This window comes from Aplidium turbinatum, chromosome 5 (assembly GCF_918807975.1).
Source record: "Aplidium turbinatum chromosome 5, kaAplTurb1.1, whole genome shotgun sequence".
Lineage (NCBI taxonomy): Eukaryota > Metazoa > Chordata > Ascidiacea > Aplousobranchia > Polyclinidae > Aplidium > Aplidium turbinatum.
The window spans coordinates 8,616,668-8,760,846 of record NC_137476.1 but is presented as its reverse complement, the minus strand read 5'-3'; the positions used below and the strand labels follow the sequence as shown (position 1 = coordinate 8,760,846).

At 37.4% G+C, this 144,179-nt stretch overlaps 6 protein-coding genes and 1 long non-coding RNA gene across 13 annotated transcripts; 3 read left to right on the top strand and 4 right to left on the bottom strand.

The window, feature by feature from the left end:
• The first annotated feature begins 3,976 nt into the window (after positions 1-3,976).
• LOC145770911 (uncharacterized) lies at positions 3,977-7,261 on the top strand. Its single transcript, XM_082582655.1, has 4 exons — positions 3,977-4,005; positions 4,684-4,815; positions 5,160-5,375; positions 6,570-7,261. Exons 2-4 carry the CDS (start codon positions 4,710-4,712, stop codon positions 7,259-7,261), a joined length of 1,014 nt encoding a protein of 337 aa, XP_082438781.1. The 5' UTR covers positions 3,977-4,005; positions 4,684-4,709.
• Positions 7,262-18,664: 11,403 nt separating this feature from the next.
• LOC145770528 (splicing factor 3B subunit 6-like) lies at positions 18,665-24,291 on the bottom strand. Its single transcript, XM_082582200.1, has 4 exons — positions 24,176-24,291; positions 22,593-22,711; positions 22,046-22,184; positions 18,665-19,041 (listed from the first exon to the last, which is right to left on the bottom strand). The coding sequence occupies exons 1-4, from the start codon at positions 24,203-24,205 to the stop codon at positions 18,952-18,954; spliced, it is 378 nt and encodes a 125-aa protein (XP_082438326.1). The 5' UTR covers positions 24,206-24,291; the 3' UTR covers positions 18,665-18,951.
• Positions 24,292-38,561: 14,270 nt separating this feature from the next.
• On the top strand, positions 38,562-45,060 carry LOC145770754 (uncharacterized). Of its 2 annotated transcripts, XM_082582460.1 has the most exons (5): positions 38,562-38,737; positions 39,063-39,181; positions 41,789-41,966; positions 44,047-44,173; positions 44,860-45,060. In XM_082582460.1, exons 1-4 carry the CDS (start codon positions 38,702-38,704, stop codon positions 44,170-44,172), a joined length of 459 nt encoding a protein of 152 aa, XP_082438586.1. In that variant the 5' UTR covers positions 38,562-38,701; the 3' UTR covers position 44,173; positions 44,860-45,060. The 2 variants fall into 2 exon arrangements, with proteins under 2 accessions (XP_082438586.1, XP_082438587.1); XM_082582461.1 differs by lacking the exons at positions 44,047-44,173; positions 44,860-45,060 and having other exon boundaries at positions 41,789-42,882.
• A 271-nt stretch (positions 45,061-45,331) lies between these two features.
• On the top strand, positions 45,332-59,082 carry LOC145770746 (putative sodium-coupled neutral amino acid transporter 6). 2 transcript variants are annotated; one of them, XM_082582452.1, is made up of 13 exons: positions 45,332-45,414; positions 45,664-45,925; positions 46,365-46,474; positions 46,813-46,979; positions 47,588-47,666; positions 48,688-48,782; positions 50,129-50,319; positions 50,860-50,939; positions 51,273-51,373; positions 54,387-54,511; positions 55,181-55,328; positions 55,806-55,924; positions 56,130-59,082. In XM_082582452.1, the coding sequence occupies exons 2-13, from the start codon at positions 45,716-45,718 to the stop codon at positions 56,205-56,207; spliced, it is 1,503 nt and encodes a 500-aa protein (XP_082438578.1). In that variant the 5' UTR covers positions 45,332-45,414; positions 45,664-45,715; the 3' UTR covers positions 56,208-59,082. The 2 variants fall into 2 exon arrangements, with proteins under 2 accessions (XP_082438578.1, XP_082438577.1); XM_082582451.1 differs by lacking the exon at positions 45,332-45,414 and having other exon boundaries at positions 45,610-45,925.
• A 2,382-nt stretch (positions 59,083-61,464) lies between these two features.
• Positions 61,465-80,840, bottom strand: LOC145770436 (receptor-type tyrosine-protein phosphatase beta-like). 5 transcript variants are annotated; one of them, XM_082582083.1, is made up of 14 exons: positions 80,792-80,834; positions 80,051-80,107; positions 78,119-78,130; positions 76,370-76,451; positions 73,986-74,076; positions 72,686-72,762; positions 72,211-72,340; positions 71,857-71,984; positions 71,319-71,476; positions 70,846-70,981; positions 70,090-70,273; positions 68,909-68,992; positions 65,150-65,425; positions 61,465-63,538 (listed from the first exon to the last, which is right to left on the bottom strand). In XM_082582083.1, the coding sequence occupies exons 4-14, from the start codon at positions 76,418-76,420 to the stop codon at positions 63,489-63,491; spliced, it is 1,365 nt and encodes a 454-aa protein (XP_082438209.1). In that variant the 5' UTR covers positions 76,421-76,451; positions 78,119-78,130; positions 80,051-80,107; positions 80,792-80,834; the 3' UTR covers positions 61,465-63,488. The 5 variants fall into 5 exon arrangements, with proteins under 5 accessions (XP_082438209.1, XP_082438210.1, XP_082438211.1 ...); XM_082582084.1 differs by lacking the exons at positions 76,370-76,451; positions 78,119-78,130; positions 80,051-80,107 and adding exons at positions 77,568-77,673; positions 80,271-80,297 and having other exon boundaries at positions 80,792-80,840; XM_082582085.1 differs by lacking the exons at positions 76,370-76,451; positions 78,119-78,130; positions 80,051-80,107; positions 80,792-80,834 and adding an exon at positions 77,568-77,979.
• On the bottom strand, positions 77,463-143,835 carry LOC145770910 (fibronectin-like). Its single transcript, XM_082582654.1, has 32 exons — positions 143,762-143,835; positions 142,946-143,107; positions 142,481-142,610; positions 138,710-139,021; positions 127,817-128,095; positions 127,149-127,442; positions 126,596-126,868; positions 121,515-121,793; positions 120,943-121,224; positions 117,952-118,221; positions 114,786-115,058; positions 113,555-113,613; positions 112,602-112,812; positions 109,438-109,550; positions 108,801-108,981; positions 107,823-107,970; positions 106,661-106,785; positions 91,371-91,634; positions 90,738-91,004; positions 90,083-90,352; positions 89,305-89,568; positions 87,649-87,755; positions 87,289-87,463; positions 86,424-86,533; positions 85,104-85,263; positions 84,091-84,392; positions 83,651-83,807; positions 83,013-83,024; positions 80,792-80,903; positions 80,051-80,107; positions 78,119-78,130; positions 77,463-77,661 (listed from the first exon to the last, which is right to left on the bottom strand). Exons 1-32 carry the CDS (start codon positions 143,822-143,824, stop codon positions 77,463-77,465), a joined length of 5,922 nt encoding a protein of 1,973 aa, XP_082438780.1. The 5' UTR covers positions 143,825-143,835.
• Positions 93,940-102,010, bottom strand: LOC145770437 (uncharacterized). Its single transcript, XR_014289153.1, has 3 exons — positions 101,907-102,010; positions 95,500-95,696; positions 93,940-94,175 (listed from the first exon to the last, which is right to left on the bottom strand). It is a non-coding gene; the product is annotated as an uncharacterized LOC145770437 (long non-coding RNA).
• Positions 143,836-144,179: the final 344 nt, after the last annotated feature.

The window sequence follows — 144,179 nt, the reverse complement described above, 5'->3', positions numbered from 1 at the left end:
GGTCTTCTTTTTCGTTTGTACAGTAGGCCTATCTGCGTTTGTTGAGAGTGCGATACTTTTTGTCTAAAAGTGCCATAATCAATTACATTCGATACTTAAACTTTCACAGAGAGATTCAATTTATGCTTTAATTTGAAGACATTATGGCCTGTAAATCGAAGTAGCCAGTGGCGTAGCCAAGGGGGGTTGGAGGTTATAACTTACAGCTCCTCCTTTGTGCACGCATGTGACGTCATGATATTGAGAATGATGCTTTCAGTCTCTATGTCTCGAAAACAAAGTTTGCCTAATTTTAAGCGAAACTGCATTAAAAGAGCGAGTTTTGCCAATACCAAACATTCAAACATCTCAGCCAAAAATTAGCAACAAGAAAACATAGAAACTTAGCTTTATTTCCGAAAAATGCCCAAGAAAGCATGATCTTTTCCTTTTGCCATGCCACCGGACAGCATCATTTTACAGGAATGTTTATACCCACATTTTTGTTGAAAATGCTCTCAGAATGCACCAAATTCAAAGTAATTTTTCAATTTTTTCTGGGAGAGGACCCCCAGACCCCCGCCGCTGAGTGTCGCCTTTGCCGAAAACGCCGTCAACCCCCCCCCCCCCCTTTCACAATTACTGGCTACGCTACTGGAAGTAGCCTATTAGGCTACAGTTTTACTTATCTGTTTAGAAGGACTACCATCATGCTTTTCATGTTCACATAAGCTATTTAATAATTCTATCCAAAATCACAGTGACATACGCAAACACTGTGAGAGTTTATATTTCACCAACAGATAGCCTCGGCTACTTTAAAGACTATACAGTTGCATTGGGCAACTCTTAATAAAAAAAATGTGAACGCACGAACGTAACCTCAATACGCGTGGTTCATAGGTTGGAGTAAGCTCCTACGTCGTCCACGTAAAACATATTTTGTTTTTGATACAAAATTATCCAAACGAGAAAACTAGTTGCGGGCTTGCTGCAAACAAAAAAATTATCGCCAATTCAAGCTGAGCATGGCAGGCTAATCTAAACAATATAGCCTAACTTACTGGTTGTGATTAGCAACTGGGCGTTTTTTCAAGTCGAAAAAAATTTCGAATATTCCCCCCCCTAAACTAAAGTGAGCTAATTACATATTCTTTTGTGTTATTTTCCTGGAACCCATCGTTATAGTCAGCTAGGCTATATTATGAACTTGTAGTACTTCCTAAGCCTCGGAAAATAGGCTACTACCGATTGTCCTCTGGTTCAAAGAAATCCCACAAGCAAAAATGATCCAATAAATTGTTAACCTATTTTTCTTGTATGGAAATGTTTTTCAATTACTGTAGGAAATTGTACAACACTCGCACAACCCTACTTGATCATTGGCGCATGCTGTGTTTGTTGAATACCGCACTGAGAAAGAGAGAGAGAAACCTTTTATTTAGTCTATTGCAAGATTAGTAGCCTACAGGTACAGTACAATTATACAAAATACCAACAAAAAGCACCGTAGCAATCTAGATACCACAACAGACAGGAAGCAGCGAAAGACTATTAGTCATCGAGTCAGCTGCTTCCCTGTTTTTGCGACAAATATCAAGCATCGGCAAATTACGTTGAAACAAGATAGGCTGATGTTCAACAAAAATGAAAAAAAAAGTCATGTAGGCCTAATGCATTTCTTTGTATTGTAGGCCTACTTCAACAAGAACAGTGAATTCTGTTAACTATCGTAGTTGTGATTTACAAGCTCGGATATCAAATTACATTAGAAAGTTTAGGCTACTGATGTCGGTACAATAGACTACGTGTCATGCAAATGTGACAGAGTGAAGTCTTCTTCCGGAAGGATTAAGCATTGACGTTCAAAAGCTCCCCATCCCTGATATGCGCTCACTGCAATTGAGGCTTGAGCACTTGATTCATATCTGAATTGCCCTTCAGTGTTGCCAGGTAAGGACACTTTTCGACAATTTGGAAAGTGAGGAGAAATTTAACAATTGTTGTCCCGTGAGACAAAAATTTACCACTAGCGTTTGGCAACACTGATTTAATGTACTGCGCACTTTTGCTTTATAAAGATAAAATCTATCAACAACCAATAGGAGAGAACACTTGGTCAAGTACCTCCAAATATTTTAGTAACAAATAAGTTACCGTACATGCTTTTGTTACAAGAAACAATTGTAAAAATTTTATGTGGTAAATTCCCACACACCCAAAGCTAGTGATAAAATCTTTGCCTCATTTATTTTGCTGAAGACCAGTAGTTACCGATAAGACTCGCTCTGACGATTCCAAATTGCTGAGCTTCCGTTTCGCTATTTGCATGATGAAATACAAACCTCGGTGTTCCGTCGCCGTTTCTGCTGAAAATTGTTCGTTTCAAGTCGGCAAACATTGTAAGAAATATCTCGAAAGCAATAAGGCATTCCAATACGCTTCATTGTAATTCCAATTTGTATTCTTCGATGTGTAGCCTTGCCCTCTTGTAAGCGCTTGTCGTTGAGACTTCTCCAAATAAGCTGTTGAAGCCAACCATCGGTCGATTTCCAACAGAATTATCAATGCTTTGATCTACACACTTGTAGCATTGTTGGCGATACTCCACATTGGGATCTAACGCTGGTGTTGATTTTTCATGGATGGATTTTGATGCGGCAGAGCTGCTTTCGAAAAGTGAATTTAAAACAGTTGGTTGCTTGTAGGAAGAGTTAAAGATTTGCTCGAGACTATGACGCATTCTTACTCCGGTCATAATTACGATCGTGAAATGCGACTTCAGGCTATAATATGCATAGATGCACGCTAGTGTGGCTTTCCCAAACATGAAACATTGTGAAAAGTAAGCTTGAAAAACCTCAGCTAGCCGATGAGTGATTATTGGCCAATCAATCGCTCAACTTGCTACGTTTAACAACCTGCACTGGAATTGTGTTTCCTTGTTAAAATTTAGAACTAGAAGCCAATTTCCGGTGGTTCTGTGAATAAATGTGACAGCGTGGAAATAAATTCGCAGAGGATCAGCAAAAAAACAAACAATAAATTTGTTTGATTTGCCCATGAGTCCATTTAATATCTAGCGTAGTAGATCACAGCGTATAGCGTAGTAGACCACAGACAACAGCGTATTTGATGCTGTTAAAAAGTTCAATAGTTAGATTACTTTTCAAACAAAAGTTGTCACCTCTGTTAATCGCAAAGCAAGTTTTCAATCCAATAAAAACGAAATGATTAGCTTACACTACCCAGACAGCAAAATCCGTCATTTTTACATTGATTCAACGTCAGCAAATGTTAAATCAATGTAAAAGTGAGAAACGTGCTGTCAGGATACAGTATCTCAGTGCAGAGACATCCATTTCAGCAACTTTTTACATAAAAATTGCGCTACAAAGGTTTAGTTGAGCATTTGAAAAGTTGTTTTGCAAATACACTTGAAACCATTCTTATCCCTTTTCAAACAATGGTTCATCGTCTAAAATAAACAAAATCAAACCTCAACCTATTTACAAGCAGCAAAAAAGATTTGAAAAATTTCACACTATTGCAATTACGTGCAGGCAGACACAATCAGAGTTGAAATTGCATGGCAGCAGAGGTCGAAAGTGAAGAAAAGGTGTCGCGTTCTGATTTTTTTTTAATTTATGCCATGCTCACAGGGTGTGCGTTGTAGATTAGTTGGAAGATTCTAGTTCTCCTATTAGTTTTAGAAACCGAATCAAACTCGGAAATACCTTTGTAAGGGCGTTGCGATAGCGAGCAAGTTTATTACAGTTTGAAAGGTTTCATAGAATGCTGCATAATATTGGACTGGAAATGTGGAGTGGTTTGAAAAAAATAATTTTTAAAGTATTTGGTTTCGTTTCGACGAATTTCTTTTATCGGTTTTGTTTTGAAATATGTTTCTTTGTAAAGCATTTCTTTTTTCTTCGTTTGAAATATAACTAATTTTGTTTTGTTCTGAGCTTGGGCCGAAACGAAACGCACAAGAATATCAGACCGTAATCAAGGCCAACAAAACAGGTTTTTCATTTATAATGCAAAATAAATTTAAGATTCTACTTATTCTAGTTGTTTTCTTCTTTTAATTCGTATGAGGGTGGCAGCGAACTTCGTTGACCCTGTGGTCTTTCGCTGTCATCCGAGTACCAGCACTTTATTCAAAGTGTTCATTTATATATCCGTGTAGCTTAACTGATGTACTGTATATGTGCTACTGTGCTAGTACTAAAACAAATTAAAAAATCTGAATCTGCTATTTTACTTTTCACTGTAGGCTGCAGCCCCAGATGGCAAAACCAGTCATTTTTACATTGATTCAACGTCGATTTATATTGTTCACGACATACACAGAAGGTAAATCAATGTAAAAATGACAGATTTGGTGTCTGGGAGCTGCCTGATTTTCCACAACGGCTTTCAATTCATATTGTTCGTTGTGTTGATCATTCGCCTAGCACGAAGCCAAGGTTCAAGATTTGCTATTTACAGTACTTTTGAAAGGTTGCTTCCATTTATAGTAATAATAATAATAATGTTATGGTTTTATTTATTGTCGCACCAGAGCCGAAGGCGAAACCACTCGGCCACTGAGCTACTGTAGTTAATCATTCAAGTGATTTTTTGATGTTTTTTCTTAGGAAAGTATATCTTCTATCATCGCTCTAATGTTATTTTACAACTTTATACTTTTAATTTTAGTTTGAAACGAATTTTGGTTTGCGGCAATGGCTGAAATAACTGGTGTACCTCAAAAACAAAAGGAAAACGTCCCATGTCACAAAGAAAAAGAGAAAAACGGTTTGAAAAGAAGTCCAAATTGGAGTGTTACTGGTAAGAAACTAAAAACCAACAAACGTTAAGTAAATCATCTTGTAACAATTGGGAAAATTAACTATCGTAGGCAGAAACATCATTTTCTATCTATTTCTTTTGAGATGCCTAAATAACAGTGCGTTTTATATCTCAATTAACACCTGTTGCGCCTTTTATACGCTGCCAATATTTTGTATCAAAATTATTTTTGGTAGACCATTTCAGTTGTCCCCTTTCGACAAATCAATTAATTATATCCATTATACTGTATTATCAGTGTTTAGCTTTATACTTTCATTATCACCGGGAAAGAACTTAGATTTTTTTATAGCTGATTCTCTCAACACTGATTCATGTTGCAGAAGTCCAAACATTGTGTGATTTTGTGAAAGAGCACAAAACTAAGTTGTTTGGACTTGGCCAGGAAGGCAGCAAGAAGGGAATAAACGCTGCTAAAAAGAAACACTGGGAGCTGGCGGCTGCTATCATCAACGCCCAGTCGAATGCTAATCGTCATTGGAATCAAGTCAGAAAGAAGTGGAAAGACCTTTCCTATTTATTCAAAAACTCCAGGAAGGGTAATGGATGTTTCAAAACTTATGGATTAAGTCTAATTTTCATTTGTTAAACTACATTGTAAAGATAAAGCTTTGGTGGAGAGTTTGCTTTGTTGAACCATAGACAAACAAAACAAAGTAACCTTAACGGGTTTAACATGTTGTATTACAATAATTACACAGAGATATAACATAATTAAAAAAAATCAACTCAAACGTTATCGACAGTCCCAGGAGCACTTAACCCAAACTTAGCAACCAAAAGTGCAAAGAGCACATCGCCTCTTGTGAAACGTGCACTGACGATGTCACGATCGACCAGTTTAAAATCATCTTTCGAGGCAGATCTGAATTTCAGACTACGATCATGGAAGCCTTGAGAATCAAACGTAAAAATCCGTCTCTCAAACCGGCAGTTATTTGTCTGTGGCTCATCGTTCCTTTTGTGTGTGTTCTAATTGTTTGTCACATGCCTGTATTTTACACCTCATGTGATCTGTTTCCCGCCGTATAATTTACTCGTAATCATTCTTGTAGGCTATCACTTGTTTCAGTTTGTGCTTTTCAGTCCGGAGTGTCGTTAAAGTTACAGTGCATAGTCAAATTATCTTACAATTTTCAGTTTATGTAATTGCAGATTTAAGTAATTCCTGATGAGGTCACACGTCCGTGTCGAAAACGTTTGTTGTTTTTTTTTTAGTTAGGCTATGTCATATCTCTGTGTAATTGGCTACAACATGTTAAACCCGCTAAGATTACTTTGTTTTTTGGCTACACTGTAAAGAATAAGTAAACTGAAACGCAAGACAGTAAACCACCCAAGTGATTTGAAACTATAAGAGCTAATGTCGTCTTCTACTGTTACACCACATGCAGAATATAGGTTATGAGTCAAAATTTTTCTTGTGCTTAGCCTAAATATGAATATTTTTATGAGGCTTGGAGCGTGTTTGTGTTCACACAACAAGTAAAAACACTTTCACAAAATATAGCCTATTACATAATTTTATGAAATAGCAGTAGCCTGACCAACGTAGAAATATCGTTGAAATGAAAATAACGTTTTTTAATTGAAATGTGCAATTGGCCGACCCTGAGATTATTCCTATATTTTCTTAAGGCAGTTCGATGATACGCTATTTTTGATGATAATATTATTAATTCTATATAGATAACAGATATATAAATAATATATTTAATAAATAATATTTTCAGATGCGAACAATGCTGCAATCGATCAAAATGTAGCTGGAGATCAAGAAAAAGAATCAGAAACTGTAATACAGCTTTCTGACATCAACAACCTCAATTTCACGGACAGCAGCAATTCGAGTAGCTCTTCCGAAGCAAACTATTCCCCGCCTTCTGACGTCTCGGTGACGTCATCAGCAAGTGTACCGCATATGTCATCAGTTTGTGACATCGTTGTCAAGCCGGAGAAAGATTGCGTCATAGTCTCGGAGCAAATCTTTAATTCTTCCTACAAGCAACCAACTGTTTCAACATCACTTTCTGAAAGCAGCTCTGCCGCATCAAAACCCATCCATGAAAAATCAACACCAGCGTTAGCTCCCGATGTGGAGTATCGTCAACAATGTTATAAGTGTGTAGATCGAAGCATCGATACTTCTGTTGGAAATCGGCCGATGGTTGGCACTCACAGCCTACTTGGAGAAGGCTCAACAATAAGCGCTTACGAAAGGGCAAGGCTACACATCGAAGAAGACAAGTTGGAATTACAACGAAGCGTATTGGAATGCCTTCGAGATATTTCTTACAGTGTTCGCCGACTTGAAACGAACTATTTTCAGCAGAAACGTCGACGGAACACCGGGGTTTGTATTTCATCATGCAAATGGCGAAAACGGAAGCGCAGCCGTTCGGAATCGTCAGAGCGAGATTACTGATCACTGAAGGGTACTCGTGATATGTTGAAAAACAAGCTAGTACCAATTGTTAAAAAGTCATTTTGAAACAAAGCAGTCTGTAAAGGATCTGCACAGTTTTTTGCCATGTTGGACAATTTGGTTACAAACAGACTGATATCGTTTCTAGCACTAGTTGCTACGTTCATCTGATGAAATTGAAAGTAAAATTAACAACAAACAAGATGGTTTATTGCTTCACTGACGTTTCGCGCACCATGAAACCCAAACTTTTCAGTATTCAGACTGATATCATTGCACAAAATAATATATGAAAAATAACTTTATCACTAGCTCGGGGTGTGTGAGATGTGACTCCATAAAATTTTGGAAATTTTTTTCTTGTAGCAAAAACATGCTTTTTCTTTATAAATATACTTTGGGGTGCTTGACCAAGTGCTCCTTCGTAGATTCGTTATTGGTTGTCAATAATTTTTATTCTTAGGCTATGTTGTGCAGCAGCAAAGTGCGAATTAAATAATGCAGTGCTGCCAGAGAACTACCAGTAAATTTTCCCATTACAAGTCTAACCCAATAAAATTCACAAAATTGTAAAAAAATTCACCTGGCAACACTGAAATGAATCACCGCTTGAAGTCAAGTATCTAATTCCAGTGAGCGGGCAGATACTCGATCCTTCCTGAAGATGTTACTGTGTATCACATGCATGATATGTTACGCTAACATCAGTAGCAAAGTTTTCAGTATAAACCTAGGCACATCGCAAAGCATAGAACTTATTGTTCTTGTAGAATTATTTTTGTCATATTAGCGCAAAGAAATACAGTGCGGTATTGAACAAACACAGCATGCGCCAATGATCAAGTAGGGTTGTGCGTGTGTTGTACAATTTCCTACAGTAATTGAAAAACATTTCCGTACAAGTAAAAAAAAGTTAACAATTTATTGGATCATTTTTGCTGGTTGGATTTCTTTGAACCAGAGAACAATCGGTAGTATTTCCCGAGGTTTAGGAAGTACTACAAGTTCATAATTTAGCTGACGAAAGGCTGTCGTTAAGCTACAAGGGAAATTACAAAAACCTCATGAATGTAAATACCTCACTTTCAGTTGGCGGCAATTATTGTTTCTTGGAAATAACTTGAAAGGAAAATTTACTTCTATTGTTGTTGCGCTTGTAAAGATTAGGCAATAGCTTGATGTAGGACCAAAATGCAATTAAAGTACCGTATTAAAGGAAAGTGTCACTACGGTAGCCTATAGCCTACGGACTTTTTAAGTGAATGAACGATGACAAATTTTGTTTTGTAACTCAACAATATCAACAACTATTTTCGTTCTTTTACTGAAGTGTTGTTTCACTTCGATACAAACCCAAATAGAAAAATCCGTCATTTTTACATTGATTTAATGTTGAATTAATGCAAAATTGGGTGCGACTCAACCACCTGTGTACTGGCGTCGGACTATTCCGCTCCAGCATGCACAAACGGGGGATCGCTCCATCCGCGATGTGTGAGTGTGGCAAGGAGGAACCAACCGCAGTCCACACCATCTGTAACCGCGCAATTAACCATGCGCCAAATGGTCTGCGTGAAATGGATGACGAATGGTTGGTTGGTTTTTCAATCTTTATCCTTGAACTGACAAAGCCTTGATAGGTTATTCCTGGTAGTTTCGCATACTTGTATAGGCTCTTGACGCACGGCCGGTTACCAAAATTGACAGAGTGAAGTTTTCCGATGGTTGAAATGTTGTTAGCCGGGAATTATTTCATCCGTTAGGTGCTGCTGAATAGATTATGGAAAGCAGTCCTGAAATGCGTTGTTCTAGCGTACACCCCGAGAGCCAAACCAGCGCTGCGCACATATGGAAAACACAGTGGCTGCTTGACACCTGCCCAAACATCTAGACCGCATCGCCACCACTGCCCAAGGGTGGTAAAAGGCAAAGCTCCTCGAGTGGCAAAGAAGGTTCAAACGAAAAAGAATGTAACATTATTGATTTTGCTGTCCGGGATAGAATAGATATCGTTTTGAATTAAATTTCCAAGCAAGGTGTTTGTTTCGCTTCATTTTGTATGAAATACTTTTTTGTAATTATAGCTTACGAATATACGTTGTTACGAGACCACAAGGAGGTTTTGCAACCATGGCGGTATTTCAATTTATTATCTGGTCCAGACAGAAAATCAGTCATCTTTTGCAATGTTTCAACGTCTAGTTTGATTTGCCGAAAGCCGGGACTTTACTACGTAGTAAACTCCCGGGCCGAAAATCATTAGAAATAAAACAAAATTGAACTGAGTGACTTCGTTTCGGTTTGCTAAAAGAAGTTTTGTTTACAAAACACTTTCACTCCTATCGAATGTAGGAAGCTAAATACTAGTGCAAAGAAATTAGAATCCAAAACAAACGAAGAATGTATCAAATTAGATAATCTAGAACAATACGAAAGACGACAAAATCTTGAGTTTGTCGGAATACCAGTGAAGAAAAATGAAGATATTTGCAACATTGTTATTCAACTGGCCAGCCAGCTCGATGTTGAAGTAAAAGAAGATGAAATTATAGCAGCACATCGACTACAACAGAAGGATGATACGAAACCACCTGCGGTCATCGTGCGCTTCAGCAATCGCAACGTGCGCAACCGCATCTATAAAAATCGCAAAGCTGCTCGAGACCAAGTATTCCCAATAGAAGGAATGAGAGAACTGTACATCAACGAAAATTTAACACAACAACGAAAGAGGCTTTTCTGGCTCTGCAAACAAGAAGCAAAAAGCAAAGAATACCGATATATTTGGACTACAAATGGACGGATATTTGTGAGAAAGAGTGATGGATTCGACTCAATTATGATTAACAAAGAAGACGATCTAAAAAAGCTGTGATGGTGGGTGTATTTTTTCCTCTTTCTCTTTACTTATTATTTTTGCTCGTTTTTAAACTGCTTTGGAAATGTCACATTTTGCTTTGGAAATGTCATATAATTCTTTAAATAACCCTGATAGCAGTATGACACAATTAAATGATCAATGGCTTGACAGTGTTGAAGATCTTGATGATACATGCAAATTAATTGGTGAAGATGAATTGTGTCACCATTTTGGTAACGATAATCAACTGGATATTATACATTTTAATATTCGTAGCCTTAGAAAAAACAAGGAAGAAATTGAGAGAGTACTCGCTCCATTAGAAAGACCTCCTGAAATAATTGCCATCTCTGAAACCAAACTGAAACCTTTTGATCCAATTGGTAATATAGCACTACCAGGGTACCAATTTGTCCATGAGGACTCCATTACAAATGCTGGGGGAGTCTGCCTTTACATTAAGGATAACATCCTGTACCAAGTCAGACATGACCTAAAACTCAACATTGAAGGCTGTGAAAACTTATGGATTGAGAATATTTGTGGTGATCAAGGCAAAGGGAAACTAATCATTGGTGTCATCTACAAACATCCCAGTGCATCCATCAAAATGTTTATTGATTCATTTAGTGATACGCTACACAAGTTACAAAATTTTAAAGGACTTTGTGTGATAGCTGGTGACATGAATATAAATATTTTAAATTCTACAACAGAAAATATTTTATCCTACAAAAATGTTTTGCAAAGTTTTGGTTTAAATAGCCTAATAGACATACCAACACGGATTACATCTCATTCCAGCTCGCTGCTTGACCATATCTATACAAAATCCACTCTTAATATAAAATCTCAGGCCTTTGTTATTCAAAGCGATATCACTGACCACTTTCCTGTAGCTGCTAAATTTACTTTAGACAATCACTCCAAGTCTGCTGAAGACACTCACATCCGGATACGTAGTATGAAGAATTTTAATGAAAACCAGTTTGTAAATGATGTTGCAAAATCGATTGATAACAACATGACATTCAATATGACACCACAAGAAAAAGTAATAACCTTGGAACAGATTATTAATGATGAAACCAACAAGCATATGCCCTATACTAAACTTAGCAAAAAAGAGAGCCGGTTATATTTGAGGCCATGGTTGTCAAGGGGTATTCTATCCTCCATCAAAACGAGGAATAAAATGTACAAGCAACTATATAAATCTAACTTTAAGAGTAATGATTTATACACCAAGTACAAAAAATATAGAAATCTGCTTACTCATGTGAAAGAAAAATCGAAGTCTAATTATTATAAAACTTCAATAAACAAAGAAAGAAACAACTCTAGCAAAACATGGCAAATAATAAATGAAATTACTGGCCGTACAAACAAAAAACACAATAAACAATATGCAACCAACTTCTCATTAAGTAATGGTCATAAAGTTACAACCGACCCGGTGCAAATAAGTAATACATTTAACACATATTTTACTCAAGTGGGACCTTCACTTGCAGCCAAAGTTCCAAAAACCACTTCTAATCCATTGTCCCTGATGAGAGGCAGACTTCTCAATTCCCTGCACTTAGAAAATACTGATGAAATGGAAATTTTAAGCATTGTCAACAGCTTAGATAACAAAAAAGCAACTGGTCCAGATGGCATCACTATCAAAACAATAAAAAGATTGAAGTATGTCATAAGCCCAATCTTAGCTTCTATAATAAATGAATCTATGACAATTGGTAAATTCCCTGATAGCTATAAAATTGCAAGAGTGATACCCCTTCATAAAGGAGGACCAAAAAATAAAGTTGATCAATACAGGCCTATTTCCATCTTAACATGTTTCTCTAAAATCTTTGAAAAAATCATTCATAAAAGGTTAGTAAATTTTTTTGAAAAATTCAATGTTTTGTCCCAACAACAGTTTGGTTTCAGAGGTGGACATTCAACCACATTAGCTGCTACGGATATCTATGAACAACTACTACAAAATTGTGATGATGGTTTTGTTACATGTAGTATCTTTATTGATCTTGCTAAAGCATTTGACACTGTTGACCATGAAATCCTTTTAAAGAAACTAGATTATTATGGCATCAGAGGAAATGCTTATAATTTATTAAAGTCTTACTTAAATCACCGTTACCAGTTTGTGCAGTTTGGTACTACAAATTCTAAATATGAAGAAATCAAATGTGGTGTACCCCAAGGCTCAGTTCTTGGTCCACTGTTGTTCATTATCTACATTAATGACCTTAATCACGCTTCTGAATTTGAGACTCGTTTGTTTGCTGATGATACACTACTATGTATTAAGGATAAAAGCCCTACTAGATTGCAAGAAAAAGTGAATTCTAACCTCCTAATGATTCAAAACTGGATGCATACAAACAAGTTAACAATTAATGTAAGCAAAACCAAATACATGTTGTTTGGGTCAAAGTTTGTCCGAGAAAATTCAAATCTAGAAATAACTTTTCAAAATACCAGATTGCAACGCACAAACACCTACAAATACTTAGGAATAACATTTGATGAGTCGTTATCATGGAAACAGCACATCAATATAATCTCAACAAAACTTTCTCAAAGCTGTGGTGCTCTATATCGATTAAGAAAGTACGTAAATTCCCAGACATTAAGAGCAGTTTACTATGCTCTAGTTCACTCCCATCTAATGTATGGTATTATCTGTTGGGGTCGTGCGTCTAAAACGGAACTGTATCCTTTAAATCTAGTACACAATCGCATCATTCGCTGTTTAAACTTCACCAAGATTAAGGACAGAATTCCCACCAAATCTCTTTTCAATAAAAGCAACTTGCTACAAATCGAAGACATGTTTTTAATAGAAGTATGCAAGTTTGTTTATAAAAGCAATAAAGGACATCTACCAGCAATTTTTTTTGAGTACTTTCGTCCTAGTAAGGAAACTCATAACTATAATACCAGAGGTGCTAAGAAAGATATGCTTTTCAAACCAAGAATGCGTACAAAGCTTGGTCAACGCTCAATTAAATTTCTTGGAACAAACACTTGGAACAAATTACCGGAACAGCTAAGAAAACTGCAAACAATTAGTATGTTTTCTAAAAAATTAAAACTGCACTTAATGTCTGAGTATAAGTAACTGATAGCCTATAGTACCATCAAACTGCTTCTACTTATTCTCACCGTATCTCGCTAATTACTGTATATTTGCTTTTGTCTTACCAGTATGCTGTGTTGTATGTATATTGTATATGCCATTTTGTATTTTTGCATCATTTCTAGTAGTTCTGTTTTTTGTTGTTTTTTTTTTTGTTGTTTTTTTTTTGTTTTTTTGTATATTGCACTGTTAAATTTCGTATGTGTATTGTTTTTTTATGTTGTATATAATATATATCTATCAATCAAATCAATCAATATATCAATCAATCATTATTTGCGTTCAACTTCGACACCGTTCCATTTTAAATAAGCCATGACACCACCACACGGGTGTGGCAGACTCGATGACCAGTTTGGTCCTTCTGTCACTCCCATCGTCATCAGCAAACAACCTAGCTCATATTGTAATCTTGTATTGTTTTGTTTTTTCGCATGTGCTGATGATGCAAAATAAAAGAACTTCTTCTTCTTCTAGGAAAAATTCATACAAAAAATATTATAATTTTTCGAAAGAAGGGATGCTTTCCGAGTGGCTATTTTACTGTCGGGATCTTTTCTGTACAGATTTTTACCGATTCTATCCGACCTAATGTAGCCTGAATTTTCTTCCAATTGTTTTTCATGATTGCTTAACTGTGGTGTGTGCGGTTCCTGCTTTCATGCAACGTTGGCATAGACATCTCAAAGAAGATATTTTCCTCAAAACCTGATTCAAGTTTAGTTGGTGTAAGAATTAAATAACTTTTCAATAGCGCCACATCTACAGTGCAAACTATGCTTCTGGGCTGTACACAGGACGATTGTGATAAAACAAAAAAAAAACATGGTAGCCTATAGTACTTTCAGGCATAATGTTTTCAAGCGAGTTTTTAATTTATGTGAACTTTCAGCTTTTTTACACAAATAGGCAAACAAAAGCAGTAACAACTGGATAGGTGCGATTTCCATATCTCGTCTTACATAAGAGCAATTGATGTTGAGAACGCAAAATTTTGGCAGGTTAAAGTGGTCAGAGATTTATTGCTGAGCCCCGTAGGTGAAAGCTTACATAGCCTATTAAACACGTCTACCAAGTGGCGTAGCTGGGAATGTGCCGAAATGTGCCGCCCGGGGCGGATTCAGATTTTGCCGCCCCTTCAAGAAAAAGCATGTGAAAATGAAATGCGTTTTTTATCAGATTATAATCAAAATCAAAAATCGTAGTCTGAAAGTGCCACCCCCAGACGTGCCGCCCGGGCGGTCCGCCCCTCCCGCCCCCCTAGCTACGCCACTGCATCTACCACACTGTGGTTGACACCGACAACACACCGAAATGGTCATAGACCAGAAGTGTATCAAATATTTGCTCAGAATTTAATTAACCTTCCAGACGGAGAATATTCGCTCCTGATCAGTTGAAGTTTCACTATTTGTGTGAGAATTACTGGCAACTCGATCCAGTGACTTCGTTGAAAAATCTCGATTCAGTTAGATCGTGATAAAGTTTGCTGTCAATCAAACAGAGGATTATGGAGGGTTTAATTCAAGTCAAAACGTGGCCTATGTTTTGGGCCATCTGAAGATACTTGTGTGAATAATACTTTTACTTCCTCTTTTTTTGAGAAGGCAATCAGTAATGACAAGTTTTGAAAGCTAACAGTTTTATCGGAAAAGTATTCAATTCAGGTATTGGGCAGTTGGGCACATCCACTTGAAAATACCTACACTGGCTTAGCTGCCTTATAAAAGACATTTGGCAACTGCTACAAACATATTGTAGTTTAGAAGGTTGCTTGTTAACCTTCACCCACGAACAAACTGAATGATGTCCGACAATACATAACTCTATGACATCGTCGTCGTATGAGCTTCTGGGGCCGAGGGTCTATCCTTTTACCATCCCAGATTCACGATGTTCCCGGACTACACTGGAAGGCTGCTAGAGAGCAGCCAGTCTTTGGTTTCATCATCCATGACACGCAGATCTTCCACTCCGTTAGGTGGCTTGAAGATGGAACAGTCATTGATGATGTGGTCTGCGGTCTGTTCTTCGGCACCACATTCACAGGAGGAGGAAGAGGCCATTCAAGGTGCATGGTTGAGCAAAAAAGCCCGAAGCCCGTACGGAGACGGTTGAGGCGCACCCATGCCTGTCTTGGTAGTGTTAGGCCGATGGGGCGTGTGTCGGCGTCGGGGATGAACGAATAGAGTCTGGTGGCGGTTGACTTCCATTCAGAACTCCATTTATGGTCCGCCCAAGCAGCCGCAGAGATGTCCTGTACATCAGCTTCGTTGAGCGGCTGTTAAGCGGCTGTCACGAATGGGTGTCTTGATTTTAGTCGACAGGGGTGCTCGTTTGGGAGAGCAGAGATCTTGTGGTGGAGAAGGTGGTTAGGCTCCAGTACCCGTCGACCGAGTGACAGAGTGGCTTCTTTGCGACGAAGCTCAGCGGGTTGGATGCCAGCGAGAATGGGGAGATTGTCCAATGGTGTGGGACGCAAGCATCCGGTCACTGTGCGTAGGGCGCTGTTTATGGCAATGTCGATGTTATGGCAATGAGCACTGCGGCACCAAACAGGTGCACAGTAGCCTACTCTGCTGAAGAGTAGACAAGGGCTAAGGCTGCTATACGCAAAGTGACGTGATGATCCATGACGTGATGATTGTAAACTATTAAATATCGAGCTTTTGTAACAGTCTTTTATATTGTTTACCGCCATCAACGACGCATTGCGTAGGCCTACTGTAACTGCTGGATGCCTACGTCCCACTTTGACGGACTACCTACCCATTTTAGCAGCAGAGATGTACGTATACGTCGCAAATTCTACGCCGTAGACTTGCGGCGTAGACTTTTGTTTACGCTAACGACCACATTTTTTTAGATAGGCCTAGTTGTCGCTTGAGACTACACCGTAAATTTTTCGCGGTTTTTTCGCGCATAGCGTCAACGCATACTTTTTAATATCTTTTTTTCGCTACAACACGCCAATACCTTCCAACGCTGCAGTTGAAAAAATGTTTTCAATGGGCAAAACCATGTTCTTCTTCGTCGTATGAGCTGTTCTTTTGGACTATATGTTTGGGCATGATGTCATCAGCCACTCGACAGTTTCGTCATCCAGGGCCTTCAGTCCAGGCGCTCCATGTGGTGGTTGATGGATTGGGCTCATTAGCTCTTGTTTGACAAGCTTCGTTTCGCATACGTATTTTGTATAATTTCGTATGTTACTGATGGGGAGGAAGACAAGCACCTTCACGTGGTCCCCCCCGTCAGTAACATACGAAAACCATGTTGAAACCAAAAAACGCAGCAAAATGTCAGATGAACACTTTCAGATGCTTGTGTTTCTTCGTGGAAATTCAAGATAAAACTTGTTTGTTTCGAGTGGTTTATACCGTGTGAATGTTTGTACCGAGCAAACAAAATGAGTTTGAGCTAGTGTATGCGCTGACGCCGCCAAATTTTTTTACAAGTTACGTTGACGCATACGGCGTATGGTTTTTCGAACGTTTGCGTTTACGCTGACGGCGTCAATATTTTTCGTATGCGCGTACATCACTGCCTAGCAGGCATCCAACCTGCTGAGCTGCGCCGTAAAGGAGCCACGATTTCTCTCGCTCACCGCGCTCTGGATCCCGACCAGCCGACCATCCCCTCCATGCAGCATTTAAGCGACCACTACCTATAAAGCAGCGGCTGATTTCAAGACGCCCTTTGTGCCAGCCGCACAACGACTAGGCTACTTAAGAACGCAGAAGAACTTGGTTTAAGTGCGAAACACTGGACGAACCACATGTGTAACATGGAGTGGCAAAACCACATCTCCACGCTCCGTTACTTTATACCCGACGCTGATCCCCGTCCACCGGGGATCTCCCTCTCAAGGCTTGCTTGGGCCAGGCTTAACTGCCTGCGAACTGGAGTCGGCCGCTTTCGTTCGGACATGCACAAGTGGGGCCTGTCTTCTTCATCAGAATGCGAGTGTGGTGCTACTGAACAGGTCATCCACCACTGCCTAATCCACCGGCCTCCAAACGGTGCGCATGGAGTGAGGGCAGACTTGGACAGCTAGATAATTCTAGTTGTCTAATTCGATAAATTAGAGCGAAATGTCAATAATTCTACTTTTATTCTAATATGGTAAAAACTTGTTTGCTCTAATTGTAGTTCTTATCCAATCTCCAGTTTCGCTATAAAATTTAGTTTGTCCAACAGTATTTTGTGGCAAATGGAAGGATACTGCGCTCTTATCAACGTTATAGCCTACAAAGAAAATGCAATAAAACGATCAAGATGTCATTCCATATCTTGAGCAGCAAAGTGATGAAAAATTCAATTAATTCATCAATTCACTGACGTTACATGTTATAACCCAAGTGGTTTTGACGCTGTGATGGTGGAATGACACTTTGATCCGAGTTGCCACATTGGCGTTTTTATCCAACTAAAAAAAGATATGTGACAACTGCGTCCAACTAATTCTAATCTAGTTTAAATTCTACTCCAATTTGTGAAAACTTTGGTAGCTCTAATTCTAATCCTAGTCTAATTTGTAAAAGCTAAAATTACTCTGATAATAATTCTAATCTAATTTTGAAAGATTACAAAAATTCTAGTTGTCCATGGGTCCTGGACAACGAGACTGTTGAGTGGCTAATGATTTCCTGCCCTCCAATCTAGCCTGGAAATATCTCCATGGACTTCTAAATACTGTAGTAGAATCTGGACTGGAAACGCAGTGACCAACAGTAGGCCAAACAGTTGGCCAACAGGGTTAGTTACTTGGCTGTTGGCCCACTGTTGGTCACTGCAATGGCGAGTGGTTAGCGCGTTGGGCTCACAGTCGAAAGCCTGCATGTTCGACTCCAGCCACCCGCACTTGCTGTTGTTTCTCTAGGCAAGAAACTTTACGATAATTGCCTCTACCCAGTGATCGATTTCGAGTAATGGGTAGTACCAAATTTAAGTCATAAGTATAGTAGACAACCGGAAACAGACATTGCAGTCGGCTGCAGCGGTGGTCAGGTGTACGTCGGAAGGCGTACACCGATGCATAGCGCTCAAGTCCGCTTTCCCGCAATGCAGGATAAAGATAAACAAACAAACAAACAAATATAAATATAATAAGAGGCGAAGTTGCCCACACTTTGGCGTTGTTTTTGGGCTTGACTAAGCTATCTGTTGAAAAGTGTTTCGAAGGAAAAATAATTCGATGCAGAAAATGCCAGAGCATTGAAATTGACACGCGTAAACTAACTGGGAGCGGGGAGTTCCATGAGTTAAACCTCTCATTTGCCTCTACGTAAATCCGCCTCTGGATATGAATTTAAATAATCAAAGGTTTTTGTGCGGGACTTTAGTTCTTGCCAGCACACTTCTGGTAAATGGTACACATAATAAGACGTGAATTTTGGGCGCATTATAATTTACACAAATATGATGAGACTTTGAGCAACTCAAGTTTAGGTTCATCAGTCGTAAAAATGCAAAGCGATGTCAAAGACGTCATATAAGATAGCGTGTGGCGCAAGAGTAAAGTCGACAACTCTGCCTATGTCGCTACGACTATGCAGACCTTCACGTGGGCAAAATAAGGTACAGAAATGTCAAAATTTGCACTGTACAAGGAGACGGTTTGCCTGGGCAGACATCGTCCGTTTTACTTAGAATCAGTGTTGTTAGTTTTGACACAAATCACTTCTTGGAATCGGTGCTAACTCCATATTTTGCTTTCATAGTTTCCAGCTGTTCCTGTTTCTTCTCAGCGTCACGCTTTTTGAATTGCTGCAAAACACAAGTGATGTCACAATATGTTTTAATAACAATAATATTCTCACTAGTTTTCTCATAGAAATACAATTCCAGTAGCACTGCAGCTGCTGAAACTATGGGTACGCTGACAGGAAAACTTGTAGGTCAATGGCCAGCTATTTCTGGATTAGTCTGGTGATGGTAAACCCTATATCATGTTCGCCAAAACCGCTTCAAAGTAAAAAGACTTAAATGAAACATGTCAGTCATAAATCATAATGCTTTCTAGCATTTCCCCCAAAGTTGTTCTTACGTTACAGACTAAAGTACCTAGGTTGTGCTATTAGCGGTCCGCAGGAAAAATGCGATCGCAATGTGAAAATATGTGAAATAGGGATGATGTGAAAGAAACGGGCTTTGGTTTCTCGCTTGCCCCACAAAAAATTTGAAATGAAACATATTAATCCAGTAAATTTGTCAAGCTGTTTAATCGTACCACCGTAATACTGTTTTTACGGTATTTTTGCGGTATTTAAAGTAATAAGATCTCATGTGAAGCCCTTTTAGAATTGCTGAACTTTCAACATAAAAACATCAAGTTTACAATTGAAAAAGCACGCGAAACCGTGCCTTTTTTGGACGTAGAAATTAAAATTAATGCCACTAGATTTGATACTGTACTTCAGTTTGGCGCAAACCAACCCATACTGGTTTGTTTTTGAATTCTGATGTAATATACCCATTGAAATGGAAATCCGGTTTGATCATGTGCCTATTAGCTTGTGCTAAAATGATTTGCTGTGATGATGCTCTTTTTAATATTGAAACAAAGAAATTAAAACAAATGTTCTATAATAATGGGTATCCAAGATTGTACTTTGAGAAAATATTGAATCAGTTTATCTCCGCGAATTCCAACCAAAAAGAAAAGGCTGAAAATGAGCTAAACATGAAGCATTGCTCGTCCATTCCGTTTGTGGGAAAAAAATCTAAAACGTTTGCTCGTAAAATCGGACAGTTTTTTATGAAAAGTAAACAATTATTTGCGGGAGGCGCATCTATTCTCTTCAACATTTACTAGATGTATCACGTACCCTGTGGTGCAAATTCTTTTGTAGTTACTAGTTACCTAGTTGCCTTTTCCTAATAATGTGATTTGTTTTTCCGACTGTCTGTCTGTTTTCCATAGTTTTGCTTTTAATCGCTGTGTATTTCTTGATGCTTATAGTCACTAGTCCAGTGGTTCTCAACCTTTTTTCTTTCGTGGCCCACTTTTGTTTGCATAAAAGTTCTGTGGCCCATTCAGTTTTTATGTAAGAAAAAAATTACAAAAAGGTTTATAAACAAAAAGCAGCAGAACATTGCCTTTGGAATGTTGCTGGAATCCCCTTGTTGAATCCAGGCGCTGACGCTTCACAGTATCTTTTTTTCGTTAAAAAAATTCACATCTTCATCCTTCTCCTTGTAATTTGGATGACTAAGAACTTTACAACATAATACGCATTGTCCTTTTTCTTTTCTGTTATCAAAAATTGATGTAGGCTGCAGGGGCGCCAGAACGATTTTTGACTGGGGGGGCAGGATTATGAAAAAAGGGCACTTTTGTGGCTGAAAGGCCTTTTTTTTTTAAGTTTTAGGCAAAGAACAATAGCACGGAAGGGCATCATGCTATGTTATAATGATGTAACATACTGTGATACAGAATTTTGTGTGGTGAATATTATTTTGAGGCAACAATGAAAGATTATAATTAGGCTAAAAGCGAATAGCAGAAATTGTTATATTGCAAAATGTGCAGTAGCTTACATGACCTCAAAAGGGCATCATTGCCCCCCCATCCGCAGAAAAATTGAGGGCAGGGGGGCTTTCGCCCCCCCTGCCCCCCGCTTCCGGCGCCCCTGGTAGGCTGCATACTGAATGTAATTTTTATCAAACTTAAAGATTCAAGCACTGTATTGTCAATTCCTCCCCAAAATAACCCACAAAATAAAATGCTGCATGCAGCCTACTAAAAAGCGCATCTGCAGAAGTTCAACAATTAAGGCTACCGCTTATAAAGATGGCTTAATTGTAACCACAAACTAGTAGTCTATTACATCATTAAGTGTTGTAAAAACTGAGTTGATGTAAAACTGTACTGTAGCCTATGTTGCAATACTTAGATAGAATGATGATTGCCACTTTGTAGCTAAAAACAGCAGCATCATTCATTGTAACTAAACAAACACACAAGTGTAAAATTGACTATAGTGACACAAATGAAACAAAATATTTCAATAAATCTTTCAGTTTTTAAAATATGTCTGTGGCCCACTCAAAATGCTTCTATGGCCCACCAGTGAGCCATGGCCCACTGGTTGAGAACCGCTGCACTAGTCAGTTAGCTAATTACCTTCGTAAAGTTGAAATTTCTTGCATTTTATAAACATTTTCAGATTCCTGGTGAGGGCTTACCTTAAGCTAAGCCGAAAACATTCGATTGTTAAAATTAATTGTAAATATGTAAAATATATTGTTAATGTTATAATGCTCAACCCTATTGTATTGTGGTGACTTGTCTGTCTTCGTACAAGAAAGCAAACTCTCTCCCGAAACTATATTAAAATATAATATTGCTAATTCAATTTCTCAAGGTCAATAATTAGCGTGATGCAGCCATCGAATTTGGCGTCGGCAATAAAAGTGCCCACGCAAATTTGGAACACACATTGATTAAACCCAGTCAGCAAATCAATCCTTTTTTTACACTGATTCAATGTCTGCAAACGTTGTAAAAAGAGCTGATGTTCACCAGCAATTGTTGAAGCAAAAAAGTTGTACAAATGTACAATAATGTGCAAGTGCAATGGAAAAATTTTAACTTCTAACTTGAGTGCCTTGAGTGGTCGATATAATTATTCTAGAATAGATTCGAATCCTCAACTATTCGAAAATGCCCATCCCTATTTTGCTATATATATGTATATTCTGTATAACGTCAAATAAAACATATATACTTATCCAATTATTCCAAAGTTTAAATTTGAAGCAAACTCACCCTGTTAGGATTGTAGTAAAGAACAACCAAATAGCGATTGCATACGTTGAAGCCTGACAGATGGTCACAGGCGTTCTTTGCATCAAATATATCTTCGTAAACAACATATGCCGTGCCTTTTGTGTCTGAGGTAGTGCCTCTAAAATTGTTTCAGAAATGTTTTAGTTTAAACTGATGAACGAAATGAGTCAGATGCTCAGAAAAATGTTTACAATTCTTGTCGATACTCAATACACTTTAGAAACCAATCCTTTTCAAGACAACAAAGTGAATTTTTGATAACATGGTTTTAAAAACAAAGCTATATCTGGTGTTCAGACATATATACAGATTTTCTATTAGTACAGTCAGCTTGTTAACAGATACGTTAATTGCATTGTTTACACATCATGTGTCAATAAACAATACCTGGTATGCAATCGTTCATAAAATTAACTCAGAAGCCTGGCTACGATTTGTTAACTTAGAATTTTTGATAGTAAAATTTTCTTAGGGCTCATAAGTTGATGGCACTTTACAATTACATGCAATGCTGTACATAACTCACATTCTAATCTGTCTGATAGCTCCATATTTTCCAAAAATATCATACATTTCTTCAGCAGTGATTTTGTATGGTAAATTTCTGATGTATAGGATTCGATTAACCTCTGGAGGTAAGCGGACCTACAAAATAGCATATCACTTTAAGTATTTTTCACACCTTCTAAGTTCACAATACTACAATATTCCTATTGAAAAAAAGGGAGACAAGAAAATTAAATTGACAGATATTAATGAAACATCAAACAGATACCATTACTCAGGAAAATATTATTTCATTGTTTATCATTATATATCATGTTTGAGAAAAAACTTGTACCAGTTGCACTAGGTTCTATACAAGCATACCAATGAATAAAAAACGGTGGTAAAACTTTGAAAGATCTAAAACAGAGCCATGCAACATATATTGCTCAGAGAACAGCTGTGGTATATACCCATTTATCAAGCCTGCATTGTATTATGTAATAAACAATATGTCAGTTGTACTAAGTAATTGCAGTTCATGCTCTTGTTTCAAACATTCCTAGTTAGAATTTTTGATGGCCTGTAACATCCGGAATGGCCCGTTTCGGTAAGTCCGATTTGGTGAGTCCGACCCTTAACGGGGGATTTTTTTATTTTTTTAAAAATTATTGGGTACCGTAGCCTAATTATCATTGCCGTTTTAGAGTTAGGGATTAGAGGTTAGGAACTCACCAAATCGGACTCACCGAATAGTAGCAGACCCGTAACATCACACTTCAAATTGTGTTTCCTAGGCTACAATATATATGTTTACTGTGAAATTAGGCTTAAAGTGGCTATTTTTACGACTTTGGTTGCAATAAGCTTTGTTTCATCATAGTTATTACGTAGGTTGGGTTAAGTTAGGGTTTGCTTCAGGACATCAAAATTTCCCAAATTATATATATTAGGCTATATACAAGTTTTTGTTTTTCAAGGGCTTTGAAGTTTTCTCAAATTAGAGCAGAATTCCTCAAATGGCAGCACTAGGTTTGTATACTTAACTGCATCCTAACATATTGTCTATGATTGTAATTCGACCAATCATCACTAATTCAGTTTGACTTTAAATGTTCTTGTTGTTTTTTTACTTATTATATGATTGGTTGGTTTTGAATCTTTATCCGCGGACTGACAAAACCTTGATTGGTTATTCCTGGTAGTTTTGCATACTAGTAGAGGCTCTTACACAGGGCCAGTTACCGAGATTGGCAGAGTGAAGTTTTTCGATTGTTGAAGTGTTGTTGCTGGGGGGAATTATTTCATTTACTAGTGTCGCTGAATGGAGAGCAGTCCTGTAATGCGTTGCTCAAGCGCACACCCCGAAAGTCGAACTTGCACCGCGTGATCTTGAGCCGGGCACGTAACCACTGAGCATATAAAGTGGTCTTTGGCTGCTTCCTTTTCATTTAGAAGCAATTGTTAGTTATTAATTCCTTGATAGTAATCTCATGATATCCACTGGATGGAAAATAAAATTGATTGACTACTGATAATGTTGTTAATCTCAAAAGTGACACTGACTGATGATATAATTTCAAGTATTCAATAAACACATGAAACAGCCTATCAAACACTTACATTAGCCCGACGAGCTGCTTGCATAGCCATGATGAATGTTCAGTGAATACTCTTTGTCATAAAACAGAAATAACAGTGTTCAGTGATTGTTTCAAACGATATTTTAAAATAAACCTGCAAGTGAAATGTAGACTTTACAACTAAACTGGATCTAGAAGAAGTTAGTGTGCAAAAACGTTTCATATATCATATATATAGACTATCAATCATGGGTGCCTCTGAATACCCATTGTCACTCTACAGGCATTTTTCAGCACCGTCAGTGTTGCAGGATGTTTCCAAAGAAAAAATATATTTATTCTATTAAAGAATTTTGAAGTAAAACGAAATATAGGCTATCATACATGTTATTCATCACAAACGTCGGCTGCATAGCCGAGTGGTGAGAACCCTGGAACGGCAATCGAAAAGGCGCCAGTTCGACACCGCTTAAGAGCATGTAGCTGTGTCTTTAGCAGGACACTTAAAGACATGCCTGAAGGTGGACACGAAGATTGGCTTCCTTGCCTTCCTGTCCACTTAATCTAAATCTTCAACCACCGAGTGTAAGCCTGGACACGACAAACAAAATCACAAACCTATTGTCAAGATGTGTTGTTCTTAGTCAAACGAAAAATTATTTAGAGAAAATCTTAAATTCCAGCAAATTAAAAAAACTCTAACTCTATTAGCCTACTCATATTTGAAAGACATAAAAAATTGGGCTGTAGGCTACGGTACTCAAATTAAAAATTGACCACGAAAATGCAGCAGCCTAACGATTGAGACACTTCGGGTTAAAGTTTAGTTAAAAAAAAGAACACTTCCGAGTAGTATCGAACTCATTCTCTCTGGAACACCAGCCACATAAAGATTGTACGCGCCACTGATCCAGTTGCATATAATTGTCGAATTTAGAACTTATATCATAGGCACTTTTTTTCTCTTCTCATCTTTTGCTTTGAAAGAGAAAAAAGTGTCTATACAGTGACGTCATGACCAGTCAAATAGTGTTTCAGATTAAAAGACCAGAGCCGGTCAAATAGCCACTGCCTTTGATAAACTAATTTCATTCAAACAAAGTTAAAAACAAAAATTACTGCACAGTATTGATTAAATCTTTATCCTCAAACTGGAAAAGCTTCTTGCAAAGCTTAATCCTAGAAGTTTTGCATACTTGTAGAGGCTTTGAATCACTGACGCAGGCCCAGTCACCGAGATTGACAGAGTGAAGTTTGCGGTTGTTGAAGTCTTGTTGCCAGGGAATTATTCCATTCATTAGATACCGCTGAATAGAGAGCAGTCCTTAACGTGCATTGCTCAAGCGCACACCCCGAGAGTCGAACCAGCACCGCTTGATCTTGAAGCTTCTTCGTTCCAGAAGTCACGCGATAACCAACTAAGAATCAGGGCAGATAACAAAAACATTTGCTCTACCTAAAATAACCAAAGCGTATAACAAAAACATTCGCTCTACCTCTCAAAGCAACTAAAACAATTGAAATTGCTTGCTTATGGCTGAGGTCAAGGCTAATTCGATTTTTTAAAAATGGAAAATTTCTGAAACAAATATAGAACCTTAAAAACAAAAGGAAAGGAACGCAGGCATAGGGAACGTTTTTTGATAATGCGGAAAAATAAACTAAGCGGATCAATGCTCACAAAAAGGATTTATTACAATAATAGCGTAGACCAGGCTTAGACAATGTGACAAAATCTTTTATGTGGTCCGTGAGAAAATGATTCAAGTATATTTTACTATGAAATTTTGTCATGAAAATTTTTGGCCCATTAATTCGACGCTCCTTCAGCGGTCAACTTTGGTCGATTGGTTTCATTTATTTTCCCATCCGAATAGTATCCGTTGTCCGATCATTTTATTTATAGAAACGACAGACCTTCGGTGAAGAGTTAATTTGTATTGTTGATCCATAAACATGAAAAGCCAAGTAATGTAACCAGATTTAACATAGGGTAAGTGTCCTACATATTTTACATGTTCATACAAAAACTACATCAACTTTTTCTGTTAATTCGTCGTCGTCGTCGTCGTCGTCGTGTGAGCGTCTGGGGCCGAGGGTCTATCCTTTTACCACCCCAGATTAAATTAATTAAACAATTATTAATTAATTTAACAATAATAAATTAGTTTTTAGGACTAAGCTACAGGTTTTTATACGCAGAGTTACGAATTATGATCGTTCAAAAACAGTATTACGGTGGTACGATTAAATAGCTTGACAAATTTACTGGATTAATATGTTTCATTTCAAATTTTTTGTGGGGCAAGCGAGAAACCAAAGCCCGTTTTTTTCACATCATCCCTATTTCACATATTTTCACATTGCGATCGCATTTTTCCTGCGGACCGCTAATAGCACAACCTAGGGACTTTATAGCCTATATTACAGTAATAGTAATATAAAGTCCCTAGCACAACCCTGCACAACGTGTCAAGAAATAATACACTGATTTTATTCATTAAAATATATCTTATGTAATTTTTTATGCTTTTTCACAATTTTTTCTTACCATGAAACTTTTTTCCAATACTGTATTTTCTTTCAATTTAAAACTCTTTGTTAAGAGCCGGTATAGCTTCTGCGAGCTTTCCGTATATCGTTTTTAGGTTCCCTGACGTCACTTTCCATGCTTAGCCTATTGTTGTGTTAGAGTCTGTGTAGCCTACCCTTACAGGTTCTCCATAGGTCATTTTTGCGTTTCTTCACGGCGTCTCTGTGTTTTGGCTATCCTTAGGATTTGAGTGCCATATAATGTGGAAGGCACTTTAACATGCAGATATCCAATCCATAGACTTCTGTCCAATTCAACCACGAACCAATGAGATGTAACGTTATCTGTCCAATTGTGACCATTTCAGTATTCAGCCAGAGAATTACATGTAATTATTACTTTGAACTTTGATTGGTAATTACAGAAGAAAAAAGAGCTATAACAGAGGTGGGAATCAAACCCACGTTTCAGTGGCGTACCGTGACCGCTTTGACAGGGTGTTCAGTGACGGCAAAGCAACAGCGGGAGGTCTGGGGGACCTCCCCCAGAAAATTTTTAAAATTAACATTGAATTTGGTGCGTTCAGAGAGCATTTTCAGCACAAGTTCTGAACATGAACAGAACTGACAAAAATAATGTTGTCGGAATGGAGAAGAATACAAAATAGATATTTATTTGACAGCGCATTGAATAAAAGACTTAATAATACAGTAGAATTCGCCTATAACGGCACCTCTAGGGGATTTGCAAAAACTGACGTTATAGCCGAATTGACGTTATAGACGAACTACCGCAAACTATTCCAAAACTGTCTTTTGATTAAAGAAAGAGGTGTGTAATCCAGTCAGGTTTACTGTGTACCACCAAACTGACAAAAGTCACGCAGAAAATACAGTAAACAAAGAAATTGCTTAAAAAAAAAAACTACAGCGAAAGGTAGCCTACAGGAAATTTGCGCAATACAGCTCGTTACATACAGTAGTAGAGAAGTTCATTGTTTATTAGCCACAAAAGGCATTGATCTTCAGCTGTTTCGGTTTTGACACGGATTTCTCTACCACATAGCGTTCAGCTTTTGCTAAATAATGTAGGATTTGCTCGCTATCGTCGTGACTTCGGATAGTTTTTCACGCGAGAAAAAAAGTTAATAGTTTATACAGTAGGCTACTGCACGAGTGCACGTAAAACTGTTGCTTTGAGTTGTTTAAAGGTCAGCTTGAGAGCTGCTTTTTACACGTGATAGTTTTTCACGCGGGAAAAAAGTTAATTCAGTTAATTAAATTCTCTGCTGCGAACGACGTAGCAAAATAAAGGGAAGACATTTTGCAAGCAGCAGCGATAACTGGATTAAAAAACTGATCGTTTGTGGTGAACGTGATGGATTAAAGTGACGTTATAAACGAACAAAAGACGTCTGGGGACCAATAAAGGGTGCTGTTACATGCGAATTGACGTTATAGGCAATGCTGTTGTAGCCGAACTACAATGTACGTAAAAGATAGGAATTTTGGACCGAGCTGGACCTGATAGGACCGAGCGAAATGTGACGTAATAGGCGAATTGACGCTATAAACGAAGCCGTTATAGGCGAATTCTACTGTATCAAACATTAAGTTGCATTTCTAAAGTCTCATACTTCAGTTTACTTTTTATTTCCGATCATCAAAACGAACAATATTAGGCTACTTGCCATAACACAGCAGGAGTCTGAAAAAACGCGAAACTTAAAGCGTGCTCGAGATGGAAATGATTTACTTCATGCAAGGATTAGGCACGGTCGCAACACCTTGAGAAATGTACAAGCGAATTAAAAACAAACAGGTGAAAGTTAAAACAAAAAACAATAGCAAAGCAACTCGATAATAAACAAGAAGAGAAAGTCGATTGCTATGTTGGTCGGCTGTACTTTTATCCGCCGTACTACTTAGTAAAAACGAAAATGTTTAACACCTCGACTACAGAAGGAAAATTCATCTATAGCATAATTCGATTCTTCTTGTTTGTGCAATAAATTTTGAATTACATCGTCGTAGAAAGCTTGCTTTTGCTTCAGTTCTAGCAAAAGTTGTTTCCAACGCTGATCACCTCAACTCTAATCCAACAAGCTAAAACCATAGATGCTAAAACTTGCTATTGCCTGGGATTCCCCCAATGACGCGCCAAGGTGTGCAGATCAGCGAGTGCACAGCCTGGCTGAACTAAAACCATTGCTGTTTTCGTTGCCTTCTGACGTCATTTTTCTTAATTGTTTATTTTAAATAGCACTCGCCAAGCTGTCAGTGCACACCCAGCTTAAAGGTGATGACCGAAAAAAATTAAAGGCAATGACCTCAAACGTTGGAGTATTAAAATTAGAAGGGGACGAGTTTTGCAATTGAAAAGAAAGCAATCAGCATGCAGCAAGATGTTAGAATATCATGAAAGTAAAGAACATCGACAATCGATGGAAATTTTTATTTTTTCTGGATTTCTTGGGGTGTGCAGTGCACACCTTGAACACCCTGAATATACGCCACTGGTTAATATAATGACTACCACCGCCCTAACCCAATGCGCCAAGTCAACCGACAGGGGCGCCGGAAGCGGGGGGGCAGGGGGGGCGGATGCCCCCCTGCCCTCAGTTTTTCTGCAGATGGAGGGGCAGGGGGGCAATGGTGCCTTTTTAAAGTCAAGTAAGCTACTGCACATTTTGCATTATAACAATTTCTGCTATTCGCTTTTAGCCTAATTATAATCTTTCATTTTTGCTTCAAAATAATATTTACGCACAAAATTTTGCAACACAGTAGGCTACAGGCCTTAAAACTCGTTTTTTTCCGGCAGCCATCGTGGCCTACCGGGTGCTCCTTCTCGGCGGCCAAATCTGCGTGCTTGGAGACCAAAATACAAAAAAAAAATAACGATAGCACAAGTAAATAGAATTAAACTTGCAACAGTGCTAAAATGATCACTTAGCGTTGTTGAAGTCTGGGCCTGGGCGACGTCCTACAATAGAATCGTTGCACCACGCAATAGATTGTAATCCAGTACTGCGGGACTATCTAACGACACTCGCACGAGTGTCTCCAATGTGGCTGATTTTAAAGTTCGCCACTCCCCTAGAATTTTTTTAGCAACGAAAAACAACTTTCGACATGTGTTGACGATGACGGCAAGGTAATAAAATAAGTATTTCAATGATGTGAAGGACATTACTAAAAGAAGCATAATTTTTGCATAATATGATCCAAAAATGTTTTCCCCTTGGATGTCAACTAACCTAGTTCTCCTTTTTAACAACGCTTCAATGTCCGACAACATCGAATCGACATAAAAACGACAATATTGCCAGCCGATGTAAATTAGCATTTTGGATTAAGACTTTGTTAAAATAAACGTCGGGAATTACAAACAAGACTTATATCTGGTGATCGCAGATGGATATATTCCATCAATATTCCCGCACAATGCAACAGTGGCGATTATGATGCGCTGACCTAATTTTGCGCCACTCTTTGATACTACATATTTTCCACAGTTAATCCACGATCATTCTATTGCGAAATTAAATAATTGGCTAGAAGAGACCGACGGCCAAACTTGGCCGATTGAGGAGGTAGCACCGGCGGTCATTCAAGCACTACTTAGCGGCCATGGCTGCAGGCTGCTTTAAGGCTTGACAGTAGGTTACATCATGATAACATAGCATAATGCCTTTCTTTGTATACCGGACACCGGTAGGCTATCATTACTCAATACATAGTGAGCTAATAGATTAGCATTATCGCTATGTCTTATCTTAAAACTTGAAAAAAAATTGGCCTTTTATTAAACAAAAGTGCCCCTTTTTCGTAATCTTGCCCCCCCAGTCAAAAATCGTTCCGGCGCCCCTGTCAACCGATGGCAAAGCATTGATTTAATTTAGTTAGAATTTGCGTTTTTCCTTTATTCTTTCTAGACGCAACCTTGAAGACATCATGAACAGCGTAGCTTCTGATTGGTTCGTGGTTTATTAAAAATCTGCTTGTTAAAGTGCCTACCATATAATGTTTGGTTGCAGTTTTGCAACTGGAACATCGATAAATACAACTGGTTTTTCATCCGTTTTACGTTGCACATTTTTAACATGCCGCATTGCAATCACTGTGTCGTGGCTACATGCTCTGAGCGGTAGGCTACGTTTTTAGCGACGAGTTTCTCTTTAGCTGAAGCAATCAGCGTAGTAGCCTAGCATGATCGCCTATGATTGGTTAATCATGAGTTGCCTGTGATAGAAAACAAATAGGAATTTCAATGGCATGCTATCCACTGATGTTAACAGTAGCCTATATCTTTGGTTGTAGGCTACCCGGTAGGCTACCACAAAGGTCTATCTTAGGCCTTCTCCTATTTCTTATTTATATAAATAACTTTCCTTACCGTCTTCAACACGGAGCTACAGTTATGTTTGCAGATGACATCACCATTGTACACAAAAAGAAAACCTTTTCTTTTGTAACTTATATGATATGGCAAATCAAGAGCTTGAAGGCATCGATCAATGGCTATCAACAAATCGATTGTCTCTAAATGTCACCAAAACCAATTATATTCCGTAGCCTATTATTTTCAAGTCAAAGAAGCAAATCACTATCATGCAACCCACCCTTTAAATTCTACAAAAACAACATAGAATGAGTTGCCGCAATTAAGTTTCTACTGTAGAAACTATTGTAAACGATCATTTGTCATGGAAATCTCATGTCTTGCTTCAAAAAATAATGTCAACGCTCTGTGTAACAAAAAAATCAAGCCTTTTCTAAACAAACAGTCACTCATCACCATTTACCATTCTCTAGTTGAGAGTCAAATGCTGTAGCCTATTTTATCACAACATGGTGTCATGAAAAGAAGGCCACAATGCAAAAGCTACAACGTAGCCTACATGCAATAACTTTCTTCGTAGGCTACTAATATACAGGAGCGTTGACAGGCAGTGTTGGGCGCGATAACTCATTTTTCAGTTAAGCGATAACGATAATCGATAAACGAAAAATGCCTAAAGCGATAACGATAAACGATAAATCAAAAAAAGTTAAGCGATAACGATAAACGATAAATTATCGCCGATAATGTCCGATAACGATAATTTTTTTTTCTTGATTAGCGCTGCCCCACCCTATGCAGCACGAACTGTTTTCATCAACATGACGAAAAATCGAACATAATGTACTGTAAAGGGACAAAACTTTTTGTAAGTTATGCATGAATAGAATCGCAACAACGGCAGTAGGTATCGAATCTTCAATTTCTTGATCCAGAATCAAACCACTGAGGTAACCGCCGTGCTTATAATTATACCTTCAGATACCAGTTGGATGCTTTTATCAATTGAGTTACACTGCCGCTTACGTGCAGTAGGCAAAATAATTAAATCAAATGAAAATACCATAAAAAATTCCAAACTTTGTATTTTGCTTTCTACAGGCTGTTTACAGCAAAGTCAGCAATAATTGAAAAAATTCCAAAAAGCGCAAAATGCTTGAAAATTTATCAGTAATCTTAAGCGTTATTGGTAGTAAAAATGTGCATACTGTGAAATCCATCAAGCTTGTCAAATTAGTCGTGTATGTTCAAGAACAATAACATAATTATCGTAATTTACTAATAATTTCAGACAAATTTTTCTGTTTTCTTTGTGAACACCATCATTAAAGCAATGGCAGAACGCTGAGTTGTTGAGATAAGAATTACAATATAGGCACTGTATTATTAGTGGGAATAAAAATATTTGATTGAGCGTTGGCTATGTCGCACAGGTAAATCATCGTCGTATCCAGGCTTACGCCCGGTGGTTGAAGATTTAGATTAAGTGGACGGGAAGGCAAGGAAGCCAATCTTCATGTCCACTTTCAGGCATGCCTTTAAGTGTCCTGCGAAAGACAGTGTCCTGTCCTTTCGATTGTCGTTCCAGCGCTCTCACCACTCGGCTATGCAGCATAGGTAAATGAGAAAGGTTATAGCCTACTGTATTTAGCATAATTTTACCACGCAACTCGATGCGCCTATTGTCATGCAAAAACTACTACAAGATGCAAAAAGTGTGATGTCGGTCTGCATGTCAAATGCTTCAAGCAATATCATATTCTGCAATGACTTGTTTCAGTGATGGTGGCGCGAAAGACCATGTTTCCGATGTAAAAGCGGCCTCGTATTGCGACACTTTCATAAACCACTTGCCAATTTCTTTCGCTTCGCTTCAAAGGAATCTGTACTGTCTGTGCGCTTACATTTTAATTGTAAAATTCACTCGCGATTGCCGATTGCAGCAAAACAACAAGAGACTTGTTGCATGCATTTCATTGCATTGCAATTTGCAACTCTAAAAATTATTGTGTTGTCAGGGCCATCGCTGCAGGGGGCGTGCCCCTTCCATGACAACAACCTGTGCACACACACTTCAGGCACTGAAGAAGAACTGGTTTTATTTTTAGTTTCATGAACTAGGTGGCTAGTAAAAATATTACTTTTCATGTTCTTTCCACTTGTGTGTTGATCCGAAATAAAATTTATCGGCGATTAATTATCGGCGATAATCAAGTATTGCCTTTGGCGATAACGATAAACGATAACTGAAAAAATAATTAAGCGATAACGATAAGCGATAAAAATTTATCGCCGATAATGCCCATCACTGTTGACAGGGGGGTCTAGGTGGTACTTTTGGACCCGGGCTCGATTTAAAAAATTCCCCGCAACTTCAAACATTATTAAGATCTTAATATAATCAGATCTAAAGGAATTGCCATCAGAGGTTAAAACAGTCCTTTCAGTCATCAGATGGTAAACTACCTGACCCCCTTATGAGTAGGCTACCGGGCCCACTACAGCTTTCTGGTGGTAAAATAGCCACTTCAGCCACCAAACAGTAAAATTGGAATTTAGTCTAGTAGCCTATAGTGATTTTCCTGGCCACGAATATTACCCAAAACACGAATTTCAAAATAAACAGGATAATATTTGTTCAAACTCAAAAACTAAAACACCACAGGTATGAAGATTGCTCTCCCTATTTCTGCACTAAAAATTAGACCAAAACCGCTTTTCAGATTGCAGCAATCAGCAAATGTTTGACCTAGGCCCAAACACTTTTCCCAAATAAAATTGAAAACTTTCTGACCGTCTGCACTAACTTTGCTGTAAATTCTCTTCTGGTGAGCCTAGAATGACCAGTGAAATTTCAATGGAATTGGGAAGTAATACTCTCTTGCCATGTGACAAATAAAAGTTCAAAAAAGCAAACGCTCGATAGAGATAGTAAGTTTTGCGGTTCAAGAAACTTTAAGATTGCGCAAGATTTGTTAAATAACCATGCTTAAATGACATCAATAAAGGTTTGTAGCCTACACAGCCTTTATATTCATAACATTGTCGATAAAGGCGGCCAAAAAATAAATTGGTACCGGGCCGGAGAAATCCTGTCAATGGCCCTGCTAAAATAGCATAGGCTAGGCCTACTGTATTTGACATTGACCGCTGAAAAATTACAAAAGGTGTAGTAGAACTCAATAATTTAAAATTGCAAACTTCATGTTCAAATATTCTAAAAAGTTACTCCCCACAACATTCAATGATATAATTATAACTATACAATCCAGTAGCTTAATAACAAGAAGTAGCCAAACTCTCCATATATTTCAATATATTGCAGAATTAACACTAGCATACAACCAATATGGTAAATGCGACCAAGAATTTGGAACAATAAAGCTTCCACCAACTAGGCCAATAAGAGAATAATGTTAAACTGTAAAAAGCTTTAAATTAAAAATGAAGAAGCTGAATCTTTCTTTCAAGAATCCTATTGAAGTAGGCTATTGCTGGTCCAAAATCCCCTGTTCGAAAACGTAAGCACTGTTCACTGTTCAGGCTGTAGGCATATACCAAATTAGGCTACTAATATTTCATTTCCCTGCAATGATAGGCCTACGTGTGTGTTTATATTAACAAAATATTAAGATTGTAGATACTCCTACTGGATTTCTTTTTCTTGTGTTCTCTTTGTTTTTGCAGAAGTCTGTCCATCTTCTTTAATCAATCGCCATAGCTGTGGGCATATACTCCAACCAGTTGTTTTTATCCATATCTTGGACTGGATCGTCGTGCCATTGTATGTCTCATACATGTTTTCAACATAATGTGCCGAATTGGATTACTTTCTCTGTTTTGGTCTAACGCAGGGTTCACCAACTGGCGGGCCGCATGCGGCCTGCCAGTTGGTGACCCCTGCGTTTGTTGCACTACCTTTTGGAACACAGTTCTCTAGTCATGTGCTATGACGAGGTTACGACATGACCATAGATTTAACAAGAAAGAAAAAGAAGCATAAGCTGTGAGGAAAAAAAAGTGTGGTTAACGATAATAAAAACAGAAGATGAGAGACTGACATTTTAGAAAGAAAAGAACAACCAGCAAGAAAAAAATGTACCCTATGTTTTTCTTACAAATCATAATTTACTTGTATTCCTTTTTTGTTAAATCTATGGTCATGAGCTATTTTTGACCACTCTGAGAAGGTACTTTCACATCTCGTCCTTCTTTTAGGAATCCCTACAGACCTGAAGCCTACGTTTTCAATAGACAAAATTTGGTTCAAACGAAATTAGATAACTTAGATGAAAAGTTAAAACTTTTAAGCATTTATTTTTGTATTTAAGCTTGTTTTTTTTCAAAATAAAACTGCTGATTGCCTACCGGTAGTGCAAGCAACGCTCCTCGTTTTAAAGGTGACTACGTAAATTCCTTGCAGTTTTGTGTTCATTCCAATGTCTTATTTCGCAGTCTCGGTACAAAGTCTGTTGCATAGGCTAATAGTAACCTACAAATTAAGTACACCATATTAAGCAGTAGCTTTGTCAAGAGTTCAGGATCAGGGATGGGCTGCTTTTAAACTCGGCGTTGGATGATTTAACGGGGCTAAAATATTGTCATATGTTTTAGAAACTGAGACAAAACACCGCGTATTTTTTGGAATTCAATTATGATAGGACGCTTTTGCACCCACTTTGGATTATTTTGTTTGAAAAATCCTTCTTATCGGTGAAATGCTTTACTGGGTTAAAAAGGCCTACCTTTTTTAAACCTAGTTTTTTTTCTTCCTTGAGGTATCGTCTTGTTATTTTTAGAAGTTTGTTGTTTGTATACCCGGGCGTCTCATTCGTGGGGCTAGCAGCCCCAAAACTCTCCCATTACTATCACTGATTGTAAGCATCAACTGCATTGTCCGAAACTTTCCCAAGTCCCATTAAAGTATGTTTACCAATTACCAAGCCAACTTTATCAAAGTGCACATCATTATGATCAATCCTGACCAGCGCTCGTAGGCTACCACTAACTTCAATAAGACAAATAAATAAATTATCCGCTTCAAACTATTAAATTAAAACTTTCTGTGCTGCAATAAACATGAGAAATACTGGTCTTCGTTCAATAATACTCGACATTAAGTAAACGAGAATAAAATCTGTTGTTTGCTTTGTCTTTACTTGAATACGCCCTTTGCATTTCATTTGCCGTGAAGACATGGCGGAAGGACATTATATACTTCTACGTTTTAGATGCTGTAAAGGGAAAGTAAAATATGGAAGCCAGGTAGCCTTATGTTTCATCAAATTTGCAACGGAAATCCTTACCATCCGGCGAAGAAAACGTAGGCTAGCCTACACGTCAGCTGTAAGCTGTAAGAAATGCAAAAAGTTAAGTTGGTCTTGCAAACGTGTTGGATAAAGCTATTAGTGGAAATGGAGTCATGCAAGGTCAAGAAAATACAGTACATAATTATAGAGTGGGCATATGCGTCTTGACATGAACAACAGTTTACAGAAGAAAACAAGTAGGCCTAAAATTAGTAAGCCTAACCTGTTTGTAGGCTACGCTACTATTTATTTTCGAAAATAACAAATGCAAAAAAAATTAAATTTAATTTTCCATCGACAACGATGTAGAATGAAAATATGTGAAATAATTAAAGGCATAATCTGCAGTTACATTTCTTTTTGTACCATTCATTTTTAGTTTTGAAGTGAAATTGCGTTGATGTGACAACTTATGAGTGAGAAAAGTAATGTAGGCCTATGTACTGTAGGCCTATGTTGAATTATAGCATTTTTTTGGAGCAAGGAAAAGTAGTTTTTTTGGCTCTCGGACGAAGGTAATATTAAAGGTTAGGGTTCTTGGCTTAGTTATTGTTTATTTATTAAAGTGGATCATAGTTGTTTCACAAGCTAAAACACTTAGGTTTTAGTGGCTTAAAGCTTAGCCTACCATCATTTCTTTGTCGTAAGTAAAATCTGGCTACACAAGAAACAGTAGATTCCACAAAATGTCACCGATTGCAGCCTTAGAGCCCTTTCAAAGAATATGTACCGCTTTGTGGACAAACAAAACTTTATGACAAAAGATAACTTCAACCTTATAAGAACCGGACATGTTTTTAAGTTATGGTAATTCTTTTGCACTAAATGTCGACGAGCAGTCTGAGCTGCTTTCTAATACCAACATATTTTAATGGCTTTGACGTTTTAAAGAAACGGTCGCCGAAAACTGGCGTAGCGTTGCTGTTGAGAATAATTCGGAAAATATTTTTGTGCTGTTACGCCGTATCGGAAGTAATTACGCATCATGCCAGTTCGTCAGTTGAAATCTATTTTGTAAGCTTATTTGTTTTGTTTTTAAATCAGCTATTAGGCTACGTTTGTATAAATATTTCATAAACAAACTTCTTCCAATATTTGTTTATCCAATCGGTTTAACTCAGTGAAAAGCTTTAGGCCTAAGACTATATTTATTCTCAATATAATTTTACGTTTACGTAATCATCCGTGCCTTAATATTGACTTTAGGATTTAAACGTGTTTCATTATTCGAAAAAAAATGGAACTCATTGAAATGGAAAACCAGTAAAACCAAACAGTTCTTACTATTAATCTAGCTGATTGTACACCATTCAAAATCTTGCAGCAACGTTATTTTAGCAGAGAATTTGAAGAAGAGATTAATGAAATCATTCTCGCATAATACAGATATTGATTGTACCACAGAACATTTCACATTTTTATTATCGTCTGGCTGTTTGTTGATTTCAAGCTTTTTTGTGTTTTGTCAACGCTCCATTATTTTATTGATTCGTAGCCTATATCACATTCGGATTTTATCCTATAAAAGCGATTGCTGAATTCTGTTTTCTGCTGATGAGCATTTGTTCTGTATAGCCTACTGAGTTGCAATTAACAGTTATTAGTATTTGAAAGCTTCCATGTTTTCTATGTAGGCTATCAGTAACTCAAAGGACAGCCTGCAACTTTGAAACATTGCTACGATAGAGACCAATGTTTTTTTTCTAGATGTGTCCCGCAACTACAGTACTAACTAGTGCAGAAAAGAATCAAAAAACTTCTCAGGCAATGCACGTTTTCATTTTAAAAATTGAGTATAATGGTGAGAAAATTTCTATGATATGTGGTGCGACGTTTTTCCTGGTTATCAGCACAAAACTAAATGCCCAATATATCAGCAAGCTTTGCATGTCGCTTACCAAGCAATTCAAACGCCAACCATGGAGATTGACCAATGACCATTGCACCACAGTGCGTCGTCAACTGCTTTCATGCATAAGGAAATCTCTGTCACTTTATCGATAACAAAAATATTTTTTTGAGCAGAGTAGACAAAGCAAAGATAAGTCTACCCAATATGACAAATCAGGCCTTATCTCTAGGTAGCCGTGACTCCATATTGAAGTGTTACTTCGAGGAACCGCAACAAGTAATCTAAAAATGTCATTTTCACCAGAGCAATCCTTTCTAAATTAAAAGACTGATGGTAGAATGGGAAACGTTAACAATTGTCACAGCTTTTCATTGCTTTCAACAGGATATAAGCTTGCCTGAAAGGACAAGCTTATGAAAAATATTGCGTATTGAGCGCTTAAATGCTCTCGCAGCTTTCTAAAGTAATTTTATAAACAATTTACTGGTGTTCTGAGACTGTTTCATAGGAAAATAACTTCCATCAAGGATGGACATCATAGGCAAAGAACTGCTCAAAGGAACGGTAGGTAACTAATGTGATAAAATTTTAATTGATTTTACAAATCGTAGCCTAACAACTATTTACACATATGATTAAGTTGTATTATTTGTTGTGTTGTTCAGATTATTATCCACGGATTAAAAAAATTGGGTATGCCAGTGCAAATATGGCGTAGTCGTGCTTAATAGTTGAAATCGATTGCAAACGATGGTATATTTTCATTTAATCTTAATCAAATGCCAGCCTAAAAATGTGAATTATTAACTTTGGTGTTTGAGGACCTGTATTCCTGCAGGTGTTTTACTTTGAGTTAAAATGTTGTTGAAAATTGCTTTGATTGCCTTAGGTGGAAGGACACATAAAGAAAATTGCTGGAGAAGACAAGGCAGAGACGGAGGAAGATGCGGATTGCGGATTGAGTAAAGAAGATGAAGAAATGCTCCGAAGTCAAATGAACGAAAAAAAGTAAAATCATTTGTATTGCTTATTGTATCACAAGCAATAAAGAATGGATTAAGTAGGTATATTGCAAAAAGATATCAAATAAATTTCAAGCAAAATGTCAAACTTACACATATTTATTTACATTTGGATTTTGTTAATGTTGTCAATATATTTGTTTGTTTAGATCACAATGCAATACAAAAGTCATATAAAGGAACAAAGGGCGGAACATACAGTCTGCGTAGCCGAGTTTTTACTAATAATGTGTAATATGAACATGTATCACCACTATTTATTAGAAAACATATCCTACATTACAATTTTCATATTACATCGCACATTAGGCTGTTATTTTGATAGGCTAAGTCAAAAGGAATACTGTTTTTACAATGAATGGCATTTTATTTGAATAAAACATTTCGAAAATTGCACTTCAAGTTAATCCAGATTGTTGAAGGGACGTTTATGTCAAACGATTTATTTGTAGTTTTCGATATCTTTTATTTGTATATATCATCACCATCATTATTATTTCATCATCATTGGTATGTTTATTATTACAAGGGACCTTCGTTTTTCCAGACCTCACTAATCCGGATTTCGATGTATCCGGACAGGGTCCGCCGTTTTAAACCATAACACAGGCCAACAAAAAAGATAAAAAATTTGTGTCTGCAATGTAAGATGTGATTTGGGGTATATTGAGGCTGCTGATTTCAAAAATCACATCAAATTTTATCCATCACATCAAGTTTTTGAGATTTTTGCATGATATTTTTTCTCGTAACATTGGCTTTTTGGCCAAATTTTCTCTTACTGTTACCGTTTTATAAAGACTTTATGAGCCAATAGTGTTTGAAAATTTGTCATGCAAATGATTTTTTTTTTGTAACATTTGGAGATGTATGATGACACCATGACCATTGGAGTGACCGACCTATCTTCAAAAGGTACACTAGTCAGAAGGCACCCTAGCTAGATGGTCCACTGGTCAAAAAAGTCACCTAGGCCATGTGGCTAGTGGACCATCTGTCTATGGTAGACCATCCAACTTGCTGAGAACTGTCCATAAACCACCCCTTACAGGCAGGGTTACACTCACTTTCGCCTGAATGTGTAGTACCACTCCACTTTTTGATATATAACATCGAATTAATCTTTTTCGCTGAACGTGGAGATTTAAATGTGAAACTTGTCCATAACTCATTCTTATTTGAAATTTCATGTATTCAGATTTTTTTTATATTAGCAAGGTGTTAATTCTGTTTGTTGTGTGAATAAGTAGCAGGATGGCATCTTCAAGGAGAAAGCGTGAAATGACCCTGATGATTTTTGTTACATATGTGGCAGTTATGCTGTTCTTAACCAAAGGCAAACCATAACAACTTTTGTGAAACAAGCATATCTTGCATAGGCTACTTTAAAATTCGCCTGGGTGATCAGGACAAATCATGGACTCCACAAACTGCATGTAGGCTAAAACTTGTGTGGAAAACCTAAGACGATAGATTAATGGAAATCTTAAATCCACTCACAACATTCACGAAAATCATGCAAGCTAAAATTTGGCTTGGAATACCGTTTCCCAAATGTGCATGTGAATTTCCTTTTTTCTGCAGAATTGAACCTATTTTTAAGTGTCTATTCTATTCAATTTCTTCAATTTTATTTTTCTTTGCTGGTGCAAACATACAGCGAATGGCATTACAAACACACAACTGTAGCACCAACAAACGTAAAAGATGGCCAAACCAAAAGGTTGAAAATATGCATTGGGGATTTGCACAGCCATCAAACCTAACTTGTTAACACGAAAAAAATAACAATGTAGCCTACTCTTGTAACAAAAGAAAAAAGGACGTTGAACGTTTACTGTAAGCAGATAAACTTTGAAGAATTGGGTTCAAGTTACCAGACTTCAATGAAAAAATAAATAATAAATAAAAATAAAACAGGTCTTGAAATACCTCAATGTTTTCATTAATATTATGTTAGTATCTCTTGTGTAGACTTTAGGCTTTATCGTGATGAATTTAGACTATATCGCAGACCTTGTTGACGAAAAAGGGTTCAAATTCCACGAAACGCCATAGTCTACCAATATAGATCAGGAGTCGATTTTACCAATTTTTACCAAAATAACATTCAGATATTATAAAATCCTGATGTGATACAAAAAATCTGATGTGATTTTTGAATTCAGCACCCAAAATATACCCTAGAATGACATTTACTATGCTGACACAAAAAGTGTGTTGGCTTGTGTGATTGTTCTAAACAAAGTTCTTCACTTTTCTAGATCAATTATTTTGTATTTTCGGATTTTTTGAAGTTCCCGCATATTTTTGCATTGTGCTTTTTCTTGGAAACCACTGGTAAAATAAACGCATTTTTGGCGATCTCGCCAATGATCTATTATAGCAAGAAAGTAGGCCTATAGGCTACATTTTATTTGCATTACATAAACGGGCTAAATCGGTGTTAACTAGACTTTTTCATTACCCAGATCTGATCCAGCACCCTTTGTTCCGGAAAAACGAAAGTAGAGTGTACTATTCTTATTATATTATCATGATAATACGATGTATTTTAACAAGTAATACTATTGTATTATTATTATTCTACCAGCGAACAGATGCTGAAAGTACAAGCCAAGCGGAGAGCTGAACGGGCAAAAGCTAGAGAGAAAATAAGACAAAAACACAATCTTAAGTCCAGCGAAGGTGATCAGAAGATCTTGGAAGATGCTGCCACAGCATCCCGTTTTGGTTTCACGGATACAGACGAAGAGAACGGGATGCAGCAAGTAGCAACAGCAGTTTTGACTAAATTAAAAGACACTTGGGACAATGTAAAAAACGTTTTTGACGAAACATAATTTTGTATTTTATAAAGCTTTTTGTCGTCTGCAATATTGCAAAATTTGTTTCTCAATCTCTGCACAGAATCTCATTTACTCCGGTAAATAGCCTATATCAACCAAGCTAAATTAAGTATTGGCCTAAGTTTACATTTTCTGGTTGGAAAGAGGATTGAAACCAAACAATCTTTGATGGTCATCGGTCGTGGTGTTTCTAGTAAACAGCTTCCACAAATTATTCTTTGCGATTTGATTTTCACTAAACCGATGTAGGCCACTTCCTAAAACTGTTTGTTGCATAAATGCAACATAGGGCGCTACGGGGTTGCTATGGACAAGTGTTGTTAATCTTTATAATTTTCTGTTTATTTTCTTGTTTCTAAGGTCCACTGAGTTGTTATTTTAACCCATTTGAGGCTTCCCATTACCCATCCTTGATGAATGGCTTGAATATTTTCAGTTTTGACCTCTTTTTGTTTGACAGTAAGAGTGTCGCTGTCATTACTGCTTTAGTCTATCTTTTAGACAATGGCAATTTCCAAAACCAGATAAAATTTGCTTGACAAAGTAGGCTATACCCTCCATTGGTCTGTGAACAGCTTACTGAGGCCTGTGAATCTTGTAGTAAGTTACGGTATCTATTATTGTTGCATGTATGTAAAAAAACGTAAAGGTGATTACCCGAACTCTATCATACTTCTAACCAATGCAACGTAGGCCTATAACCCTATTTATGCACCACAACAAAATCTCAAACCATCCGCCTTAAAGGCCTTTTTCCTACGCCACTCAATTAATGCATGTGAAAACACGAAGTTGAATGGCTTTTGCTTATTGTTGCTGTATAAAACTGTGATTTTGATCATTGCTATGAAATTATTATAATTGCATTAGGTACATTTACATACTTTTATTGCCAGCATAGTTGAAATAGTAATTCAAATAAATATTACAGTCAAACCACAACAACTCAAGCGGAAATAGCAACGGTTCTTCAAAATAGGCTAATGCAACCTTTAAAAAAAAATTTTTTTTGGAAAATCTCCACGGGAGATTTATAGCTCCGTGGACCGTGGTCATATCCAGTGTATCTACTGCACTGATCAGGCTGTAAGGCCGAAACGGTGAGCCACTGTCTACAGTTATTGACGCTCTTGGTTTAAGCCGATTGAGCACTTTGCTGTAGACACCTTACTGTTCCCATTGCCCGTAGCTCACTGCTTGCAGTTTGAGCACTTTGGCAAGGTTGGCGAAAGTACCAATATTGTAGCCTCTTAGAGATAACAACTTGGAAAATCGCCACGCGTGGTTTATAGCTCCGTGGTTATACCCAGTGTAGGCTATCTACTGTGTGCCACTGTCTGCAGTTTCTAAAGACGTTTTGACGGTCCAACTTTACTTTTATTCCAGAATTATAAAAACTTGCTAGTGACCACTATACCACATTTTCAACTTCAAATATCGTGTTTTGTGTGGAATATAATAAGGCCCAGGTTTACGTTGCTTCCAGAAAATAGGCTCCTGACTGTTGCCATTTTTGACTAGCACCATTTCGCCTCTTCTCAAACGGTACGAGCGGCGGTTAACACGGATGAATTGATTGCTTGATAGCTCAGTTGGTTAAGCGCCAGACATTAGGCCTATAAACAAAGAAACTGCAAGATCACGCGGCGCTGGTTCGGTTCTCGGGGTGTGCGCTTGACCAACCCATTTTAAGGACTATTCTCCATTCAGCAGCGCATAGTGGATGGAATAATTTACTGACAACAACAATCGAAAACTTCACTCTTGTCAATCTCAGTGACAGGGCCTGCGTCAGTGATTCAAAACTGCCAGGATTAAGCTCTCAAAGAAGCTTTTTCAGTCCGAGAATAAAAATTTCCACAATCGCATTCGCCCTGCTTCTGTCCTAATGTCACCTCAGAATTCGTGTGTGGTAATGAAACGTCATCATATTTTGATACGCCTTCTACAATATCCAATCAAAAGCCGCAATTATCTTTTGTTTTTTTATGCTTTTAACAAGGTCGATTCTGTGACTTGTTGGAAACCAGAAAAAGGCGTTGAGTTTCATAGCGTGGAAGGGTCTTTTGTTTGGGCACAATGGAATAACGTCATGAAGAGTTCACGCATCTTGGATGTTTTTAATTAAGGTAGCTAATCAGAACACGATACATTTGGGTGTGGTTCAAACCGAATCAGGTTGTTTGACAGAGTCATTGAAGAAAAACTCAAGAGAAAAGTGTAGAAAAACACAGACAGCAAATGGGCGTTGGCAAAACAAATTTTCTTTCATTGCATTCGAATACCAGATGTTTAATGAAAGCCTATTTGTGTTTTTATTTCACTTGTGTTTTTCACAACACCTGTGATTATTTCTAACTTGTACAGAAACAAAAATGAACGCAGGTAGTGCCATCTCTGAATAGACACTGATTTCAGATGATTTTTGACATGATCAAAAGTTTTCGGTTTATCAACAGAAGCGTTTTGTAAATTAATGTCACAAGAAGAACTTGAAAAAGAAAGATTTTTGTTTTAACGTTTGGCTGGCCAGCAGAGTTGGCACAGTAAAGAACACACCACAACCACACGACACTAGGTCGTAAAGTAGCCTATGCCCCCAGTGCCAGCAAGGCAATCAAAAGCCCGGAGCAGCAGTAAGCGCGGAGAAACATTAACCTTCCGTTGAAACCCCATGATCTGTTGTCGTTTTTTTGTGTTAACCTTCTTAAGCTTACATTTTACACTTTTTCAATCATCGTGTTTGTACATACTTATTTGTTTCAAATCATTGATACAATTACTAACACTTAAATTAATATTTTGTACCTTTTAGGACTGTAGATTTAAACTACAGAGTACGAATACCTCATATTTGAACTGCCTTTCCCGAATCATTTTTTACATCGGTGGACCGTAGCTAATCTGAGCAACACAACAATCAACAGATAATACACAACTTAACTATACGTTAAGTATATGGAAATTCATTATAAAGATATTTTATAATATTCTCTGGCTCGCATGACAATCCGATCGATGCATTTAATCTTTAATGACGTAATTGTATAGCCCACTCAACGGGTAACTTCTGGATGACATCCGATACTTTTTCAATAAAAGAGACACAGTGTTTTGAATTGTGTTTTCACTATGGGGTGATTGGACATAATTGACTGACAGAAGGTGTGTTTGAGGGCGTCCGTAGGGAGAACCAGGTCACTTTAGATCAGTTTTAAGACATAAATAAGCCAAGCATCACAGTAAACTTCATTCATTCGCATCACGTTTTCGAGATCATCATGTTTGACGGGATGTAAAAGAAAAATTATTCTGTCAGATAAGGCATGAGCTAGGCTTCTTTTCCGAAAAACTTTTCCAAAGTAATAAGGTTATTAATTAACTAACTAATTTGTATCGCCCAAATTGTATAAGAGCAAAAAATAGCATTGGACTTAGCCTACAAATGAACCGTGAAAAAATGATGTCTTCCAGTTTTAATTGGGTGTATTGTGACAATTTTAAACATTAGGCTTACATAGGTCTACTGCAGCTCTAATGCATTTAAACATAATTGCAGCTTAGAAAAAAAAAATCCATTAGTTGATCACTTTTGAATCAGTTGTTTGTTTACAAATAGAGCGCCGCATTTGTCCTACTCGCTATTCTGTGGAAAACAACAGAATTACAAGATGACAGAAAATTCGACCGCAAATTTGTTGGATTCTCGAGCGGACATCGAGTACCAACCTGTTGCTACAAACGCTTCTAATGACTCCGGAGTAAACATTGAGGAAGAAGATCTGGAGGAAGGTGATGAAGATGTGGGACCTCGTGACTCCATCACACCATTAGCCAAAACTTTTGCTTATGTGGATAAAAAACCACAAAACGCTTTTAAGGTAGGAGGGCCATAAAGCCTATCATCGCCAGCTAAGAGAGATTTAACTGGAAGAATATTTTAATGTTTGTACATACGTAGCCTACAGCGCAATAAGTTCGTTTCAGCTTCTAGATTGTTTGCACAATGAGTCAAACGGGCAGTCATGATAGGTATAACATTATCATTCGAAAATCTAATATAAAACTTAATGTAGGTTTTAATAATCTTTTAGGCTTGCATTAGTATTGTACTGAACTCTACTTAATCGGTTCGCATGCGAATTGAACTGCTGGTTTTCATTAGAAAGACAAAAACTTCAGCCTACATAAAAAGTGGATAGAGTTTCTAACTGTTGATTCATGACTTAACCGAAAGGGGTTCAATTAGGCTTGTAATGTGATTCAGCATGCTTCGATTTCATCGAACAACAGTTTTCTATCAAATTGTGAATATTCCAGGATCGTTTTTCTTTTGCACTCTCCGTGTTTAACTTGATGAACGTCATTCTCGGGAGTGGAATACTGGGGCTGGCCGATGCAATGAAAAATCTTGGAATTCTACCTTTCATGTAAGGAATTGTAGGCATCTCAAGTCATTAAACATCCTTCAAAGCTGCTTAAAGAAAGCACCCTCAAACGTTCGTATGGCCTGAACTTATACACTGACTAGCCTAAAATAAAGAGAGCACAATTATTTTTCAAAACCAGAAAGGGTCAAAGCTTAAGCGCAAGAACATCAACTAAAACCCTCCAGGCAAAGAAAATAAAGTTGTACCAAACTGCTTGCAAAACGAAAAGGAGGTTCCATAGAGGCTTTTTTTAGAGGCTAGGATAAAAACTTTCACAACCAATAAGAAATAATGTCTAATGTAAAATATTGAATTTTTTTTTACACAAACATCTTTAGTGTTCTTCTGTTGGCAACCGGTGGTCTTGCCTGCTACACCATCAACCTTCTTCTTCACATGTGTCAGTTGACCAACATCAAAACATATGAGGGGCTCGCTCAGATGACGTTTGGTGTTAAAGGAAAAGTTGTAACTTCAATTATGATCATTTTCCATTGTCTTGGAGGTAAGAAAGAATAGAAAACCTAGGTAGCCTATTGGCTACCGTACTTAAAATGATAGCTTACTTAAATGCGCTAAACCAGTGAACAAAAGCTATAGTCTGGTAACAACAGCACTGAGGTTTCTATAGAATTCCTCCCCTATAGCTCAGTAGGTTGTACCTGACTTTACAAACGAAGAAACTGCAAGATCATGTGGTGCTGGTTTGACTCTTGAGGTGTGCGCTTGAGCAATGCGTCTTAAGGACTGCTCTCCATTAAGCAGCACCTCATGAATGAAACAATTCGCAGACAACAACACTTCAATAATCGGAAACTTCACTTTGTCAAACTAGGTGACCGAGCCTGCGCCAGTCGTTCAAAGCCTCTGTAAGCATGTGAAACAACCAAGCTGCAAGTGTTCGAAACTGTCAAGCTCCCAAAGAGCTTTCTCAATCTAGGGATAAAGATTCAATCAATCAATCAAATACAGCAGAAAAGTCCGTATAAGTTACTATGTGAGCTAGTGTACAACGTTTTGATTCAAACCCCCTCTTTTAAATAATATTGCAGTATCTTAAGCGGTGCTCCTGAGCTGCTGTCAAAGATTTTAACACTGACTCTATTGTTTCAGCAATGTGTTCTTACGTGTTTATCATCAAGAACGAATTACCTGAAGTATTAAAAGCTTTAGCCAGTTACCAAGAACAAGAGTGAGTAGATTTTGAACGATATTAGCCAAACACCAGCAAATAAACATAGCCTAATTACTTTTCTCACAATCTTCCTATAGACCTAGTTGCCGGATAAAGATTCATCACAAGTTCTATTGTTTAATTGTTAGTAGAATGTAGATGTACCGTATTCTAACTTTTCCCGATAAGGAAAGTTTATCAACTTGATCAGGGTAGCCAGGTTGAGTCATTCTCAAGACTTCAAAAGAATGTAGATACAATAATTTTTTCAGTAGTTTCTTGAGTAAAACTGTGGTGATACACTAAGGTAATAATTTGGTCCCGTAAATACGACACAAAACTGAAAAAGTAGCCTACAATCACTACAAAAAATTTTAGCAGTTGTGAAGCAACGATACTATCATCATCTTAAGCTTGAAATTACGCTCCTTGCAAGCCGTTCCAAGAATAAATTTATTTTTTTCATACATAGGCCTACGTACCAGCTTTTTGACATGAGCGATTCAGTATATGTCATATTATTTTTTGTACTGTTACCGGTAACACAATAGAAAAGATGTCTTGCTTCAGTTTAGCAATCATGAGTGTTCTTAACCATAACATCATCAATCATCATTGTTTCAAGAGGTCTTTAGAAATTCTTTTGTGAATTCTAAAAACTTTTTTTTCTCTATCAGTGTTAGAGTAAATATTTTCTAGATAGTCTATAGACAGCAAAGCTAAATTGTATTTAAAGGAACTTTTGTATTTTTACTGCTTGGCCGATTGGTGAGAATGCCTGCACAACACTCGAAAGGGTATCGGTTCGACAACGCTCCAGAGCAGGAAGATGTATCTCGACAAGACACGTAATGACATGCCACAATAATAGGGAGCATCTGACTTGATGATTAAACTTCCCTAAACTGCTTCCAATTGTTTGTTGTATTACATCTGTAATCACATTGTGTTGGATGCTGTTGTAGTGGGTAGGCTACAACATAAAAAAATATTATTGTAAGCTAATTAACTTTAATCCGACTTCATTGCTTGGTTTCAGGGGTGTCGAGAAGCCATTGTATTTCAACGGAAACTTCCTTGTCATTTTGCTGGTTCTTATCGTCATAACACCTCTCGCAACTTTGAAAGACATCAGTGAGTTGTTATTTGAGAAATAGGCTTATTAATATTATTTTTTCTTGAACAGGTAACTTAAGTGTAGGTTAAGTAATGTACAGACTAGGTAAGCTAATTGAATCACAATAATAGCTAAAACTTTAGTCTACATTTCATCATACCAGTTAGCCTACCATGTGCAGGGCCATGTGAGCACCATCTCGGGTCCTCCCCCGAAATCCACTAGTGGGCCCCGCCCCCTATGTTTAGTGATTGCTCTTACAAATAGAACTAGATATGGTTTAGGGCGGCAAATTCTTGGTGGAGGAAAACATATACGTTATCATTTTATCAAAAAGTAAACAACTTATAAGATTTTATAGAAAAACTTAGTTAATAGGCTATATGCCGACAATGCAGAAGGGGATCTAGAAAAGCGTTGGGAAAGGATCAGAGTTTTAACAAAGTAAAATTCATAACATAAATAAACAATGCAATGCAAAACCTAATGTTTAAATAAATGAAACGGAAAAGAGGTGTGGAGGGCTTTCCCCAGCAAACTTGACAAATATAATCTTGTTTTGTTCACTTTTTAGGCATTTCTAGGAACAATACTTTTTTTATCATGATGCACACTTTCGAAAGATTGCATCATTTTGTTAGTTTTTTTAGACACAAAAAAACTTTTCACTCCCTTCATTCCAACTATGCTTGCCCAATACCGCTAAGATGAACGAAACGTGGTTGAGCTAGCGAAGCGAGCAAAGAAATTTTACAAAGATGGAAAAAAACAACTGTAAAGCTGCAAGCCGAAAACGCTGCACGAACTAAACATGAGTGGGCCCCTAGGCAGAGGTAGGCCCCCATCCGGGGGCTTTGGAATGCAGCAAATACGGCCTTGCATGATTTAATTAGACATTGATTATCGAGCTTCTGTAGTATTTTCTTATTTTTTAAACAGTCAAAAAACATTAGACAGACTAAGATGAGCGGCCTCCTAATCAACCGTGGGCCCCTTTCGACCGGAGGGTACGGGGGAGGTTAACACGGCCCTGATCATGTGTCTTAAAATTTAAAGTTTAACCTGGCATAGGATTATGTAAAAATTAAGAAATATTTAATGTAATACAAAAGTTTTGGTTGGTGTGTTCACTGTGTTGGTGTATATGCCCATGTTTTAAAGTGCTTAAGCCTTTAGGGTGTTTTTACTACCCACCCCTTAATCTGCGCGTGAAAGTGGGTTGGGAAGAAAAAGGCGCAACAGGTTCCATTTGCTTGGTAGGCCTACGTCTTTATTGTGTAGTGTGGTGTGTGTGTCTATCTGACCCTTTTATTATGTAGTCTAAAGTGGATGGTGTGGACTTCACTTGGTACTTTTTACGCAGGATTCCTTGGATATTCAAGCGCTCTTGGAATGCTATGCATGTTATTTTTCACTATTACTGTAATAGTGAAAAAGTTTTCAATTCCTTGTCCTTTAAACCTTGAAAAGTTTGTGAACAGCAGTTTGGCAAATAAATTCGAATTGGTTGAAGATCAGACATGTGAAGCAAAGGCGTTTAACTTCAACGCTAGAGTAAGTAGGCCACATAACGAATTATTGTTTTAAGTGATAATAACAGAAATTCTTTGAAAATTTTCACTAAATCGAATAAGTAACATATTTCAAACAGGTTTCATCTAAGCAGTTTGACATTTCATATTTAAAAAATACATTTAATTTTGTTGTCATATTTTGTGTTTCTTTTTGACCAACGTAGGCGCAAAACGTTTACCACCTATGCTTCTCAAAATTCATTCTAACTGAAAGTAAATATTTTGTAATGTGTTGTTGTGATAGGTAGGTGTACTATAAGCTTGTTGTATGATAGGTAAGCCTATAGTGATACAGGATTACAGGTATTAGGTTTTTTTGTGAGGTACGTCTATTTGAATGTCTCAAAAGTTTGGTTGCTGAATCATCGTATGCCCTATTTACAATAAACAAACGTGACAATCCACCAATTTCTTAGCTTCTTCTTACTCAAGTCGCATTCCATATGACCTAAATGATTTTTATTTTATTGAATAACAAGTGTCACTGGAACAATACGAGACAAAAGCACATGTTTTTCAGACAGCATACGCGGTCCCGACAATGGTGTTCTCTTTCATGTGTCACGCTTCGATGCTGCCGATATACACAGAATTAAGAAGGTCAGTTGGTAAATCATCGTTTTGTACACACAATAGCCTAAACACAACAGTACACAATAGCCTAACTGCATTGCGTTTACGAATATGCCTAAAATATGTAGGCCTTATAACTGTTTTATAGCTCCATGAAGAGTACACAAGGAACGACTTCCGTAAGCTCCTGAAAATGAGCAAGCATCGTAGAATAAAAAATTATAAATAGAAAATGGAAAAATATAGAAAAAGTTGTAGAACTACGACGAAACGAGTTTATCACAACGACTTAACAAGTGCAAGAAACGATGCGTCATTGTCGTATGCAAACACTCACTAAAAGCACTGTCTGTTTTTCAGGCCAAGTATTGGAAGAATGCAGAAGGTAGCCTATGTTTCCATTTTCAACATTTTGACCCTTTACATCTCTGCTGCCTTGTTTGGGTATCTGACTTTCTATGGTAAGAAAAATATTCTTTGCTCAACAATAGATCACAGCCGCATTGTAATAAGATGTTAACCAAAGAAAACGTGCAGCTCAAAACCATATTCCATGAAGTCCTATAGCCAGGGGCGGATTCAGAAAACAGTCTTGGGAGTAAGAGGGGGGTTCAACAAAGCAGAATGATGTCTAGGTCTACATTAATGCAACCTTGCAAATACACAGTGAACGTTGCTTTTCTGTGTTTTGATCGGGGGCGACCGCAATCGATCGCTCCCTTGTATTGCCACAATGCCACATACTGAAGTAAAAGTTACCATATTCCTTTTTTACATCATCTAACCTATTTTGCATGATGCGGGTCATCCATCCCAACTACTCAGTGAATCAATGATTAAAAACCACGCCTTGCAAGCAATGCAACAAAATTTATGGTTTCACCTTTTGGTAATTGTGGAGTGCATGACTTTCTAGTGAGAGAAGCACTAGGAACTTCCCAGCCAACGTTACAGAACATTGTGAATAGCACGTTCAGATAAACGTCAAAGCTATTGAGCAAAGCAAAATCACGTTTCAAAAAACGTTGCAAAATGCGGACAAAGTAACGTAAATATAACATGAAAAGAACGTTCCCGCTTTACGTTGTGATGAATCACATCTTCTTCTTTTATTATCGCAATTGATTCCAAGGATCGACTTCCACTTGCATGAAAAGTTTCCAAGATTCTCTGTTGTTTGGTGTGTGTATCAAGTGTATGTTGGTGTTGGTTTTGTCGGTTCGTTGGTTTAAGTAAGTTAATCTTTGTCTGCCTTGGGCACGCTTCCTTTCAATTTTGTCTATGAGAGAGAGATGTTCTAATTTTTCTTTCGCAGCATGTGTTCTAAAAATTGAAGTAGATTTTCTTTGATATATTTTAGTAGATTCTTTGTTTGACTTGATTAAAACATTTTGGTTGCTTTTTCTGGCAGTCCAGGAAATGCTCTGCATTTTTCGTAATGCCCATATTTCAAACCTATTTATTCTTTTTGGTTTGGTAATTGTCCAGGTTTCTAAATTATATTTAAAAGTTGGATAAATGGAACACTTTAATACTATGTATCTGGTTGAGAAAGATATGTACTTGTTGCATAATATTGATTTCATTTGCTGAAAAGCGGCTTTTGCTTGAGCAATGCGTATATTGAACTCCTTATCATCTTTGGGGTCCCAGTTTATTGTCGTCCCGAGATATCGAAAACTTTTTACTTGCTTTATAGTTGTTCCATTCATTCCATACACTTCTTCAGCAATTTCATCGTTGATTTTGTTCTTGATTCGGTTCATAATAATGCGTAGCAAAATTTTGTAAGCTTAATATGTGATGTCAAGTTGATTGTGCGGTGGTTTTCACATTTCTTTGCTAAAGATTTTTTAGGTAATGCTCTAAAAATTGATTTGTTTTATCAGTAGGCATCTCTCCGGAATCATATATGTTACTGAAGAGTTCATGCAATGCATCCACACCTACATGTTCCAGTGTCTTTAGCATCTCGGTACTGATCTCGTCTGGTCCCACAGCTTTATTCAATTGATTTTGTTTTATGGCATGCTCAATTTCAGTTTTTAGAATCTTTGTTCCTGACAATTGTTCACTGAATTTAAACGGATTGTGATCACTATCGCAGTCTGCCGATGGGAATGCATTTACATCTAAAATCGATGTTCTAAATTTCTGTGCTACGATGTAGTCAATTTGATTACGTGTTTGATCTTTTGGGATTTTTCCATGTCCAAAGTTTCCAGGGATGTTTTTCGTAACAAGTGTTTGTTATGCATAGTTTATTTTCTTGGTACCATTCAATTAAAGTTGTCCCTCTCTCATTTTGCTGACCAAGTCCGAGTTTTCCCATACACTTTTGATTGATATCGATTTTGCCGACTTTCGCATTAAAATTTCTCATAATTATTTCCAACTCATTATGTTTACATTCTTTCAAGACTTCATTCAGATCGTTGTAGAAACAAGTGATCTCCTTATCTCACTCAATCACATACTCACGTCAAATCACTTCCAAACCAACATCGTGGTGACACGATGTTATAATATAACATAGATAGCACGTTATAGCAAAGTCAGATTAACGTTATTCCCATTTTCCTTAGCGCAACACATGCATAGGAAACAAATTCAAACCAACCTGGCTGCCATATTTGTGAAGTGTGCTTAGTAATAGCTTACAGTTTATAGCAAATAATTTGTAAGTTACGCTATCAAACGTACCAGTAGCAAAATGTTTCATGTCCTTTTTTAATTCATAAGGTATGACAGTTGGCGCGTTGGAACATTATCACGTCGAATACTTCGTGTTGACAAAACTCTAGTTTATTGAAAAAAAAGAAAAGATTCTCAAGTTACATTGTGGCGTGATACTGAAAGTGTTTTAGATGTTTTGGTCGAGTCTAGTTTCAGGGGTGTTTTGATATTATCTGACAATATGTCATAAACTTATCTTTTTCGTCATAGTGTCTGGGACGACGCAAACTATTCATCAAAACAATTGCTTTGTGAAAGAAAACTCAGAAAATTAAAACAAAGAGTAGATCTATTGTTATTACTTTTCAAAGGTCAATTGAAACATGTGCTAGATAGGCCATCCCATTTCTAACGAAACACCTTCCATAAAAATGTAGTGGGAATTGAAGCGAAATATTTTGTAGTAGGCTACATTCTTTGCAAATTATGAATCACAATATTGTACTATGCTTTCTTTGTCTAAGAACCTTCTAAGTTAAGTCGCCTGCCTCGTGTGTAGATTGTAATGATATCAGAAAGTTGAAAAACTAAAATGTGACGTTGTTTATGACGTTGCAAAATCAAAAACCGTCAAGTCATCGTTAAAATCATTAAAAGATAAAACAAACGTAACATTTGAACGGTTGGAAGTTTTAATGGAAAACAATGACAACAACCGCTGAGCAACCCGATACTTTTTTCCATGAGTAAGCCAATTGGCACAAATCCAAACTAATTTTGTGTGTTTTCTCTTTCCAGGTAACGTCCAATCGGAGCTCCTTCTCACATATACTTTGTTCGATTCCAGTGATACCATGATAATAATAGCCAGGATGATGGTGATCATATGTGTTACCCTGTCAATACCACTTCTACACTACCCGGTATTTAACCATTGAGTTATTTCTGGACATAAAATGTGATCATGTGGTACATAGCTGTACTCAGCGGAACAGGATCCGTACCAAATCGTTGATGTCCTTCAACGGATCCAAATCGGATCTAAATCCTATAACAGCTTTGCAAACATCCAACATTTTTAACAAAAACTATGAACACTCGTAGCCTATGTTAATTTATCATGTAGTGAAATATTTTTTTTGGAAATTTTCATAAGTAAAACTAATTCGTATCCGTTTTGGATCTGGATCTAAACATTGTCGGATCCGGATTGGATTTCAAAAACCAAAAGTTGGATCAGCATCCCAAAATTTTTAGATCTGTAGGCTACATCTCTGCTGTGTTGGCTGTTTACAAGAGAGTCTTTTCCTCCTTTATTCTTTTGTCGTTTCTAACTGCATCATTTTGGGAAAATTTTAAACAAAGTTTGTGTGATAAGTTTTATCAAAATTTTGAAAAAGATTACAGAATATTTATCTAGCGATACGAATTTATTTAAATAGGCTCCTCTACCTGTGTTTGCATAAAATTTACTGCTTTTTTATGTATTCTGTGGCTTAGACTACAACAAATTAAAGGCTAAATAAAGCAGATGTTGCCAATAAGGATAAACTAGCCTATTCCATTATTGATTAACCCATTTCTGGTTTTAGGCCAGAAAGACCATTATCATCACTCTTTTCCGCGATCATCATGTCTTTTCTTGGGTTCGCCACATTGTTGTCATGGTCGTTGTTCTCACGGTCTCTGTAATCTTCGTTTTGTTCGTTCCTAACATTCGGGACATTATTGGAATGGCAGGTAAATCAATTAATCATTAATTATACGGTAGGCTTAGTTATTGCCTCCAAGGCTTGGTTATTGCCTCCAACCCTCGACGAGAGGAAGGAACTTAATGATGATGAAGTATAGGCTACATTTTATGAGACTTCTACTTAAAGTATAGCTTAGCCAACAAAACTTTTCCCAGAAATATGCAATTGTAAGGTTTTAAGCAAAGAAGTGGATGCAGGGAGAGCTCTTGCTGTAGGCTATGCAGAAAAGTCGTTTCAGATCGAATAATCTTCAGAGCTATGAAAGTCCCACCAAGAATTGCTTAACTGGGCTCAGCTATGAAAGTCTCACCAAGGATTGCTTAACTGGGCCCACTAAGGATTGCTTAGTTAGTTATTTTAACTGACAACTTGACCAGGAACAAAACATCAGCATGGGATTTCCACGCAAGAAAAGCCTTAGCCCGCTTTTACTTGTGATGTTCAGGCATCTTTTTGTTTACAGGATCAACTACTTCCACGTCACTCCTTGTAGTGTTTCCAAGCGCCTTTTTCATCAAATTGACTGGAAATAATGCCAAGACTATCGAAGTAAAAAGGCGGTACGCAGCTAGGCGCAAAGCGGTAAGAATGACTTATTTAGACTTATTTCACTCCTTTACAAGTAAATATTTCAACAAATAAATTTTTAAAACTACAGTTTTCTGCAGTACAGTAGGCTATAGGCGTAGTTTAGATATTAAGTTAATTTCTATAGTCCTTAAAAGCCCCAATAGGCTACCTTAACTTTCAATGATTTATCTGATTAGATAATAATTTTATTTTTCAGGCTTGGGTCATGGCAATTGTCGGAACTCTCTTCATGGCATTGAGTATAACGCTGATCATTGTTGATTGGCTGAGTTGAAGACTTGCTTCCTTGCAATATAATTTGCAAACTGCCAAGACTTGAAAAAAAAAATTCTTCACCTCTCCTAGGCTCTGTCAGATCAATCACAAAACGCTTATCACTTGCCAATGAGTTTCACTAGAATTTCGCATAGCCAAGCGTCAGTTGCTCAATGAATTTCAGTGGCATACAGTGGCGTAGGCAGGGAGACATGGATTTAATATTTGCATAGTCTAACTCTAAACTTTATAGCAACATTATAAATTGACAGTGCTATTGTACCCTCTTCAATCCACCTAGCGGAGTGAAAAATCTGCGCATCTTGGATGATGAAACCAAAGAATGGCTGCTCTCCAGCAGCTTTTCATTGTAGTTTGAAAACATCGTGAATCTGGGTTGGTAAAAGGATAGATCCTCGGCCCCAGAGGCTCATGCGACGACGACGACTGCTATTAAAAACATATCAAACGCCGTACTCTACTTCGTTAAATTACTGAAACATTTCTAACGGGATGCATAACTCAACTCCCCCTTGCCTAGCCTACGCCACTGGTGGCCTAATTGTTCGGCAATAATTAAAGTGAAGATAGAAAATCGTGATTCTGATGAGATTAATTGCATCAACTGTGACATTTTACTATTTTTTTTCAAGTCTAAGCCTTGCATCAACAATTTGATAATCTTAGCCATAACATGCTTTCCCATTTGCACAAAGCTAATTGAGAGCCATGGCTAACCAATAGTTTAATAGGCTACAGTCTGATTTGTAATAATTTGCCATGTCTTGCAAACAATGGCGTAGCCAGCCCAAAATTTTTAGAGGGGGGCAAATATTTTGACTTTAAGCAATTAGGCTACCATTAGTCTGTTTTGTTTAAGGTATACCGTCTATCCAAGCATATTATGACGAAACATGTTGAATTGGCAAACTAATTCGGTGCGTAATTTAAAAGGTACGGTAGCCTAACTCTTTAGCTTTTATCGATATAAAATATACTTTTGCAAACCTTTTTCATCTATAACATAGGTAGCCTACATGTTTACAACACTATCAGCAAATATCACTACAAGTTAATTTCCAGCAACGAGCTCATGCCAACTCAATTTATTGTCTTTTTGTTGATCCTTTCATGATGGCACTGAAGCACACACAAGTCTGAGAGAAGATTGAAAGTTATCGCTGAGAGTAACCATGTCTTGACTTTCTTCTACTGATAAGACCTTTCAGCCTCAACAGTTGTTGCCGGTAACGCCACGATGACTTGGAATGCTTGTTTATACAACACGCAAGTGACCTGCCATTGCTGATGTGCCATATTGCCTTGTCTGACAAGTTTTTGGGAATTCACCCTTATTGAAAAGAAATCATCTTAAATATTTAATGAGATTGATTATACGAAAACGAAATCTATTTGTAGAGATTCTGTGTAGGTTTTTATACACTTTGCTGCTTTCCATGGACCTCAAAATAATGCTAAGTTTTGTTCTTTATCTCCAGCCTCGCTATCCTATGACAGACACAAATGATTCCTTAACCTCAGTGCACTAACATATTTTTGGCTTTGAATTATTGAACTTGAATAGGCGACTTAGCATTTTCAACCATTCGAGCAAAATCCTGTTTTTAAATCTTCAAGCGTCAATGCAAAATCGAAGAAGTTTATAAAACTTCCCTTTATATCGAAATGTTCGCACAAAAATAATTTACTTGAAGCACAAAACATCACAGTCTTAACCCGAGCTTTGGAGTCGGGCAAAAAGTATGCGACTCCGACGCCTTGGTTTACAACTGGCCGACTCCAACTCCAGACACGCCAAACTACCTGCAAATTCATAGCTCTGATCTTAACAATGGAAGTCATTATGTTCCTGTTTTCTTTCGTTTGCATAGCGTATATTTTCCCTCCTAGTTTGCAACACACATTTTTATCAGTTTTTGTGCTTTTCAAGAAATCAAAGCTTCTTTGTGGAGACCAGCATCTTGGTGGTTAATAGCTTTCTTAATTGATTTCTAGAAATCTTGAGATTTTGTAGAAAAAAGTAATCATATTATGCTTGCTTAGGTGTTGCCCTCTGAGTAAACTGCGATATGCAAAACAAGTATAACAAGCTTGGTAAAAGTTTGAAATTCAAAATCACAAAGTCCAAATCTCGACTAAGCTAAAATTGACTGAAACTAAGGCACAATACTCTTTCAATAGCGAAAATCATATCCGAGTGGTAAAACCACTGGTGATCTGTTATGTGGGCTAACACTAGTAGCCTATATCAAAAAAATTTAATAAATATGGACATAATGAGTGATCGTCTGCTCGTACATGCTATAAATAAAATTATTGACGGTCTTAATGTTAGATATTTGGGAGGGGCCATAGCCCCTTTGCCTCCTCCCACTGGCTATGCCTATGCTTGCTAGCAGTCTGGTTAAAATTTACTAAAAATCAGCTTTATATCGCCACCGCAGCAGTTCGCACAAAGTTAGTTTTTACTGTCACATCCAAGTTTTCTCCAGCTGGTTGAAGATATAAATTACATTGAAGGGAAGCCAATCTTCGTGTCAACCTTCAGGCTTACCATAAAATGTTCTTCCAAAGGACCGTGGTACCAAGGCTCTCACCATTCGCTACGCAGCGGTACTTTGTTTCAAACGTACGGTAGTCAATGACATTGCTTTTATTTGACCAATGATCGTTTAATTCATTGTGCCAAGTTATACCAAATGACTACGGTAACTGTACTTTAATTGTTTTGATAACAAAGGACCTTTGTCTTTCTAGATATGAGATTTTTTCGTAAAATTTTTGTTCTACATTATTTCTTTGCATTTGTTTCTTTGTGTGTTAGCTTTTCTGAGTAGTCAATTAAACTATTGTTTCTTTTGTGAGATACAACCTCCGCTCGCCGACGTTTCGTAACTAAATGAAGCAACTGATATACGAGCATTTGGCTCAGTCAAGGTTTTACATAGCCGGCAGTCATAGCCTACGGCCCTACGCCATGCTGCGATAAAGGAACAGAATCTAAAACAGTAAAAGGGTCTTGGATTGCTGGAAGTCCACAGAAGACTAAATGAGAGACTTTTTGATAGGTTAAGATGAATTGTAGCCTGCTTTCCACACAAAGGATAGACATAACTTTTAACATTCAAATTGTCTTGTAAAAACTAATTTAGATGCTTTACTGAAAACCATTGTCTTGGATGATGAAACCAAAGACTGGCTGCTCTCTGGTAGCCATCCAGTGTAGTCCGGAAACATCTTGAAACTGGGGTGGTAAAATAATAGACCCTCGCGCCCAGAGGCTCACACGACGACTTTCAGTTTTAAGCCGGGTTGACATTTTCTCTAAATTTGAGATCATTTAGAAAATTTCCATATGAGTGCAGCGTTTATCAACTGGAGTGCTGGAATAAAGTTTAGGTGGTGCTGTGGAGTGTTCATCATCATCATCCGACCGAGCGTGCACGGACAATACAGTATTAACGTAGTTTTTTCAAACAAAACTGACCCTTATCAAATTCGACTGTTTTTGCTCAAACTCCAGTCTCCTGTTCTCACTATAATTGGTGAAGAAGAGTTTTTGCTTGCTTGCCGGCCTCTTTGTCCGTTAAAAGCCTGAAAACATCCCCAACCCCAATAATATTAAAATATCATACACTGTGATCAGGGCCGGATTAAGGGTATCGTAGGCCTAAGGATGTTTACTAGAAAAGGGCCTAATTTTGCAAACCAAGCTGAAAAATATAATGAGAATACATACATAAAAAATTCAAATTATTTACTGCAAAATAACATAAACAGAACAGAAAAATGGCTAATGATGGCGCATGATTGGTTTTGGAAACAAACGCAATTTTTTGTGTCAAATTTCAAACAGATGGAAAATATCTTGGAAAGAAGTGGATAGTAAGTACCTATGGTAATACTCTACCTAATGACGCTCTAAACCAGGGGCTTTCAACCTTTTTCCCACCGCGACCTCTTCAGAGCAATCAATGTAGTTTCGCGACCACCCACAAAAATATTCAACAAAAGCATATTTAATGCAAAATTTAACTAAATTTGATTCATGCCGACATCCAGTTATGTTTAGTTCTGCTGTTTCAACGTAAACTTCCGAAACGAAAAACAATTTTTGCGATGTTATTACGACTTTTATTGCATTTCCGCCGATTGTTATTTCCATTTTCTATCAATCTTAGACCTAACTAGATAATAGGAGCAAAAATAATGAGAAAAATCCACGTTTTCGCACTTTCACCGGTTGAATTTATTGCAATATTTTATGGAGTTATTTAAATAGATTTCAGTGAGGTGGTTGGTGCTGCATATTTTTTAACTATTAAGTTTGTCAATGCGTGCACCTGTTGCTGAAATAACTTCCAAACAAAATAGCCGACACTAATTTTTTTCAATGCCATTGAAAACGGTACTGAGAAATCTATATTTTGCATAGGATTCTAAATAATTTTGCTTTTTTACCGTAGCGTGGTTACTAGTTAACTTTAGTCTGCACAAAGCAACGTACTAAGTCACTTGGTGATTGATTGAATCTTTATCCTCGGACTGGGAAAGCTTCTTGCAGAGCTTAATCCTGGTAGTTTCGCATACTTGTAGAGGCTTTGAATTACTGACGCAGGCCCGGTCACCGAGATTGACAGAGTGAAGTTTCCGATTGTTGAAGTCTTGTTGCCGGCGAACTATTCCATCCATTAGATGCCGCTGAATGGAGAGCAGTCCTTAACGTGCGTTGCTCAAGCGCACACCCCGAGAGTCGAACCAGCGCATGCTTTCCTAAAGATAATGCCTTTTGCAACGTCTGAAAGCTTAAACGATATAATAACCTCAAGTAGAGGAATGGTCGATTGCGAAAAAAACATAGTTTTTAATCTTTTCTGGCAAAAAAGAATACACTGAAATTTCAAGCACCTCTCCGATAAACGGCTCGCGACCCCCAGGTTGAAAAGCCCTGCTCTAAACTCAATTTCGGTAAAAATGGCGCCGACGTGGTTTTGGAAATGGGCTCTTCATATGTATTGACTCAACTCGGTCATTCGTTTTACAATCAGCCTTACAAAAATTTAACCTTAACAAAATTAAGGGCCAAATTTTTCCAGGGCCTAAAGCTATAGCCTTATTAGCCTAATGGTTAATCCGGCCCTGACTGTGATAGTCGGAAGCTGACTATAGTTAGTGACTGGACTGTTCAGTGTTGTTCACACCAGTGGCCCTTGAGCAAGAAAGGTTGAGAAACGCTGGTGGTAAAACAAGCAAAATCACCATTGGAATGTAATGTATTTACAATAGAATGCACAATTTCATGACATTACGACTTGATTGCATATGTGGCATCTAGTTTGGGAAAAATGACAATACCATCAGGCTGAACACAAACGACGTCCTGTTACGTCAAATGCGCGTCGAAAAACGTGCTTAATTGACGTAAAACCACGTGATTTGTAAGGTTGATACGAGTGCTAGATGTCAATTATCATGATCAAGGGTTACACAAAGATAAATGCTGCACAGGGGACAAGTCCGCAAATCGGTAACTTTTTTAGGTTGATTTAACGTTGGAAAACATTGAAATAATGTCTAAAAAGATTGATTTTCAGGCTAGGAAGAAAATATCTCGCTAGGCTGCAGTCGATCTATGACAAGAGAGGGAGGACATTGATGTTTCTTATAGAGAAATAACCAAAAACAAAATGGCATTTTTAGTTGCAACAATTTTACAATTGATGTGAATTTATCAAGGACAGGTATGAGTGTTAATGTAAACCGTACCCAGAAACGTTTTGATTCAACGTAATGTAAAAATGACGGGTTTTGCTGTCTTGAGAATCACAAGTAGTCTCATCAATACAGGACAAAAGTGGAACATTCACGTGTTTGGTAAAAACTTCACTTTTTTAATGATTCAACTGATGAGGAATCGATGGAAAAACTGGTAAAAATTAAAAAAATCGTTAAAAGTGCAGATCGGTGACATTCCATTTTCACGTCAATACTGCATCATGCAAGCTTCAAATCAAAGTTAAAATAGCAAATTTGACAAGTTAGTGTTTCAGGCCATGAAGTGCAATCACAAGTATCACAGAGAAGGTTTCCATTAAGCTTTCAGCAGTGATTTAAGCGAGATTTGCTTCAAACATGAGACAAAACAAATCATTAAAAACAATGTTGGCTGATCACCAAAAATCGCATTCGTTTATTCAATACATATCGAAGTGTCGCTAATCCAAGACTTCTGTTGGCACCAGATTTCATTTTAACTTCTTATAACTTTGGCGAAATGTTGCATTCTTCAGCATTTTGACAAGGCGGTATATCCCAGACAGCAAATCAGCCGTGGACGTTGAATCAAGTTACATTGATTCAAGGTATGCAGATTGCAGACGTTGAATCAATGTAAAAAACGGCTGATTTGCTGCCTAGGTTGGTGGCTTCAAATGAAGCAATATCACAGAGCAATAGGTAGTCGAAGTATCTATCGAAGTGACAAGGTGGTCACAAACAATTCAAGCGACCACAATGCTCTAACTTTTAAACTATACACTAAAGCTTTACAAATAACGACTCGCAAAAATACAGAAACAAACAATAAATCTAAGTATGCACTTCGTACGAAAACGCAGCTTCTAAAATTCTCTCGACACAATGTAAAAGGATGCAGTGTCGATTCATTGCTATTTTATTATTCACTTTTGAAGAACATACATTCCTGCACGCACTCCTGTAAGTAAATGGTGGTCACCTGCCCTGTACAATACATACAAAATAAGGTAATCTGTCATCACGTGTTAACCAAAATTGTTTTCGTAATTAACTAAACCATAAGTTGATTGTTGAAATAGCGATACCAAAACACAAACCTTACACAGCAAAGAACAAACAGTAAAAATCGAACTGTGCCTAGAAAGACTGTAAGAAAGATATCAAATACAGCTTGCAGTTTCTAATCCGCACTGTACAGGGTTAAAGTCGGAAAATACAAAGACCTATCAAGTGGCACACGAGCCTCAGCAGCTGCATATACATAATGTATGTACAAAGATAAATAATACACGGGGAAACATCATATACGCATCCTCTGGAACGCTAGGACTGCATCGACGGCGTGATGACGTCATTACAATACAGTCAACATGACGTCATTAGACATACAAGTGGATCGTTACAAGAAAATTGACAAAAGGCGACTTAGATAATATTTCATTATGCGGCGACGTCAAAAAACGTTAACATTCAAAAATTAAACGCGTATTAATCAGCTCTTTCAATGTCCTCGTCAGGAAGTTCACGAAACGACGAAATTTCCATTATCTTCCTCTTCTGATGAGGAGTCCTCTGCAAATGTTAAAAAAAACATATTTTAAACTTGGCAACACTGCTTGGCAACATGCAGCCTCGAGTTTCGCCAGTTTGTTCAATTAATCGAAACTTCAGTTGAGACTTAGACTAAAACAACTGAAAATAAACAAGCTATTTCAACAATTGACATCATTTGAAAAAATATAACTAAAAAAAGCCAGAAGTGAAGACAGGGATGATTTATCACAAGCTAACAGTGAAAAAGAAAATTTAAAAACTATATTTTTTTTTAATATCAGGTCAAAATTATTCAATAGTGCTGAATCATTGTTGCCAACAGACAAGAAAAAACAAAAGACACGATTTTGAAATAATGTTGAAAACAAAAGAAAAGTGGAAATGAACAAAAGTATGAAAAATGCAACAGATGTTTGAAATTATTTCTTTGTTAATTATGTAGCATCGTGTGTTTCACCAAGGTAAAACTGGTTAATTTTCCATTAAGTTTCCAAAAAAAAAAAAAAAAAAAAACATGAAGAAGAAGCGATCCACCTGGCAGTAAGCACGATTCGCTGACCATACCGTGTGGCCTCCACGCTAGCCATCAAGACTTTTCCAAAAATATGTGCTTCTCGGCAGCCAATTTATCGCAGCTAAGTGTGTGTGAAAGTTGAAGTATGTAAAACATGTGTGTGTGTGTTTTTTCTTGAAAGTTTTAAGATATATGAGGCAATAAAGAATCCATCTTGACTGAGAGTAAGATTTTCTTCTCATGAAAAGCAACTACTTTATAGACAAAAACCTTAATTGACTTAATGTGTTTATAAATTATAATAACTCAGAAACTTCTCATCGAATCAGTATAAAATTTAATTTAGGCTATGAGGGTGTTATCAACATTGAACAAGGCAGTGGTACACAATCTGTCTTGTTAATATTATTTGAAGACTCGACACCCGAGAGTCTTATCCACGATGGTGATTTGACACTGAGTGCCTCGTTGTGCCATTAATCTTGCGATATTCAACCAGCGAGCGAGCTAGTGACTGAAGGAAAGTGCACCTATTAAAAAAGATTGCAAGATCCATCTCTTCACCAGAATATATAGCCTTTGTTGCATCATTTTTACATCAAAACGGTATGAAAAGTTTTTTTTTTTGGCTGGGAGACTATGCAGCGATACTGGTCTCATTTCTATTTTGTGTCTCACACGTACTTTGGAAATCGTTAACAAAAACACAAAATGTAACATAACAACGTGTACAGACTACACGTACACACAGCTCTGTAGTCAATCCACCGCAGGACTCTTTTGTCGGGTATCTTTGCAAGACACAGTTTGAACACCAGGAATTCTTCTGAATAAAACTTCAGGCTTCGCGCCAGTGAAAACATAAAGAACTTAAGCCCGAAATGAACAGGAACGAATGATGCCACCCTGCAGATGCTTTACCTGGTGACGTCGTTGCGCTGGTCGGTGATGACATACAGGGGTGACCTCACGAGGGATTGAATACGAAAAAAGGGTGAAAACGTTGAAAAACACAAAAAAATTATAAATATGCGGATGATATATAAATAAATAATAAGCGCAAAAGAAGAAACAAAAAAGTAGCCTCAAGAAAAGCTTTAGTCAATTCTTCGAACCGTTCGAGCTTGGCTCTTTGAGTGACGTCTGCATGATGTCACCAAGCGGTTTGGGTTTAGGTTTGGGTTTGGGTTTAGGTTTGGGTCGCATGACAGGTGAGTCGTTTTCAGGGATCACTTGGGAAACAACTTTTCGACGCTTTTCAGCTTTGGGTCGAACTTTCGGGGATGAAGTGAAAGCTCTTTCTCGGTCTGAGGATGGGGGGACTTTGGGTTTGGGTTTAATGAGGGGTTTTAACGAACGTCGGCTTTCGATGCCACCAGGTGTCTCGTCAGCTGTAAACACGATACGATCGTTTAGGTTGAGAAGAACAACACAACAGTGTGCATTGCTTTGTTGCAACTACTTTGCAATTTCTGATCTTGTTGCTGCATTTAAAAACAAATAAGAATTATAACATCATCTATCAGCAGCTTCATAGAAAAGTTATGGTGACTCAATTTGAAATAAGTACAAAACAAGCAGGAGTTAAACAGCAGCAAGTGCACTTGCTTTTTGCCACTTCAAACAAGCCATACGCTAATTATTTAGATTATAAAGTACAAAATTTATACCAAAAAACTGCAAAAGTTAAATAGGCAAGTCACAGCACCGTACAACGTAAATAAACTTCACCTTTAAAAACAAAACAAACATTAAAAATAATTTCGATATCAGTTCAAGCAAATCAATTGGGAGGTTTCAGTTTCACCAACAAGCAACACGAAATAGATTCTTTTTCAACCAAGCCAACTTCGAGCAACGTGCAAAACTCTTTCACTGGTATGAAAACAGTATTCTACTGATGCTTTATTACACCTAAATGACTATTCAATTCTGTGCCTTCAAGTGCCTTTCTGAAACAATTAGCAGTACAAAATGCAAAAACGAACACAACTAAAAGAATTTAAAATTGCGAAATGTAGTTACGTTTGAAGGTTTGTAGATTATAGATTTACAACCAATCGTAGTTTCCATTTAAATGCGACCGACAACTCGGAACAATTTTTTATCATCGTGATGCTAGCTGGTGCTCCATAAACTGCGAGCATTCTACGATACAAACATACAATCATGTAAAAGCATAACGACATGCCAATCGCGTATTTGTAATCTACAGGTCGCTGCAGCAGATAAGGTTTATTAAGGAAAGATTTCAGCTGATTACAGTCATGCGACTCGTACTTGTTAGAAAGTATATTATATAAACATTTCGCCGTCGACAGCGTGGTCTAGAGGGTTAAGGCGAGGGAATAGTGGTTTTGATAGCGTGGGTTAAATTCCCACCCAGCCATTACCTCTTTTTCTTCTGCAATTACCAAACACAGTTCTAAGCAAGAATCAACTCCCAGGCTGAGTGCTAGAAAGCTCACAATGCTGTAGTCAGCTGGTTCAAAAAGAAAATTGTCTGACAATGTTGACAAAGGTCGAAGTCAATGGTTGCCAGTTGCCGTTTAAGAGCCAATCAATTTATCTTGGGGTAAAGCTGGATGGATAACTGACGTACAAGCGATGTCTACCGGTCAAAATACTACATCTGCTGCAACGATCTGCAGATTACAAACACGCAAACCGTCCGTCCTTGCGTTCGGTTGAACCATGCTGGCCGCGATACAATATGTCTCACCAAACATACTGTTTACAATTACTCTACGGTCATGTCTACAACTATGGTACGAGGCCCGTAACGAGAAGTATTTGCACCCCTGTTTTAAGCAGTGAAAGAGTTTCGTAAAGTTGTCACTTAATGCTTTGTAGCGAGTGGCGGAGGGGCACGCACAAATCAGCCGCAAGTAACGCAGCTATTGATCACATAACTACAATGGTTGATTAATTATTGATTCATTGATGAACTCGCAAAAAGTAAATGCAGCAATGGCGAATTTCAGCAGCCAGGTGAACAATTTTTTCTCATTTGATGTATCAATTATATCAATGAACATAAATGTGATGTAATTGCATTTCTGAACAAACACGGAAAGCAACGAAGAACATAAAACCACCCAGCAGCAACAAAGAAAACTTCACTGCAAAGACATAATCAGCAGGTAGGCCAAAGCAAAGCTGCACACTTCGAAACTGAATTCTTGGTGGTTTAACCATGGACTTCTAAATAGTAGCATCTGGACTGGAAACTCAGTGGTCAACATGAGGCCAAACAGTTGGTACAACAGTTGGCCAACAGGGTTAGTTACTTGGCTGTTGGCCCACTGTTGGCCTCATGTTGCCCACTGAGTGTCCAGTCCAGATGCTACTATTTAGAAGTCCATGGTTTAACCCTCAATCTGTACCCAGGAAGCAAACCATCTCATCTTTACGTAAATACAACGTCTGCAGACCGTAAATAAACATAAGGACTAATTTGCTGTCTGAATAAAGTCAGACCAAATGTACTCGACTTTGAATCATAGAAACGACTCTACATACGGAAAGCCCAGATTCTTTTCGACTGTTGGTCTGTTAGCAGTTGCATGTTTATAATCGGTAACCAAATTATAGCAAATCTTTTCCTCACGTTAGCGTCTTCTTAATAGAAAAATTGTATAAATTTCATCTAGCCTTTAAAACCAACAACCACCAGGACACTCCCAGCTAACAAAAAGTAACTCTTTGTACATCAAATCGAACCAACCACGGAAAGGAAAAACGACAATATTTTATGTAAATTCTACGTTGATGACCACAAGTTAACACATTATTCCGGCAACTCTTATCCCGTTCGGTTGAACTGTCTTGATTCCAAGAATTTGCAGAAAAGATAAAAAATAAACCAAACACATTTACGCATTTCAAGATAATCTTTCTTTTAACCAAGCCTTTCTTTTAACCAACGTCTGCAGACGTTAAATCAACACAGAAAGACTACTTTTGCTGGCTGGTATGCTTACACACAAAGCTCCAGAACACCTTCAGACGCCAAAACACGTAAGAAAATAGCCTCAGACTATTCTTTGAAACACGAGACGCATTTTTTCGGTGTCTCGCGCAACAAGATTAACTTCTGTCGATTCGCATCTTCCATGCTCAGTGCAGCTCATGCTTATTTCGTGACAATCAAGATGAGGTGTATCCCAGACAGCAAAATCTGTCATTCTTGCATTCATTCAACGTCTGCAGACGATTAAATCAAGTTAAAAATGACAGATTTTGCTATCTGGAATTGTACAAAATGTCTATTTAGATCAGAAACCAAAGAAAAAACTCAAGTCGTCAACGTAAGAAAATAAAAACAAAAACAACAGGCGCATGCGCATTGCGCAGATGAAATCGACATCCGGGAACTCGGATAAATGTCTCGGATTGAGCTTGATTGCACATTGAAAGAAACAGGTCAGGGAAAGCAGATATGATCAAGCGCCTATCTTCTCTATTCAAAACTGAGGTACATGTGATGAATGGCAGTAAAGCAACAGTGCAGTTCCATCATCTTGCTTTAAAACAAAACGCAGACAATTAACAGGCTTTGCACTTTGAAAGCCTGATGATAATTCAGCATAAGAAATGCTTGCTCTGCTTGGTTCTAACTCCAGGTAGAAGTAGTAGCTTCGTCCACTTGGGAAGGGTCATGCATTGATGGATAAGTTAGACCATCGTTTAGTTACCAGACGATTTTGCAACATTCTTTCAGAGTTTAAAAGGAGTCGTTTTGACGCAATACTGCAGTCAAAACTTTGATGAAAAATCGATTCACTTTGCTGGTCAATCATAATTTAAAGGAACCAAACAAGACCAACATAGGAGCGAGCGGCGGTGGGTGGCGTGCATTCAAATAGCATCACCTTCATCTTCCACGTCATAGTCACCAGATTCGTCGTAGAAAGAAGGCGGTTCCTTGCCAGGATTACTGTTGTCGACGACCTTAGCTTTATGTAAGGTGATTAGTTATTAACAATGTTGAAGTGTGATTCCTTACCTCAAAGGAAAGAGCACAATGCTACAATTTTTAGCAGTGATGCAACGTTTAGTGACGTTGTATAACCCATTGCTAAGAACTTTGCAACCACCGTTAACCTACTTGCGCATAGTGACACAGCACGCACGCAACGTGAGACAAAGATACGCCACATAATGTACGTTGACATGGCAACACTTCGTTACTGACACCTCAGTATAAAGTTGAGAGGTCAAAAGTTAATAAGTCTTGTGAAAACTATGCTGCTATTAAGCTGCAACGACGTTTGTCATTGCACAGTACATTAGGTTTTCAAGTACTCAGTAAAAAAACGAATTGTTACGGGTTTTCAAAAATTTAACCATTTTTGGCCACTCAAAGTTTTGTAAAGTTTTACAACAAACGAGATAAGCCGTAGCTGGCACGCTGAATAAAACTATCAGTTTATAAAATTTATCTTTTTACATTGATTCAACGTGTAAAGATATTGAGCCAAAGCAAAAAAGACCACTTTTCTATCAAGGACTGTAGCCATATGCGATTGAAGAGCAGATGAAACATTGCTTGATAGTAGAAATCATATTTTTAACGTTTTCTTTCATCGTTTTGCCGACAATAAACGTTGTCGTGTATTGTATTACTTCAAACAAAAAGTTACAGCTGACCAGTGACGACCATTACGGTTGTTTAAACTTTTAGCTGTTGGTACTACAGAGCGAAATTGTATTTGTGTGGACGTCTACCTTGAAAGTCTTCAAGTGAAAATACTTTAGTGTGATTTTTCGTGGCACTTGAAAAATTAAGGTTTGAGTTGATGACTGTTCCCTGTGGTTCGAATTCTCCTCTCCTAGTGGTGTTATTCTTGTTTACTTACAAACCCTAGCATTGGTTGATGTTGCTATTGCTGTAAACCAATTATATCAATGAGGTGGCTTTGGCTTACGTGTTCAAAAGCTACATGATGTCTTTATCATCATACAATCTAACCGATAAAAGGACGGATTAATACGTTAGTTTGAGGAAAAAGATGAAGTGTACAATGAAACGAAAGCAGAATTATTCACTCACCATCTTCTGAAGGACTGATCATCGCTGGATTCGCTACGCCGTTGACGGTTCTGCTGAAGTCCGTGTTCTCATAAACAGGATCCTCGGTGTTCATGTAGATCGGATCTTGTTCCGGATCTGCATCCTCTTCGTAGACACGGTTGATGATGTCTTGCACCATTTGATGGATCAGGATGTACTGACTCTGGGAGAGGAGAAAGAAAAGTGGGATGAGATGAAAATATTTTTTTCCACGTTTCTGAAATTTTTTAGAACCTCTCCGTATTCCGTAACCATCGCCTGGAAGAGGTTTAAAAGAGCAGGTCACGTTGTTTTTGAGGAGGAGTAAAAATAGTTTTGGAGTAGTCTTTTTGGAAAATTCAAAAGAAATCGAAAGACAACTAAATCATAAGAGGAAAGGTACTTAAAATAGATTTAAATGTTAATTTAAATAGAAAACCAATGATTTGGCAGCACTCAAATTGCTAACTCATGTGTTGTTCAATGTATTTTTCTTTCTGAGCACAGCGAATAACAAAATCTGACTCCAGAAATCTTTCCAAGATGTAAGTCTATGCTGTATAATCCTCTTGAATAAAGTAGTTGGAAATATCAACAGCGTGTGAAAAAAACTTACTGCATTGAAAACACTTGGGCTGTTTAAAGTTATGCATTCACTGTAACTCCCCAACTCAACTATCCAGATATGATCAAATGCTTCAGCACAACCATGCATTCGAGTGTCTTTCTTCCAAAAGGTATTTAAACATTTCTCACCTCCGTTTGAACCATAAAGACTCTGTGCATCCTCATCTGATGAACGATCCCAAATATATCAACGTAGGAATTCTCCTTCAAATGCTGGAGGAGTCGGTCCATCGCTATGAAGGTTCCTGTGCGACCGACGCCAGCGCTGGAGAAAATATTTATTTCGTAAATGTGCATCCAGAAGCAGACAAAACACAAAATAGGATGGAGCAACGGGCATTGTAAGAATACATTACTCTTATAATGTTCAGTGCTTGTGGGTTGTTGTGCCTTGTTTGTCTGTTATAAAAGAAACCGGACTATCTCACCAAAATTACATTACATGCATAGTCTTTGCAGCGATAATTAAATGCTGTTTTCTTAATTCCAGCAATAATGGGAACGCTATCGGGAACGCTGGCGATATTTCGAGTTCAGCATCTAACTCCTCAAAGCTCGCATCTGCTATGATGCGCAACGGACGTTCACCATAACCTAACTACCTGCAGTGTACGACAGTGGGTCCGGAGTGTTTCGCTTCCCGGTCGATCGTTGAACGGACATATCGGATGAACTTGACCAGTGTTTCCGTGGTCTCCGGAACACCATGGTCAGGCCACACCGTGTAGTGGAACTGACGGACACGTCGCGTTTCTGATCCCTGTGTCCAAACGAAAAACACTCGCACTTAATTTTTGTAGATTCTTGGAAATTTATTCTTAAGTGCGTGGAAAACGAAGTTCCTTCCGTAAGTTTAAGCTTAAAGCTCAATAAATCTTGTTCCCAACGATACGGCATGGCTCACAAAGTTGTGGCATTTTAACATTGCATCACTTACTCGAGTCACTTTAACATTGAATCACTTACTCGAGTCACTTTAACATTGAATCACTTACTCGAGTCACTTTAACATTGAATCACGTACTCGAGTCACTTTAACATTGAGTCACTTACTCGAGTCACTTTAACATTGAGTCACTTACTCGAGTCACTTTAACATTGAGTCACTTACTCGAGTCACTTTAACATTGAGTCACTTACTCGAGTCACTTTAAACTCGCGTATGGTCCACTCGGGCAAGATCGATTCCGAGGTTCTCTCCAACGTCAAGTCGGCGACTGTAACTGGCTCAGCATCGAACGGCCAGTAGTGGTCGCACTTTATTTTTCCTGGAACACAGAAAGAAAGGGACTATCAGACTGAGTGGAGGCCACATTGATTCTATGCTTAAAGGATTGCAGTCAACCGGCGTAAAGTACAAGGTTTAAGATTGCTAAACAACAGGGCTACAACTAGGGAGCTACAACGTGTGCAAGGATGCAATAAACAAATACCTGAACTGTTTGTTTGAAATGAGCATGCTCAAAAATAAACCATTTTCTACATTTCAAATACCTCTCTCCACCGTCTGGGTTACCATGACGATGTTTCTGGAATTATGCTCCCAGACCAGTCTCCAGAAATCATCTTTTGTTCCTGGAAGAGGCCCTTGAGTAGCGATGTATTCCCTTTTGTTGTTGTGTCCCTGCAAAACAAATTATTTGTTGAAAGAAAATTGACTGAAAAAAAAAAAACGCACAGTCCAAACTACAACCATAAGTTAGCAATGAGTAGAAAGAAATACGCCTTTATTTGCAAAAGATTAACCGAAAAAAAATTATGCAGTAATCTCTAAAATACCGATTTATGGTCACTCAATAGCCTATGTTCTATATAGCGATATCAAGATCTACGACAGTTGAGAGTTCTGATACGTAATCACAAAAACATTTAAAGCAAGAACCAATAAACTTATACAAATGACCCATCAATCTTATTTTTTATAAGTTACTAAATTAGTAACAAAGTATTCCAGGAACAAGCAACCCACTGGTATAAAGTTAGCGTTGATGTAATCCGTCCCTGGCTCGTCATCAATGGCGCCTAGTTTGACGCGGGTTGCATCATCTGAAAACCAAGTTGTAATGTCGTTGAAAGATATAGGTTTCTTGTTTCGTATAAGACTGTTCAAATTGCACTTCGTTTGTTCAATCATAACATAAGGTTTCTTAAAAGCTGCGTAACTTTGTATCAGTGTCGTGTTTTTCAATTAAAAACCAAGATCTTCCTTTAAGTGACAATGGTTAACCCAGCTAGCAAATCCGTTATTTTTACATTGATTCAACGTCTACAAACGTTGCAAACGTCTGCAGACGTTGAATCAATGTAAAAATAACGGATTTTGCTAACTGGGAATATGTTTTACAATGCAAAATAATTTAATATCTGCTGCAGACAGAAAGTCCTGCTAATGGAGTAATTCAGTAATTGAGTTAAGTAGTTAATTCATTCATTCATAGCTTGCCACGCCAGTGTCGGAGCCAGGTAAGAGCATTGTTTGTGATGTTTTTGAGGTCGTTGTCATCACATGAAGGGCTAAGGGGACAGTTGGTGAGGATGTGCTTCATCGTCTGATTGTCTAGGCCGCAATCACACGTTGGGTCAGGAGTCATCTTCCATTGGAAAAGATTGCTTTTATTTCTCCCGACTCCGCAGCAGGCTCTGTTTAGGCAGCACCACTCTCTTCTTTCAAGGGTGGGAGTTTGTTGTAGACTTTCAAAGGACTTGGGATGGCAGGATGTTGTGTCCTATCGGGCTCAGAGATCCACATTTCTAGTCGTGCAGCTGTCGCGCTTGTGTGTTCCAATGGGCCGACTTTGATGAAGCTTTTGCGTGACTTGAGTCTTGCTGGAATAAGTGTGTTCATAGAGAGGGCAGCGTTGGTCAGATATTTGTTTTACTCTTTCCTTTTTTGTAGCGACTTCTCTTCGGATATGAGGTGGAACTATAGTTGCTAAGTTATAGAGGTCGGAGATTGGTGTTGGACGGAGTGTACCAGTTATGATTCTACATGCTTGGTTTAATTCGGAGTCAATTACTTTGGTGTGGCTTGACCTAGCCCATACTGGAGCGCAGTATTCAGCGGTCGAATAACAGAGAACCAGTGCTGTTTGCTTCAGTGTGTGCTCATCTGCTCCCCAGATGAGCACACACATTGAGTTGAGGTCAACGACAAGGATGGCCTGGTGAGTAACTTAATATTGACTGATCGAGACAAGAATCAAACCGAAGCCTTCAGCATACAAAGCAGCAATGCTCAATCTGCTGCTCCATTATCGTTATGAACTCACATGGCAATATGTTCGTGTATCTATTCTTCCCTCTGTTCTCGGGCATCAAGGCGGCATTCGTGGACTGATCCCTGCCAATCGGCTTGAACTCCTGAGTGAAGCATTCATTGTTAAACTACAAAGCTAAAACTTCCGTGTTAAAACAGATGTAGAATTAAAAGTGCCGTTGTTTAAGTGGACGTTGCTCAGAATGCCCATTTTACACTTACAGTGCAGCTAAAAAGACTTTGACATGCACACAGTGAAGTTTATAACCTGGCGCAGTGCAGCCCAAGGGGACATTAAAGTACATTTAGCCTAAATTTTAAAATCAAAATTACGTCGGCCTCCAGTCATGATAATAAGTTCGCACATTGGCAAGGGGTGTGGATGTAAGTCGCTATGGTTTAAAGTTTAAACCAATTGGAAAAAATTATTTTAAAGTTTGAAATTCGATTTCAACTATGGGAGCAGATATACTGTATTCTCAATATATTCCAACATTTGGTTGTTGGGAAATGTGTTCCCCAGACAGCAAAATCCGTCATTTTTACATTGATTGAAAGTCTGCAGACGTTGAATCAATGTAAAAATGACGCACTGTGTTGTCTGGGTCTCTACTTTACCGTAGATCCAGCATAAGTCACCGCATCATCAGGGAGGAGACAAATCAAATCAGAATAAATAAAAAATAATTCAAATCGATTTAGAAACATAAGACATTGTCACATCATTGAGCAAAATCACTGGATTGCTGGGTAGATTTGATGCAAATCAAACGTAATTATATGCAGAATTAAACAAAAGAGCTTGATTTGTTTGACAAAACAAAAATAATAACGGAGGATACCGCTAAGGTCGAAACAGGTATTGCTGGGCAAATCAATCGTGACAACTTTGATTAAGCTGATATGGGACATTTTAAGCTTTCTGATCCAGGAAGTAAATCAGTTTTTTTCCTCCACAAACGTTAAATCTACGTAAAAAAAGTGTAATTTTAACCATGATGTAACCGACAAAATTTTGAAAATGTCTGATAAATTAGTGAACGTGAAGTCACATTTCAAAATAAACGCGATCATAGCATTCCGAATCAATCCGAATAATACCGAATCATTCCGAAGACATGGAATGACTTTATGAGGAGCTGGGGTGCAGATTATGTAAGTTGTGAATTCAGTAAAAGCGGAGAAGTTTCTACCAAAGCAAATATCAAATGTCGCAATGCAAAAGTAATATTGCAAAAGACAACTCAAATAAAAGCAAAGGATTGAATGAAAGTGAGGGGTGCTTTACGAAGTAAATGATGTGCTGTAAATGAATGGTGATCAAACGTTATGCTTCTCACCAATGGTTAAGTATGCCACCCTGATGCAATTTGCGTGATTCGAAGATTTACCTTTCGCGACGGGTTTTTCAATTTTTTTTAATGTTTAAATCGATTCCAATTAGCGGTGGTTGATTTTAACTACACGCCTGGATAGCAGAGTTGTACAGGAGTCAGAGCCCCGGACCCCATACATCTCTGCTGGATAGATAACTGCACACCAGGATAGAGCGACACTGTGTCATGTCTTGTCACATATTTTAAGCACGACTTTTGTTCAATTGTCAAGTTTAGACCGATCGCTCAGTTTCTTCCATGTTTGATGACGTTGCATCATTTGACAGTTAACTAGCTACACAGCTTTACCGATAAATTCGTGTAGAAATCTTGCTTCACGAGCATACGAAGTTCAATAAGTCTCAATACGAGTTTGGTTTGTCGCTTGGATAACTCAATGATCTCCGTGACTCAATGAAACCATGCGTGATTAACTGTCGATCATGGATTGTGGAACTCAATGTGTTTCGCAAGGTAGTTTGTATATTGCATTGATTCGTTTTGTTTATTGCACAACCCTCAAAGGCTGTAACAAAGTATTTGGGCCAAGGTTGGGGCAATGCAATAACTATGTTTTTGTTTCAAAGGACACATCACTGAATGCCTGAATGCAGCACGTTCGACCTTAGCAATATTCACCACTGGGGTGATTGAATCATTTTGTGCACAAAACAATCTTTTCCGTCTTCACATTGTTACAAAGAGCGGAATAACATTGCATTGTGGAGTCCATAGGTTTCCAAACTTCATCATTGCGCAGCAGCAGAGCTAAATTTCAAGGAAATCGAACCATTATTGTACGCTTGGTTCAGCTTTGAAATGTTATACGTGTAACATGTGTTGAAATCATTGCGTGGAAACGCACGCAGCGTCACACATTGCGAAGCGACGTATTGCGTGATCACGCAAGTTTACACGTAAGACAAAACGTTGATCGGGTCGGACAAACTTGAAAGAAATTAGGTATTAAAAAGTTTGGAAACCTATGTAGACAAAAGATTAACACAAAGCAATAATGAACCTCGTATTCCTCCGAGAATTTAAAGTCAGAATCAGCTCTCATTGTAGTCATTTGTCGAATGAAGTCAGAGACCTGAATTACCCTGTCAAGGGAAATTGAAGCAAACATGCAATTGTTAAGAACAAATTTAAAGAAACACATCATCCACAAACAAATGTGCATGGGATCTGCTGATAAGACATCCAGACAACAAAAACAACCGTTTTACATTGATTCAACATCTACAGACGTTGAGTCAATGTAAAAATGATGGATTTTGTTGTCTGGGTAGGCAACTAGGCATCTATAAGGTGGAAATGAGTTTTATTTTTTTTTATTTTTGGTTGGAGTAAAATGTTCGAGTAACTTCGATACGAGCTTTCTAATTTGGAAACATTGTTATACGAACGAGATCATACGTTGTGACAGATGTTCTAGCAAGCAGAACACGTTGGTTTTTCGTTGATTCAACGTTTACAGACGTCGAAACATGTAAAAAAAATGTGAAAAGGACGGATTTTTCCAGCTAGACCTAGCAAGCAAAATCTATGTTTTCATATCGATTCAACGTACGCAAACGTTAAATTAATGCCAAAAAGAGCTGATATGCAAGCGGAAATTCTCCGGCGTCAAAGTAATTTGTTCATCTGAAAATCTTTTGGTGAAGTACTTGCGCATTAAAAACAAAAATTACCTTTAATAGAAAGTGCTCATCATATAACCGACAATTGCAGGTTCTGATGTGCATAAGCGGTCTGAGCTTTATTGCTTTAATTTAATTAATTGGAAACATTGAAAATAAAAAAAATGCCATATGTGAAAATCGAACGCGCGTCCCTTGCACGCAACGCGCAGCGAGGCGACTTCTTTGTAGCAAAACATGCGCAAAAATCATTGAAAAGCGACTTAGGTGAAAAATCTGATTGAAAGCGCAAAAACAACTAGCTGGCAAAAAAATAATTTTGCGTTAATTAACAGTCACCTGACGTCAAATTACCCAGACAGCAAATCAGTCGGTTTTACCATTGATTCAACGAGACGTTGAATCAATTGAAAAACCGACTGATTTGGTGTCTGGATAACGACAAAATTTAAAACTTGCAAGCGCACAAAATTACAGCACACGGAGGTTAAACGCTTCAATACGTTTAACCACAAGAGAAAATCCTGTGCAAGGCAAAACAACGAAAAGTGATGCCAGGTCCATGCCATGACCAACCGCGTATTCCTCGCTAATCTCATCCGCAACATCTTCGTCCTCCAGATCGTGGAAGGTTTTAGCAAACTGTGTCAGGCTTAGTCTCCGGCTGTTCCTTAATTATAGACTTTGTGTATGTTTGTCCGAGAGCAAAAGTTACCAAAGATATAACTAACTAGAATTTCATTACTTGAATGCTCAAAATATTTCTTGACATAAGCTTAATTATTAAATGTTTAGCCAGTCAACAACAGTCAACGTCATACAAATTCTAAATTACACATAAATACATATATTACAATTTACATTGATATAACGTCTTAGAAGCTTCGGAGAGATAAGAATTCGTGAAGTTTCAGTGACAATCACATTAAGGCTTCTCCACAATGGACAACAAATTTCCCGATTGCAAAAGATTGCCTTTTTATACCGTCTTATCGTACAGCAACGTTAAAACGATGCAAAACAGCAACTACTTCTAACTGGCAATAACTTTTACACTTATATAAACGCAAATATCAATAAATGAATACGGTTACAAAGATAATAAATGAAAGAATAGTTGCACTCACTTGGTGGTGGTCCTGTAAATGTAAAACCAAATGATTAGAACCTGATATTGTAGTGCAAGTTTGTATTCGCTAAATGTTTACTAATCAGTAATCACTATCAAAAAGTAAATACTGCCATTTTTATCATTACATGACTTAAAACAATCAACTGCTTTATGAGAATGACGTAATAAACATTGTTCGTCAGACTTCTAACTGCGGCTAAAGCTTTACTTCAATTTTACAAAATAACAAAACAAAAACCACAAAAAATATAATAAAAAGAATAAATTAATAAAAAAGGGTCACAAAACGACCGCAATTAACGTCAAATTTTATCTGATTGAGAATTTATTTATTTAGGGCCTGAAAAAAATAATTTCAGAATTTTAACCCTGTTTGTCCCGACCAAGGTGAAAAGTCAATGCTAATTCAAAACAGAAGTCTCGTGGACTAAAAGGTTAATGTTACAACAAATGATAAAGTTAAAAACAAAATAATGAAACGGGTCATGCACAAATCAACAAAAACTTTCAAAAGCAATTCTTGCTTGAGTAAATGATGAACGGAATGTTGAAACAGACGAGCATCCAAAAACTCAAATCTTGTGTAAACAAGTGCACGTCTATCTCAGAAAAAAGCACAGCTTTGCTCAAAATTGGAGAATGATAGTCAAGTGGCAGGTTTGATTTATCGTACGTAGCGTGCAAATCGCTTTTTCAAAATGGCTTAAAACGACGAGACGTGCAGATCAAACATTGAAGAAAGTTTAAACTTGAAGACGTGATTTTTGCGGATGTGGCATCCCATGTCATATTATCAAGGCTGAAGATATGAAAATAGGAGAAAGTGTCACGAATCAACGAAACTAAGAGGTGAATTTTGTCCATTAAAGACTCGTATTTTCATTTATCTTCGTATATTACGTAATCAGTGCTAAGAATCCAATCGTCACTGGAACGCGTATATATTTGTAATCTGCAGGTCGCTGCAGCAGATGGATTCGATTCTTGTTTTGAACTTTGTTTGGTAATAACAGAAGAAAAAAAAGTAATCCCACTTTATCGAAATGACTACTTTCCTAACCCACCGACAAGCCATGCTGTCGATGGCGGCTTTTACTTACAGTAATTTACTTTTTATCAAAAATGTTTCGAGAAAAACGCTCACAATATCACGTGCAGCCACATGACTGCAATTAGCTGATTGAAATCTTGCCTTTTGATTGGTTAATAAACCTCATCTGCTCCAACGCAAGGTTACAAATACGCTACCGAGACACTTCCTTAGCTCCACAAAATAGTGGTTTGATTAAGTGACAAAAGTAAATCAATTGATTTCTCAAGTTTGTTTTCTTTCTGGACGATTTTTTTACATTTAACGACGTTGCAATCACGCAAAAGCGACAACTTAAGTGATGGGGCGATGGAATCATTTGAATGCTTCAAACATTTCAATTTTAATTGGTGCTACAACTGCGGAGGTATACGAAATGCAGTAACGGCAGTGTAGTACCGATGAAACCCGTTAAGCTAAACCGGTTTCCCGCGACCACCATTCTAGACAATTAGTTGTCTATAAAGGTTAATTCTGAACATTAGACCAAAGGCGCTCACCCCGGAGTGCATTATACCGAAAAGGCTCATTTTATTTTACAAAAGGGTGTACTTAATAAAGATGAAAAAATAAAATGCACGATGAAGGTAAATTTATGTTTTAATCTTTGGCAAAAGGTAAAAGAAACAAAAATTTTTAGAACATATGGACTTTTCGTTTTCAAAAATATTGGATCGATGAAAAATTCAAGCAAAAGCATCTGTTTCAAAGATAGAATTAAAAAGAATTTGTAATTCCAAAATCCAAAAAAAAACGCTTTTTTCGGCCCTCGACCGATCGCCCCATCACTCAATATCACATCTCATCGCAAGGTACATCACAACACTGAAGAGCTACCTCTGTTCCAAATTGAGAAGGTTGCCTGGGCTGGTAGAGGGCTGCAATGGGGCACGTCTGAACAACGAACGAATTGTTGGTTATGTACATGCTCGCATGAAAACCAACATAAATTTTAAAGGAAATAAAATAATAAAAAAAACAAAAACAAGTGAACAAAAATCAAATGTAAATCTGAAAAAAATGTAACTGATTGATGCATATGATTTAAACTATTTACTCAAGAGCTATTTCTGGTCCAACTATCCTGCAAAGAAAAATGTTTTGCTTTAGAACTGACAAGACAAGTTAACAACTGTTTGACAAACACAAGATTGAAATTACGTTTGATAAGATATTTCCATGACTGAATAGACGTGTTTTATCTACACTATCAAAAAAACATGGTGAAGCAGTGAATTGCGTGTACCCCTATGTTAACACCACAAACATTGCAGAAATACAATTCATTACTTTATCACCTCAGTAGATGTTGAATAGGTCTGGCTGTTGTATATAGTAGGTTTAAATATTACCCATTACCATTAGTTTAAAGTTTAGCTTGTTTTCCTACCTCTGACGTTAGTATGTTATACAAGGTAATTAAAAAATAAATCTTAGAATAAAGATCTGGTGAACCCTATTACTCTGATATGTATAGAACCACCGATATTATATCATATAGAACAATTACATAATATAAATGTTATTCCATGAAGCTTATTTATTTGTAAGTCTATGGTTGTGAGAGTAAAAACTCACGGTTCTTCTCCGTATGCTTTTCGTCGACGATAGTAGCACACCCCGAGCACAACAAGGATGACAATGATTGCTATGCATGCCACAACTATCCCAACAATGAGGCCCACGTCATCTGGAAAAGACATAAAACGTCACGTTAGACGTTGAATCAATGTAATAATGACGGTTTTTGCTGTCTGGATAACTTATTAGTAGGAGAAGTAAAAATTGTTAGAAGAGTTGATTGGCAGTACAAAACTTAAAATTTGCGAGTAGAAAGTTGCTCATGGTAGCTCGAAGCTGAAGGTTTTCGTCTGACTCTTTTCAGGAGATATCGTCAGAATAAAATAAGCCTTGAAGCTTCTTCGTTAATTTGAATTATTCTAATTAGCCAAATTTACATTTCGTTTTTCTTCTACAACAAATACTTCACTACTTTTGGGCTTATTTTATTCTGACGATAGCTCCTGAAGAGTGAAGAGAGTCAGACGAAAACGTTAAGCGTTAAGCTACCATGAGCAACATTCTATATGCAATTTAAAAGTTATTAAAGTCATATTTCTTTTGTTGGTGCAGAAAGTTGTAAAACTGGTAAGAACTACGTTGTTATGAGCTTTATTTAAGAAGTTACAAAGTCATATTTTCTGTTTCAGGTCATAAAATATGACTTTTAGTTTTCACTTTAAAATGCAAAGATTGAATCCTTGTAACTTCGTGGGTGTAGTTCAAGCAGCTCCAGTTAACATTGAAATCTAATAACTTGTGGATTAATAGCGCTGTTTGAATTCAATTTCTAATGTGACGTCATCTTTAAATATTTTATAACACAAAAACTGGTCTCTGAATATTGTGAACACTTGCAGGAGGTCAAAAATAGTCAGTCATTATAACAGTTATATCTTTTATGATCAGCGAGCGCTGAGATCTCAAGAGCTAACATTGTATAGTGTAGTGAAGTTGGACATGACTGCTTATTGATCAGATACATGCAATTTTCATCACCTTGTTACTTCTGGTCTGCAACTCGGCGGTAGCAGTCCAGAAGTTACTGCTATTGTAATAGGGCATGCTGATTCGAAATTGGTTTGAAAAAACTTGCAAATAGGTAAAAGACTATGTAGTTGAAACTTTTTTTTGCATATTTTACAAGACTACAGAAACTATGGCCAAAAAGGCATTGGGCACCTTGACTTGGATAACCGCATGTTTTTTTCGTTGCCACCATAGCGTAGTTTCCATATTATCAGTAAAAGTAATATGTTGTATTTTCTGCTATTTGTACATTGAAATGAATGTGGAGCTATACCGAAAATAAATTTGATTGATTGATTGGCAATACGGAAAGATTTTATGGACATCTTTTATCAAAGGACTTTTTGAAAATATAAATGAGCTATGTTCTCATACTTTGTCGACAAGTACCTTGTCTTTGTATACGATGATATGCAAAATTAATTTACCATTGCCTACTTTGCTGTAACTTTGGTTTTACCTTTCATAAAATAAAAAGAAAATTTACTTGCACCAGTGTTGCCAGATCGTCTCGTGAGTTTAAGTATCAGCGCGATAACCAAAATCAAGTTAACATTTGACATGTTCATGATGTTGCCACTGGCAAAAAGGTAGCACAAAATAACAAAATCTACAGTCAAAGACTGTGTTTCCAAACTACAACTCAGACAAGCGGATTAGCCTGCCATCAAGCATAAAGAAGTTTCCGTTGAATCAAATTGAAAGCTTGCACGATGTATTATTGACGCCTGTATTGAAGATTGCTGTGATTCAAACATTCTAAGCGATGCCTTGCCTTGTTTCAAACATACTTTTTTATTCAAGCACAACAATGATTTTTGCAACAAACTTTTGTTTTCACTTTCATCTCATTTTTGTTGAAGCTGCTGCAACTATAAAATCTGGCAACCCTCATTTGGTCACTTCTGGTCTGGTGGTAACTTCTGCACCGCGTATACACGGTCTGAAAGTAACGGTAACTTCTGGACTGCAATAACTCCTGGACCGTAATACAGGTTAAAACAAAGTTTGTAATAAAAGAATATAGATTTTAAATTGTGTTGAAAAGCTATAAATAGGCCAAGTTATTATCCCAGCCAGCAAAATCCGTCGTTTTTAAATTAATTCAACGTATACAGACGTAAAATCAACGTCAAAACAACGAGTGTTGCTAGCTGGACACTCGGCACTATCAAATTAAAACAGATTTTTAATTAACCAGCCAACTAACCTGGTTGTCTGACTGCTCATCCAAGTCAGTAGAAAGATGACGATTTGAAAAATAAAACAACACAGTTTAGTTTGAAGCCAGTGAGTACACGATCAAAAATGCTGGACATTCATAACCACATGCTATATGTCTCTAGAGTCTAGGCCTTGCAGTAATTGTACCAAGAGTAAAGCATGCAATTTGAACATAAAACTATCGAGGGGGCTAGTATAAGACAAAATTTCAGTCGGAATCTTCGTCACGGCATGAATTTACACATTGTCAATGTTTTGAAAACCGGTAATGAACCACACACAAAGTGTAAAGTTAATTTTTGATTTTGAAATTAAGAATTTTGCTGAAATGGTGAGTTCATTACAAAATTTTATCTCAAATCCAAGAAAGTTTTTCAGGCAGTGTTGGCCATCGCAGAGAGTTTGATCCACCAATACAAGCCTGTAATCTTAGTGGATGATTTATGTGAACATAATTAGATGTCCATTGTCCATGTCCAAATCTGGAGATGTTTGCCAAAAACGATCCAATCAAAAACTATGTGAGTGGAAAAGCATGTGTCGTTATCTCTTACTGATTTGACAGTAGCGTTGGGTTTACCTATAAATCAAATTGAGAAAAAATTGGTTTTAATAATCACATACGTGTTGAAATTGGACTCCAATTGGTTGCCACAAGCAGGTCATTGCCTTCTGTCTTGGCCGCTACAGCGACTCTGTACATGGTGTTTGGTTCCAACGAAGGGTTGGTGTATATTTTACCCCATGGTGACATAGATTGAGTCCCATCTCCAATTACAAACTGAAAAAAAAACGAGACTCAATACTTTGCAAAAATGACTGAAAACAAACGTTTTTTTCTTTACCAGATACGCCGCACATTAATCCTTCTTTCTGTTTCTACGAGAGATGTGATTATTTTGATGCTTTTTTTTTCCTTGTAAATAGTTGGAAAAGCTTTCAACCAAGAAGGTTAACTAATAGCTATACTCTTCGCAACAAGCAGTTCCAATTTGCACAACAGATAAACGTTGATTGCAGCGCAATAATACATTTAAATTCTACTACATCACTGAAGTGCTCACTGTGATTTCCTCATTCCCAGCAGCCCTTCGAGATCTTGCTCCAGCCTCCACTCTCGTACCATCATCCCTCCAAAGAGCGACACATTCATCAAAGTTCGCATCCGATGAGCTCGTAATGCAGGTCTCGTTCTTAGTCACGTCGGGAGGTACTGTGCCATCTCCCTTGGTCAAGTAGACGCCAAAGGACTCGATGGGTCCGTTGACATCGGAGAAGGTTCCAGAAGGAAGAGTGAAGGATATTAAGCTCGGGGAAGTGGCAGAGTCAGGATTCAGTGATATGGTTGCATTAGGTTGCGACGGTGCTGAAAAGTTATCGCTCGTTATGAGATAATATTGTGAGACTTATCCCAGAAAGCAAAATCCGTCATCTTTACATTGATTCAACATCTGCAGTACTTGAATCAATGTAAAAATAACAGGTTTTGCTGTCTGGGTATGTACAAATATAAAGTTGTTTCTTTCAACTCACTAGCTGCAGTCAACTTAAGAATCCATTTATTTGGGGAAAAAAGCGTAACGCTTTCAGCATTTGAAATGTTACTGATTTTCTGCAGAGATTCATAGAAGGTAGGGTTCGCCAACTTGGCTGCGATATCCGATAAGTGTTGGCAGACATTTTTTAAATTCCCAGAAAAAATATCATTTTGGCATGTTTGAAGTAGTGGTCGCCAAGTGGATTATCCTCGAGAAAGTGGCAAAGTTAGGATTCAGTGATATGCTTGTATAAGGTTGCGGCGGTGCTGAAAAGTTGGTACATTTCATGAAACACAATCTGAGAACTTGCTGATGATAATATAAAGTCGCTTTCTTGAACTAAGATGCTTTTTAACACTCTTTTCACTAAAACAAGTCAAAACACTTTCAGTCTTTGAAATGTTTCTCATTTACTGTAAAATAGTAAGATTTTAACTGCAGAAGACAAAAATAAAACATATCAGTCACCTTGAACTATAAAAAGACAGTTATTGTGTTATGTAATGACTCTCAACCCGGGTTTTACGAAGTGTACTTACGTGCTGTTAACGTCTTGAACGTTTCTACGTACGATGAAGATCGATCAGGCATCCCATCTATATCGATGATCACAGCACGCATTGTTATGGTGTAGTCAGTAAAAGGGGAAAGGTTGTCAAATGTGATTGTTCGTCGTGTATTGCTGATATCTTCTTTAGGCTAAAACAAAGGTTAAAGTTAGAAAAAATTTAATTGAATAATTTACATATGGCAACTTTTGCAGTCGTCTTAATAAGGCTGCAACAGGCTAGTAAGATGTATAGGAAAGATCAAGGTTTGCTAAAATTAACAAAAAAACGCTTGAAATTGTCTTGGACTTGATCGAAAGCACAAGTTTCATGACTGCGTTCAACACAAAATTTATTTACTCAGTGGGCGATGCCAATAATAATTACGTCATTATTTATTCATTAACATGATCACGGACATGACGGGTCTTGAGAAAGTGAAAAACTGAGCTTGTTTGCGGTTTGTAATATTGTATTTGCGTTTTATAGCAATAAATTAAACACCTAATGGGAATGTATTTCTATGCCATGATCCAATCCAAACATTTTGCTTTAACTCACTTGACCGCCAAACACTTTTCTGGGCTACTAACTACCTTACAATTACCTATTGACTTAATGGATGGCGTAACTACAGAAGGTGAGGATGTGTTAGGCAAATTATAGTCTACTTACTATAGGGATTACTATTAGTAACGTTGCACTGCGGAACAGGAAACTCCACTTATCCGATTGCAATAGAAGCTTCATATCTCAATTTGAAATTTTATTACACCTGCTGCAAGCTTTATTTGGGCAACATACCTTAAATTCTTTTTAAATCAACTACATAATTCCTATATAAACTATAAAAAGTACGATGTTTTGTAATTCAGCGAAATAACTCTTCTAATGTTGTGGATAAGACAAAAGTGGATTAGTTTCGCATCCCTTTGATCTAACTTCCCTAGTCAGCATTGTACATTCGCGAAAAAATGATAATTTTATTGAAATCGACTTCATTTAACAAACAAACTCTGAGCCATCTCAGTCACTACATGAGGGCAAGTTGACAAAGAGTGGTTCTTCTTTCGGTGCTGCTAATTTTTTAAACAGGCTGAAAAAAGTAATTACCCCAGACAGTAAATGAGTCGTTTTTTATATTGATTCAACATTTACAGACGTTGAATGAATGATTGCAAAAAACGACTGATTTTTTTTCTGCATATAGTTCAACTAAATGATTAGTGCTCAATGACTCTTGCAATCGACATAATGATATGCCGGCGTCAAATTGATATCTACTTGCAGTATATTGAGTCATTGACTTACTTTATCATTTCTCTGCACTTCATAAAAGTCGACGTTACCGACAGGGTCTACCCACGTTAGCGTCAACTTTTCTTGACCAGTAACCCCGGATGCATTCGGTTGGTCTGGCCCTGTATGTAAAAATAAGTAATTCACTGAGTATTTACGTCAAATACAGAGTCTTTACACAAAACAGGCTTCAGATAGTAATAACTATATTTGATTTAATTTGCTCTGCTTTGCTTTTTTGCTTAGCATTGAGCACTTTTTGTAGTATTAATAGTTTTCATTGTTTTGAGTCTTTACACTACATGCTTTACACTTATTAAGTTTTCCACAATTAGTTGAAGTTGTAAAATGAAAAACAATCTACACAGTGGTCGAACTGACGCCCTTACGATCGTCGGACACTGCTTGGCCACCCCGTTGACATGTGACGTCATGTTGGCAGGCGCACGTCACGCCGCAGGTGAGTGATAAGAATGCAAGCTCGTATTTTCCAACGCTTCGGCTATGTCACCAACTTCCAAATAAACAACTCGACCCCACGCTTGGAATTATCATTAAAATGAGAAAAAAAACACGTTTGGTTTTATAAAACAGAGCATGTCCTCATACGCGTAGCAATGGTTTGTTACAGGGCCATTAACATTTACTGAAGAAAATACACAAAACAAGACGTATTCAGATAGAAACATGTTTCACTTCTAGCATACAGTATATGATGCCAAAAATAATACTCAATCATGTCATGAATAATTTGTCACCTGTAATTTATCACAAACATAATTTGCGGAGTTAATGAGCAAAAACATCGCTATAAATAATGAAAAAACATCAAATTTCTTTCAAAAGTGACGATTTGAAAAACAAAGTGAGACCTTACTTGAATTAGCACTAGCAACGCTGGTAGAGCTGTTCAAGCCATTGCTGTTGACAACAACAGATATGGTGTAATTGTGGCCAGGTAGCACTGATATTTGGCTGCTGGTGTCAACAAATTCAGCTGAGACACTGCCAGCTGGATCGGCGGATGGATCAGTTGTGCTGACGTAATTGATCTGCAAGAAAGTAAAATTAATCAAGAAACCGCGCTTTTTTTCTGAAAACAAACACAAGCCCCTCGAACAAATAGTTTTATTTTGGTAAGCTTGCTCAGTTGGCGATGCTAGTCTAATATAACGCAGTTTGTACAACCAGTTACCAACACAGCCAGGAAATGCTTCAAGTCAGAACATCAACTCACAGTGATAGTATCCCCGCTTCCGTCAGGGCTGCCCCATCCCACATCTACTCGGGTAGTTTCACTTCCAGGCGACTGCTCAGCAACGAGATTCTTCACCGCATCAGGATCTGTTGGATGAGAAGACATGTTTTTTGTCTGACTTAGCGCATGCTATTATAATTTATAAAAATAGCATTTGATTTTCTTCACAGATTATCTTGAAGTCACTGGATAGTAACATCTGATTCAGTTGGAATGAGCAGATTAGAAAGATTTTTAATAATTGAAATGAATATTTCAGCAATCCACCAAGAAACGCAATCGCAAACGTAAAAGTAGCATTCAAATAAAGCTTTTACATGTTTCATGCTCTTAATAAACGTAGAATCAATATAAGTCCATCATTATCTTGGTCAGCTGAAAGAGTATTTTCTTTTATCTCTAGCGTAAGCCTTGACCAATAGTATATACCAAATATTTTTTTAATTTGCAATAGATCGAGTTTCGCTTTTAGCAGCATGATCGTTGCTTACTTCACAATGGAGATATTACCGACCTGTTTTGGCTAAAACAGGTCGTTAATAGCTTCTATAGTTTGAACAAACATTGGAAAATGATTTTGGATGAGAGCGACATGTTTCTTGGGGATTGGCTGAAAAATTTCTAAACAAATTCATTCACATGAATGTATTAAACAGTTGATGGAGTGCTTTCCACAAGAATTAAATATTTCGATAAATTAAAGCAAGAAAGCTGCACAGCAAACCCTATGATGGCTTTCGTGACTAACAAACCTGAGTCTTGTATTTGCTGCTGATGCATTTATAAATATTGGTTTAAAGCACAGAAACATTAAAACTGGACACAACACAAAAAAAACAACAAAACCACAAACAAGTTTTCAGCACCCAGAACAAGCAACAAGTCGAAACAAGAGACAGCACACCACAAGTTATTCACCACGTGTTGTGTTTGTTAATATTTGATGGTGGTAACATTGCAGTTTTTTCATCCTCATTTTCAGGATTGCATCGTCGCTTTGCAGCAACTGATGTAAAAATAATACGATTGACAATGGAAGCAAATTGAAAGCAAAGAATTATAAGTGCACATTGTATTTTTATCAATGCATAGAAAAAAGCCATGTCTTCTTGCATTGTTAGCCTATGTGAAAGTTTGCAAACAAAGCAATTATGTGATTATTGTTTAGTGGAAGCCAAGACTGATTTTCCAAGTCTCTTGTTGACTCGTGATGTCATAAAGTCGACCTGCAGACCATGCAAATATTGCGACGCAGACAGGGAAATTTGATATTATTACGTTGCTTCAACGTATTAAAGCTTGATAATGCGCCAATCTGTGAAATGAAAATATTACATTGATTAATTATTAATTTGTAGCAATAATTTCTATAAACTTGTTGAGGATTGTAGCGTTAAGTCGACTTCTTTTAATTTCGATACCGTAGGTTGATCAAATGCAAACATGGAACATGCATTAACCAATTTGCTTGGCATTAAACTGAAAAGTCTTCTAACTCATTACCTAGAGATTACACATGGCATGTTTTCACCGTTTAATAAATTTTAAGTATTTTAAAATTCGGTTACGAAATTCGTTCCAAACAAAGCGAATTGCCACCCCCCCATGCACAAGAACGAGACGCTTTATAATCACTTATGGTCGTTGTAGCGTTTTCAGAATCCCCGCGCAATCCGGCAAAGACGGTGAAGACTTCAATGGAATAGCGGCTCCCAAATTCTAGCACAAACTCATCAGTGGTCTCATTAGTGGGGAAGTTCCGTACAAGATCACCATCCTCATCAGTGTACGTGATGATGTATTCATCTGCCTCCCCAAGTCCAGGAGGAAACCAAGATACGGACACTGATGGATTCACAGATGTTGGAGGAGCTTGGAGGGAGGTCACTGGATCGGGATCTGAACAAAATATCACATGAAGAAAACTGGGGTGTTTGTTTTGCACAAAGCATCCAATTAGCGACAGAATTATAGCTGACTGCAATCATGCATCCAATCATGCAATCATCCAATCATGCTCATCAAATGAGCGTTTTCGACAGATATCCTTACTCCAGCAATAAGATGAAGTGGAATGAAGTTGTAACATATTTTCACGGCCAGACACATTTCTGTTAAAGGTTTAGTAAAAGGATAAGAAGTAAATATTTCTGTTTACTTTCATAAAAAATAACAAAACCAAATAAAAAGCAGTTAAATAAATCTGACTGATGAGGACTGATGTACCAATCGATAATTTGATTGGTAGATTACAATTTGATGATCAATGCCTCGTTAGTTATATATTTCAATTTGTCAACCAAAACGAAACCTTTTTGTTTTTTTGTAGTAACATTAATCTACAACAATTTATTATTCCTGTTGAAAATTAAACAAGGAACACGTGAAACCAAGACGGCTCGCAAACACTCACATGTCGGGTTGTTGGTGCTGTTAATCTCTTCACCAGTAACATCAAAGAACTCGGTTTCTACCATGACAATGTAATAAGACCCTGGAGTCAAGTCAGGAATTTCAGTCGAGAACGTTTCATTTCCGACTGGAATTGTGGTGATATTGTTTGTAGCATTGGCAACGTGAACAAGAAACTGGTGAAAACCGCCGCTAACCGGTTCCTGCCAGTCAGCACGAAGAGTGGTTGTGCTCTGCGGACTAACCATCAGCTGCTGAGCTGGCAATGGAGCTAAAACAAAACAAAGATAAATTGAAAACTTTGGGAACGCGACATCATTACGTCACATTTCGACATTAAAATACGTCACATCAGGAATGAAAATTATCAGACTACACGACATACTAATATAAAAGTGGCAGAACCACACACGCCAGGTGATGTGAAACCATGTAATGTTTACAAGGAATTTGTTGTTTAAGTAGACCAACTATGACGTATGTTGGAAGATAGCATCCAGTTCAAAGAATGTGTTCAAATACTCCATCCGAGCATCCCAGCAGCTTGCTAAGTAGATAACTCAGCACTCTTGTTCTTGATTCAAACAATTCAACAAACAAAACTTCAAATTATTGATGTTCAAGAATAAACTTGACTATCTCTTCAACCTCCTTACCAATCACTGTTGTTTGACGTTCAGTTGTGCTATTATATCTTTGGTACTCCACGATCAAAGCAATGGAGTACTTGCTTCCGTACTTGAGAGTGACAGAGTAGCTTGTTTCTGTGATGGTGTCTTCATGCACTTTCAACCCAGTGAGAACATCAGTGAAGATGACAAAGAAGGAGTCCGCTCCACCTAATGTTGGAGGAGCCCAGTTTATTGTGACGTTGTTCGTCCGAAATGAGGCTTCCACGTTGAAATTTGACGCGGGATCTGGATCTGAAATTGGTAAGTTTTCGGTAATGCAACGTATATTTACTGTTATTAGAACACAGCGCAGACAATCCACACAGTACAATATAGTGGAGTCGCAACAGGGTGTTTCATCAGATCTGCAACAAACTGAACAAATGAAATGGTATGATTCATTAATACACTGAACGTGTATCATGCCCAGAAACACAGAACACGAGTTCGATGCTCTAGAGTCTAGTAGGTTTTGTTTTTCTTTGCAAATTCAAAGGGAACACTCAATCACCGTCACAAACATTGCAAGGTTTAATGAACAGCAGAAAGCATCATATCAATTAAAACGAAAGTTCGTTTTTCTTGGATGCATACCAACAAATCCATAGATTGACTTACATGTTGGGGAAGGGGCACTGGACGCACTTTCACTTTGAATTCCAACGAATATGACACCAACGCTGGCGACATACATAGATCCAGGAGTAAGGCCATCCAAGATGGTTTCTAATGTGTTGTTGTCCACAGTGATGTTGCGGACCCCCGAATCATTGGTATAAATGATGAATTTATGATATCCTCCAGATGATGATGCATTCCAAGAGACGCGGATGCTTGTTGTATTGGTTGGTATGGCAACCACGTTGCGAGCAGGCGAAGGTGCTAAGAAAGTTTTTTTTTTTGGTTTGATTGCGTCGATTCAACGCTTTGAAACGAGGAATCGGTGGAGAATATTTCATTCGAGGATTATAATAATTGCTGATTTTTTGTTATTTTACGTTAATGCAATGCCAAGGCCAGAATGCTGCAATGAGCCAAACTTGAAATCGTCGCAACAAAAAATTTCCACACTAAAGGGTCATTCACTTTTTAGCACTGATTTAACGTTATAATACGTGGTTACGACGTAAAACCAGCAAACTTTGAAACACACAGCCACTCTTTTAACAACGTTCAAACAGTCTACCAACACCATTCTACCTTCTAGCCAAATGTAAATCAAGTGTACATATCAGAGCAGTTACTGGGTGAAAGAACTGCCCATCTCAAAGTGTCGCAAGAACAGTTCAAACAACTATATATTTCAACAAACATAATAACCACACGGTTCAACAATCGATTTTTCACATATGAAGATTAATACAAGTGTTACTGAAACATCTAAACTGTAATGAAGATTCTACAACAAAACAATAGGCATTCCAAGCCAAGTTTCTCACCACAACGCCCACACACACAAGACAGGCACAGTTAAAAATAACATTCAACTAGAAATAACAAAGCTTCTACGCATAATATCAGGTTAATACGGGTCGTAATGGAAACTATTAAACAGCCTGGTCAGGATTAATGGACAATATAACGAAGGCAACACTGCAAGAAAAATTATGACTGTTATTGCTATAGCGAAGTTGAAAACATAAAAGTAGTTGATTAGGGAGGATAGGGAAGTACGCAGCTATGAGAGTGGACTGGTCAAACACAGCAGGAAATGCCCAATGGCTGTTGGCAAGACGATGATGGTGGTAGCCTGGTAAAGAAAATAAAAATAAATATTTTGCCGTAAAAAAATCTTTTTGTGTGAATGAGTTTTGGATTTGTATTAAATGTAAATTTGTTTTTTTAAAAGAAAAACAAGTTACGCAAAGATAGTCTTGTAAAACAGATAGTATGATATTACATTAATAGTTGCTTGTTACATACTTTAACGAATTAATATAAAGGCATGCACAATATAATGTCCTCTATGTACAATTGTACATAGCAACACCAATTGCATGAATACAGAAACGCATAAAACACGAAAGACAGCCCTTTCAAAATCGATATGTGCTAATTTGAAGCTGTGTTATCTAGGTATGCCGGTAGCTACTCAACACACCGCATATTTGTGTGCTTAAGCGTGAAATTCCATGACAAGATGGCCAAAAAAAGGGAAGCTTTACTTTCAGTTCCTTGTACATGTACTGTAAACATTTCATAAAATGAAAAGGCACAATATTTAAGTCTGCGAAAGGCTTTTAATCCGTGAGACTAAACACATGGAACATTGGAAAAACGACATCAGCAGAAAATAATCGCTGCAGCGAGTATTGATTATTATAATAATTATTATTAGTTATCTATACTCAGGCTAAAAAAGCTTCTTTGAAAGCTTACTCCTAGCAGATTGGCATACTTGGAGGTTTTGAACCATGACGCAGGCACAGAAAATGACTGAGTGAAGTTTCCGCTCGTGGTTGAAATACAATTGGCTGTAAATTGCTTCATTTCACATCTAATTCACAAGAACCTTGTTTTTTTATTGATTGCTCTACCAATGCTCACAACGCATTACAGCAAGGGTAATTTTTTGCTCATTTACTGTGGTTGTGTTGTGTTAGATTGCAAAGGGAATTACAGCAAAATAGACGTTCATTTAACTGCGGAAGAAGTTATCTTCAAACAATGAGCCTGGTGAAAAAAAATGTATGACTCATTGGCAGGAAGCAGGGTTGGTTTCGGGTGCCTATCATAACGCTGCCAATACAGATGCCACTAACATGCGCAAGAGAGTCAAATAGGTGGATATATTCGACAAAGCCTCAACACAATAGATCCCGGAAGTACGGACTACTGTTGACCAATCAAACATTAAGAAACAAATACTTCCAGTAAAACTCAAAACTACAATGAAATATCGATGCATGAAAACAGTCTGGTTCTGTAATGCCATCATAGCTGATACCAGGCAGTCGTTTTTAAAGTGTAAATTCGTAGAAACGTCTAACACTTAAAAAAAACAAAAAGCAATGCGGTTATGTTTGTACGAAACAGAACATGACGGGCTATGTCTGCTGATACGCAACTAAGTACGAAAAACGTCGATGCCAGTTGCCATTAATAAATGAAAAAAAACAAGCTAGCAGTTAAAGGATAAATAGAATCATAACGTTGGCATTTACCTGTACAGCCAATCAGTGGAACATCAATACATCGAAAAAATCCTGCCAACACCCGAGTCTTGTGACATGTCCCAGGCAGAAAAGCAAAACAATAACAGCAGTGCTATAAGAAGTATCACGAACAACGTCACTTCTAAACAACGCTAGGCCCCAAACCCTTGTTGCACTCCATAAAAATCAGGTACGACTGAATATATATGTTTTCGTGGTAGTTGATATGTTGAATTTCTCAACCTTACACTGGTGAGCCTGTCTGGAACTGAAAATTAAAGATAGCATAACTTGATGAAAGTAAAATAGCAATGAAGACAGACTAAAGAAAAATGCTCTACATGCAAACATAACAGAAAACACCCTGTTGGAAATCCAGTTTGATTCACATGATTATTTACTACTCATGCTCATGACTTGTAAAAATACAAACCTAACATAATGAACGCTTCGCGTGATTAAATAACATTGTAAGTCGCCTACTATGATTACGTGAGGACGGCTGGTTTCGTTGTGACGTTTCACCCCCAAAGAAATTTCAAGCAGTAACACCATAGAATAATGACACATTAAAAATAACCAAAAATCTAAATCGTTTAAACAAAATGAACACAGTTATGGGCTTGCATAACTCACAATGTTTAGCTTGACAAAGCATGTAACGCACTCTGCATCTACTGTATATCTGAATCGGTTAATCGTAATTCAGCATTCAATGCTGTCCAGCACAAGGCAGGGCATACGAATGAAGAAAAGACGAACAGGAAAAGCAAAGACACGCTTACATGAATAGAAAAAGGATATATTTTTTTAGTAAATGTAAATCTTAAAAAACTTGCAGCTTTCCAAGAGTTTGAAACAACTACGCTATAGCCTGCCTGCGAGTGTCTAAAACGGTAAAATAACTAAATACAGGTACACGATTTCAAGAAGGAAAAAGGGTTTGAAAACGTTTTTGTTTGTAAACTTACTAAAATAAACCATGCACAGACTTTCAAGAGCACAATCACGTCATTTTGCTGTTTTTAAACAGGGTTTCGTTGACTTTAGATTTTCTATATCAGCGAAAGCTATCTTTAATTAGGCAGAAGCTACAAGCATGCGCGTGTTCAATTTATTTCCTTGTACTGAGAGCCAATGAGTAATATAAGGAAACATTAAGTTGTTCCTAATTAAGAAACAATGCAGCCTAGCCACAAACAAACAAATTTTCTTTGATTCATCATTTAACCACACAATAACTCCATTTATGCGTCAATAATGCACTTTTGAGGTGTATAACCGCCTCGTTTTTAACTAAGCTTTTCTTCTGAAATATCTGAAGAACAAGCCATGCTGATCTTTCGCAAGCGGTATTAACGTAACAATACATAAAGAAGTTGCAAAAAATAAACGCGACTAACCGGACAGCTGATAACAATAGGTCTGGCTTTAAATTCTAGAGAAAGCTTTTGTTCACAAAATTAAAATGGCAACTCCACCCTTTTTCCCAAGTAGGCTACATATTGGTTGGTAAGTTATTGACGTTCATGCGGTGTTTTCGTGGTAATTTTCATCACAAAACACAACTTTACAAGAAAAAAAAAACAAACCTGTTCGACTGAAGCCAATTTTTTCAGAGCTTCATTTTCCATTATTGCCCATATTTCATGGACATATGCACAGCGACCAATGAGAACTGATGCCTGCTAGCAGCACAAGGCCGTTCCAACCTCGTCCTTTAGTAGTCAATTAAAACACAGTGAGACTCGCAGTAGCTTGCTTTGTAGCCAAAATATGACAAGAAAGCCTAAAAACAAAGAAATAATGTTTGAATCATTATATGATTTGTTGCTCTGCACCTACCGTAGCTGGTTAGAGAGAAGTGTTTGATGTAAACGGTTTAGTTTTTTTTTTCATGTACATAACACGGTCGTGTTAATGGCCTCGTTGAGCATATTTAAAAGCATCCCACCATACCCTGCAAAAGTAAACAAACAACTAGGCTCATAAATCTGTGGTACTGTCTCTATTGTGGAAATATTTCGCTGACTACAACAGCTGGGCTAGATCAGACAGCCACAATGTCACAAGGCTGGTACGACAATACAATGTTTGCAACCCAATCGTCTGTTAAGAACCAGCTTAGTTTCTCACTTCCAACATGGCCATGCTTCCAACAACCCTTTTTTACAGAAGACAAAACAAGAAAGACCATATTCAATTTACAAAGCAAGACATAACTCAATGATGGAATGCGTTGTTAGTTTGACCGCATGTGAATAATCCTGGGTAAATTCATTGGTTTTTGCCCTGGAATCAGTTCTCTTAATACATCTTTGTTGCTGTATATATGATACGGTATATAAGCCGGCGGTATATTTGATTCGATTTTTAATGCACTGGTAAGAGTAAAAATTAGTCGTTGCAGCAGTAAAAGTTACAAAATTATATATAAAAGCTGCGCTTAATTGTATGATTTCATAGTAAAATTTATTAGTTTAACATCTGACAATGCATTGATGAAATAAAATAAGAATGACGGGTGCTTTTAGCTTGAAAGAAATTTTTATTGTAGTTATAAACATTTTTCTTTCATATTCTACTAGTAACTATCGTTTTAAAACAGCTTCGCTTTGCTTCAACGTAATTTCAAATCTTCAACGAGTGCAAACAATAAAACGAAACTTGTCGGAGCAAAAAACTGGCTTTTAATTAAATGCCATTCAATAGATTAATGAGATACAAAGTGGGGTTTTCACAGAAATGCAATGTCAAATATCACCAATCTACTGAACAAAAGGTCCCCCAGCCACACACTTAATACAGTGGAGATCAGTCGCTAAAGTAAATATTGACCATTAACACAGGTATGGAAGGCAAACACCAAATAAATTTAGGCCTCTGAAGAATAGTTATTAGTTAGGGTGCTACGTTTCAACATGATAATAAAATACTGCAAATAGTCATTTTTACGATGACGCTAAATCCTGGTAGTTAATAATGTAAACACGAACAATTGATTTATCGACAAATCTAAACATAACTCGACCACAAAAATTGATCTTAAAATTTATTTTTGTTTTCGGTGTTTTAACAGCATTGGAATTAACTGTGATTTCAAAGCGGTTTGACGTCAAAGCTGACGATCTTTTCCTAGCTGGATATTTGATCTGCAGCCGTTGAATCAACGTAAAAAAGACAGATTTTTCTGGATGGGTTCAAGGCAAAATAAAAATATTACTGTGCCTCCAGAAACAACCAAGTAAGCTAAAATCCCCGACCGTGGCCAAACGACAGGGTTTAACCTGTGCACTTTTGAAATGTCACTTTGACAGATTTGGGTGGCAGCTGACTGTGATCTTTTGGAATTTCGCTGTCATCTTTGTGTGAATTGTTTTTGTAGGTGTTTGTGATGTATGGCAGTTCTTCGTATTGAAGATTTGTAGTTCAAAGTCACGCCATTTGTAGGCTCTCCATTGGCTAAAAAGTCCCAATGCGTGACTAACAGACGCGGCCGCAATGGTAGCATGTAAAGCCTGCCACAGGTGATAACTGATGATAGAGATTCTCTACCTGTCTATTTCGACGATTTTGTTTGCTTGATGATACAGTACACGTTTTTTCGTACTTGAAAATGACCACATACACAATAAACCTTCACGATTCCCAATGATCAGTACTCAGCAGTCTATTATTTACATGTTTTGTTAACTAGAGAAAGTACTGCAAATATATGTATATTGTATAGTGTATATACCGTTTGTGCATATGTACAGCAGAGTTGGCAATCTTGCATTAATTACGTTCACCAGCAAATCAGATACAAACAATTAGCTTCAGCAGGCTAGCTATAATGTTCTTATAGCAGGAAATAAGAATTCGTTTCCGCGTTGTAAAAGCAACGAGACTCATTGTGAACAACAATGAACAAACTATAATGTGTAATACCAAACGATTTAAACAATAGCACCCGGCCTAGTCCCAGACAGCAAAATCCGTTATTTTTACATTGATTCAACGTCTACAGACGTTAAATCTGCTTTTGGATTTTTGCTGTCTGGGGTCATGTGGATAAAGCTATCTAGGGTAGATAAGATATGCTAGAGTAGAGTGTGTCCACTGTCCAAGTACTGTAGTTTACATATATGATTGGACATATACTTTTCCACAGCCGGACATGCAGAGCCAAATCGAGTTATTTTTAGATTTAGTGTCTGCTGTCAACCAACCTTTTGTAAACAAGAATTTAAACGCATTTGAACCAAACTTTGAAATACAACCAACAAAAATGTAGATGCAGTTTTACAACTTGGCTGTGAGAAGTCCATGAACAAGGAGATACGTATCTACTTACAATCCTACATAGTCAGCAAAAGTTACAGTATTTCATCATTCCAACGTCTAAAAAAAACGAAAAATCTTTTGTTACAGCTGAGTCATACCCACCCATGCAAAGATCACGAGGTAAGACGAAAACCTTGGAAAGATGAAAAATCTTGCTTCGAGCAATGGAACTTAGCGACGCGTAAATGCGGAAGAATACGTTTTGCTGCATCATGGGCATCTACTGAAGCGTAGCAAGACAGAATCATTGAATCTAACTAACACATTGATATCGCCTCGCCTTCACACTCGTTGTGCGCAACGCAGATATGTTAAATACTAGTTTGGGGCTTGGCTTTATTTGCATGTATTGAAACCAGTTCTCACGACGTTGCTAACGAAAACGGTTGTCATTACGTCAAACTAACATAAAAAACGATCACTTTGCACGTTGAAATGTTGCATCGAACGCATGTACAATGAATTCGTGTTGTTGAACGACTGTCAAACGATGTCAATATTATGTGAAACTCAATGTTGGGAGATAAAGGAAGTAACGTAATAAAGTAATTGAATAAACAAATCCATCAAGCTTGAAAAAATAAGGAACCCGTGATTTGCATATGAATTCAAAAATGAAAGTTGAAGTTATAACTCAGCCAGAAAAATTGGTCCTATTTACATTGATTCAACATCTGCTGACGCTTAAATCAATGTAAAAAGAACAAATTTTGCCTGGCCATGAAGCATGATCAAGGGTAACTATCAAAGTAAAGTGCACAAAACCTGAAGTAAAACTCCCTTGCTGATGAAGCTCACAAAAAAACAAATTAAAAACTTCATTTTTTAACTGAAGGAATGCCGCCATAAAGTCAAAAATACGTTCAGCAGGCATGCGCAACGAAAATACGACCTTCAAATTTTAGCCGTAATTTTTCACTTCAGTGAATCTTCCGGTTTCACGGCTGAAATGCTAGTTATTTTCCACTCGGTTGTCCCAGACAGTAAATTAGTCTTTTTTACATTGCTTCAACGTCTGCAGACGTTGAATCAATGTAAAAAACGACTGATTTGCCTGGGACATTCGCCGAAGAAACTCAAAAAGAAAGTGTGCTTCAAAAATCAAGAACTTCCTGAAAGAAAACAGGGTGTGTTATGTATCACACACTGTCACAGCTCGAATGGACGACGGCAGGTAAAGGTTATTTTCAAACCTCGCACCTGAACCCTGTTGTATTGTGGATATGACGTCAAGTTCTTTGTACAAAAACCTTCATCGTGAGTTCCTTTTTTAATCTTTAAATAGTCTACTTGTGATAGGTTTCAGAGCGCGGACTGCAAACGGAAAAAACACAAAAGATTGTGTTAACGGGGTGTTGGCTTTCAAAATACTCTCTACTAGATGACACAATTGCAAAGACCAGCTCGTGGGTATTGAAATTGGACAGTTGGACACCATTCAGGCTGAAGTTGTTCTTATAACATCGGATCAATGTTATTAGATGCGTCTGTTGTGCATTGTGTGATAAAAACAGCTGCTGACGTAAGCGCAATTCGACTGTGCGCTCACACCTTTTAGGTTGGACAAGTGGTTCTTGAAATTTCCCCTTTTTGGCAGCACTTCAAAATCACCAACCAACACCCCTCCTAGAATGGCTATAAAATTATAATTTTAGATACAGAATACATATCCAGTATGTAGGTTAAAAATTAGCAAGTTGTTTTCCGAACACATGGACTAGGCAGTCCGGCTAGGGAACGTTGCCAAACCTACATCGTGTTAACTGCTAGAAAATGCTAAACTGATGTGAATAGAGAAACGTTTGCTTAAAAAATTAGTGGTGCTAACTTACTCATTAAGCGCTGACCCTGTGGGCGTGCTATTCAGATGTACATCTTAGTGCCTAAACTGCTTATATACGTATTGAACCTCACAAGGTTTTGCCACCTTTCTCCACCCATCGGTGTGCAAAGCATATCGCATACTGAAATTGCTATTTTCGTTTCGTCACGGTAAGTCAAAAACAAAATGACATAAGGAGGCTTATATCAGTCCCAGAACTACTCCTATTCAGAAAAGGGTGCAGTTTTACAATAACTACTCTGCCATTTTTTTTCGACAACTTTCAATCAATTTCTAGTATCTGGTTTCGTATCGCATGAGGCGAATAGTAAAGAATATCCAGCCAGGATATTTAACCGGATAGTAAAAATATCCCCCCTCAAGTTATTCGCACACTTTTGCTTGGTTTGAACTCGTTTCGACAAATTTTGTTACAAAACAGATCTTTTAGCTGACACAACATTTGCGCAAAATGTATCCTCCAACGCAAATCAATACTCCTTCCTTATGTTATCCCAGCCAGCAAAATTCGTAATTTTTACGTCTGATAACGATCTGATTCGTACGATTTAATGTCTGCAAACGTTGAATGAATGTAAAACTGACAAATTTTACTGTTTGGGATATTTAGTTATGCAGTTAGAGAAATGCAAACCTCGTGCAAAGACAGCAAGAAGTCTGATGCGAGATCCACCCGAGCAATGTGATATTTTATTATAATGATTTATTTATAGCATTGGCTTAAATGGCTCAGGACGATTAATTGTTTAAATTGCGCCATTCAAACGCATTACCTACTCGTATACGAATCAATGCATTGATTTGGACGCATGTTGTATGGCGTTTATGATAAAAAAGCAACACTGACTGAGAGAACTTAGACCGCCGAATTATCTTCCACCAACCATCAACAAAAAGTTAGATCAGAATTGAACAAATATTGTTAACACATGTAAATTGAGAGAACAGCGAAAAGAAACAACAACAGAAAAAAACGAAAAATGTGTCACGCCTTGAATGATCATTGGCCACACATTCAGCAAATCAGCGCTTTTTACATTGATTCAACCTCTGCAGACGTTAAACCAAAACCAAGGTTGGTGCATGGTTGTCAGTGCCACTTTCGGTTTCTGGTCATTGATTTAATTCGAACAAAGAGGTTTTTGTTGTTGTTTCTTATTTTAAAAACTTGTCGTTTAAAATATTGAAGCATATGTTTTTAACACTTTGAAGGATGTCGCTTGAAATGAAACTTAGGCTCAACCTGTTACGTAATGTGCAGCACAAAGCACTGTGCGACTGTGCGTCGCAATCACTGTCACAGCACGCTTAGAAAATTAACTGGATTTCAAATCGTGCTAAAAAATTCATCGACCTTTTAGAAATGTTAAAAGTAGCTTAGCATCTATATTGTAAGGTTAATATCTTTTGCCAAGAGTTAAATGCTGATCCGTTTTAGATTAAACCTTAAAAACCTCACAATTGAAGCAACTGCTGTAGCAATTGATTGTTTCAGCATGGTCGCAACATGTACAAGTCAATTTCGGCCATTGATGTAATAGTAAAACCAAGTAAAAGCTAGATGTACTAGTAAATGGCATGGATTACTTGAAGAACTACCTTTGTTGCCACTGAGCCTGTAAATATGGGTCCGATGTCTTGTCACATATCGTTAATAATGCAACAGAAAAATATAACTTTTTCGGCAGCCGATCGTAACAAGAACTGTCACAATAGACACCGTGTTTCGCCTATGAGGCTGGCCTCACCAGTATCGCACCACATACATAAAAATATAGATTGTTATTATGGCACAATGTTACTTTGCGATGGCAAAATATGATATATCACCTGCTTGGTCTTTTCATGGCAACCAAGTTTATAAGTGCAAAGTCATCATAAATCTTTAAATTGGTTACAAATAACTTGAGGATCAAATTTGGTGGGTGAAAAGATGATCGGAACATCAGCGTCATTTTACATTAGGGTGGTCCAAAAAAAACTTTTTTTGTAAATGTTAATGTCTCACCCTAAAATATTGTTACCATTGATGAGAAAATGATATATGTGAATTTTCATAAAGATTGGTTGATATTTAGGGGTTGCTACCGGGGTTCAAAGTTTTGTCGTTTGCCCCCATTTTAACGTTTTAAGAGGATGTGATACAGATATGATATGATACGGTACAGTAAAAAATATGGTACAGTGCCATGGCATATTGCAAGAAAAATACAGTTTAATAATTACTCTATATAGTCTGTTTGTAAACTCATGTACGTCTGTATTACGAATTATACTAACTGGTCTACATATATATACAAAATGTGCGACTTTGTATACTTGTGTTTAAAGTTCAGAGACTAAATTTGACAATCAATAACAGCTTTAGAAGACAGTAAATAAACTACATGTACAAATGTACATGATGTAAACTAATATACATAGTACATACATAGTTATTACCCTCTAAACCAGGGGTTCTCAACCGTGGCCTTCGGCCCCCCAAGGGGACCACAGAGCGTTCTCAGGGGAGCCACGATAAAAAGCTTCATTAATAAATTATAACATGTATTGATGAATTATAACAGAATTGTGACACAAAAAACACTCATGTAGGTGTTAGTATCGTAAAGCTAGCCAAAAGCATGTTTTTTCATCATATGTTCTATCTCACTGCATGTTGCATCATCTTTTGTGATTGTAACGTAACAATTAAGGATACGCTTGATTTACTAGCGTAGTCTATTACGAAAAAGAAAGCATTAAATCATTTAATCATTCGTTAACTGTTTTTATTGATTTCGTTTCATTGTTCTTTAAACAAATACATTTTTATTTTGCTCAAGGGGGCCATGGTCTTTTAGAGCCACAGTCTGGGGGGCCATGACTCAGAAAAGGTTGAGAACCACTGTCTAAACCCTTGACAGCCTGTTTCACCCTAAAAGGGTAATCATCAGAAAGTCCTCCTTTTAGGTTAAAACAGGCTGTCAAGGGTTTAGAGCAGTGGTTCCCAACCTTTTTGACCTTGCGGCACCCTATCGAAGAGATAAATAGTTTGCGGCATCCTGGCAAAACTGGGTCAATTTTATGAGATTTCTGTATTTCAAGTAACTGTATGAAATAGCACAGAATGAGTTGTGCAGTATAGCGCGCATAAATAAATGTATTTATTCAAAATTTAGTGTGAAATTTGGGCTTGACTTCTTGCACAAGTCCCTTAATATCTCGAGGCACATTCGACAAAGCCACCCACATTTCTTCCTCGACTATAAGCAGTCGTTCTCGTTTTTTTAGTTTTAATGTTCGTTTGTACGGAAAATCCACTAATTTGGAGACCCAATTGTAATCGCAAAGCAATTCACAAAATATATTCATATAAGTATAAAGCAGTGCTCCGCAACCGGTGTGCCGCGGGATAACTATCATCAGAACATACTTTTTGAAAAGAAAGGAGTTTTTATGTTTTAAAAATTCTCGCTTTACCACTGCAAGACAACTCAAACTCTAGCTAGACTTCCCACAGTGCATTTATGATTTTTTTGCCTCACATTGAAGTTTTCGCAATGGGAAGGCTGCCCTAGTTTTAAAAAAGGCTGGTTAACGTGGTAGTGCGTTTTTAGAAGTCAGGCTAGGTCATTTTGAATTGTCAGTTAGCAGTGTTTAATGAAAAATTTCGTAATATTGAAAGCACAGCTATTAAGTGTAGTAGCCAACGTTTTGTCAATGGCGAGTCCATAACAAACGAGTAGCCTAATTATTTTGCAAAGAACTTCCAGCCAGGAACGAACGACTGGCCAGGAAATTTTTAGAGTGACCAACGAGTTTTTCATAACCCATGGTATCCATTGGAATAACTGCATCAACGTTTGCACAGATGGTGCTTCAGCAATGGTGGGCGAAGGAAGAAGTTTAGCTGCATGGGTAAAACGTCAAAATCCAGCCATTCAACTTATGTATTGCTGCTTACACAGGGAAGCCTTGATGATCAAACATTTTACAAGGGAGCTGACAGAAACAATGAATGACTGTATCCAAATTGTTAACTTTATTAAAGCAAGAAACAAGCGCAAATATCTCATTAAAAAGATGATAGTTATTTTTTACATTTTGAAAATGTGTCGGCCGAATTGTGCCGCAAAATTTTAAACAGTTTTTAAGTGTGCCGTGAGTAAATAAAGGTTGCGGAGCACTGGTATAAAGAATAAATCAATTATAACTTAGCCTTTTCTCGATTAGCTATGTAGGCTATCGTGTTTGTATGCGCAGGTATGGTATCCCCCATGCAAAAGTTTCTATTTTATAGTAGTTCGCAAACAATCGTGCAATTTTATAATCGTGCTGGGTCACACAATCCGATAATCCATCACTGCAATTTGACTTTGTGCGCCGTGAAACGCAAAATAAAATCATGAAACCTGGCAATAATGATGCGTTTCAAACGTTTTTATGGAAAAAACAGCAACGATTCAAAATCTCTTTCACGCTGTTATTCCTGGGCGAGAAAACAAAGGCTTATTGTGGATTAGAGTTAAAAAAAATAAATAAATTCCACACTTAACGGGTTAAAGTTAAAATATCTCGCGGCACCCTTGAGCATTGCAATTGGCACCCCGGTTGGGACATTGCCGAGCGTGGAGTGGCGTTGATCACGGAATACAACACATTACACACATGTGACGAAGAACAAAAACAGTATCTTTTGCGTGTCGTCGCCGATCACCGTCAGCGATATCCAGACTGCAGTAGAAAGACCCTCGCGCAATAATTCCTGTATGTAGTTTATTTGTTGTATTCTAAAGCTGTTAATGAATGTCCAATTTAGTCTCTGAATTTTAAACACAAGTATACAAAGTCGCAGCGGTGACGCGCTCGCTTTCCAATTATGCAATCCTGGTTTGACTCCCGGCTTATACTGGTTGTTGACAAACACCGCCCACGCCCACCTCTACCCAGGGTATAATATATTGGGTGGGCGTAGTTGCTGAAGTAAAGGCGGCCGAGAGAAAGGAACTGGCCACCCTACTCTCGTTAGTGCCGAAGGCTTAGTATAATGAGAACCTCATCCCTCGATACTTGTATTCAAGTATGGGACTCACCTTTACCTTATACAAAGTCGCACATTTCGTACATGTACACCAGTTAGTATAATTCGTAATACAGACACATGAGTTTATAAACAGACCATAGAGTAATTATTAAACTGTATTTTTATTGCAATATACAATGGCACTGTACCGTATTTTTTACTGTACCGTATCATATCATATCCTCTCGAAACGTTAAAATGGGGGCAAACGACAAAACTTTGAACCCCGGTAGCAACCCCTAAATATCAACCAATCTTTATGAAAATTCACATATATCATTTTCTCATCAATGGTAACAATATTTTAGGGTGAGACATTAACATTTACAAAAAAAGTTTTTTTTGGACCACCCTATTTTACATGTGTTACAATTTTGTAACTAGCGGTCTTTCGGGGCGGTTGGCAAAGTACAAAATGATACACGTACATGATCCATCAAACTTTGACCTACAAAATACAAAACATGAATCATCTAAGCAAACTGTACATGGAGCTACTCTGTCATTCCGTGGAGCCTAAGTCAAGTAGTGAATTCTAAAGGCAAGCAAGGGTGAGCTCTCTTAGTAAAGTACATACCAGGATCTGTGATAATACACACGGGAGCGATTTGCTGAGTTAACTATAATTACAATCCTAAACGGAAAGCGTTAAAAATTACAAAAGAAAACAAATCAAACAGTCAGTTGTTCACATATTGTTGAACAGCTCTTACACTATCGCTTATTAGGTGAAACTCAAAGCCAAAGATGAAAGTGTTGAATGACGTTTAATCAAAACACACAAAGGAAACGCATTGATTTGAATATACTGTAAATTGAAAATAAAAAACAAAAATCTCATATACATACCAACAAGTAATGATGCAAATAATGAAGCATTTGGTTTCGCAAAGTACTCGATCTTCAAAGGGTGATATATATCCAGAGACATGACTTGCTTTGTCAATGTGCCATAGTACAAATATTTTCCTTAAGAGTTTCCAATGTAGACTTTTTCCAGTGCATTCCCTTCACGATAAACCTGCTTCTTCTGGTTACCGTGGCAACCAGACACGTCACAGCGGATGAGTGGTGACGCAGCAGTTGTTGGTGGGTGAGAGTGTTTTGTGTTGTGTCGTGAAAGTCACACACCAAAACCGTCAGCCATGCAAACTTCCATGCAACACCACACATTGAAACATACAACAAATGCAACATAAAACACACCACAAACCATACCGGTGCTCACAAATCCAATAGTTTGAAGTTACAATAAGCTGATACCCACATAACCGGTAAGGTAATCTTCGATATGCTAGTTATTTCAATAAACGGCAGAGAAAACAATTTTTCTTAGGGATAAATAAAAGGAATAACATAAGTCTTCAAGGAAAAAGTACTGCATTAAAGCCATTACAGCCTACACACAATGCGAACTAGACAACTTGTGTTAAACATACAAGGGTATACTAAAGATATAACAAAGCAACCCTGTGTCAAGAAGTACAATATACAAAGTATTGCATGTCAAGCTTCTTACTGGTCGGGAAACTGCCGTCTTCAGCCGAACTGTTAGTATTCCCACTACTGATGATGGAGACAGTGTACAAAGTACCAGGCTTTAGTCCAGTTATGTTGTAACTTGTCATGTCTTTCGGTATTATTCTACAAAGGCAAAGCATAAAAGCATAACCGACTTCAATTAACATAAAAATGTCGTGGAGCCGAAGCTTAGCTTTCAGTTAGATTAGAAATCATATTTCTCCAATTTCTCGGTCACATCATCAGAAAAGAAGAATTCGAAAATCTTTGTCTAAACGGCCGCCTTCTCGGGAGACGTGCTCGTGGCAGGCAACGAACAACATTTATATATATCTAATTTTCAACGAAATACATCAATCAGCCAACCAAGAACACTTTGGGACACTGCACGACAAAGGGAACATTGAAAGAATTTACGAACTGAGCATCTAGTTCATCAAAGGCCACATCGGCTATGATACTGTGGTAGTAGTAGTAGATTAAAAATGAAAAGAAACAAGACCACAAGCTTTACATGATGCTTTTCGACTCTTGAAAAGTCAGGTAATCATTGCACAAGCAGCTAACATACATTGATGGGTAATATGGCATCCGTATAACGACTTTCACAGATGCGAGGCTCATGCAAGTTGGGGAGCTTTTGCCTTTGTAGCAACAGTTGACAGGTAAATTAAAAGTGAATGTTACCTAGACACAGCTGTGTAGCATTACGATGGAGATTGGGAATACGAACAATTTCATATCAAAACGAATCAGTTTGGGCTGGTTGTAACCAAAAAGAGAGAAAATTAATTGTAATCAACAAGAGTTAGATGAAAATTGATTGATTGAATCTTTATCTTCGGACTGGGAAAGCTTCTTGCAGAGGCTTTGAATCACTGACGCAGGCCCGATCACCGAGATTGACAGGGTGAAGTTTCCGATTGTTGAAGTCTTGTTGCCGGGGAACTATTCCATCTATTAGATACTGCTGAATGGAGAGCAGTCCTTAACGTGCGTTGCTCAAGCGCACACTCCGAGAGTCGAATCAGTGCCGCTTGATCTTGAAGCTTCTTCGTTCCAGAAGTCACGCCGTTAACCAACTAAGCTATCGTGGCGGTTAATTGTCAATGGCGGCTAATTGTCAATCAACCATCAATAACAAAAAGCAGGTAACTTACGTTTCAGTTGATGGGCTTGAACTGCCTTGTACTGAGTGAAACAATACGTATTCGTCGAATTCCACATTTCCACTTGGTGCTCTCCATTGCACTTTGATGCTGGTAGTAGTTTGGCTTATCACACGTAAATCGTTTGGGCTAAAAGTATCTAAGAAATATAAGGTTTGCTGAGCATTCGCAAAGGCACTGGAACATGTTGAAGCAGTTTGCTAAGAAGTTGTGTTTGCGTTTAAGGTTCGAATTTTCAGCCACACTTCACTTGCTCCACCCAGAAAATCAAGACCTTAGATTTAGAAACTGTTTGGAGGTCATAAGGCATCACACATTAAAATCACATGGTAGTCGGTATGCCGCTCAGCAACAGACACAGCGTTGTGAGACTAGTAGCCCCCATCGGTAAATGTCAGCACCAAAGCGGCTGAGACAGCAGTTAAGCATTATTCAGAAAGTACTTCGAAGGTATTTATTTGTATCCAGAGTTACACAAACACATGGTAGTTCACGATTTAGATTAATTAGACGGAAAAGAAAGAAAGCCAATCTCCGCGTCCTCCTTCAAAGAAGGTCTGATTCAAAAGGTATAGAGATTTTAAGAGCAAAAATGATTGGAGCGCCTAGTTAATGTAATAAAAAAATAAACAGCCCAAAATGTAGATGCTGATTGCTGAACTCATGTTTAGAAAACAATTCGAAAACAACTATTTTTATCTTCAGTGCTATATTCAACAGCATAGTTTTTGAAATATTTGCCAAACATGAGTTTCGTATCTAAATTTTGGACTCTTTATTTTTTGAATATAGAGATTTTAAATGTAAAACACCGGACTTGATCTCCTCGTCGTAAGGTGGTGAACAAGATGGATGTTTAGTGCTTCGCAATTAAAACCTCGAAAGTTTATACATACGCCATGGCAATAATAATAATTAATATTGTGACTTGGTTATTATGCAGTTATGTACGTTAATTGAAACGCATACCAGTCGGTTGCTCAATGGTATCAGGATCACTGAAGACGTTGTTGCTGACAGAGAATACTTCAATTTTGTAGTTCAGACCAGAAACCAAACCAGTTATATTGAATGTGGATTGAATTGTGGAATCAAGTTTTTTCTCAACGGCCTCTATTGTAGCATTGTCGGGAACGCTATATCTGACAACCTATACAAACATTTATCCGTTAGATAGTCCGACTTCTGATTTTCATGAACAGTTTATTGTTTTATACCAGTACTGGTCAATAAACAATTGATCAACGCATGGAATGAAATATAACTCTAACATAAAACAAATCGATTTTTTGTTGTATCCAGGCTTACACCAGGTGCTACATGATTTAAATTAAATGGACGGGAACAAAGGAGATAACTCTTTGTGTGCATCTTTAAGCATGCTTTTAAGTGTCCTGATAAAAACACAGCCACCTGCTCTTGAGCAGTGTCGAACCGGCGTCCTTTAAAACGTGGGATGAGGGCTCTCACCACTCAGCTGTGTTGCAGTAAAACTCGAATGAAAAACATTAACGAGGACAGAATGAAACACAACTCGATGTGCAAGACAATTTTTTTTATTGCCAAACTTTCTCATGATATTTTATGACTAGTAACGTTTTCAAACCTGTCTATCAAATATTGGATCTTCCGTAGTCTGGCTGACTGGAAGCGTCCATGTTATTGAGATGCTCTCCTCTGTCTGGCTGTCTGAGGTCAGGTTTGTGATTGAGGATGGGGCTGAAAATAATCATGTTCACTAATAAACGAAGCACAGTTTTGATAAGATTTCAATATGACAAATCGCAGATGTCATAAATCCAATGAACTGTTAAACATTAACGAAACTATCAATCCATCTGTTGAAAGATCAGCCTAATGCAAGCGTACGTGGGGAACCCTTGTGCTAGACATGTGATGGCAGCCCTTGTATCCGATGCAATTTGGCCTCAAATACCAAATGCTTGATCACAGCAACGACCATCCAACCTTTCTAATGACGCGCAAAAACATGTTCGGACTTGCAGGCGCGTGCGGCATGAAAGTCCCCTGGTGGACTATTGGTTAGTGTTAGAGCGTTTGATTTGCAGTACTGAGACAGCTTAAGCAGGCTACGATAACACTTTCATAAATAAACTTAAATAATTTGATATAATTCGGCACAGAATGAATAAAATGATGAGTTGAAAATACAAATTTGTTCATCATCATTTTTGAAAAGAGGCAGCTGACGCTCAGGTTTGAGACACCACAATCAAGACGGCCTCACGTGCTGCAAATTTTAGATTTATATTGAGTTTAAATGCGTTTGATGCCTGTCGTTATAAAAAGCGAATTGACATAAAAAAAAATGGGCATAGCATAAATTCACTCATCTGCGTGAAAAAAGATAAAAATAATCAAAAGATTATTTATTCGACTGTCGGAGATTTAAGCTAAGCTTCCTTTTGTGTTGGCACTTTTGGGTTCAGTCGAACAAAGACACAAACCGCATGATAAACACATGCCTCAGTGCCAAATTTGAAAGAAGTCTCTTGAAGAATTTGGAAGATTGGCCAGGACTTCTCGGTTTACTGCGCAAAATCAGTCAGGTGTGACCATACCACAGGCATAAGGTACTGTGGAATAGTGTCTGTAGGTACTACTTATTTAAGCCGCTCAACCATATTCTGAAACCAAGGGCATATCATTCCACTGCGGTATTTTTGTCTGGTGATGGTAAAAACAGTCTTTCATTTGATCCTTGTGTTTTGTAATAATTGATTTTCGTAGATTTTTACGTTTTATGTTTTTTTTTCTTACGGTTTGTAGCATTTCACGTCTCATTCAAACAACAACAATATCAAAAAAAGTTAAAATTCACTAACAGGATAGTATGACTCAGTGATGAAGTTTTAAATGCAGATTTGCTTTAGGTAAAAACATGTAGGTAGAAGGAAAAAAACAGAAGAAAAAACAGAAGTAAAATATTTGTTTGGTAATCCAAAAGTCGCTTTTATTTATGAAAACCGGTGATGAACAAACCACCATATCCAAAAATATTGCTCATGTTCAAAATAACCCCAATTGAAGTACCGTTCAGAAGAATGACTTCAGCATATGTGAAAAAATGAAGAAATTTACTCCAAGTTAGCAATTGCTGTGTTAGAGGGACATGGGTCAACTGTGCGCAAACGCTAGCAATGCACGCGTGCATATAAAGATAACAGGCAGAACTTTGAAATATTGTAGGATAATTTAGAAAAAAACATACCCTGCAGTAACCTAACAAAAAAAGTTAAAACATTAAATAAACTGCAGTTTTTATGATGCCCCTATTGGCTATGGTGACTGACCATATACCTTTTTCCAAGCTTCTACAATCTTAAATACTAAAATCAGTGTATTAAACAGTGTGAAAACTAGTAAGCCAACCCAAACTCCAAGCTGTGAGAAGTTCGCCTAAGTGAAAATGTAAACTACGCTAAGATTGTTCGAAGCCAATATATTTTGAAAATAAAATTTTGCTTGTTTTTGATTCCAATCTCCCCGTCTTGTTCCAATTTGTTTCAAATGAAGTTTCTGAGTGAAAACTTCGTTGCTAACTTTAACTGAACAACGTTTTAAAGTGCTAGCGAATGAATGGCACGTCACTGATATATTCCATTATGAGGTAAATTAATTCACAAAAATGCAGTTGTCAATGGTGAGGTTTGTGTTGTGTGTACGTTGTGTGTACTGTATGTGTGTATGTATACGTGTTTATGTATGTGTGTTGTGCATGGTGCGTAAAGATCACTTTATGGGTATAAAATGTAAGTGCAGCAAAGAATACTTAGTCCAGGGCAGTGTTTCTCAACCCCGAGTCCGAGTCATTATACCATTGACTATTTGACCAAGTGCTCTTTGCTGTACGTATTTGATATGGACGGCATTACGGACGGTGGCTACTCCACGATTTTTCCTGCTGCTCTAGACTGAACAAACAGAGCTTCACGCTTGTTAGTCACACCGAGCATGAAATGAAAGTTATTATCCATTTGTTGTCTTTCGGCTGATTTGTTTTTGATAAAGGGGAAAATGTTTCAACCAACAATGAAGATCGAAATGGGGTGGGCAGACTTATCGTATCTCATCAGCATTCAGCAGGTAACCGATGTTACGTCTGACCAACTTGAACAACTGTTTCAAAATACCATTCTCAACTAGGCGGCCAATAGAAAAATAACAAACTTTTTTTGCTGGAAGCAGACAATAACAAAGAATTACGTTGTTGTCATTACACACCTTTTGCTAAACACCAAGGACTAGCAACAATGCAAAAAAAATATGATGGAATTTCCGGAATAACTACCCAGGAAGCAAATCAACCGTTTTTTACTTAAAAGGTTAAATTTGCTGGCTGGGTAACAAGACCGTAAACTTCAAATTTTTAGACACTAAATATATATTACTTTGTAAGGTCATTTAAAACAGGTGTTGTGTTAAACCCTCTGTGACAATCCATATTTCTACCGAGAAGCTACTATACTCTCGAAAGTCCTAACGAAAAGGAGCATGCGGAGGCTCAGTTTCATCTTAGCACAACTGCATTGTTGTCAGGCGAGAAAAACTAAAAACGTAACGATTGAAATCGACCATTAATTGCTGAGAAATTTTATCCATTCTAAGGAAAAATTAACGGAAATAATCCACCGCTCCGTTTCTCAAGTTATTAACAAACACAAATCCAAAACAAGTTCAAAAACACAACGCTTTCAAAAAAACCTCAGTAATTTCACTAATACGATAAACTTACAACACACTACATACCCATAGTAATTGAAGATGCATCCGATGCTTCACCATCGCCACCTTGACCGGTAGCAAACAAAGTGACAACGTATGTTTGACCTGGGGTGAGATCAGATGCAGTGATGGGGGGAATTGGACTTGATCTCTTCACTTGACTGAGTCCACTTGCAAACACGGCTGTGTATGTTACTCCAACGGTGTTTGCCAATAAATTGAAGTTGACTACAGCCTAAATGAGAAAAAACAAAGTGACGTCATATGTTTGACCTAGAGTGAGACCAGATACAGTGATGGGGGAATTTGTACCAGAACCGCTTAGTACATTCATTCCGTTTGCGAACATAGCTGTGTAACTAAGTTAATCCGTCGTCGTTTTCCAGTTTATCGAATGCAACTGTCGCCTGCGTGAACGTAACTTGTTGTAACACAATAATAAATTATACTTAGTTTAGATGGTTTCCAATGCAAGAGATGTCACTCGGTCGTTTGCAATGAGCAACGCTGCTAGTTCCACTTCGCATCGAGGACTATTGTTTTCATCATTCTGATGATGTACTTTCGGCACTTTGACAACTTTCATTTATTATTTAGACAACATTTCAATTTTCAACTTTTTCCAATCAATATCAAATACGAGTACGATACTTTACAATGATCAACAAACGACAAACAGACAAAGTTATTGTCAACGGATTCAAAATGCCAGCATTTTCTGAAGATTGAATAAAATAAACAAGATTCAGAGCATAAGTACTCGACTTGTAAACCAGTAGAAGACCATATTTTTTCTAATCAATAGCCTTTGTTATGTGCAACTAAAAACAACCACAACGACTGTTTCAACTACGTGAAAAAATATAGCATAAGCTACTTTAGATTGTAGCTTTCATGGACTGCTACTGACTATAGAGTGGCCTACAAAGAAATAGTAGATGAGCTATTTTACACTGGAAGTTGAAGCCAGCACGCACCTGTGATGTCCTGTCTGTTGCGTTTCTTTTAACACTAGTGATGGCTGGTTTCGCAGGCTCTGAAACGTTTCATAGAATTGTGACATTGATTCTACATTTTACATTAATATAATTCATAACTTACAAAGGTCAGGATATAAAATATACGGTCGTCGTACTACTCGGCATGCAACAACTCAGCAAGTGCTTCAAATCAGCAAGTTCATTTCAGCCACTGCCAAGTCAGCAAATAAGATGTAGGTGTTCACGTCGAACTTGCTTGGTCATCGCTTGTCAAACTCATTTGCTGACTTGTGACATTCCAAGTTTCGGCTTGCTCAGTTGTTACTTGCTCAGTTCACAACTGCTGGCATGTAAGAGACTCGAATAAACTACGAAGCAAAATCGACAAATCAACATTGATTTGCACAGCAAATAATGTTCAGAGCGGCATCAGTATTTGCTCTCTTGTTGAAATTGCCATGTCATGAGCACTATACTTCGTTTTAAGTTTTATGCTGGTTTTTCCACGATGCACTTGTGCCGCCACTACTACGGATAGTTTTTCCACTGAAGAAATCTTCATACTCTTCAATGTGGCTTCAGTTGCAAAACTTAAATTCCACATCAACATGTCGCACCACACCAGCAGTACCTGGGTTTGGCAATTTGGTTTGGAAAATCAAGTATTTTATCATCACATCAGCAAGAAAAACGCCCATCAATGTAAGCTAAACAGGATATCTTTGCGAACAGATCATTGAGCATGAAGCATTGAAGCTGATCGCTATTTGTGAACAATCCTATTTCAATCAAGACTACTAAAGCATGGAAAGTGGAAACCTTTCCTTCAAAACGGTAAAAATGTCAAAACGAAGTACCTATGCAGTATTATTATATACCGTACTTAACAAAAAATACAAGAAGGTATGAACATAAAGAATAAATCTCTCAGTCATCTTCTCAGTTGCAAACTTTCCTTGTTGAAAACCTGACAGGCGACTCGCGAACAATGTAGACAGGAATACATCTATCAATTCTATAGCCAAGCACACAGAACTTGAAGACAGCGAACACATGTCCTCTGTGGAGCAAGCAATCACTCATGCAGCTAGAAAGACTTCGCTCTGCTACAGATGAATGCGACATAGCTGACATCTAACACAAACCCACAACAACATAATGCAAAGTGCACTAAATCTAAATCAACCGTTCTCAAACATAACGCCATAACATAACTGGACAAACTTACCTGTATAAAAAGGCGCGTCATCAGACGGTTCGCTAGTCCCACCAGAATTCACTGCTGATACTGTGAAACTATATTCTGTGTTGGAAACAAGATCACCGACGACTGTTGTATCTCCTGAAAGCCCAGATTGGTTATAAGTTCCATCAGAAGAAGGTGGGCTCCATGTGACCGTGTAAGTAATCCCACCAAGTCCACCACTAATCTTATTCCATTGCAGAGATATCGAAGAAGCAGTGTTGGAGGTACTTGTTGGAGCCGATAGCTTTTCAGGAACTACAAATAAGTAACAAAAACAACTTTATAACAATAAACTAGGGAGGCTATTATGAACGAATCGGAAGCTTCCTTGTGTCTGATGCAATTCTATGAACAGAAATATAAAATAGAAGAACATGCCACACCAACTTGAAACTTTCGACTGGAAATATTAGAATAAAAGAAGATTTCCTCTTCAAGGAGCTGTAAAAACCATACAACCTCATTGAAGAAGAAAGTGTTATTTTGACAGATAGACGAAACATGTATAATGCGGGTACACAACCGAATGTCGTGAACCCTGTGCTGCAAGACTCGAAACTTGGTGATTTCATGGTCTGTTGTTGAGGCTGGGTTGGTCAGATGTGTCGCTTGCAGTGCTTCAGACTTCAAACATTACAAATCGACAAAATTAAGTTGTAACAATTCTGTAAAAACTGCTCATGTCCGTGGGCAATGGTGTAGCTACACTGTATGTAGGACGTAGGCGTATACTCGTACACTACACTGTAGCCTATTTACGCCTCTCCATGTAACGCATATCTGCGATGAATACAGCTCTATATAAAAGCACACATCAATCATCATTGTAATTAAATTAAAGCGTAAAGTTAATAAGTTAAGCGTTAAGTTATAATAAGTTATAAGTTAATTTAGTTAAAGTTAATTAAGTAAAGTTAAGCGATAAGTAATTAAGTTAATTAAAGCGTAAATTTATGAAATAATCGAAAGTTTTCTGTGTGTCTAATGCAAAATCTATGAACAAAAACACAGTTAATAAAAAAACACGCCACACCAACTTGAAACTTTCGACTGGAAACATTAGAATAAAAAACATTTCTTCTTCAAGGTGCTGGATCAGTAATAACCATATCACCTTATTGAAGTGTTATTTTACTTACAGACGACACACCCAGAATCCAGATACATGCATATTATTATGACTCACAATGTCTTTTTATTACACCTTAGTCAGGGATTCATAGAAATAGGGGATCACCAACTCGGCTGCGATATCCTACAAGTGGAGATGAATGTGTTGCCAAATATGTTTCAAATTTTCAGAAAAAATATTGTTTTGGCATTTTTAAAGTAGTGGTCGTCCAAAACTTGCCCGTAAACAACTATTCTAAAGCAATTTTATTATTCACTTATCAAACCTATCATTTTTTTTAAATTTCGCCTCTGCTGCGCTTAAAATATGTTATATACCTGAAAAATATTTATTAGCTTCAACACTTAAAACATGAAGCTTGATATTCCTGAGATGCATTTTAAGTTTTTGTTTTTTTTGTTCTCAAAGACTAGTAATATACTTTTTAAACCTGTAGGATTTATTCAATTTAAGTTTTGTAGATAAATCTATATTCTTATTACAAAGTAACACAACTAAGATTGCTTTAATTCAATCTTGTGCAACTTATTGATGTGTTATTTTACTTACAGACGACACACCCAGATACATGCATATTGTTATGACTTACAATGTCTTTGTATTACACCTTAGTCAGGAATTCATAATAGTAGGGGATCACCAACTCGGCTGCGATATCCTACAAGTGGAGATGAATGTGTTGCCAGATATTTTTCAAATTTTCAGAAAAACAATTATTTTGGCATTTTTAAAGTAGTGGTCGTCCAAAACTTGCTCGTAAACAACTGTTCTAAAGCTAATGCAAAGCAGTTTTATTATTCACTCATCAAACTATCATAATTTTTTTTCAAATTAGGCTCTGCTGCGCATAAAACATATTACCTGAAAAATAATTATTAGCTGCAACACTTAAAACATGAAGCTTTATATTCCTGAGGTGCATTTTAAGTTGTTTTTTTTTCTCAAAGACTTAGTAATATATTTTTTAAACCTGTAAGATTTATTCAATTTAAGTTTTGTACAGAAATTCACATTCTTATTGCAAAGTAACACAACTAAAAATTGCTTTAATTCAATCTTATGCAACTTTAAACTTCAGGTTAGTTTTAAACGGACATGCGTTGGGCGACCACCACTTTAAAACTGACACCAAATATTTCTTCTAAAAATTAAAAAAATATCTGGCAGCACTTTTGCCTCCACTTGTCAGATATAGCAGACGAGTTGGTCATTTCGTTATTCTATGAATCCCTGACCTTAGTTACAACTATGCTACCACCAGTACAAGCCTACCAACTAAGTATCAGCACGTGAGGCTGTATAGGAAATTGTTGTCCAAAAACAAACATTATAAACATATTAATTTTATTATTGTAGTGTACTACAGGACAAAGTTTGAGATAACTCTTCTTGTAATCTTCTTGTTGTTCATGTGCCACGCCTGTTTCATATCTATGTGGTAACAGAATACTAATGTTTTGGTGCTGCTACAGTACAAGGTCTCCCGCCATTGTACCACTTGACCTGCCCACATACAAGGCTGACCTAGTGACCTACCCATATGAAAGAAACCATGAAAGTTTAGGTAAGTGACTGATAATGTGTTTGAGTTAGAGGTTGATAACATGTTCATTTAAACTGTTTAAGTCACCAGGAATGAATAATGCCGGTACACGACCTAATGCTTCGATCCCTGCGCCGCAAGACACGAATGACACAAAACTTGGGGATTTCATGGTCTGTTGTTGAGGCTGTGTTAGTCAATGGTCATAGGTGTAGCTTGCAGTGCTTTAAACTTCAAACATTACAAACTTACAAAATGAAGTTATAACAGTTCAGAAAACAGTGCATGTGCAATGGTGTAGCCTATTCACGCTTCTCCATGTAATGCATATCTGCGATGAATACAGCTCTGCACAAAAACGCATATTATCATTTTATTATTATAATCAAACATTCAGTGCAAATTTTAAGAATTTATTGGATAAAAACTCAATACAACCATGTGCTTATACCAGCAAGTAAAATATACGGCACCTGTGTATCTAGTGACAGAAGCAGATTCGCCAACTCCACCCCGGTACAATGCAGCGACGGTTATTGTATATTGAAGGTTGGAAGTAAGGCCCGTAATTTGTGTTGAAGCTGTCGAAACATTGATGCTTCCGCCGTTATGAGCTGAAGCCCATGAGACCCTGTAGCCAGCTACTGTTACAGCATTACCACCGATTGGTGGTGCGGTCCAACTTACATCAATAGTTGATGATGTGGAGGCATCTGCTTTAAGATCAGGAGGCATCGCAACCTCTGAAAAAATATGGCACACAATTGTAAAATTTGACACATCTTCCAACTACGATAAAAATCGTTGACACGGACTCCGCAAATGTGTTGCTGCTGAAACGAGATGTTTATTAAATATTTTAAGCCACAAAACAAGCCAATAATGAATCATTGTCACTACCGTATTGTTAATTGGACATAAACTATTAACTCATTTCTACCGAGGAAGAGAAACGGAAGGGAGTAGATGACAAAATAGGGCACAGAAAGTACAGATAAGTAAAATGCAACAACACATCGAAGGTTAAAGGAGGGGTGACATAGAATGACGATAAAGAACAAGTTAAAATTCTTGGCTATCATTGAACGGCTGTAGGTGGCAAAGAGAACATTTCACAAAGGGAATGTATGTCTGCGTTATGTTGACAAACATGCCTGAACTTTCAAAGCAATATCAATACACTTAAGTGAAATAATCAACTTTCACAAACGATCGGAATGACAGCCGAGTATTAAATTTGCTAAGGGAAGAAATGTTGAGCGAATGTTAGTCCAGATGTACGATCCTTGTCTTTGAACCGCTGCCAGCCATGCACAAGCATGCCGACATCCTAACGACCATCTTCATTTACTTTCACTACAATCTTCAATTCTTGTTCATTACATCGCATCACATTGCTGATTTGATAAATAATACAGGGATCCCAGTCAAGATTTTCTTATTTTTTTTATGATTTTATGCCAAAAAAGTCAAAAATTTTATGATTTTTTATGATTTGTTTTGGTTATTTTATGATTTTTTTATGATTTTTCATCAAAATTTTATGCTTTTTTTATGATTTTCGATTCTTGCTTTAGCTGATGTCAATTCTTGCTTTAGCTGATGTCAATTCTTGCTTTAGCTGCTTGAAGAACTTTCCGATCCAACGCTTTGTTTGACAATGCCTCCTGAAGCATTGCTGCCCATTTCCAATAATTTCATCAGCAGCTTTAATGCTTCAGTTTTTTTAATTTCATCTTCAATTTTTTCGATTCCCTTTTGTTTTTCTGCCATAATGTTGGCTTCAACACTAGCCTGAGCACTTTCTTTCTCTTTTCTCAATTTTTCTTCCAGAGCTCTTTCCTGCTCAAGGTCAGCCATATACTTTGCACGAGCACCCTTCACTTCTGAAACTAGTGTTTTGTTAATGGGAAAGTTTACCTCATCATCATACCGATTTAGTTCATCATTCACCATTCTCAGTGCAACAATTATGATTTCTTTAAGAGAACTTCTATGTGAATCAATCAAATGTTTATGGAGGAGAAAATGGAGAAACCTCTTTCAGAACTGGCATTACCGTGACTTAATGTTAGAAAACATTTTGCCCGACTAAATAGTTGCGGATATTTTTTTATCCCAGCATCATCTAACAAGCCTCCAATTTTTATCCAATAACAGTCAATTCTCTTGTAGGAAGACACTTTTGGTAGGGATGTTGTTGTTATACCACATTTGATTAGTGCTTGAGTCCAGTAAGAAGATTGGGAATTGGTGTATACTTTCAAGATCAGTCTTTTTGTAAAACTCATCTAGAATATCCTCAGATTGATACCGTAACCACTCCAGTCTTGCCTCATCATAAAGCTCTTCTCTTGAAACAATGAAACAGATACATCAATTGCAACAGCATTTGCATGGCACTTTTCAAAGCAATTGGAGACTGTCCAAGTTAGATTGACGATAGAAGTTGTAGCTCCAACATCATTTCTTTTTTCTGGGTGCAAAAATTGTGCCTGCTTAAGAACAAATGAATGTAATGGCAAATGATGTAAAGGGTAACTTGTAGCAACCACAAAAAAGTTTAGACAGTCAGATTTAAATTTCTTTTTGTCAGCTTCAGATAGGACTGCAATATCACTGACTAAAATTTTTGCTCGTGTTTCAGCATCAATCAAGTTCAACGGCTTCTGAAGTTCTTTGTTTGTGACATCAAGCATAAGATTTTCTGACTCTGTGGATGATATGTTCTTTTTTTGATAAATTTACTAAGCAAAGCCGTGATCAGATAGCACATTGCTGAGTAAAGAATGTGAATCAGTGGCTCTTTACATTGGGACACGACTAAAAACCGTTCAAAGTCACCAGAAGCAAATGATACAAATGAAATATAAGCATCCATCAAAGGATCCTTTAATGCTTCTGAAATCATTTTGTATCTCTGGGTGGATGCGATGTTTGACTTGAATTTTTTTTTGATTAGGCAAAACCTGCAAGAAGTAATGTCACTTGAGTTTCGAGACCTGAGTAACACATTGCTTGCAAATGCCTCTACGCTTTTTCCCAAAACAGTGGTGTCAAATTATCCTTTCACAATTCTTCTACAATAACTGCATGTCTTGAAATCTTGTCAGTGTCTACTTGTCTATGTCTAATGACGTTTAAAACTAAACATGCAGTAAAAGTAAATAGCTACGCTCCTTTTCTAATTCCAGCTGGACTTGATTATGCAACCACATGTTATCCTAAATCAGTGCATTCCACAGACGGCGTCACAATCGTTACACAAATAATTATGCTGTTATCATGGTTGGAACTTACACATTACACTATATCAAATTTTTTGATTTTTACATGCTCAGTTCTCCATCACAACTAAATTTTATGATTTTTTATGATTTTTCCAAATCAAGCAAAATTTTATGATTTTTTATGATTTATGCCGAGTGGGACCCCGAATTAATATGATCTTGCAAATATCTCACCTGTGGTTCCATTAAGTGGATCCGATACTTCACCCTCTCCACCTGAATGTGTGGCGGCAACAGTTATTCTGTATTGTGTGTTAGAAGTGAGGCCGGTGATTTGCCCTGAAGCAGTCAAAGCACCAGCAAACATCTCGCTTCCACCGTTGTCAGGTGGTGTCCATGAAACTTTGTATCCGGTGATTGATCTACCACCACCATTGTTTGGTGATGCTGTCCAACTTACACTAATAGTTGTTGATGTGGTGTCACCCACATTCAGACCAGTAGGTTTCTCAATATCTACAAATAAATTCAATGTGAAAGTTGAAGAGATATAAAAGTCAATTTAAAGTCATCAAACTTTTCGCCATAACAACGATTCCTTATAAGGAAATATCGGATAGCCTAGCGAAAGTTATAACTCTCAAAGATAAGTCAATAAATGCATCAGCATCTAATTTTGTCTTGTCTGGAAATTTTTCGACTGAGTATGATTCTTGCACCATGTGGATCGCTTGCAAATAAGTTATTTGAAGTTCAAGTCATGGCACTAATAAATTGGTTATGAAAATATTACACAAATAGCTCACCTGTGATTCCATCAACTGCATCCGATACTTCACCCTTTTCATCATCCTGATATGTGGCAACCACAGTTATGCTGTACTGTGTGTTAGAAGTGAGGCCGGTGATTTGCCCTGAAGTAGTCGAAGCACCAAAAGTCTTGCTTCCATCGCTGTCAGGTGGTGTCCATGAAACGTTGTATCCTGTGATTTCTTTAGCACCACCACCACTTGGTGCTGTCCAATTTAAATCAATAGTTGTTGATGTGGTGTCACTCACATTCAGACCAGTAGGCTTCGCAATATCTGCAAAACAAATTCAACGTGAAAGTTGTAGTGATATAAAAAAACAATTCAATGGTCATTTGATTTTTTGTCATAACATCTATACCTTATATGGAAATATTGGATGGCCAAGTAAAAGTTGTACTTCTCAAAGACAAATTGGCAAATGTATGAAATTACTTATTGATATTAGAATTTGGTCGTTTTTCTGGTTAAACATGCAACACAAAAACCATGACAACCATTCGTAAGCAAGAATTGATAGTTAGATGATTGCAGAAGTCGATGGCGAAGACACAAGACTCAACAAATTCTACTGCGGCAACACGCATTTGATGCAACATAAGAAAGTTTGTTTCTAAAATTTGCTAAAATGCTGTTGAATAAGCCAAGCCAATCCAAGTCACATTTAACCACATTCAACAGATTTATAGCAATATCAAAAAATCAAAAGCAAAATTAATAAATCAGCATTGATTTGTATATCGAACAGTGTTCAGAGCGGCATCAGCATTTGCTCTCTTGTTGAAATTGCCATGTCTTGAGCACTATACTTTGTCGGGTCTGCTACTAATAGGTTAGTCCAATTTGGCTAGTTCCCTATTCGGCTACAGTCCGATTCGGCTACAGTTTTGAATTGTATTTTGTATTTTATTCCACAATATCGTTTCTTTTGCATTCCGACAAAGAAAAATAAATTGAAATGAAATTTAGCGCAAAATGTTTGAACTATTAAATTGAAATGTTTGCTCACATAAAATCGACAATTCGACATGTATCCTACGTCACCGTCTGTATGCAAACTTAGAATATATTAGAATCCTCAACTATTACAAAATTCCAAATCCAACGACGGACGACGCCTTCTGTTTATTTAGAGAATTTCGTATTTTATTCCACAATCTTGTTTCTTTTATAGTTGAAATTATCGAAGCTTTAGATGAGTGGGGTTTAGACCTAACTACTGAGATCTTAAATCATATTTATGGCACCGAAAACATCCTTAGTGATATGGTACGTTCCATATTCATAACTTTACCAAAGAAAACCGTAGCAACAGAATGCTCACTCCACAGAACAATTAGCCTTGTGAATCATCTAACAAAGATTTTACTCCGAATCATGATGATGAGATTGAGACCAAAACTAAAATTCCAGGTCATGTAACGCCGAAACCCAGGTTTATTCTAAACTGCCACTTAGGTTTTAACTTCATATTTTATGGCAAACGTTTTCGCTGCTAGACTTTATCTCATTAACTTCTATTGTTAATCATGAAAAATGTTGTTTTGATGTAAAACACTTATTTCGAACGAACCCAGACAACAAAAAATCAATGTAAAAATGATGGATTTTGCCGTCTGGGAAGGCACTCAAAGGTAAACACTGAATAAAATGCAAGAAGGCAAAAGAAACGATATTGTGGAATAAAATACAAAATTCTCTATAAACAGAAGAATCGGACATACATCTCTCTGTTATGATTTTTTATGTAAAAATTCAAACTGCGCTGTTGAAATTTCCGATTTTAGTTTTGGTTTGCATACAGACGGTGACGTAGCATACATGTCGATTTTATGTGAGCAAACATTTCAATTGAATAGTTCAAACATTTCGCGCTAAATTTCATTTCAATTTATTTTTCGTTGTCGGAATGCAAAAGAAACGATATTGTGGAATAAAATACAAAATACAATTCAAAACTGTAGCCGAATAGGGAACTAGCCGAATCGGACTAGCCAAATTGGACTAGCCGAATGGGACTAGCCGAATCGGACTAGCCGAAACGGGCCATTCCGTACTTTGTCTAACGTTTTGTGCTGGTTTTCCACGATGCACTTGTGCCGCCACTAGTACTACTAGAGGTAGTTTTTTTCCACTGAAGAAATCTTCATACTCTTCAATGTGGCTTTAGTTGCAAACCTTAAATTCCACAGTAACATGTCGCACCAAGCCAGCAGCACCTGGGTTTGGCGACTTGGTTTGGGAAATCAAGTATTTTATCATCCTATCAGTAAGAAAAACGCTCATCAATTTAAGTTGAACAATATATCATTGGGAACAGATCAGTGAGCATGAAGCTGATCGCTATCTGTGAACAATCCTATTTAAATCAAAAACACTAAAGCATGGAAACCTTTCCTTAAACGAAAAACGTCAAGACAGCAAAGTATCAATGTAGTGCATATTAAAACATACAAGATGGTATGAAAATACAGTATAAATCTCTCAGTCATCTTCTCAGTTGTAAGCTTTCCCAGCTGAAAACCTGGCAGGCGGTTAGCAAACAATGTAGACAGCAATACATCTAGACCAGTGGTTCCCAACCTGGGGTCCGTGTACAACATAAGAAAGTTTGTTTCTAAAATTTGCTAAAATGCTGTTGAATAAGCCAATCCAAGTCACATACCATATTCAACATATTTAAGCAATATCAAAAGATCAAAAGCAAAATCTATAAATCAACATTGATTTGTATATCAAACGATGTTCAGAGCGGCATCAGCATTTGCTCTGTTGTTGAAATTGCCATGTCTTGAGCACTATACCGGTACTTCGTCTAAGGTTTTGTGCTGGTTTTTCCACGATGCACTTGTGCCGCCACTCTTAAATTCCACATCAACATGTCGCACCAAGCCAGCAGCACTTGGGTTTAGCGACTTGGTTTGGGTTATCAAGTGTTTTATCATCACATCAGTAAGAAAAACGCTCATCAATGTAAATCGAACAAGATATCATTGGGAACAGATCATTGAGCACGAAGCTGATCGTTATTTGTGAACAATCTGACTTCAATCAAGAACACTAAAGGAAACCTTTCCTTAAACGTAAAAGGGTCAAGTAGACAACAACGAATCAACAATTCAACATATCATATCAAAACATACAAGATGGTATATAAACAAAGTATAAATCTCCCAGTCATCTTCTCAGTTGCAAACTTTCCCAGCTGAAAACCTGACAGGCGACTTGCAAACAATGTAGACAGGAATACAATAAACAGCTAGACAGGAATAGCAAACAAAGTAGACAGTAGACATCTACACTTTCTTCATCCAAGCAAATAGAATCTGAAGACAGTGCAGGCCTCGAAATTCGTTTTTGTTGACGGCGGACAAACGTGTCCGGTCTGAGCAGCTATCTCGGCGGACAAATTAAGTCTCACGGCGGACACACCAGTTTTAAAGTAGATCGTCATACTTAATCCCTTTATCTTGATAAGCCTTCGCCATTTGAGAACCATAGCTACGGTTTAGGCTTTTCAAAATTTCAGCGAAGTCACTCTGAAAGGCTTTCATCAGACCAACGACGTGCGCTTGACGCCGTGTAGCTGCTAAATATGATGATGATGATAATATGATGATTGTTAAAAATTTAAATTCTATGGACTTTTTGTGTCTGATGCAAATAAATAATAAAAAAATAATCCACCGCATAATTGATTAACTTCCACCGAACGAGGTCGTCTGGCTTCTTGCGTCACAATGCTCTGGGCACGAGTCGGAAAACTTCTACACTAACGCTACTATTTTCTGATGTGCAAAGTTTCACTTAGGCTTTTTTCTTTAGGTTTATTTTTGCGTGTCATGTGAGCGAAAGTGACGAAAAGAATAAACAAAACATTAGAAAAAAGCACAATTATTTTTCCCTCTCCGTGATGCGGTCGCCTCTCCAAAATAGTATCAGTATTCCAGGAGACCATGGCAGGCTCGGAGTTATAATCAGCGCAGTCACGGCTATTCAAACATATGCGCATGATGAGAGCTTCAATAATATCGATCTTTAAAGATGTGCGCCAATCTCCACGAGATCACTGCTTGTCGTCAAGATACGTGTCACCGAGATCTATTCCGTGTCTTTTCTCCAGACCGGCTAGTTGAGGGAAAAGCGTAAATGCGAGCTCTTTTTTAGCGATAAAATATGCTTTTCGTTGTCACTCATATTGTCGATGGCCTTGATGATCGGAAATTGACGGCTTGGGGTAAACGATGTGTTGTGATCTTTGACAGAGCTAATCCTTACATCCGTTGCTCCTTTATTATATGCGTCTATTACCAGTAAATTTCCTAGTAGTAGGTTCATCGCCCTCATTCTCAATTTCAGAAATTTCCCTGGGCCTTTTCTTTCTTACTGTAATACCAAAACTTAAGTTTTGCGGCATCTTGCTGTAGAAGCCTACTCTTATAATCTAATTTTGTAACCAACCTTGCCTTATCAATATTATTCGGAGATCAAAGTTAGACATTGTAACGTAAGACTTGAACTAAGTTGCGCGTGATTAGTGTAGAAGTACCGGTACTCCCATCAATTCTTAGCTAAGAATTCACCTCTGTTACGCTGATTCAATGTCATCAATCGTTGAAGCAACGTAAAATTCGAAAGTTTTTCTGCTTGAATGGAAGCTAAGAGACACAGTATTAACTTTTTCTAGATGCGCGCTTGGAATGCGATAATTTCGCATTCCCAGCGCAAATTATATTCTTGCAACAGTTGTTCGTGCTGTGCAATGAAAATTTGTATCGCCAGTTTCTGCACTATTTTTCAGCGGACAAATATGACCGATCTAGAGGGTACTTCCCGCGGACATCACATGCTGCGACGGCGGACATGTCCGCCGTGAATTTCAAGGCCTGCAGTGAGCACATATCGTCTGTGGGGCAAGCAATCACTCATACCGTTAAAACTTGGTTCTGCTATACAGATGGGACAAGGCTAACAAGGCTAGATGGGACAAACTCACAACAACATAATGCAAAGTGCACTAAATCTAAATCAACCGTCCTTAAACATATCGCCATGTAACATAACTAGATCAAACTTACCTGTATACAAAGAAGCGACATCAGACGGTTCGCTAGACCCACCAGAATTAACTGATGATACTTTGAAACTATATTTTGTGTTGGAAACAAGATCACCGACGACTGTTGCATCTCCTGAAAGCCCAGATTGGTTATAAGTTCCATCAGAAGAAGGTGGGCTCCATGTGACCGTGTAAGTAATCCCACCAAGTCCACCACTAGTCCTATTCCATTGCAGAGATATCGAAGAAGCAGTGTTGGAGGTACTTGTTGGAGCCGATAGCTTTTCAGGAACTACAAATAAGTAACAAAAACAACTTTATAACAATAAACTGGGTAGGGAGTATATTATGAAAGAATCGAAAGTATCGTTTGTACCAAATGCAATTCTCAGAACTAAAATACAAAATAAGACAAGCCATACAAATCCATCAGCATCTAGTTTTATCTTGTCTGGAAATTTTTCGACTGAGTATGATTCTTGCACCATGTGGATCGCTTGCAAATAAGTTTATTGATGTTCAAGTCATGGCACTAATAAATTGGTTATTAAAATATTACGCAAATAGCTCACCTGTGATTCCATCAACTGCACCCGATACTTCACCCGATACTTCACCCTCTCCATCATCCTGATATGTGGCAACCACAGTTATGCTGTATTGTGTGTTAGAAGTGAGGCCGGTGATTGTCCCTGAAGTAGTCGCAGCACCAGCAAATGTCTTGCTTCCATCGTTATGAGCTGGTGTCCATGAAGCTTTGTATCCTGTGATTTCTTTAGCACCACCACCACTTGGTGCTGTCCAACGTATATCAATAGCTGTTGATGTGGTGTCACTCACATTCAAACCAGTAGGTTTCGCAATATCTAAAAACAAGTTCAAAATTAACAATAGTCACCCAGCACTTGAAACAACCAAAAATAAGTTCAAAAGTTACAGCGGTTTTCGGTAACTTTCATAACATCAATCGCTAATTTGTAAATATTCGTCAGCCAACTGAGCCAAGTAAAGGTTGTACGACTTGTACCTATCAAAGCAAGATTATATGTTTCAACAAGTTTATTAAAGCTCGAGTGAGCACAGTTGAGAAAAGATCGTCTTCTAATCGTTACAAAGAAAAAACATTTCAAAGTCACAATGGCCACCATTGTTCACACTCACTAATATCCATTATCCAATGCTTGCCTATTTCCTCTCAGCAATAAAATTAGTGATTCAAAACGTTATGCAAATAGCTCACCTGTGGCTCTATTAACTCTATTCGATAGTTCACCCTCTCCACCCTCATATGTGGCAACCACAGTTATGCTGTATTGTGTGTTAGAAGTGAGGCCGGTAATTTGTCCTGTAGTCGAAGCATCATCAAACGTCTTGCTTCCATCGTTGTCAGGTGGTGTCCATGAAACGTTGTATCCGGTGATTTCTTCAGCATTACCACCCATTGGTGGTGCCATCCAACTTATATTTATAGTTGTTGTTGTAATGTCAACCACAGACAGACCGGTAGGTTTCGCAATATCTGCAAACAAATCAAAAACATTCACGTAAAACTTGTGATGACATAAAAATCAAGACTCATCAAGTGTTTTGGTAACTTCCCAAACTATTGAATGCTGATATGAAAGTAAAAGTTGCACCTAACCAGGAAAGATAAAGCTGGTGGATCACAATACTGGCTTTAAAAATACGACTTAGTGATTAAGCATACAAAAAACAATGGCAAAGGTTCGTATACAAGGACAGGTAAGCTTTATTCTAGAATCAATTGGGAAGATACAAAGACTGGTTCGATAAATCCACAAAAATTTCATCGCACTGACAACTTTCTAATATATAAAAAAAAATGGTTTTCTAAAATATTGCAAACACACAAGATTGTAGAAGCGTTGTTGCATGAAAATTATTCAATATACTAGTGCCTTTGAATTGAAATTAATGATTATATTCTAAAACATGGCGACCTTCATATTCATACACAGGCCATGTCAATGTGCAGCTTCAAGTTTGACTGGAGGCCGATCTGTTAGTAGCCAAAATCGCTAGTACAAGTTGATTGTTCAAGTGTCAGTTAATAAATATAGTCTTTGTGTACATTTTGTGTAATTTTTAGTTACTTTGTGCTATTGTTACCATGGAATTAATGGACTAGATTTAAACACTTGTGCTGGAAATTCAATAAGCGCCTGGCAAAACTGGCCATAGGAAAATATTTATCCCCTGTTTAACGTAAAATTAAGAGTTTTGCGGTGATGTGAGATGCAGTGATCATTCTTTGGCAAGTAGAATTCTCAATTAACTATAATTTGAAAGGAATGTACAATAGATTTAGCTTAAAAGTTCATAACCAAAATTACATGGGCCTTCAGGTCGCACGTTGGCAAAGCCTGTGTAATTGTGTATATAGATCGCTATGTTTTCAAATCTAAACATTACATTTCTATCAACTTCAGCAGCAATTAATGTAAGATAGGGTACGGTAAAATGGTACAACTTTGCCGAGATATCATGAGCTAGCTGAAAATTGTTTGTTGTAAATTTTGTTGGGAGGTAATTCTTGTTGCAATGGCTTATATGGGTTGCAAAGACATGTGCTAATTGTGCTAAAGCATGCAACAACTTAAATTATCAGTAAGTAATCTTTTTCATTATTATTTTTTTGTTTTATTTTGCTGGGCAATGTTGCCCCGAAAGTGGCAACTTTGCCCACAGCTAGTTTTTTAGCTATATTTTACACATTTAGTTGTGGCTCAAGCAATTTTAACATGGTAATCATACAACTTTGCCCACCCCACAAGCAGTGTTTTTAAAAATAACGTACAGTAGAAAAATAACTTTCTGCCCAATTGGTAGGGACTTTATACAATTGGATACCCTTATGGTCGCGATTAGCCACTCCAGGCTTAATAATCGTATATTGAAATCAACTTGTTTATTGAATTGAAATTGCTAACGTAAACAGCAAAGAAATATAAACGACAGTATCATCAATCCTACATCTTTCTGTGACACAGCGGCAACAGTGGATGTTACAAAATAAATTTTTGGATACAAACAGCAGAACGATTACGGTATGATACATGCTTTACAGTTTGTAACAAATTACACAAAAAAGAAAAGATTGTTTCGTCTTGGAAGAACTTGAAATATTGGAAGAACGCGAGATATGGCATCAAAGTTCACAAATGTCTGATCCTCATTCAAGGGCCATGAGTACCTGTCACATGCTTAAGTCACATATTACAAATTGTAGGGGGGGCCTTAAGAATTTGACCTCATAAAATGAATTGGAAAATTTTCTTGTGATTTGGCCCGCGTACAATTTGCTATTGTCACCCGTTGTGTTTCGGGAGATTGAACCAATATTAAATTCCACCACTACCCAATTAGACACCTTCAATTCATCTTTGTTTGGTTTTGGACTCTCATTCAATTTTCTGTTCAACTTCGTCATGGTGAGAGCAATGTGTGGTGTGAAGCTGATGGACTAAAGGAATACCGAAGAACTTATGAACTTGCTTGGATTGAATGAGAATGTTGATAAGTTGACAAAAGCGAATGGAGTGAGGTGGTGCGGGCATGTTTTGAGAAGGGATGAAGATGATGTTTTGAGAAAAGCGCTGGAGTTACAAGTGGAGGGTCGTAGAAAACAAGGAAGACCCAAAAAACGTGGAAAAGAGGAAAGTTGACGGTACACGACAACTGGGCGAGACAAAGTGGGCGATACCCACTTGGGCGAGACCAGGTGGGCGACGAGACAAGTGGGCGACGGACCAGGTGGGCGACGAGTCAAGTGGGCGACGAGCCAAGTGGGCGACAGACCAAGTGGGCGACGAGCCAAGTGGGCGACGGCCAAAGTGGGCGACGGAATCGAAAGTTTAGCCGTTCGGAAAAAATATGACTTTTAATTTTTACTTTAAAATACAATGGTTGATTTGTAGAAAGGAAGCCATGAGAGTTCTCACGCTGAGTTTCACGAAGCATTAGAAGCAACATTTTCATTATTTTTTGTGTAATAGCGCTTTGCATTGTGATATCATCTTGTCACATTATTTTGCAATTTGCGGCGTCAGGGTTAATCGTGAAGCTTAAGAGAAACCTCTCAGGAAAGAGACAAACGAATGGCCAAAGAGTGGTTTAAGTCAGTTACGAACGTTCCCTAACCGTTATCAAAGCTTGTCAGTATAAAATATGACTTTTAATTTTTACTTTAAAATACAATGGTTGATTTGTGGAAGGGAAGCAATGAGAGTTCTCACGCTGAGTTTCACGAAGCATTGGAAGCAACATTTTGATTATTTTTTGTAGTCTAGTAATAGCGCTTGCTGTTTGATGTTAATTTGCATTGTGACATCATCTTGACACATTATTTTGCAACACACAATCCAGTCTCTGAATATTATAAACACTTGCGGTAGGTCACTAGGTCAGCCAGTGGTGAGATCTTAACTACTAAGTAGCTGGTTTGGTAGGTACATGCATTAGACATTTGAATGTTTGTAGTGATTTTCAAGCGAAACAGAAGTTTTTAATTGTTGTTCGAGTGTGTTATTGTTTAAAATACATGTAAAAACTTACATACGAATCATTAACTACGGAGATTAGCATAAATTTGATGCTCTAAAAATAATCCATTAAAACAAAATTGTTGACAGAATATCTAAAACTAAAGTCATATTTTTCAATTTTTAGGTCATAAACAAAATGGCCCTAGTAATGACTGTCAGTCACAATGTGTTCTGTAAACTGCTGATGCGGCTACGCAGCGTCTAGACTAGAGCATTCGGATTAAAGTTTTATTGGTACTTTCACATACAACATTGTAAATGTAAGTTAATGGCAAGTCTCTATGAGACATTGGATTTTCCGCGCACATACGATTTATAGCGTCAAGAACACTAATTGTGCGCTGTTTTTTTTTTTCGGTCATTGACCGATTTTTTAGAAAAATGTCCGAAAAAAATATAGCCTAGCCAATTCGGTCAAAATGTGCAAACAAATATATAGTCAATTCGGCCAAGTGTTGCAAGGTTGAGTTTCGCTGATGAACGTTGAAGAAACGTTTGTCTGTTCCAACTTTTCTCAGGTAAAACACGACAACGTTTCTCAGCGAAACTTAATGTTGTAGCGAGTCAGAAAGTGCAAATTTTGGTTTGTATCAGCTACTTGAAAGGAAATATTTTCATCAGAAAAAATGACCGAAATAAATAAAAAATGAACGAATTTTTACAAGTCATTTCGGACAAATGACCGAAAAGTCTCAGCGAAAAAAAAACAAACAGATTGCGCGTGCTATGTTGGTGGCTGCAGCGTTTTTATTAGCATCGATGGTGACCGGAAGTTTTTGCAACATACTCCATCGATAATGATGTTTGAAATTCTTGATGATACGTTGGTCTAAAAGATGGATAAAAGAAGTTGTGTTTGCTGGAAATAAAACACAACTTCTACTTGCTTAAGGTGAACTTTGTCGATGTTGTTGTTACGATGGTTGTTCAAGAGCTTTTCCCGTGCCTTCCATATCCGTGAAATTTGCGCCTGTGCCACATCAAATTTTGCTGCAACAACTCTCTGCGGCGTTTCCCTTTCTATCTCTTTGATTACAATTAGGCTACTCTTACTACCACTCTTTGACCTTTCGTTTGTTTCTTTTCTGAGGGGTTTCTCTTAAGCTTTACGATAAACCCTGACGCCGCAAATTGCAAAATAATGTGTCAAGATGATGTCACAATGCAAATTAACATCAAACAGAAAGCGCTATTACTAGACTACAAAAAATAATGAAAATATTGCTTCCAATGCTTCGTGAAACTCAGCGTGAGAACTCTCATTGCTTCCCTTCCACAAATCAACCATTGTATTTTAAAGTAAAAATTAAAAATCATATTTTATACTGACAAGCTTTGATTAACGGTTAGAGAACGTTCATAACTGACTTCAACCACTCTTTAGCCATTCGTTTGTCTCTTTTCTGAGAGGTTTCTCTTAAGCTTCACAATAAACCCCGACGCCGCAAATTGCAAAATAATGTGTCAAGATGATGTCACAATGCAAATTAACATCAAACAGCAAGCGCTATTAGTATTACTAGGCTACAAAAAATAATGAAAATGTTGCTTCTAATGCTTCGTGAAACTCAGCGTGAGAACTCTCATTGCCTCCCTTCCACAAATCAATCATTGTATTTTAAAGTAAAAATTAAAAGTCATATTTTTTCCGAACGGCTAAACTTTCGCTTCCGTCGCCCACTTTGGCCGTCGCCCACTTGGCTCGTCGCCCACTTGACTCGTCGCCCACTTGACTCGTCGCCCACCTGGTCCGTCGCCCACTTGTCTCGTCGCCCACCTGGTCTCGCCCAAGTGGGTATCGCCCACTTTGTCTCGCCCAGTTGTCGTGTACCGAAAGTTGAAGAGGAAAGCAGCAAGGTGGGCTTGAAAAGAGAGGACGCTTTAGACCAGTGGTTCTTAACCTTTTTTTCCCCAGCGCCCCTTTTCAGAGATTTCCATGGTCTGGCGCCCACCATAATATAAGGGCTGTAGCTTACTAATGACATTTTCTTCCAAGACTATAAGGCTAGCCTACAGCCAGTAGTAATTAGTTATTAGTTAGTAAGAAAAAACTAGTTTAAGCCGATGTTAGTTTTAATACTAAAAAATCAGCACAGATGTGCCTTAAGGCTCTTAACTTAAAAGTCTTAAGGCACATCTCTGCTGATTTTTTAGTAGTTAGTAAGAGTTACACTAATAACCATTATTGACTGACTATTATTATGACCAGTCCTTATGGTTTGCTTGCACTGCCTGCCCGCTGTCCCTGCCAAAAGCTGACCACAAAATGCCATTTACTTACTACAAGGAAAGGGAAACAATGCCCATTATCAACAACAAAGGCCATGCACAACACCATCCGACGTCCACGCTTGTCGGATGGTGTTGTGCATTGTGCTGTATAGGCCAACATAGAATGCTCTGAGAGAGAATCACTACTTCCCTTGTTAAACACAATCTCTATACTGTATATAGCTCCTCATCCTCTGTGGATTCTCGTACCCCCAGCAGAACTACTAAAGCAAATTTGCAGTAAGGAAAATATCGTTACACCTTCTGAATGTAGCGCCCCCTATAACGCCCCCTGAATATTTCCGCCCCTCTAAAAGTTAACAGCGCCCACTAGGGGGCGGTAGCGCCCAGGTTAAGAACTACTGCTTTAGACAGATCGATGTGGAGGCAGGGTGTGAAGGCGATTGCGGCACTTTGAGGTGAACCGGCCACCCTCGGTAACGGGGACACACCGGATTAAAACTGGAGTACACTACCACTACTTCGTTAGATGTCATATAGTGCCAAAATGTGGTGATTTGGAATGTCAACCTGGTAGACAGCACTAGTGATGGAGCAAGCTGTAGCCCTGGAACCAGAGCTGTGTGCAAGCTTATCCTAAAAATTATAACTAAACATTGTAAACAACAGAGAAAAAATCATAGCTTTCAATCCAGCTTGTTTCTGCTGGTTTTAAAACTGCTAGCAATCAGAGATTTAGCTGAATGAGGTATCACCTCATATCCATGATGTTATTTTAACCAAGCAGCAATGTGTCTCTTAGTGACCTGTAATTAAGTTTATGACCTAAGGTACAAACTTTATAAAAGTTATATGCAAGAAATAGGCAGTTGGTGTTCACTGGAGTGATCATGAGGAGTGGGCAAAGTTGTACCCAAAGCACAAAATAAGGGGTCACAACGACTAAAATGCCCACAAAAATATCAAACTTCTTCGAATTTAATAAAAACTCATTTGCACATACTCATGAATAAATACAGAAGCTTTGCATACTGCAAACACTCTGCATGAGTAAATGACCTTTGACCCCCATGTGAAATTTCCGACACAACACATAGTTTTTGCATTTTTTCCCTTGCATTTTCATTTGGAATTAACTTAATGAAAATAATCTTAAAAAGCTTTTTTTTCTGCTGAAACAATTGATAAAATATTCATATTTAACAATATCATCCACTAAACAAAACCAATAAAACATGAAAATCGTATTGTGATCATTTTGTCACAAATTTCGGGCAAAGTTGTCCACCCTGGCAAAGTTGTAAGGTTTTACGTTACTCTTTTTCTTATACAACTACTGAATTAAGTAATTTCATCGATTTGTTAAGTTAGTGTTCAGCACTGCCGCTGCTTTATTTTCCAAGACTTTTTTATTCGAAGAAAATCAGTCTTTTCAGTTTTGGTGTGATTAGAACTCTCCACAGTTGAGTGTTACCCATGAACAAAGAAACATTTGTGACTGTCAACGGATTGCCAGAACATCATGCTGTAAATATCCAAAACACAATCGCTCACAGCCGATATTAATACATCAGTGTCATCACTGATAGTGTGCTGTGAAGTGTGTAAGATAAATACTAGGGTGTGGCTGGTGCCTACCAAAAATTAAATACTTTACTAAATCAGCTCTTCTTTTGGTATACTCTGTGGATGGGTGATACAAACTCACCTGCACAATTTCAGCTGATTTCGACAACATTTAGGTGTAGCACACGGGATTTAAAGATTGCGCAATCACACGGCACCGAAAATAGTCAAAAATCGCTTATTTTTTAGCATTTTTCAATAATACAAGCATATTCTCAACTATAAAATGTATTATTGGCCTATGTCAAAGTAAGTATTGTTTGCATTATAATATTTGGGTATTATTGTGATAATTTATTTGCTTTTTCACCTAATTTTCATAAATTTTTGGTATTTTTTTTCGTCGAAGCAACAAAAAACTTTGATTTTTGAAAATTTGTCATTTCATACAGACACAGTAGGCCTACTACACAAACACAGTTAAAACCAATATTAAATATAATACACATTAGCATAGCAACAATGTTTATGATGTATACAGAAACCAGGTTTTTAAACTATCCCCAGAGGAACGTTCCTCGTTCACGCTGGTTAGGAAGAACCTTTCGATCGTTTTCATCAACTTGAAGAATCAAAGAGAAATAAAACAAAGTAACTTCAGCGGGTTTACCATGATGTATTACATACACAAATATAATTATAATTAAAAATAAACTCTAACGTTTTCGACACATCATGTTAAACTTGCTGAAGTTACTTTGTTTTATTTCTCTATGGTTCAACAAAGCAAACTCTCTACCAAAGCTTTAACTTGGAGAATGTTCTGATACTTTTCTTCAGTTTTGGAGTGATGTAAGAAATCAGAAGCAAGCTTCACCCCTCTTACAGCAGTACCATTTGAAACATTCACTATTGATAATAGCTTTATACTTTGTTGATAAGAAGCATCAGACTCCCAACTTTCAACGGGTAGTTCAAGGAATGCTGTATCAATTTTAAACAAATCAAAAAACATCCATGAATCAGCGCTGACAAATTGATCTAAAGAAGATGACGATGATACCTCCTTCAGAAACTGGGGTTTTCCATAACCTTTTTCAGCAGCGAAACCAATTCGGTTGATGAATTTTATACCTTTGTCAAAGCTCTTAAAGTTTTGTTGCAATTTTTTCCTTTGAAGACAAGTTAACCTTTGAACTAAACAGGGAAAATGGTATCAAATCTTCTGTAAGGTACCAGTGATGCTTTGCAAATGACGCAATTGCGATAGTGGAAATTTCTTCATCAACGTCTTTATATTACATTTTTTTCAATTCAGTTCTAATCTTGTTTTCAAAAAGAACAATCTTAATTGTATTATATACAAAACTCGTGCCCCATCCACCGTGCCTGATGAAGTGCACCAGGCTTTAGCATCGTGTAATTATCAAGTTCCACTAAGTTTGAGCCAGCGTTTATCAATGAAAGATGCAACATCTCTCTGTAGTCATCCCTGCACCAAAATCTCGTATTTGCAGCCATCATAGAGGTAGCTGTTTCAATTGGTTGTGCTTTACAGTCGTATAAAAACTCTGCATTATTAACATCTTTCCAATTGAAAACATTCAATTCTGCAAAATCCTGATTTGTAATACTGTCCCAGTTTGTTCTAAAGCGATTAAATAAAGTTTAATTTGGTCCTCTGGATGCTTCTGATTGCTGCTTTAGCCTTTTCTGAACCCATGGGGACTTCATCAGCTCCTGATGTTCTCTTGTTCAAGCGCTTCAAAACAAGATGGCAGTTTATTGACCAGACTGCATTTGAAGACTCGTCAACTGATGATTATACAGCCAATGCTGTGATTGACATCAATAATGAGATGGTGAATGTCTTGGAGACGGCTGTGAAAGTCACTCAGCCAAGAGATGACTACATAGAACTACTGGAGCTGGTAATTATTTTTCTTTGAGCTGTCCCTCCTCAAGGCATTCACTTTGTAGCTCCCGGAGCCATGCACCAATGGATGGCAAAAGTGATCTACACTTTCAAAGTCTGGATTATTCTTTCACAGTTTAAATTGACAGCATGCCAAGGATTGCAGGAACTCTGCATATTTTCCCATATCTACGTTGAAGCATGGGCAACAACGAGCATTGCTGTAAAGGCCCCAAGAAAGAACCTAAAGCTGCTGAAGCATTTGCAGAAGTATCAAACGATTAATGCCGACATATCCAACGCTACAGTGAAAAAGATTGCAGGCCAACTGTGGTTACTTTCTGAGTAGTTGGTTGCCTTGGCGTTGTTTGATGACGTTTTGGACAATGGCTTGGACAAGATGGTTGTGGCTCAGAAAGAGAAAAAAGGGGAAGAAGAGCCATTTAAGCGTGCAACTATTGACATAAAACTCATTCAAGAGAAGACTGTAATCGACTTTATGATGAGGAACTCAACACTTCTTTTCAAGAACTTGCGTCTTTTGGTTGGTTTCTTGAATATCCGGCAGCTCAGTGGAAGGATCAGCCTAGCTTCAAAAAGCTTCATCAGCACATTGGCTGTCACCAATGACCAGTTACTGACCATGTTAAACATGGCGTTGCCTTAGTTAAGGATTTGTCTGGCCCTCTCACAAAGAACGAGGAGCAACTGCAGTTTGCATTGAGAGTAGTTGCTGACCACCATAAAAAGTTTCCTAACATCCTGAAGCAGACCTTACTGGGCAACAACAAGTGATATTTTTCATCATGACACCCCTGCCGATGAGCATTGAGCAGCTAATACCCACTGTTAAAGAACACATGGGGGGGGACCCAGGCATGCGAGCGTTGGGCAGAGAGCAACTATGGAAGTGCTTATGTGTTCTATACCTCATCTGGGTGGAATTTCGGATCCATTGAGCCACCTCTAAACATTAATGAATATCAATGAAATTTTCCTCTTGGTGTTTTTTAACCAAAAGGAACGTTTTGGCAGGGTCGGACCAACACTTTTCCAAAATAATTTTTTTTAGTGTGCAACTAAGGATCACCCTATTTAACATAAGGCCAATAATACAATTTATAGTTGAAAATATGCTTGTATTATTGAAAAATGTTAAAAAAACAAGCGATTTTTGGTGCCGCGTGATTGCGCAATCTTTTAATCCCGTGTGCTACACCTACATGTTGTCGAAATCAGCTGAAATTTTGCAGGTGAGTTTGTATCACCCATCCACAGAGTATGCCAAAAGAAGAGCTGATTTGAATAACATAAGGGCACCAGCCACACCCTAATAAATACTGATAGTTACTTTTTTGGTTTGGTTGTGAATCTGTATCCTCGCACGAACAAAGCCTTGATAGTTTATTGTTGATTGTTTCGCATACTTGTGGAGGCTCAACCGTGCTCCCAATATATAAACGATTACTGTTACCCAGCCTGGTACTGTTATGAGAAATGCTTGATTTTCGGTGTGGCATATTTTAACAAAATCAGTTTTCGTCATGCCAGTCTCAGCAACAAACAATATCTAGCAAAACATCTCAGAACAAATCGTCACAATTCAACGAGATTTGACCTTGGAAATACGTTGCTTGACGGCACACAGCAAGAGAGTGGTACATAATTGCTTGATCTAACCGTTGTTGACTAATTCAGAATGTGCATACGTGTGTGCATTTGCTCATTTATCTCTTGCATTTCTAACATTTGAACAGTTCAGGACCATTTAGTGTACGACTTCTCATTTGCTTTCCTTCGATGGTTCATCCAAAGTAAAACAAATTGAAATATTAAAATCATACAAAAGGCTCACCAGTTCTCCCATTACCGGAAGGACTTGGATCACTGACGGTGTCGGAAGAGTTTGTCAATGACACAACACTGACGATTTCATACTTTGTGTTAGATGGGAGATTTGATAATGTAATGAGTGTTACAGGACCAGATTCATCAGCGGCTTCTGTAGATTTCTTAGTCTGTTCACTGCCACCTGCAGCCTTGTACGTCACATTGTAATTGACAACACTAACTTGTCCAGCGGGGCCTGTATCCTCATTATCCCACTCAACATCAATCTGAGATGACGTCGTGGAAGTCACACGAACATTCGTTGGAGCAATGGGACCTGCACGAAAACATGATTGTTTAGACTTTAGAGACAACAGAAGTTATCAATTTTGCATTGAATAAACTTTTCATAAAGTCAAATTAAAGTAAAAATGTTCAGCACTTTTAAATAAGATACTGTAGTATGAACACTTTGAAAAGCTGGTTTGTCGTCTAGAACATGTGGTTGTAAGGAAAAAGATGGCTGATGGTTCCAAATACTTCTCCATCGCCTCTCTTCAGGGCTTGTCTCCAGAGTCTACTCCATTGTGACGACAAGCTTCGTGATAGAGTTAGTTCAAAATTACGTAAGTCATAACCATCTTTTTCTCGTCAAACCATTTCAAATTAAAATTAATTGTCATAACAACATCTCGTCACCAAACAATGAGAGATATTCTGAGTGATGCATATATGTATTTAATGCTTATGATATGCTTTGAAACCTCAACAGCCAAAGTTCTTCTGCAATCTACAATCTACATCTTATAGGTTTGGTTCATAGTGCAAAAAAAAAAACATTAAACAATAGGAAATTTGGAACATCATAGTTCATTTCACAATAGCGTTAGTCCAACGGGTTAGTCACAGGAAAGTATTTGTTCAGTGATCAATAAAATGTTACCGTTGCGGCTACAATCTGTGTGCAGTGAAAAGTTAAACAATAATTTTCCATTAGCAAAAATGTAACTTGACATGGTCGTCTCTGATATGCTTCCGTGTACTACTCAGGACGTTTTTGGTAAACTTTGTGCAAAAGAGCATTGGATAAACGATGTGAAAAATTTTAAACATACACACATGAAACATTAAAGTTTCCATGTACTACTCAGGACGTTTTTGATACACTTTGGTACTGTACAAAAGAGCATTGAATAAACGATGTGAAAAGATAATAACTTCGGTTAAAAGTGCTGTGAAAACTTTTAATTATACCTAAACAAAACAGTATACATAAAAACTAAATTTGCAAAACACAAGTAACAAAATACTCTCTCCAATCAAGATTTAACCTGACACACACTTTATTCTGAACTTTCCATAGTGGTGTTTAATACCGATAAACTTATAAAAATTACAACAGTAGCAAAAGTTAATTAACAATCTCATAAACTGTGCTAGCTGTCTCCCTGAATTGAACAAAACATTGTTGACTTGTGACTAGCTCACTATTTTGATGGTAACTTTCTTTCGGTAACTATCAGTTAGGTAACTTCAGTTCAGCAAGTTTTCTTCTCATGCGCATACAGCTTTGTTCTTTCCCTCCTCTATGCATTCCTTTATTCTCCTGAATACAATGTATAAATACTTTCTGCATGATACAATATTTTCTGATGAAGCATACAATATTTGTAGTTTTAACATGATCTTGCTCATTGGCGTCGACTTTTGTACTGAAGTAAGCCAATTCCAGGGGGCAAGAATTTTCAGCTAATTTTGAAAGCAATTTCTAAAAGTTGTCAATTTTCAGCCTAAACGATTATAATGTGGACCCGCATGTCAGTCTGTTGTGATTGTCGTGCAAAATTCTGCGCATTATTCAATTTGGCTGTAATTGCGTAACGTTGACCAAACGCCTTAGATGACACACAACCTTCTAATTTGGCGACGGCAATTGTCGAGTTAATAGGTAAATGCTGAAGTAGACTAATCGTACAGAATATATATCGGCAAAGAAATTACCAACGTAAATTTCCAACATGGTATTAATTAAAGAAACCCAGTCAGTAAATCAACTCTTTTCAAATTGATTCACCGCCTGTAAACGTTGAATCAATGTAAAAAAGGGCTGATGTCCGCAAACAATTGGATAACCGAGGCGAAAAAACGTGTCCAGTAGAGGAAAGGAAAATTGTAACTAACGTTGGTGTCATTAAAAACAGGTGGAGAAGGGCAGCCATGAAAGATCAAAACAACTGGGTTCAAACAAAACTTGATCAGTGAAGTGCGCGATGAAGACTCCTCATCATGTTCTTGAAGCAGAGATACTTGTAATGTGTGAGAATTCAATCGAGAAATCATAAACGAAAAGATGTTCAATCATCTTATCGCAAATATAAATATTGCCAATTTGACGTTCTCAACATTTGCTTCTTCAATGTTTGTGCCGAAATCATCGCACAATTTAAAAATACTTATGCAAGTTACTGTTAAACGATGAAGATTGAATATTACCGTTGTTGGTGGGTGTGGTATCGCTTTAAACTTTTCAAGCTTTTTTACTTTATTTTCTCGTATTTTTGTGTAAAACTTTTTGTGTGATCAGGTTCCTGCATTAGCGACGTCTATATCGCTATTATTACCTAGCCAACATTACACCGTTGTTTCATGCGGCCGATAAGGTTTAAGATCGATTGCAACGATCATCGATAGTTACGTTACAATGAGAACGATTAGGCTATATACGCAAAAATAGAACGATCGCTTAAAACAGCTCTTTCTGTTTTTTGGGTAGTGAATACTATTTTCCAAAAACCAGTTATTTTGTTTCGTGAACTTTGCATATTGAACAACCGCATAAAGTTTAGAATCGACGAGAAATCATTAAATTTGAATATCCAATTTGAATCCTGGCAAATAAACGTGTTCAAAGGTTTTACTTCGGCAATTGCCGACTCCATTTCGCAATCCGTAATTTTACGTTGGCAATCATTTTTGTCGTAATAAAAATATGCCTAGTTTGAAGGCTGGACACAAAACCAATACCCTTGCATGCTTATACTCAGTTAAATACAATGCATTGAATGTTCTTCGTTCAGGATTGAATTCGTTGGTCAAACAAAACTATCACCACAAAACAAATAAGTGAAGAGAATGAAAAAATGCAACAGCTTTTGTTACCAAAATATTGTGGCGATTTTCGTTTCACACACTCTTGATAAATAGCTTGAACGGTTTTTGCGAATTTAACTTAATTCTTGCTAGCCTGTTAGGCTACATATTGCCAAAAATCGTAACAGACTTTCCAGACGAGCTAAAGTTGCCACAGAACGATCAGACTCGCAACCTTTGTCACAAGACATTTGGCGAAGCCGACTTTTTGAATTTGAACAAAAGTAACTTGTACATTCGCGGAAACAGTAAAACCAGCAGTGTTCTTATAAAGTTGTTAATATTAACAAAAAAACCGAGGGGTCAGATATATCTCACCCCCTTATGTCTCAGACCCGAAGAGACACTGCCCGCTGCCCCCGGGTAATCGACGCCTATGGTCTTGCTAAACCTCTTTTTCTGCTTATTATAATGTAGTTTTAGTCTAGTTGGCTGCATAAGTAAATATGACAACAAATCCAAAGTAAGATTTACATCGTGAACCTGACTTATGAGCGCATCTTCCAGTATTTTATCCACACAAAAGCAACATAACTTTATTAAAGAAACTGAAAAGTATTGTCACCATGATATGATTGCTGGACGAACATAAATGTTGTGTTTGTCAAAACATAAAACTGTTCACCATAAAATGAGTGAGATATACCTGTATACGCAGGTGAGATTTGTGCAGCATCGTTGGTTGTACGGATCTCGCTAGCATCATACTCAAACACCAATATTGTGTAGCCTGTTCTAGGTTGCAAGGGTTCTTCATCAGTCATATTTATGGTGTGCTGAAATGTATTTATATCCTCACTCATGATGTCTCCAGTTAATCAATCGTTCCGATAAATCAGTTTCTAATACAACTCAGCAAATAAAACAACAAAGCAGACCCTAATAGCGACCCAGGAAAGGGCACATAATTAAAAAACTCATTAATATTTTTTTTATTTGAAGCTTTCTCATGCATACCAAGAACACTGCATTTAAAATTATGGATGATATCATAAAATTATAAATCACCAAAAGTTCTAAAAATGGAGCAAAAAATATGTAACTTTAGTGATAAATAAATCCCTGAAACATCACAATAAAACAAACATCAAAATATTTTAAAATAACTTACAGGTGAAGTAGAAAATCCAGACTCAGTTGGTTCAGACATGTCACCGCTATCCAATGAAACAGTTTTGACTTTGTACCGCATTGTAGGAATTGGATCCCATGAGATCACAATAGAAGTTGAATAAGCCATTGTCACTTTCACATTTTTCGGTTCCTGACAATTCTGCATAAAACAGTCTTATATTCAATATCAATCACACAAATCAAATCACAACTCTCTTGAAAAACAGCATCAAGCAATAAACAAGCTTTTTTGGCCATGTCAGGGCAAAAAAAGAAAAGATAGGAGGAAAAAATTACAACACTCTGCTTTTTGTGAAAAGATCATTTGAAGGAAAATGAGCTCATGGAAAAACAGCGTTTCACTTTCCAGCTTTCCTCAGTAATCTCAAGGATCATCTTCACATTACAACAACAACAATTTTTAATACAGTCAAATACCTGGATAAATGAAAAGAACTATGTATGAACGTGAAAACCTGGAACACACAGGTATGGTATACAAAAAAGAACAATGTTCAATATATACCAACTTCTCTCAATGACTTTGACACTGTCTACATATAATTCAAGTTTTCTTCCTAACCATTCCAATTTGCATAAATATATATTAACTGGTTTAGGACCCGTTATGAAGTTAAATATGACAAAAGCAGTAGAAATAACTTGCAATAAATCATAATAATCATTAAGTAAAAAAGATGGCTCCTAGTATGAACATCATATGCAAATTTTTCTTGAAATTGTTTCATGTTGCAACCAATGCCACACTTTTGTTCACGTAACTGTCCAAAACATGAAATAAGAATATACTTACAATTGAAGTTATCATGGTTTCAAATATTAAAATACACAGTAGTATTTGCATAGCACCAGCCATCCTGCACAGAAGTTGTCTTTGTTAAAAAAAACCTAAAAAAACAAAATGCTTTTGATTAATCATTGTTCAAATGTACTTTTCAAACAAAAAATTTACAACAATTTGACGATAAACAATGCAACAGTTTGCAACACATCATACACTATATGAGAATGTTATAGTCCTTAAACTTAGTGCAATAAACTTTAGTCACATAGGTTGTTCATATATTCATTGAGCAACACTGCCAATCTGAAAGCAGAGAATGCTTGCGTTGAAACTTAAAAAAACAAAAGATTCTTGAAGTTTGGTTAAGCACTTTATCATTCCCAATGGAATGCATATCTTCATGTTTCCTCACTTGTAGCGGATGACA

Bases quoted from the DNA above. Each gene is read 5' to 3' on its own strand.
- LOC145770911 (XM_082582655.1), top strand. From the start codon at position 4,710: ATGGCTGAAATAACTGGTGTACCTCAAAAACAAAAGGAAAACGTCCCA. The intron at 4,816-5,159 runs GTAAGAAACTAA...TTCATGTTGCAG, and splicing joins TCCAAATTGGAGTGTTACTG to AAGTCCAAACATTGTGTGAT. The intron at 5,376-6,569 runs GTAATGGATGTT...TAATATTTTCAG, and splicing joins ATTCAAAAACTCCAGGAAGG to ATGCGAACAATGCTGCAATC.
- LOC145770528 (XM_082582200.1), bottom strand. From the start codon at position 24,205: ATGGCTATGCAAGCAGCTCGTCGGGCTAAT. The intron at 22,712-24,175 runs GTAAGTGTTTGA...GCTATTTTGTAG, and splicing joins AAGCAGCTCGTCGGGCTAAT to GTCCGCTTACCTCCAGAGGT. The intron at 22,185-22,592 runs GTGAGTTATGTA...AAACAATTTTAG, and splicing joins GCTATCAGACAGATTAGAAT to AGGCACTACCTCAGACACAA.
- LOC145770754 (XM_082582460.1), top strand. From the start codon at position 38,702: ATGGACATCATAGGCAAAGAACTGCTCAAAGGAACG. The intron at 38,738-39,062 runs GTAGGTAACTAA...TGATTGCCTTAG, and splicing joins AAGAACTGCTCAAAGGAACG to GTGGAAGGACACATAAAGAA. The intron at 41,967-44,046 runs GTAGCAACAGCA...GCTTTTAACAAG, and splicing joins AAGAGAACGGGATGCAGCAA to GTCGATTCTGTGACTTGTTG.
- LOC145770746 (XM_082582452.1), top strand. From the start codon at position 45,716: ATGACAGAAAATTCGACCGCAAATTTGTTGGATTCTCGAGCGGACATC. The intron at 48,783-50,128 runs GTGAGTTGTTAT...CTTTTTACGCAG, and splicing joins CGCAACTTTGAAAGACATCA to GATTCCTTGGATATTCAAGC. The intron at 55,329-55,805 runs GTAAATCAATTA...TTTTGTTTACAG, and splicing joins GGACATTATTGGAATGGCAG to GATCAACTACTTCCACGTCA.
- LOC145770436 (XM_082582082.1), bottom strand. From the start codon at position 76,531: ATGCACATTTGTTTGTGGATGATGTGTTTCTTTAAATTTGTTCTTAAC. The intron at 72,341-72,685 runs GTGGGTTGCTTG...TTTGTTTTGCAG, and splicing joins TCAACGCTAACTTTATACCA to GGACACAACAACAAAAGGGA. The intron at 65,426-68,908 runs GTGATGCTATTT...TCGTGTTTACAG, and splicing joins CTATGACGTGGAAGATGAAG to CTGACGAGACACCTGGTGGC.
- LOC145770910 (XM_082582654.1), bottom strand. From the start codon at position 143,824: ATGGCTGGTGCTATGCAAATACTACTGTGTATTTTAATATTTGAAACC. The intron at 143,108-143,761 runs GTAAGTATATTC...TGTTTTATGCAG, and splicing joins AAACCATGATAACTTCAATT to AATTGTCAGGAACCGAAAAA. The intron at 127,443-127,816 runs GTGAGCTATTTG...ACTTGTTTTTAG, and splicing joins TAGAGTTAATAGAGCCACAG to ATATTGCGAAACCTACTGGT.